General features: G+C 41.9%; 1 protein-coding gene, 3 long non-coding RNA genes and 1 other non-coding gene across 6 annotated transcripts; 3 read left to right on the top strand and 2 right to left on the bottom strand.

The window, feature by feature from the left end:
• The first annotated feature begins 13,387 nt into the window (after window positions 1-13,387).
• LOC118526989 (uncharacterized) lies at window positions 13,388-17,855 on the top strand. Its single transcript, XR_013442997.1, has 2 exons — window positions 13,388-13,577; window positions 17,564-17,855. It is a non-coding gene; the product is annotated as an uncharacterized LOC118526989 (long non-coding RNA).
• A 25,691-nt stretch (window positions 17,856-43,546) lies between these two features.
• On the top strand, window positions 43,547-53,183 carry LOC118548956 (uncharacterized). Its single transcript, XR_013442783.1, has 4 exons — window positions 43,547-43,791; window positions 45,866-46,573; window positions 46,685-46,823; window positions 50,264-53,183. It is a non-coding gene; the product is annotated as an uncharacterized LOC118548956 (long non-coding RNA).
• A 4,220-nt stretch (window positions 53,184-57,403) lies between these two features.
• On the bottom strand, window positions 57,404-61,128 carry LOC118548955 (uncharacterized). 2 transcript variants are annotated; one of them, XR_004923820.2, is made up of 5 exons: window positions 61,104-61,128; window positions 59,425-59,574; window positions 59,160-59,331; window positions 58,989-59,022; window positions 57,404-58,220 (listed from the first exon to the last, which is right to left on the bottom strand). It is a non-coding gene; the product is annotated as an uncharacterized LOC118548955 (long non-coding RNA). The 2 variants fall into 2 exon arrangements; XR_004923819.2 differs by lacking the exon at window positions 61,104-61,128 and having other exon boundaries at window positions 59,425-60,634.
• Window positions 58,862-58,932, bottom strand: LOC118549004 (small nucleolar RNA SNORD93). The gene has a single exon (XR_004923860.1). It is a non-coding gene; the product is annotated as a small nucleolar RNA SNORD93 (small nucleolar RNA).
• A 25,501-nt stretch (window positions 61,129-86,629) lies between the features above and the next one.
• Window positions 86,630-94,443, top strand: TOMM7 (translocase of outer mitochondrial membrane 7). Its single transcript, XM_036113130.2, has 3 exons — window positions 86,630-86,814; window positions 89,717-89,765; window positions 94,224-94,443. Exons 1-3 carry the CDS (start codon window positions 86,712-86,714, stop codon window positions 94,237-94,239), a joined length of 168 nt encoding a protein of 55 aa, XP_035969023.1. The 5' UTR covers window positions 86,630-86,711; the 3' UTR covers window positions 94,240-94,443.
• The last annotated feature ends 14,838 nt before the right edge of the window (window positions 94,444-109,281 follow it).

The following is a 109,281-nucleotide window of genomic DNA, read 5'->3' as shown; positions in this document are numbered from 1 at the left end:
TTTTTCTTATTTATTTATTTTAATTCAAGTGTAATTAACATACTGTTTTATATTAGTTTTGGGTGTATTCAATAGTTCACTTTCTTTTTTTTTTTTTAGATTTTATTTTTTATTTATTTGACACAGAGAGACACAGCCAGAGAGGGAACACAAGCAAGGGGTGTGGGAGAGGGAGAAGCAGACTTCCTGCAGAGGAGGGAGCCCGATGCCGGGCTCGTTCCCAGGACCCTGGGATCATGACCTGAGCCGAAGGCGCACGCTTAAGGACTGAGCCACCCAGGCACCCCTCAATAGTTCACTTTCAATAATGGATATAATGATGAGGCAGAAGATCAACAAGAATTTGCCCTAGTAATTCAATATTGGTGTATTAATTTCCTAGAGCTGCTATAACAAATTACCAAAAATTTTGTAGCTTAAAACAACAGAAATTTGACTTCCAGAGGACCCTAAGCTACCTTGTCTCACAGATACAACTAGATAACAACCACATCAGTGTAAATAACCCAGAAAATGCCCTGAAGATGGGCACAACAAATTCCACAACTGAATGTAGAGAAGAGGCCACATTGAGAAGGTAGGAGGTGAGAGGGGAGAGAAACAGACCAGGGAGCTTGCATGGGGAAGACGAATCCCCATAACATTTGGCTTTGAAAACCAGAGGGGCCAAATTTTTTTGAGTTTTTACAACCAGCAGGACTTAAAGCCTGGAACTTTAAAAATCAGTGAGCTCTATTCTAAGAGTGCCTGGAAGGTGATAGAATACAGTCCCTGCCCTTCAAGAGACAGCACAACAGCCTGTGGAGAAATAGCATAGAAGTAGCAGTTTGAAAAAATGCCTGGGGCATATGGGAAGGAGTTAGTTACTCATATCAGAGTGTGTCCCAGAGGGACAAATCTCTGGGAGACTCCTCCAGGAACAAAGGACATGGCAGGTGCCATTTCCCTCCCCAACCCCCAGCATAAACACATAGCCACCTGTGGGAACCAGTGCAGTCAGTACAGGCATTCAATACCTAACTTGCTTACCCTATCTCCTACCCCTTCCACAGGTCCCCTCCCCAAGAAGACTGGCACAAACCTTGCCAACACTGCACATCTTAACTGGGCGCTTTACAGAGCCTTGGTCCCAGTGGTGGCTTCTGGTCACATCCTGTGGAAGACTGGCTCCCACATCGTTAAAACTGATCACCCTCCTGCATGTGCCTGGCATAGCGGTCCCAGCTGGCCCCAGTTGAGGCGGAGGCTGCTTGTCAACTGTGGAAAAGAACCAAAATGCACCTTGTTAAAACTGTGCAGCCTGTCCACTACTTTTAAGAGCAGGAGTTACAGCTGTCTTTCCTAATACACAGAAATAGATACAGAGAGTTAGACAAAATGAGGAGACAGAGGGATCAGTCCCAAATGAAATATCAGGACAAAACCACAGCAAGAGACCTAAGAGAAATAGAGATCAGTAATATATCTGATAGAGAATTTAAAGTAATAATCTTAAAGATACTCACTGGGTTTGAGAAAAGAGTGGAGGACATCAGTGAGACCCTTAACAAAGAGAGAAGAACCAATCAGAGATGAAGAGCACAAAAATTGAAATTAAAAATACACGAGATGGAATGAATAGTAGACTTGAGGAAGCAGAAGAACGAACCTGTGATCTGGAGGACAGAGTAATGGAAAGTAATCAAGTTGAGTAGGGGAGAGAAAAAAAATTATGCAAAATGAGAATAGAGTTAGGGAACTCAGTGACCCCATCAAGTGTAATAACATCCACACTATAGAGATCTCAGAAGGAGAGAGAAAAGGGGGCACACAATTTCTTTGAAGAAATAATAGCTGAAAACTTCCCAAATCTGGGGAAGGAAACAGAAATTCAGATCCAGGAGGCACAGAGATCCCCCAACAAAATCAACCCAAGGAGCACCACACTAAGACATAGTAATTTAAATGGCCTAAAGTAGGGATGAAGAGAGTTTTAAAAGCAGCAAGAGGAAAGAAGGCAGTTACGTAAAAGGGAAACCCCATAAGGCTATCAGTGGATTTTTCAGCAGAAACTTTGCAGGCAAGAAGAGAGTGAAACGATATATTCAAAGTGCTGAAAGAAAAAAAGTCTGCAGCCAAGAATACTCTATCCAGCAAGGCTGTCATTCAGAATAGGAGAGATAAAGAGTTTCCCAGATAAACAAAATTTAAAGGAGTTCATGACCACTAAACCAGCCCTCCAGAAAAATGTTAAAGGGGACTCTTTAAGTGGAAAGGAAAGACCATAAGTAAAAGTAAGAAAAGTAGAAAGCACAAAATCAGTAAGAATAAGTATATCTGTAAAAATCAGTCAGGGGACTCACAAAATAAAAAGATGTAAAGCATGACACACTATACCTAAAACATGGGGAGGAAAGGAGTAAACAATGGGTTCCAACTTAAGCGGCCATCAACTTAATATAGACTGCTATGTGCAGAAGATGTTATATACAAACCTAATGGTAACCACAAATCAAAAACCAGTAATAGATATGCAAAAGATAAAGAGAAAGGAATCCAAGTATATCACTAACGAAAGTCAACTTACGGTGAGAGAACAGTGCAAGGGAAGAAAGGAACAGAAGACCCACAAAAACAAACACAAATAACAAAAATGTCAGTAATACACACCTATCAATAACTGCTTTGAATATAAATGGACTAAATGCTCCAATCAAAAGACAGAGGGTGATGGATTGGATTAAAAAACAAGACTCATCTATATGCTGCCTACAAGAGACTCATTTCAGACCTCAAGACACATGCAGATTGAAAGTAGAGGGACAGAGAAACATTTATCATGCCAATGGATGTGAAAAACACCAGGGGAGCAATACTTATATCAGACAAACTAGACTTTAAAACAAAGACTGTAATAAGAGACAAAAAGGACACTATATAATAACAAAGGGGACAAAGCAACAAGAAGATATAACAATTGTAAATATTTATGTACCTAACATGAAAGTACCCAAATACATAAAACAGTTTATAACAAACATAAAAGAAGTCATTGATAGTAATACAATAATAGTAGGGGCCTTTAACACCCCCACTTACACCAAATGGGCAGATCATCTAAACAGAAAACCAACAAGGAAACAGTGACTTTGAATGACACACTGGACCAGATGGATTCAACAAATATATTCAGAATATTCCATCCTAAAACAGAAGAATAAACATTATTTTCAAGTGCACATGAAACATTCTCCAGAATAGATCACATATTAGGCCACAAAACAAGTCTCAACAAATTCAACAAGATTTAAGTCATACCATTCATCTTTTCTGACCACAACACTATGAACTCAAAGTCTACCACAAGAAAAAACCTGGAAAGAGCATAAACACATGGAGGTTAAATAACATGCTACTAGACAATCAGTGGGTCAACCGAGAAATCAAAAAAGTTAAAAAATACGTGGAGACAAATGAAAATGAAAACACAAGCATCCAAAATCTTTGGGATGCAGCAAAAGCAGTTCTAACAGGGAAGTTTACAGCAATACAGGCCTACCTCAAGAAGCAAGAAAAATAGTGAACAACTTAACCTTACACCTAAAGGAGCTAGAGAAAGAACAACAAACAAAACCCAAAACCAGCAGAAGGAAGGAAATAAAGATTAGAGCAGAAATAAATGATATAGAACCTAAAAAAATAATAGAACAGATCAATGAAACCAGGAGCTAGTTCTTTGAAAAGATCAACAAAATTGTAAACTTCTAGCCAGACTCACAGAGAGAGAGAGAGAGAGGACTCCAATAAACAAAATCACAAATGAAAGAGGAGAAAGAACACCACCACAGAAATACAAAGGATTATAAGAGACTATTATGAAAAATTATATGCCAACAAATTGGGAAAAAACAGAGCTTTTCTCCTAAGGTCAGGAACAAGACAAGGAAGTCCACTCTCACCACTTTTGTTCAACATAATACTGGAAGGCCTGCCATAGGAATCAGACAACAAGAAGAAATAAAAGTCACCCAAAGTGGTAAGGAAGAAGGAAAACTTTCACTTTGCAGATGACATTCTATATACAGAAAACCCGGAAGACTCCACCAAAAAACTACTAGAACTGACAAATGAATTCGGTAAGGTTGCAGGATACAAAATCAATGTACAGAAATCTGTTGCATTTCTATACACTAATAATGAAATAGCAGAAAGAGAAATTAAGGAAACAATCCCATTTACAACTGCACCAAAAATAATAAAGTACCTAGGAATAAACTTAACCAAGGAGGTGAAAGACCTATACCCTGAAAACTAGAAACACTGATGAAAGAAATTGAACACAAAGAAATGGAAAAATATCCCATGCTCATAGATCAGAAGAACAAATATTGTTAAAATATCCATACTACCCCAAGCAATCAGCAGATTTAATGCAATCCCAACACCAACAGCATTTTTCACAGAACTAGGACAAATATTCCAAAAACTTGTAAGGAAAAACAAAAGACCCTGAATAGCCAAAGTGATCTTAAAAAAAGGAAAGCAAAGTTGGAGGTATCACAATTCCAGGCTTCAATTTATATTACAAAGCTGTAGTAATCAAAACAGTATGGTAGTGACACAAAAATAGACATATAGATCAATGGAACAGAATAGAAAGCCCAGAAATAAACCCATGTTTATATGGTCACTCAATCTCGGACAAAGGAGACAAGAATTGTATATGTCAGATTGTATCTCTGCATAGGATTATCCTACTTTGAGTTTATTGAGTTTGGATATGTAGGTTAATGTTTTTTCAACATATTTAGTACATTTTTAGCCATTATTTCTTTAATTTTTTTTTTTCTGCCTTCACTTTTTTTCTCTCTTTCTGGTACTCTCATTACTTGGAAGTGTACTTAAAGGTGTCTCATTTTTTGACACTCTTAATGTTTTTCATTTTATTTTTCTGTTCTTCTGATTGTACAATCTCTATCAATCTATCTTCAAGTGTACTGATTTTTTTTTTTTTTGCCAATTCAAATCTATCATTGAGTTTCTCTAATGACTCTTCATTTCAGTTATTCTATTTTTCAATTCCAGAATTTCCATTTGGTTCTTTTTTTTATAATTTCTCTTTATTGATATTCTGTATTTGATGGAACATTGTCATCATAAATTCCTTTACTTCTTTATGCATCATTACCTTGAATTCTCTGAATATATTTATAAGGGATACTTTGAAATCATTGTCTGTTAATCTGACATCTGGTCTCTCTCACAGGCAGTTTCTTTTGTTTCTGTGTGTGGCCCATAGTTTCCTGTTTCTTTCCATGTCTCAATATTTTTTTTGAAAACTGGACATTTTAGGTAATATTTTGTGGCTATGGATTCTGATTTCCCTCCCCTCCTCTGGGGCTTATTTTTGTTGTTATTTATTGGTGGTGGTGGTGTGTTGTGTATATGTGTGTATCAGACTTGGCTAGATTATTTTAGTAAGGTCTGTTTTTTCTGACTGTGTGGTATCAGTCTTTGGAGGGCACTGCCTTTGGCATGCACACAGTCCCTCTGGAAGTCAGGGGCCTGAAGCCTCCACTATTTTTTTTTTTTTAAGATTTTATTTATTTATTTGACAGAGAGAAACACAGCGAGAGAGGGAATGCAAGCAGGAGGAGCGGGAGAGGGAGAAGCAGGCTTCCTGCTGAGCAGGAGCCCGATGCGGGGCTGGATCCCAAGACCCTCGGATCATGACCTGAGCCGAAGGCAGATGCTTAACGACTGAGGCACCCAGGCGCCCCTGAAGCCTCCACTATTAACCACATTGTTAGACTATCCAGGGTGCTCTAAGGCCCAAGGGTAAACAAAGACACTCTTGTTAGGGCATTTCAAGGGCTTAGAGCTCACCGCCCAGGAGCTCAGGGCAAAGGCCAGACCTCTCTTTGGGTAAGGTCAATTCTTTACTACCCTAGGCATGAAGATTCCATGCTGGTGGGAGTGCAGGGTGTATTTGAGGGTGGAAAGGTGGCTAGTGACAGGTTAGAGAATTACTGATGCAGTGACAAATAGAGAGGGGGTAAATGCCATTAACACAAGACATAGATGAAAGACATGCATGGAATTAACCAGCATATTTAGGGAATGTGCTTTTTATCATTACTCCTCTCAACATAGTGCCAGGAAGACCACAATAGAGATATAATAAAACCAAAATCATAAGCAAAAGAAAAGCTAAGTTATGTCTGTGTGCTGGAGCATTGGGGTATATGTTTTACAACAGTGCCATACCAGAATATCTAACCAAGGAAAGCTACTTAAATTGAGCATAAAAGGAATTTACAGCAAAAAGTTACAGCAATGGGCATTAAAGCTTTTGTTATCTAAAATCTAACCAAATCCTCCAAAAGAAATTTGTCAAATGGACCTTTGTGCTACTCCACTATACCCCCATTTTTCATCTTAAGCTATTTCTGAGTTTTAAATTATTAAAAAACAAAATTTTAGACTCAAAATTGGGGGCAAGAAAGATCTTAAAGCTCATTTAAGTCCAATTTTTATTTTAAAGGTAGCACTCAAACTGCCTGCGTAAGAATCTTCTGGGCAGATTTCCCAGCCTCATCCACAAAGATTCTGGTTCAGCAGATGGGAGGGGTTGGGGGTGGAGCACGGGAATCTGCATTTTCATAAGCATGTCATTCTGGATCTACCTATGTGTCCTTCAAAATGTTTTGCACACACAATTACTTCCTCATGATGATTTGTTTAGATAAGCCCCAGGAAAGCATTTGTTTCAGTGAAGTATCTGACACCTAGAAAGCCCTCAATAAATGTTTTTCAAATAGTTAAGTCTCCTAACAGATCCCTAGATTCAAGGATTTAGATGGAAGGGCTAAGGGTTTCTGTACTGAGGCCACCTGGACAGACTCAGGTAATGAGCCAGCCTCAGCCAGTCTCTGCCTAGATGTCACCAGGTGGTAATACTTTTTTGGGTTATTTTTTACTTTTGTTTCATAATAAAAGTTTATTTTTACAAACCCAGGCATGTCTTACCTAAACTGAATAAGGAGATGAGGGAAGTTTCCTCACCTCTCCTAGACAACCTTGTTCTTTGTTGGGAGCTTAGACTAGACTTGGATAGGTGATTGACTTGCAAACTAAATGTGAGAACCATTGCTTTAGAGCAATGCATCACATACAGTTAAACAAAACCAAGTTAAATGACTTGTCCAGGGTTATATCAATACTTTGAACATACTGATTCAAATTATTACCTGTATAGTCCTCTAGGTGGAATTACCATCTTAAAGACATTAGTTCTTCTATGGCTTTTTGCTAGGTAGATTTTCTGAATGATAAAAAAAAAAATTGCTTTGCTCCAAATTATGCATTACATCTAGGTGTTAGCAACTATGCGTTCCTCCCCTGCAGTGCTTCCAATCTTAAGCTTTAATTCACTTTTAATTTTTTTAAAAAGATTTATTTATTTCAGTGTGTGAGAGAGAGAAGGGGGAGGGGCAGAGGAAGAGGGGGAGAGAAACTCAAGCAGACTCCGTCTAAGTGCAGAGCCCGACTTGGGGCTTGATCTTACCACCCTGAGATAGATTTGAGCCAAAACCAAGAGTCGGGCACTTAACCAACTGTGTCATCCAGGCACCTCTAATTTATTTTTAATTTTTAATAGATGTGTAATTGTGCCCTAGAACGTCCATTTCCTTATTAAAGAAATCCAGCAAGACTGTGCATTTTTCATTTTGGTAAGTTGACGTCTGCAAGTCTGCATGTGTAAATGGTTTATCCATGTTGACTGTAAATCAGGTAGAATAAGATACTAATATTATACATTTGAAATTGCTGCTCAATAATTTGGATAGTTGGGCGCCTGGGTGGCTCAGTTGATTAAGCAACTGCCTTCGGCTCAGGTCCTGATCCTGGAGTCCCAGGATCAGTCCCGCATCGGGCTCCCCGCTCAGCGGGGAATCTGCTTCTCCCTCTGACCCTCCCCCCTCTCATGTGCTCTCTCTCTCTCTCTCTCAAATAAATAAATAAAATCTTAAAAAATAATTTGGATAGTAAACTTTTATCAATAGTTTATTACACATTTCTCTCTTTGACTTTCCTTTAATATTGTATACTTTTGCAAAAATTTTGCATTTTATATATATATCTGAAAATGGCCTCCATTTTGTCATGTATTGGTCTTCCATTGCTGAGATAAATATACCAGTCAATTTTTTCCCCTAGATTTAAAAATAATAAGCACTGAGTTATATATAAGACTGATAAATCACTGACCTCTACCTCTGAAACTAATAACATATTTTATGTTAATTAATTGAATTTAAATTAAAAAAATTTTTAAAAATAAAATAATGTTCAATGTTTAATGCTAGCCTATTTGGAATTCTTTTCAAATTTTGATGTATTAAAAAAATCTTATTCCTCCTCTTGAATTATTTCTGCCCTACACTGCCTCTTTGTTTACAGTAGTATGTGAATTTTCTCTTCTTTACTAAGGAGTCAGTGGAGATGGAAACATTAATTGATCTGAGTCAATGAGTATCAATGTCATTCTGGAAAAAAAGGATGCCAGCATTAAGATTATGATGATGATATTGCTATTACTACTACTATGATTATTAATCATCATCATAATCATCATCAAATAATAATGGTGCCATATGATAGCCTTGTTCACTATTCTTTCCAGATAAATTTCACTATTAATTTGTCAAGAGAGTGGGCTGGAGAGTTTAACTGGTATTTAATCTAATTTAGTAAACATGTTAATATTTTGCTTAGCTTTCTTAGACAGGAACAAGTCATATGTCTTCATAAATTTATCTTTCCCCCCTCTATTAGAATTTTGTATTTTCCTATAAATAAATCCCTTCTATTAGATGGTGAGATTATTAATCAGATTAAAGAAGACCTCCATAACTAATATATTTCATTTTTATTAAATAATATGTAGAAATGAAACATATTTGATATCCTATGTGAAAAGCCAGAATACATACTGCCATGTAAAAAATATATCTGCATTTGGGAAAGATTAGAAAGAATTATATGAAATAAAGACTTAGGAGATTATGGTAATTTTTTCCTTTTGGGCAAATTCTCTTTAATGATATTATTAAATTCTTATGAGAAGAAATTAAATATGATGACTTTTATAAAATATTTTCTTTTAAAATATGACTTAAAGCCTTTTCCTCTTGAAAGCATGATGAAGCTGCTCTATTTCACTTTGCATTCCAGAAATAAGCACTATGAGGTCCCAAAGACAAATTCTTTTTCACTTTCAATTACTAAGTTTTCTTTAGGATTTGGAATTTTTACATCCTCTATGTTATTGATCTTACCATGTTATTTATTTTCTTGCTTTGGTTTTATCAGCTTTAATATTGTATTTATAGTGTTCTGGTAGCTGAATATTTCTAGGTAGTAATAAAAAACTTGTTAGAGTATAAGACAATTATATTCTCCTAATTTTTCTTCTAAGACTTTATAATAAAAATTTCATATTTTAGAAATGTTGATTCCTAGGATTGACGATCCTTAATATTTATGTTCACATTATATATATTGCACATATAAATTATATTTCTCCTGTTTTAACTCTCTTTTGTATTTGCTTCTTCTTTCATTAATTCGTTCTTCAACAAATATTAATGCAGGAGTTAATTTTACTGACTAGTATTTTCTTTTTCTCTTCTCATTATTTGAGTTAATGGGTTTTTTAATTTTTTTTTGGCAGAATCAACTATTGGTGTTATTAATTTTAGTTTTCCTTCTCCTCAGAATATGTTTATTCTGTATTACTATTTCCCTTTTCCTACTTTCTCTTGGCTTGTTATTTAGTTTGTTTTCTTTCTCAAACTAAAGTAAAAACTCAGTTGATGTTTCTCTTTTTATTTCTTAGTACTGGAAACCTCTAGAGCAATACAATTTTCCATAATGTTCTGCTTCTGCAATATCCCATAAATTTTGACATAATGCATTTGTGTATTGTGTTATTTTGTAATTTAGCTAAGCATTAGGAAAACATACAGAAATATACTTCTACTTGAACACTTTTTTAAAAAACAGATTTTATTTTTATGTAATTTCTATACCCAATGGGAGGCTCAAACTCATAACCCCAAGATTAAGAGTCACATGCTCTACTGACTGAGCACCTGGGTTTGACACTTTTAAATTCTACTGTTGCTGGATATCATTTTGTTGTGATCTGAGTATGTGGTTTGCAGAATTTCTGCCTTTGTGCATTTCCTAGTTATGTCATTGTTCCCCAAAGTATGGCTACTTTTTGTGAAAAACCCACAGTAACTTGAAAAGAATATGTTTTCTTGCCTTATCATTAAGTATTTTTTTTATGAACTGGGTTATTACTACCTAATGTATTATCTTATTCAACTTTTAATTTTTAAGAAAACATTTGTCTATGTGTGTGTTCTATCATATTCTTTTTTAATTGAAGTATAGTTGACACACAATGTTACATTAGTTGCAGGAATACAACACAGTGATTGAGGTTTTTAAGTATATTTTTATTTTCATTTATTTTTGCACTTCAGGCACTTTCTAGTTTATGTTTTTTGTTGCTATATTGTTTGGGATATATAATATCAATATGGTTAGGTTTTCTCTTTTTATTTTTTTTCAAGTTTTTATTTAAATTCCAGTAAGTTAACATACAGTGTAATATTGTTTCAGGTGTAGAATTTGGTGATTCTCACTTACATACAATACTTGGTGCTCATCACAAGTGCCCTCCTTAATGCCCATCACCCATTTAACCCATCCCCCCCCACCCACCTCCCCTCCAACAACCCTCAGTTTGTTCTCTATAGTTAAGACTCTGTTTCTTGGTTTGCCTCTCTTTTTTATCCCCTCTCTTTTTAATATACCTTATACAATCATATAGGGAGCTTGTTTACTTCACAATGCTTTTTGGTAAGAAATCTGCTCTATTCACTGTCATGATAGTAATCCCTACTTTTCTTGTATCAAAAAAATTCAATTTTCTTCATCTTCAATTTAGATCATCCTAATTTTTAGTTCCTCTTTGTATTTTTGTTTTTAAGATGTCCTTTAAAAGCATCAGATTTATTGGATTTCCTTTTTAATCCAGATATTTATCTTTTTTTAATTGAAGTATAGTTGACACACAATGTTACATTAGTTGCAGGAATACAACATAATGATTTGACAATTCTATACATTATGTTCTGCTCACCACAAGTGTAGTTACCATCTGTCACCATACAATGTTATTACAATACCACTGGCATATTGTACCTTCTATCCATGTGACTTACTCACTCTATTACTTGAAGCCTGTATCTCCCACTCTCCTTCACCCATTTTGCCCATCCCCCACCCCTCTTCCCTCTGGCAACCATCAGTTTGTTTTCTGTATTTCTAGGCCTGTGTCTGATGTTTGTTTTGGTTTTTTAGGTTCTACATATAAGTGAAATATGGTATTTATCTTTCTCTGACTTATTTCCCTTAGCATAATACTCTCTAGGTCCATCCACATTATTCCAAATGGCAAGATCTTAGTCTTTTTATAGCTAGTAATATTCCATTGTATATATACATGACATCTTTATCCATTCATCTTTTTTTTTTTTTTTTTTTTTGAGAGAGAGAGCAGAAGAGAGGGGCAGAAGGAGAGGGAGAGAGAATCATAAGAAGACTCCATGCTGAGTGCACAGCCTGATGGGGGGCCTGAGATTATGACCTGAGCTGAAACCAGGAGTAGGGTGATTAACCGACTATGCCACCCAGGTGCTCCAATCCATTCATCTGGGTGTGAAATATTTTTTTAAAAGGAAGCTTAGCCAAATCACATTTCTTATTTTAATCAATTCCTTTGCATTCACATTATTCCATTTCTACAGAAGCTTAAATATTGTTACTACACTTTTTTTTTTTTCCCTTAAAGGAAAACTAAACAAGTTTTCTTGTACCTCTTTAAAATGTGCCCCTTTAAAATATACCCCTCCTGGAATGCCTGGCTAGCTCAGTGGGTACAGCATGGGACTTGGATCTTGGGGTTGTGAGTTTGACTCCCATGTTGGTTATAGAAATTACTTAAAAATTAAAAAAAAATCTAAAAAAAAAATGTATCTCTCCCTCCAATTCCATTAGGAGTCAATCACTAATCTGCTTTCTGTCACTAAAGATTAGTTTCCATTTTCTAGAATTATATAAATGGAATCATAAAGTACATGCTTTTCTGGCATCTTTCATTCAGCATAATTGTTTTGGGATTCATCCATGTTATGATAGGGAGTAAATAGTTTATCCTTTTTGTAGTTAAGATAGCTAAATAGTAGTCCAGTGTATGGATATATCACAATTTGTTTATCCATTCACCTGTTGATGGACATTTGGGTTGTTTGCAGTTTTTGTATATTACAAATAAAGTTGATATGAATATTTGTATGCAAGTGTTTATGTGAATATGTTTTCGTTTCTCTTGGGTATATGCATAGAAGTGTGTCTTAGTCTGTTTGGGCTGCTATAATGAAATACCACAGACTGGGTAGTTGATAAAACAATAGAAAATTATTTCTCATAGACCTGGTGGCTGGAAGTCTGAGATCAGGATGCCCCATGGTTAGGTGAGGGACTTCTTCAGGGTTTCAGGCTTCTCATTGTGTCTTCACATGGTGGAAGGGTCTTGGGAGCTCTGTGGCATCTCTTTTATAAGAACACTACTATTATTCATGAGGGCTTCACCTTTATGACCTAATCACCTTTCATTGGCCCCACCTCCTAATACTATCACATCAGGCATTACGATTTCAACATATGAATGGGGGCGGCAGGGGAGATACACAAACATTTAGACCATAGCTGAATGGTATTTGCTGGGTTGTATGGTAACTCTATGATTAACCTTTTGAGAAATCACGGAACTGTTTTCTATAGTGGATGCACCATTTTACACACCTTCCAGTGGTTTATGAGAGTTGCAATTACTTCACCTTCTTACCAACACTTGTTATTGCCTGTTTTGTTTTGTTTTTTTTTTTAATTCTAGCCATCCTAGTTTATGTGAAACAATATCTTGCTATGGTTTTGATTTGCAGTTCCCTAATGACTAATGATATTGAGCAACTTTTTATGTGCTTAATGGCCTTAATCTTCTTTGGTTGTTGAAGTACAATTTATTTTTTCCCTTTATGATCCATGTTTTAGTATTTCTATCTAAGAAACATTGTTTGTCCTGAGGTAAAAAAAGATTTTCTCCTTTGTTTTCATCTAGGAGTTTTATAGACTTAGGTTTTACATTTATGTTTGGTGATACAGTTTGACTTAATTTTGTGTGTGATTTGAAGAAAGTTCATGTTTATTTTTCTCCATATAGATATACAATTGTTCCAGTACCATCTGTTGAAAAGATTTTCCTTATCCCATTGAATTACTTTGGCACTTAAAAAAATCAGCTAACCATATATGTATGGTTCTATTTCTAGACTGTATTCTGTTCCATTGGTCTATATACTATGTCTTGCCAATAGCAAACTGTCTTGATGACTGTTCCTCAGAGCTTCTCAACCTCAGCACTATTACAATTTTGGCTCCAATAATTCTTTGTGGAAGAGGTAAGAGTTATCCTGTGCATTGTAGGATATTTAACAGCATTTCTGGCCTTTATCCAGTGCTCTGCACCCACTGTAGACAGCATATAGATGGATCATGTTCTTTTATTCACTCTGCCAATCTTTGTCTTCTAATTGGCATGTTTACACCATTTACATTTAATGGAATTACTGATATATTGGGGCCTAAGTCTGCCATTCTATTTGTTTTCTATCAGTTTCCTCTGTTTTTGTTTGTTTCCTTTTTTTTTCTAACTTAGTCTGAGTTGCTTAAACATTGTTTTAGAATTCACCACATTTTAAAAAAAATTCTGTTTTCTTTCAAACCTATTTTTGTCTTTTTGCTTAAAGTATGCCTTTTGTAGGGAGCATACAGTTGAGTCTTGCTTTCTTATTCACTCTTACAATCTTTGCCTTTTACATGATGTGTTTAGATCATACACCCAATATAATTATTGATATGGTTAGATTTAATTCTACAATTTCAATATTTCATCTTTTGTAGCCTCTGTTTCTTGTTCTTCTGTTCCCACACTTTTGCTTTTTAAAAAGTTTTCTTAGTATTCCATTTTAATTTATCTGCTGGTATTTAGGTTGTACCCCTTTATGTTATTGCTATTTTTAGTGGTTGCCCTTGGCATTACAATATACATCCCTCATCAGAGTTTGTTTTTTTATTACAATGGATCAAAAGCTATCCTAGAAGCCCACATAACAGATGTTTATTTATATCTCATTGACTAAAACTGGTTCTCATCTCTGCCTCTATAGCAATCATTGTCCACAGATAGTGACTAGGTTAGACAAATTAAGATTCATATTCTGGAGATGGCACAGAAATCCATCTACATTGAAATAGAGGAGGTCTCTGCCTGCTACCTGAATGAATTGGTGTTTGTTAGCAGAACAAAGGCGAGTGAATATGGGATAAACAACAGTTAGTGCTGACACAGGGGTTAATCTTATATAATATACCTAGTTTGCCAAATTTTTAATCTCAGTACATTTTAACACAATTCTTTTTTTGTTATTTTTTGTTATTAATAATTTATTTTACTAAGGAAAGCTATCCCCTTCAAAGTATTATACAAACTCTAGCTGTTAGTATCTATTGCCACTATACCTCTCATTCCCATTTTGTTGTTTATTTTGGTTAGGAGTGCCCTTTAGGACAAAGTGTACAAAACTGGCCTATGGTAGATAATAATTATAATCTATTAATGAGTGGCTGAATAATGAATGAATGCATAGAAGTAGCTGTTTTCTGACTGTAAAAATAAATTTTGATAAAAGATCAGTTCAAATTTATCCTAGAGGATCAGAATTTCTTCCAATGAGATTATTTTACCATAAAGGAGACAATCGTAATTAAAACAAAACAGAAAAAAAACTTAATTTGTGCCATTGGGTTGTTTCCTTTCCCATTTTTAAAGGAAGGTAGATGTCATAAACAACGTTACTTGTGAGTTTGTTTTAAAAAGGACACATAGCCTTTTATTTATCTTTTATTTCATATGTTTTGGTACAATATGGATATACTTGAGAAAATAAGCTTAACGGGGGGAAAAGAATTAGCATTTGCAAAGTTTAATTAAATATAAAATGCTTGACTTGTGAAAACGAGGCCTCTGGTTTTGAAAACACATTTCCTACTTTCTTCTCTAGTGGGAGCTTGCAGCTCTTTATTAATGATGATTGAATTATAAATTCTCTAGGGCAGAGACTGTATTTTCTATCTCATTAACAGTTTATGTGTGCAGAGAGACAGGTTGTTCAGCCTTAGGATGGTTTACAATTTAATAAATGCATACACAGGCATTATCTTACTGAATTTCCTTAACCTTCCAAGGAAGTATTCGAGGAAAATTCTCCCACTTTAGGGATAGGGAAGCTGAGTCTCAACAATGAATGAAAAATTTAAATCCACATGACTTGTATTGATCTAGTTGAGACTGAGATTTGCTCCTCAGCCCAGTGCTCTTTCCTCTACACCAGCATCCTCAGGCCACCCCTCCCCCCTTTGCAAACTTCCCTGGAGTTGGGCTGCTACAATTTGCGTGGAGACCCTCCTGCCGCCTAAGTGTTTCCCAGAGCAACAGCATGGGCAGTTTGGGTAGGAGATCATTTACCATATAGGGCTTTCTTATTTAGCTTTGCTAGCCCTCACCCACTAAGTGCCAACACTGTCCCCCTGTCATTGTGACATGCAGAAATGCCCCCCCACATTACCAGATGCCCCCTGGGAAGCAATACTGTTCCAGAACTCTCCACCAGGCTGCTTCTCTGCTGTCATAAATGGCAGGACTGGCAACCACAATGAATAAAAATAGCCTTGACAAAGCATTTTGAACATCTTTGACCAAACACATATACCCTCCTGTATGCAAGGCTGCTCTAGGACACAGGAGGACACGTTTAGAGGGGATGAAGAGTATTTGAAATCCGTCAAGCAAAGGGAGTGCCAAAGATAGAAAAGGAGCTACCAGTTGGGGTCGAGGAATCACCCCAAAATAATCCTGATGATGACAACAATAATGCTGACATTGAGTTATTGCTGTGTACTGACTGGTGCTATGGTGAGCCACTTACATGTATTATCTGATTTCATTCTCCCAACAGTGCCACACAGTTGTTGCTACCATTATCCTCATCTTATAGATTAGTGGGCTACCATCATCTCTTGCCGTAGCCATTACTATAACCTCCTTTCTGTTCTTTCTGCTTCCATGGTTACTCCCATGTAGCCCATTCTCCGCAAAATCAATCTGAGCCATTTTTATAACATGAAATCAGATCATGTCACTCCTCCGTTAAAACTCTCCAGCTACTTCCTGACACAATAAAATCTGAAGTCCCACAGTGGCCCATGGGCACATATGCCCTGCCCCGCACCCCTCTCTGTCCTCACCTCCTGCTCTGCCTCACAGGGACCTCACTCCGGCCATACTAGCTCCTTCTCCAAAGCTTTGTTCCTGTCTGCAGTTGCTGTTCTATCCCCAAGATAAGCCCTCCCTTATTGCATTTAGACTCTGACCCAACCTCAGCCCCAACAGAGCCCTTTCCTGATGGCTTTCTCTAAAATTGCCTCCCTTCTTCACTCTCTTGCCATCGTCCTGCTTTACTCTTTCTTCTTCATGGCTCTTGGTGCCACTTGACATTATATTAACTGCTTCTTTATCCATCTGCTCATTGTTTTTCCTTTCATAAGAATGAGAGCTTAGTAAGTGGGGGCTTTGTCTTGCTCAACTTTTAGGAAATTATTTGGCATATGGTAACTCAATATTGGTTGACTATGTGTGGCTTAGAGAAGTCAAGTCGACTGCCAGATAGTCAGAGCTAATCAGGGGTAGATTTACACTGTGAACTCCCAGAATGTCAGAGAAGACTCTTCTTTGGGAAGGAAAAAAACTACAGATGGCAGAGAAATTTAGGATGGGAGATGGGAACAGAACAAGGTCTTTCTTCTCCTCTCTGCCAGGGAATGTTCAGAGGAAACTTTTTTTTTTTTTTTAAAGTCTGTGCAATAACCAAATAGAATTGTACAAAAGGCAAAACTAAGGCGCAGATACTTTCAGAGACTTCAAGTCAGGAGTCTGCAGGTAAACTGAAACTAAAGCCCGTTTCTCTTTCTGGGCTGTGCGTTTTGTTAGATAGCTGTGTGCTTTAGCCTTGCTGCTTAATTGTTATATGAAAGGAATGCATGCAACTGGGAGCTGTGTGCCCTTAAAACTGCTCTGTAGGGGTCATTTTGAACAAATTAATTCAGGCTTAGTTCAAAAATAACCAAACCAGAATTGCAGTCTGCCCATTAATTTTTGCTTTGTTCTATTGCTTTAGAGTTATATTCAATTTATGAATTTTTCTCTTCCAGTTCTTGGCATTGTATCTTTTTGTCCCTTTCTCCTTCTATACCATAATCCCTATGTTGAATACTTAAAAAAATTTTTTTTAATTTTACAAATTTTTAAATGGTTTATCTTTTTGGCTAGGGGGAAGCAAGGGAAATCGACAGAATAGATCCTCAAGTGATGTGGACTCAGTTTCTTGCTGGAATTTGCAAAGCCGATTTAAATATGATCTTAGTTGTCAGAAGATTGCTTTTAAAATGTAGAAATTCAAGAAGACAGCCTCTGAGAATGCAAATTTTGAAGAACTTGGAATCTTTTTCATTTCAAATATAATATTAACCACAGAGATCATCTGGCTGGATATCACAGAGTACAACATAAGGAAATCAAAATAATAAAAACAGCCTCTCTACCTTGCTGGTGTTCAGTGCTATCTTTGCCCCACACTGTCTCCTGCATATTACTGTTTAGAGAAATAGCAGTGTGCATGAGAGATCTAAAAGTTAGAATATTAAATCACAATGACTAGCTCATAAACAATGAATGGATTTCAGCAGACACAATATGAGGACTTGCAATATGGAAATGATGCTTTTTGGGGTTGTTTGCCTCACTGTTGGGGGCAAAACAAAGTTTATGTGAGGGGAAAAAATGTGATAAGAATGCCTGAAAGTCACATAGTGTTCAAGACAAAAATGCAGAGCAGTTCATAGGGAGGGTTAAAGGCCTAAGGAAAACCTTTGACCTGAGGTGACCCACACACCGGTGGGATTCAGGGGTCTGGGCTTCCAGAGGGATGACCTGGTGGGCTTCAGCACCTGTGGGACTGTTTGCAGAGCTTTTACATTTCTATCATTTCCCCAAGACCTCTGGAGATGTCTTGGCAAGATAGCATTTACACATAAATGCCTCAAATAGAACTAAATTTTAACAGAGACTGATACTGTGGAAAGGGTTGCAAATGAATAAAGATGAGGAAGAAGTAACATTAGACCTGTTATTTAATTTCACATATTCATCTTCCCATCATACCTAGAATGCTCTACTTAGTCACAATGGAAATGAATTGTAATTCTAAAGAAATTATTAAATACACACACACACACAATATAAACATGCATTTTTAACTATCTAAAATGAAATTTGTTTTCAGTAATTCAAATAGTTTCACTTAGAAGGGAAACATCAAGATTCAGTCAGTCAGGGGGGCGGAGCAAGATGGCAGAGGAGTAGGAGACCTGGATTTCCTCTGGTCTCAGGAATTCAGCTGCATAGGGATCAAACCATTCTGAACACCTACGAATTCAACAGATCGAAGAAAAGAAGAGCAACAACTCTCTGAACAGAAAAGCGACCACTTTCTGGAAGGTAGGACGTGCGGAGAAGTGAATCCGAGGCGATATTCGGGAGGATAGACGGCGGGGGAGGGGCCTCCGTCGGCCGCTTCTGGCAAGTGATAGAGCCGCGGAGCCCGAAATCGGAACTTTTAGAAGTCGGCTCCGCTGAGGGATGTCGCTCCAGTGGCTGAGCGGGGCGGTGGAACCCTTGCTGGGACAGTGTGGTCTCAGGACCCTCGGGGTCACAGAAAGACCGGGGGTGCCTGAGTGCGGCAGAGCTCCCAGGTATCGGAGCAGGGAAGCCGGCTGCAGAGACGGAGCCCAGGCGCGGGCTCTCAGCTCGGGGTTGCCATAAACCGTGATCCGCGGCACAGTCAGGCCACTGCTCCTCCAGCAGGGACCCAACAAGCGGCAGATCCGGGGAGACTCTCCTCCTCCCCCGGGAGGAGCGGCGCGGGAGCGCACCGCGGGGATCTGCTGGGTTTGGAGACTCCACCCGGGGTCGGGTGCCAGAGATAGAAACGTGGGGTCACAGGCCGGGTGAGCACGGAGTGCGGCCGGAGACCGGGGAGACGGGAGTGATTGACTGCTTTTCTCTGGGGGCTCACTGAGGAGCGGGGCCCCGAGTTCTCGGCTCCTCTGAGGCGGAGATTGGGAGGCCGCCATTTTCACTGTAGTCCTCCAAAGCTGTAGGGAAAGCTTGCAGGGAACAAAAGCTCCTGAGAGCAAACCCGAGCAGATCACTTAGCCCGGACCAGGCAAGGGTGGGGCAATTCTGCCTCCGGCAAAGACATTTGGAAACCACGGCAACAGGCCCCTCCCCCAGAAGATCAGCGAGAACAGCCAGCCAAGACCAAGTTTACCGATCAATGAGAACGGCAGAACTCCAGCGCTAGGGGAATAATGCACATAGAATTCATGGCTTTTTTTTACCGTGATTCTTTAGTCTTTCAAAGTTAATTTTTTTTAACTGTCTTGTCTTTTGTTTTGTTTTGTTTTTGAATTTTTCTTTTTCCCTTTTTCAACCAACATCTTATCAATCCCTTTTTAAAAAAATCTTTTTTATTTTTCATTTTTAGAGTCATATGCTATCCCTTCATAGTAGTTACCCTTATTTTTGGTATATATATATAAGTTGTTCTCTCTTTAAAATTTTGAGATACAGTTTCTTCTAACAGATCAAAATATACCCTAAATCTCTAGTGTGTGGCTTTGTTCTAGTCTCCTGTCTGATTACATTCTCTCCCTCCTTTTTTTTTAAAATCCTCTTCTTTCTTTTTAACCAACTTCTTATCAATTCCTTTTATAAAATCTTTTATAATTTTCATCTTTACAGTCATATTCCATCCCTTCATTGTATTAACCCTTATTTTTGTACATATATAAGTTTTTCTTTCTTTAAAATTTTGGGAGTCACTTTCTTCTAACAGACCAAAATACACCCAAAATCTACTGTGTGGCACTGATCTATGCACCAGCCTGATCATTTTTGATCATATTCTGTTTTGTTTTGTTTTGTTTTTGTTTGTTTTTATCTTTTTCTTCTTTTTTTTTCTTTTTCTTTTTTCTTTCTTTCCCTTTCTATTCCCCCGGTTTCAGGTCTTTTCTGATTTATTTAGTATATATTTTCTGGGGACGTTGTTACCCTGTTAGCATTTTGTTCTCTCATTCATCTATTCCCCTCTGGACAAAATGACAAGACGGAAAAAATCACCTCAACAAAAAGAACAAGAGGCAGTACCGACTGCCAGGGACCTAATCAATACGGACATTAGTATGATGTTGGAACTAGAGTTCAGAATGATGATTTTAAAGACCAGCTGGGCTTGAAAAAAGCATGGAAGTTATTAGAGAAACCTTTCCTGGAGAAATAAAAGAATTAAAATCTGGGCGCCTGGGTGGCTCAGTTGGTTAAGCGACTGCCTTCGGCTCAGGTCATGATCCCGGAGTCCTGGGATCGAGTCCCGCATCGGGCTCCCTGCTCGGCGGGGAGCCTGCTTCTCCCTCTGACCCTATCCCCTCTCATGCTGTTTCTCTCTCTCTCTCTGTCAAATAAATAAATAAATAAATAAAATCTTTAAAAAAAAAAAAAAGAATTAAAATCTAACCAAGTCGAAATCAAAAAGGCTATTAATGAGGTGCAATCCAAAGTGGAGGCTCTAACTGCTAGGATAAATGAGGCAGAAGACAGAATTAGTGATATAGAAGACCAAATGATGGAAAATAAAGGAGCTGAGGAAAAGAGAGATAAGCAACTACTGGATCACGAGGGCAGAATTCGAGAGAGAAGTGATACCATAAGACGAAACAACATTAGAATAATTGGGATCCCAGAAGAAGAAGAAAGAGAGAGAGGGGCAGAAGGTATATTGGAGCAAATTATAGCACAGAACTTCCCTAATTTGGGGAAGGAAACAGGCACCAAAACAGGCAGCACAGAGAACCCCTCTCAAAATCAATAAAAATAGGTCAACACCCCGACATCTAATAGTAAAACTTACGAGTCCCAGAGACAAAGAGAAAATCCTGAAAGCAGCTCGGGAGAAGAGATCTGTAACCTACAATGGTAGAAACATTAGATTGGCAACAGACCTATCCACAGAGACCTGGCAGGCCAGAAAGGACTGGCATGATATATTCAGAGCACTAAATGAGAAAAATATGCAGCCAAGAATACTATATCCAGCTAGGTTGTCACTGAAAGTAGAAGGAGAGATAAAAAGCTTCCAGGACAAACAAAAACTAAAGGAATATGCAAACACAAAACCAGCCCTACAAGAAATATTGAAAGGGGTCCTCTAAGCAAAGAGAGAGCCTAAAAGCAACATAGACCAGAAAGGAACAGAGACAATATACAGTAACAGTCACCTTACAGGCAATACAATGGCACTAAATTCCTATCTTTCAATAGTTACCCTGAATGTAAATGGGCTAAATGCCCCAATCAAAAGACACAGGCTATCAGATTGGATTAAAAAACAAGACCCATCAACATGCTGTCTGCAAGAGACTCATTTTAGACCCAAAGACACCCCCAGATTGAAAGTGAGGGGATGGAAAACCATTTATCATGCTAATGGACACCAAAAGAAAGCTGGGGTGGCAATCCTTATATCAGACAAATTAGATTTTAAACCAAAGACTGTAATAAGAGATGAGGAAGGACACTATATCCTACTTAAAGGGTCTGTCCAACAAGAAGATCTAACAATTGTAAATATCTATGCCCCTAACATGGGAGCAGCCAATTATATAAGGAAATTAATAACAAAAGCAAAGAAACACATTGACAAGAATACAATAATAGTGGGGGACTTTAACACCCCCCTCACTGAAATGGACAGATCATCTAAGCAAAAGATCAACAAGGAAATAAAGACTTTAAATGACACACTGGACCAAATGGAGTTCACAGATATATTCAGAACATTCCATCCCAAAGCAACGGAATACACATTCTTCTCTAGTGCCCATGGAACATTCTCCAGAATAGATCACATCCTAGGCCACAAATCAGGTCTCAACCAGTACCAAAAGATTGGGATCATTCCCTGCCTATTTTCAGACCACAATGCTTTGAAACTAGAACTCAATCACAAGAGGAAAGTCGGAAAGACCTCAAATACATGGAGGCTAAAGAGCATCCTACTAAAGAATGAATGGGTCAACCAGGAAATTAAAGAAGAATTAAAAAAATCATGGAAACCAATGAAAATGAAAACACAACTGTTCAAAATCTTTGGATGCAGCAAAGGCAGTCCTAAGAGGAAAATATATAGCAATACAAGCCTTTCTCAAGAAACAAGAAAGGTCTCAAATACACAACCTAACCCTACACCTAAAGGAGCTGGAGAAAAAACAGCAAATAAAGCCTAAACCCAGCAGGAGAAGAGAAATAATAAAGATCAGAGCAGAAATCAATGAAATAGAAACCAAAAGAACAGTGGAACAGATCAATGAAACTAGGAGCTGGTTCTTTGAAAGAATTAACAAGATTGATAAACTCCTGGCCAGACTTATCAAAAAGAAAAGAGAAATGACCCAAATCAACAAAATCATGAATGAAAGAGGAGAGATCACAACCAACACCAAAGAAATACAAACAATTATAAGAACATATTATGAGCAACTATATGCCAGCAAATTAGATAATCTGGAAGAAATGGATGCATTCCTAGAGATGTATCAACTACCAAAACTGAACCAGGAAGAAATAGAAAACCTGAACAGACCTATAACCACTAAGGAAATTGAAGCAGTCATCAAAAGTCTCCCAAAAAACAAAAGCCCAGGGCCAGATGGCTTCCCAGGGGAATTCTACCAAACATTTAAAGAAGAATTAATACCCATCCTTCTGAAACTGTTCCAAAAAATAGAAATGGAAGGAAAACTTCCAAACTCATTTTACGAGGCCACCATTACCTTGATCCCCAAACCAGACAAAGACCCCATCAAGAAGGAGAATTACAGACCAATATCCTTGATGAACATGGATGCAAAAATTCTCACCAAAATACTAGCCAAAAGGATCCAACAGTACATTAAAAGGATTATTCACCACAACCAAGTGGGATTTATTCCTGGGCTTCAAGGTTGGTTCAACATCTGCAAATCAATCAATGTGATACAATACATTAATCAAAGAAAGAACAAGAACCATGTGATCCTCTCAATAGATGCAGAAAAAACATTTGACAAAGTACAGCATCCTTTCTTGATCAAAACTCTTCAGAGATAGGGATAGACCTCAATATCATAAAAGCCATCTATGAAAAACCCACAGCAAATATCATTCTCAATTGGGAAAAACTGAGAGCTGTCCCCCTAAGGTCAGGAACACGGCAGGGATGTCCACTATCACCACTGCTATTCAACATAGTATTAGAAGTCCTAGCCACAGCAATCAGACAACAAACAGAAATCAAAGGCATCCAAATTGGCAAAGAAGTCAAACTCTCACTCTTTGCAGATGATATGATACTTTATGTGGAAAACCCAAAAGACTCCACCCCAAAACTGCTAGAACTCATACAGGAATTCAGTAAAGTGGCAGGATATAAAGTCAATGCACAGAAATCAGTGGCATTCCTATACACCAACAACAAGAGACATGTATCATATGACCTCAATTCCGGGGACCAGTTGAAATAGGGTCCCCTACTCCTCCACCATCTTTCCCCTCCTCATTTTCAACTTTTTGAGGAACCCGGATAAAGAAGATGTGGTATATATATACAATGGAATATTATGCAGCCATCAAAAGGAATGAAGTCTTGCCATTTGCAGCGACGTGGATGGAACTGGAGGGTGTTATGCTGAGCGAAATAAGTCAATCAGAGAAAGACATGTATCATATGACCTCACTGATATGAGGAGTTCTTAATCTCAGGAAACAAACTGAGGTTTGCTGGAGTGGTGGGGGGTGGGAGGGATGGAGCGGCTGGGTGATAGACATGGGGGAGGGTATGTGCTATGGTGAGCGCTGTGAATTGTGCAAGACTGTTGAATCACAGACCTGTACCTCTGAAACAAATAATACATTGTATGTTAAAAAAGAAAAGAAGAAGAAGAAGAAGATAGCAGGAGGGGAAGAATGAAGGGGGGAAATCGGAGGGGGAGATGAACCATGAGAGACAATGGACTCTGAAAAACAAACTGAGGGTTCTAGAGGGGAGGGCGGTGGGAAGATGGGTTGGCCTGGTGATGGGTATTAAAGAGGGCACATTCTGCATGGAGCACTGGGTGTTATGCACAAACAATGAATCATGGAACACTACATCAAAAACTAATGATGTAATGTATGGTGATGAACATAACACAATAATTTAAAAAAAGAAAAAAGATTAAGCCAGAGCTTTTTCTGACATGAAGTTGATATGAATGGAATGGTTTCTCAGAAAAGGAGTGCATGTTATACATATGGAATATTTTTGAGAGTTTCAGTCTAACACAGACATAGTAGTTTTAATGACTGCTTTTTAAAGTCCCAATTATTTTTGCCAAAGTGTCCATATAATCCGTTTTTTAAAAAAGATTTTATTGAGAGAGAGAGAGCGAGCAGGAGCACAAATGAGGGGAGGGGCAGCAGGAGAGGGAGAGAGAGAATCCCAAGCAGACTCCCTGCTGAGCTCGGAGCCTGACAGGGGGCTCGATTTCATGACCCCGAGATCATGACCTGAGCTGAAATCAAGAGTCTGATGCTTAACTGACTGAGCCGCCCAGGCGCCCCCGTATAATCCCGTTTTAATGTACTGATAATTAAACTTGTTTTCAGTTTACATAAAAGATTATTTACAGCTTGCAGTCCATTCTATCTTGCTGAAGTATAGGCAGATAGCAATTTCATTCTCTGATGTTAGCCCTCAAGTTTTGAGAATGAAAAGAGATGTCAGAGAAACTTAGAGAATAATGAATTTCCATTTATTGACAGAGCAACGTGGGGAGATTTGCGGTGCTTCACCACCTAAAAATCTTCAACTCCCTTTTACCTGATAGTGTTTGAAATATACGATTAAAGACAAAATTTTAAGAAACGTTGTTTCCTCCAGGGACCCTCTTCTACATCGGCACTCCTGTGGGAGGTGTAGGGTAAGCCTCCATTCCCAGGGCTGGGAGATGAGGGGGCATGTGTGTGTGTCATCCTTTTCTTGGTGGTCCAGACATGGCCAAGGACCCTGGGAAGGAGCACCGTGATGACTGGTCTTCTGGATCCAGGGGCAGTGGGAGAGAACAGAGGGAGGTCACTGCAAGGGACAAGGGGCTACAAAAAACTATCCAGATATGAGGCTACCTTACAGCTTTGTCTAAGACTGGCCTTGATCTCTGCAGGCTCTAAACTTGTGAATAGTGCGGGGAGGCTGGGGGATGGTGGGGGGAGTTGGGGGAAGGGAAGTTTTGCTTAGCTTTTCATGGATTCATGTTTATTTAGCTTTCTGTTAAAAAAAAAATGAGGGCTTATTCCAGTGCTCATTTAACTAAAACTCTATTTGACACAGGGAGTCTAAGGACTGGAGACTAAGAAATGAATTTTTTAGTCAACTAGAGAACCAGATGGGGTTGACAGGTTTTGTGCTTTGTCTCTCTAACTCCATTGACTGATCCTGGGAATAAATAATAAATAATAAATAAATAACTCCAAGGCTGATCCTGGGAATAAAATAAGAAATAAGTTCCAGAGACCCCAGTCTTGGAGTTCTGGGGCTACATGTAGGGAGTGGGGATGTGATTTTGGGGGATGTGAGCTGGTCCAAAAGAATATTGGAGCGGTGGGGAGCAAAGAAGTGGAACTTAGCTTCCCTGAGGGCTCAGCACCAGGGCGTGTGGGGCAGGTCATACTAAGGATACCCCAAGTCTTTACAACCTACTCTAGTTCAGAGGATAAAGGGAAAAAGATAGGTGATAGTTTGCTGAGTCTTTCTCTCCCACTCATCCAACACTGCAGCCCTCAGACTCAACCTCCTCACACACTCCAAATGTTATCACTGCTCATCCAGGCCATAATAGGTCCCAGTTTTCTGTTTTCTGGTGAAATATAATATCTTTTGGTTTTAATAATGATACTTGCTTTATACAGTCCAGAAACCCTGATAGTGATAAAATGGTTATTGTTAACCATCCCTCTCTTCTCTACTTGTTTAAAACATTGATGGTTGGGTTGAAGGGAACCTCATTAAAAAGACATGCTGACAAGCAGCTCTTAAGGTCTCATCTAAACTATCCGGCAGGAAAGTACCTTGGTGATGGATTGGAGAGCAAGAGAATTGCTCCGTAATGCAGACACCCTTCAGGTGAGGAACAGGCACAGGCTAAGATTTTGGAAGCACAGAGGCTAACGATCTTCGTTCTTTGTTTTAATCTCCACACCACCGCACATGGGATTCGTTACCTGTTGACTAAATGAAGAAACCTTTTTGGGGCACTCAAATCATCCCTTTTAGTACTCACTTCCCCAAACCTGCCTCTCACATCCTAATTCCATCCCCAATAAACAGCCCAGATGCAAATACTTTCAACAAAATTCTAGCAGACTAATTTGTGTATGCATGACTACTCAAAAATATCTTGACTCCTGTGATGTCAAACAAAGCCCACATACCATTGAATACCATGTGTTCATTAAAAGAATGAGGGAAACCAGACTTCAGTTTAGGAACGGACCTAACTTTGTGGAAAGCATATACCTGTTTGCAGGAAGAACATCTTCAGAAATCATCAGCTTTTGCCCACTCCCGCAACTTTCCTCATTCTGATACTGGAAGAAATAGTTTTTCTGTCCCAGTGCCCAAAACCCTGATGATTGTAGCTGTACTGGAAATTAGAACCCGTGTAATTCAATTCTCTCATTTGATAGATAAGGGGCCTGAAATTCAAGGTGCCTTAATGATTATGTTAAGGTCTCACTTCTAGTTAGAAGTACTCGAACCAAAGAACAAATCTCCAGACTCTCAAGCTACGGTCATATCTCCCACAAAGAACAGACAGAAGAGGGCAAGAGATGGGCTGTCATCAGACCTATTAAAGCAATCCATTCAGTTATTAGGAATAGACACACACTGAGAAGAGTGAAAAAGTTAGAGCTATTTATATGTGCTAACATGGAAACATCTCTAGACATTATTGGATGAAAAAAGCAGTTGCCAAATGGTACGTAGAGTATGAATCCATTTATGTGAACCAAAATGAATAGTGTATTTTCTATAGACAAAAATCTGAAGGATGTATTCCCCCCTGATAACAGTTACTTACCTCTGCGGACGGCCCTAGAAGCATGTCTGTATCTGTATTGTTTGAATTTTTCTGAGGAGAAACTAGGGAGTAATTACTTAAAAATTAATTCCAAAGAGTAAAACTACATTTTTTGTTGTACTCTATGTCACCCTGATGGCTTTGTTTCTACCACTGTGGATCATACTCAGAGGGACTCATTTTGTTACCTTAATCCCAGTGGAATGCCTAGGTTAATCCCAAAGTTTTGGGGGGGTGGTCTGACATGGGGGGACAGGAAGGAGAGAATGTTGGTTTAATTTTATTGTCTTCAAAACTACTCATTATCTTCTCCCTCCTGATGATTGCCGTTACACACCTTTACCTCAGGTCAGGCCAAACTCCTTAAATATAATGATGATGAGGAGGAGGAGGATTGAATAATGCAAATCCTGCTAATAATAAATGACAATAGCTATGCTCTTTTGAACACGAATGCTACCCCAGATACTCTTCTATGCACCTTCACGCATTATCATTCTTTTTTTAATCTTTATCACCACTCTGAGGTAAGTATTATTATTATCCCCATTTTAGAGGTGAGAAACTGAGGCTTGAAGAAATCAGTGAGCCGGACTGCCGCCACCTGGCTGGTGAGTGGAGGAGGCTGGACCGGAACCCGGATTGTTTGACTTGAGTCCGTGCTTGGGCACAGGTGTCAGCATTTCTTGTGCTTGGAAAAACGCCGACCGCCCGTGTCTGTGGGAGGAGTGCGTCCAGGTTGGAAAATTTAACTGGTCTGAACTAGAAAGTGCTTGCCTTTGGAGAGATCTTCTGTGCAGTCTGGTTCCCCGTTGCTTCCTCCTTGTGCTCCTTTGAGCCTTTCAATTTGAGGTTTCAGTCGCCGCTGGGTTACTACATCAAGTGCATGATTCTATCCGCCAGTGTGTGCTGAGGGGAAAAGTCTTCTCTGGAGAGTAAAATCTCATCTGCTATCATGTACAAGCCTCACAACGATTTCTCAGTTGCCAACTCCTCTTACTTAAAACATCAGCAATAAAAAACATCTTTGCAAAGAGCGAAGGGCTGGCTTCCTGGGGGTCAGTGAATAACCCTCTTGCCTCTTTTTTAAACTATTGAGTGTGTTTATGTCAGTTTTGTTCCTTAAAGGTATGAAAAGCCAGAAAGTGGTAAATTTTGAAATGATTTTTATAGTTTATGTGGAGAAAGGTACTTCTCAGGAAGCGGGTCGTCTTCTGCTAAATAAGGAACCATTTTTCTCTCCCCTCCCCCCACTTCTGTCCAAACTTTGGGAATTATTTCCTTCTTTCTCTACTGGTGACCAAGGCATTTCTAATTCATCATGGACAATTTGCGGTGAGTCACAGGCGTCTTTATTTAAATATATACGGATACACTGATGCATGTACTATGTGTGTGTATTGCTACCGTATTACATTTGCAAATACAGCGAATGGGCTCGTGTCTCCAGTGGCCACTCTGTGCCTGGCTCTGAGCCGGGACCTGGGATGGGGCGGCGAATAGAGTGGGCTCGAGCCCTGCCCTCATGGGGTCTAGGTCCCACCCTGCCAGCCTGCAGGACTCTGGCTCTGCTGAGCTTTCCAGTTACCAGGACGATAGCACTTTCAGAGGGCTGGAGAGTTTTGACAAATGTGTGGTACCATATACGTTTCTACAAGCAAAGCCATTTATTTTAGGCTGAAGCATTTGCAGCAAAATTCAAATAGTTTTTCTGGAATGTGTCAGATTGAATTTTTTTTTATTTTTTTAAAGATTTTATTTATTTATTTGATAGAATGAGAGAGAGAGAGAGAGAACATGAGAGGGGGGAGGGTCAGAGGGAGAAGCAGACTCTCCGCTGAGCGGGGAGCCTGATGCGGGACTCGATCCTGGGACTCCAGGATCATGACCTGAGCCGAAGGCAGTTGCCCAACCAACTGAGCCACCCAGGCGCCCCGGATTGAATGCTTTATGATATGTTTTTGGCTTTCTTTGGTAGAACATTTATAAAGTAAAAGCTTTGTTATCTTAGATTTCTCAACTGACTGTTCACCATTAACTGTAACAAGATGTATGGACTAAGCATGGAGGCAGGCTCCAGAATCAGAGCCTATCTGAGAGAAATATTTTAGATCATCACTGAAGTGAAACAGAGCCTCAAGGCTACCCGATGCTCTGAGGTCTTGGAACTGAAAAAGCACAAGAAAAGTTTTTGTTGGGCCACAGCGGCTACTAAATGTTACCCTAAGAACCAGAAACCTGCCCAATCCTACCCTTCTCTACCCAAAAGGGAGGACTGATTCCTGAAATTCTCATTAAAAAATGGAATCCTTTTGGTTAGGTTGGCATTGCTGTTGGAAGGAGGGTCAATCAACCTAGGAGGACTAGCTCCAAACTTGGGCTTGGCTTTAACCATCAGTAGGATTCATCTGTGTGAGGCCTGGCCAGCAGTTTGCTGAGGGAATGAGGCACCACAGACGGGCATCAATGCCTCAAAGCCTGGGGGGAGAAAGGTCTGGAGAACCACAGCCCTGAGGGGCGCTCTCTAGCAAGGAGGTGATCTGCAGAACTTTTACCACTTAACTCTGCAGGGGCCCAGCTCTTGTTTGCTTCTAAGTGATTTATGACATATTTCAAAGTGAAACTAAAACTTCCTTCTTGAAGAATGTTAACGAATGTTAATGCATCTTGTCCCAGGTTCCTGCATGTGTCCACAGGGATGTTTTGAACATCTCTTGTCCTTGTCCAAGCTGAGGTAGGAGAGGTGGTGGTGTCTGCTTCTCCCAGTGCGGTGGGCCCCCACCGGAGCACGTTGTGCTGGGAGATCACGGGTGGCAGAAACTGCTGGCCTCTCTTTCGACAGCCCGAAGGGAACATTTGCACCTCTAGCACTTTCTGCACAAAGCGGTCCATGGTAGCAATGCCCGTGTGGGCTTCAGAAGCTCTTCCCGGCCCTGCTTTGTAATTCACCTTTCTACAAGGCCTCTGCGAGTCTAGGGAAAGATCCAAACCTTCCTGCTGTCTCTGTTCAGTAAGCAAAATGTTTTAAGTTTTAGAAATTCCTTTTTTTTTTTTAAACTCTATTTAGAAGTAAAATAGTCATTAGCAGAAGCAAACATTGACTCTTGCGGATATGTGTTCGTGAAAAAGTATCAAAGCATTTCTTTATGATTTGCATCAGTTATACCAAGCTTCGTAGATTTGCCCTTTTGAAAAATTAAAGTTGGAAAAATCATGTGTTAGAGGACAAATTATTTACACCATAGTTCCTGAGTTGAACGGCAGCACAATGTAGTCAAACATAGCTTTAGCCATTTTTTGTGTGTGACAAATTCGTGAATCTCTGATTACAGCTGGCTGAATGTTTCCCCCCAAATAACTGGTTTTGAGCATTACTAATAAGCCTCTGCCAACAGCAATTGCTATGACTTTATTCATATGCAATAAAGCCCTGATAATAGATGATGCAATTAACTTTCTGCCATTGAAATAAATGAAATATTAATGGTTTAAAAGAATCCAGTTGGAATTAAGTTAAAGCACATTAACTTCTTCCAGTTTATGACCATACTGTACTAGTTTAAATGTATTTTTCATTATTTGAAATTTTTTTCTTGCAGCACGTAGTAATGGTGGGAGAATTAAATGACACTGAAAATTCTAGAGAGGAGGGGAAACAGATTAAAACTGCAAGCACCAGACAAATGAAGAAAGAGAAGAGTCGTTTAGGTAAGTCTCTGGTTAGATGTTCCCTTAGTAAGCTCTGGGGCAGAAAGGGGGCGCGTTGCCTCGGGGGGGGGGGGAATGGGGATATTGCAACGGTCACATCATTATTCTGAAATTGCATAGTTCCTCTGAGCCATAGTGATTTCAGTCAAAATGGGAGGTTAAGAAAATAAGCAAAGATAATCAAGGAACATTTGTCCTTTTACATAAGTGTTCTACAAAAATCTCAATTGATTTCACTAATTTAAATGTCACAAAACAATTAGCTTTGCTTTCCCATCTCTCTCTTCCAGAGTGTGGGTGCATCTTAATTTTTCCTAATCATGTTATAAAGAGTGTTGATATTTCAAATACACAATTAGTGTTATAATTACCATCATTGTGGGTAAAAAAAAAAAAAAAAAAAAAACTCATCTCCTGTCCATTTTTTACAGTTACATGTAAACTGTAGAGTGGATGTGTAGGGTCATTTGGGGAGGAGGGGGCTAAAGTTAGGTCCCTAAACTGGAGAAGCTTGCCTTGCAGAGAGGACACTTTACTCCACACTAAATGTTCTAGTCCTTTGCCTTGCTAATTCAGAAGAGCATTAGTTCACCAGGAGCTCAATCCCAAATAAGTTTCCAAATGGGAATTCTTAGAACACTTTTGGCTAAGGTTTTTAGGTGATTGGTTATAGTCTCCAGAGCTTTATTCACATCTTCTTAGGCTTTTTTCACATCTCCTGGGCTCGGAAGCCATAATGGGCTGGACAGTGAAACTTTGTTTTTACAAGAGGAGGAAGTGGTAAATCTTTTTTATTTGAAGACGAAAAAGTAAGACAAAATCCCAATTTCCACTTGTACCATTTATTTTTTTTAAAGATTTATTTATTTATTTGAAAGAGAGAGAGCATGTGAGCGAGTGGGGGGAGAGGCAGAGGGAGAGGGAGAGAATCTCAAGCAGACTCTGTGCTGAGCGTGGATCCTGACGCGGGGCTCTGTCTCAAGACTCTGAGATCATGACCTGAGCTGAAACCAGAGTCTGATGCTTAACCGCTTAACTGACTGAGCCACTCAGATGCCCCCACTTGTACCATCTAAATGGAAGTTTTCTCCAACTACAAGAAGAAAATAGCGGAAACTAAATATGGATTAGCTCTCAGATGATATCACAGAATTGGTAATATTTTTAGGAGGGATAATGGTATTGTCCTCATGTAGGAAAATGTGCTTATTTTTAGGAGATATATGCTGAAGGGGTAACGTGTTATGATGTTATAAAAAACTTATTTTCAATATATATTGAAGATACACAAGCGATAAAGCAAATGTGGTAAATATTAGCAGTAGTTAAATTTAGATACCTGTAACGGGCAGTCACTGAACCTGTAATTAAAGGTCTGTGTATCAGTTGGAAATGTTTCCGGCTGCTCATAAAAGAAAACTCAACTGACAAAGGCTTAAACTTTAAGAACATTTATTCCTTACTGAATCAGAACTCCAGAAGTCATCCCTTCGGGGTTGCTCCAGCAACTCAGGGATGGCAGCAAGATCCCACCTGCCTGTCTGCCTTGTGACCCTCCACCAGCTGGTTTCTGACACGGTCACTTCATGATGGTGAGGAAGCTGCCGAGGCTCTAGGCATCACAACCACATTCAAAGGCAAGGGGGTGGGTAGGAAACAGCAAATGCAAGCTCTCTTCTTGCACTTGCCTCTTTGATCAGAATACAGAATCTTTCCCAGAAGCCTCCCCCAGAAACTTCAGCGTAGAGCTCAGTGGCTGGAACAGTCAGAGAGCACCCTAGCTACAGGGAGTCTGGGAAGCGGCATCGCAGTGAGTGACTTCATCCGTTGTGATTCACCCCCTTGGCTATGGATGCACTGTCTCCCTGAACAAAACTGATGTACTGTAAACAGGAAAAAAGGGAAAATGGCAGCAACTTTCTATTTGTTAAACCAATGCCCTTTTTCTCTAGAGGGAAAAGTGCTCTGTTTGAGTAGGTAACAGAAAAGATTTTAGATGAAAGTAAAACTACAACTCCCTCTTCACTCTAGCTTGTTGCTGTTTAAGAGACTTCAGGTTTCTTATCTTTCTGCCCGTGGTCTCTTCAGCCCACTGCGAGAGAAACATTTTAACCACACATGAAAACTATCTTTCGTTTCACTTTCAGGTTTGATAATAAATTTCAATGCACAGTTTACTTTTAAAGGTTGTTCTCATTGGACAGACACTCTGCAGCAGAATAGAATATCTACTGCTCATTGTATTATTAGCCAGAGTTGACCCAGTGTCCCCTCTACAGGGCAGGCCCTATAATAGGTGGGCCCCATGTTTTCTCGTTCATGAGGGAAGGATGTGTCTGGCTGTTATGAGAAGTCCCAATTGAGTCTGAGTTATCAGACTTAAGAAAGAAAGAGAAAACTGAAATCTTTCAGCAGCTGTTCTAATTTCTACTTTCTCCCCAGTCTGTGTGAGGCCAATATAATAGGATATTCTTGACATCTGGGTTCTTCAAATGGAAGCCCATTTATTGATCATAGCAAATAATAGTCATAAGTAGAGTTCCCTCCTGTCCCCTTCCCTATCCCTTCGTGCAAGAGTTAGCTTTCTTTTTAGGAAGGATGGGCACACTCATGTAAATGCATTGGAATGAATTCCCAGACCAGTGATAGCCATCTAACCATCACTGGGATCAATCGTAATGCGTCCTTGGAAGGTGCAGAATTGCAGGGCCTGGGTTCAGAAGGCCTTTTAGTGTCTAGAAGTCTCTCACCACTATAATGGCCCATTTGTCTGATGACTTAGCATTTGATATTGATGGCTGGCACTGTGCTTAAGTATACCATGGCGGGCTGTCCCCTGTTTCTGGGTATTCTCTGCCACGTGACTGTCACATTGCTGTTACACAAGGGTTCTGCTGCAGGGCTGGCTTAGAGCAAGCCCAAGAGCACTCGTCTCAACTATGTCAGCCAGGCCTACCAGGCGCCCTGCCTCAGGGATCTTATTGGGGCTGCCCCTGTAGCCTGTGGCTTGCCCGTCCCCCTGCAGTGACCCCTTGGAGCTGTCCTGTCTCTGATAGAAGCCATGAGACTGTTATACCTCCAAAGTTAGATTTAACCCATGGAATGGATATTTTAAGTGATTTGCCCCAATCTTTTATATGTAATATTTCCTTTTAATTTAATCTTAATATAATATGAATATATAACTTTTTAAAAAAATATTTATTTATTTATTTATTCATGAGAGTCAGAGGCAGAGGCAGAGGGAGAAGCAGTCTCCCCGCCTAGCAGGAAGCCTGAGCGGGACTCGATCCCAGGACCCTGGGATCATGACCTGAGCCGAAGGCAGACGCTTAACCATCTGAGCCACCCAGGTGCCCCAATATATCACTTTTTAAATAAGGGTTGATATCCCAGAGAGGAGAGTAGAGAGGTATGGTGAGGAGTTGACTTTGCTGGGAGCAGACAGGCACTCATAGGAACAGGAAGGAAGGCAGAGCACAGGTGTGAACAGGTGTGGTGATGGGAACTGGAGGAAGTCCTCTTCCACCCCCTTTGTATCTTTAGTAACATAGGAAGCAAGATCACCAGCTCACAGTGAGGGTGGGAAGGAGTTCAGGAAAAAGAAGTCAGGAGAGTGGGAAAGGACCCACTTATGGTTAGTGATTTGAATTTGAAGTGAGATCAACCAGGCACGGGTAATATACCACTGCACAGATTCTGTCTCCTGGCTGGGCCAGATGGAAGATCAGCAAACATTCCAGAGAATTCCTGATGTGAGGTCAGCTCCTATGAAGTTCTTGCTACCAGCTGGGGGCCGTGGGGCCGGCCTAGAAAAGGCTGTAGGACCAGCCAGAGACCTTGCTCTTCAAATGCAGTTCCTGTCACTGGAAGATTTGTCCAGTGCTGGGGTGGGATATGGACAGCAAAATCCTGGTGCCTCAGGCATTGCTGAGGGGCTGAAGGACTGGGATGACCCTGGGGAGAGGCCCCAGGGCTAGTGGTCTCTAAGGTGTGAAGGACCAAGGTACTAGTCTTCCTGCTGTGGGTGGGTGGCCGGGTAGTCCTCCTGTGTCAGGGGATGGTGTGTTCAGCTTTGATGCCCTTCCTCAGCGCCTTATGCTGCCTTTGGGTTCCAGAGGGCCTCTGAGGTGACCTATCACAGTTCCTCCATGACTGGCTTGTGGGGTGACTCTATGGCACCCAGCCCCATCTAACATGAAACTCCTCATAGTGGGTTATAATTCATTGTCTATTGTCTCTTATCCCTAAATAACAGAAGAGTAAGAACTCTTTTTTACCACTTTGTCCCCAGTGCAAAATACCTGACAGATAGTAGATGCTCATTAAGTTTTGAATGCATGAAGACATAAAAGAGGGCAGGTATGCAGGTGGGCGGGAATAGAGGTGGAATCCCTGCCGCTGGACCAGGGATATTCTGGGTGACGGTTGCAAAGAGAGATCTGAGTTGGTGGTAGCGTCTATAGAAAATACAGCAATGCAGGCAGGTAGGGGTTGGTGGGAGTTCAACAGAGCTCTCTAAAACAAAGAAGACACACTGGAGGTTGCAGGAGGAGACCACGGAGACTGCGCTGTCCGTGGCTGGCCTCAGATGGGGATCAGGCGCCATTTTGATGAGAGTGTCAGAAAGGCCAGATTGAGGAGTGATGGTCAAGATGGGCAGAAGGGAAGCGGAGAGGGTTCCTGGATGAACAGCTGAAACAGGCTCCAGCCCCCAGCTCTGTGGGTATAGTGGGTGTGTTTAAAAGGCCAGAGATGAAGCCCCCTGCAGCTGAGAATCCACAGAGGGGCACAGGTGACGATTCACCCCTCCTCCCTGTTCTTTCTGGGAAGGAGGGAGCCTCCCTTTGGACTGCTCCATCCTCCCTACTTCCTACTCTTTCATGCTTTGTACCCCAACCTCTGCATTTTCTTGTTTGCAGTTATGCTTTCTCTTTTCTCCAGACTCTCGTGCCCATGTTTCCGCCAACTTAGAAAGCTATCTCCACCCTCAAACCTCCTCATGAGCTCAACTCCCACTTGGCACTCAGATTTTGCTCAGAAGTGACATCCACTCAAAGCCACTGTGCTGCCTTCCCAGCTGGAGTGGCTGCCATTCCCATACTCCTCCATTACACCCGGGGCTACTGGCTTTAAAGCCGGGATTGCAGTGTAAAGGCTCGTTTCCTTCTCTGCCTCCATCTCTAGACCTGAGAAAAAGGATGTGGCCGAATATTCCCCTAGTGGTCACTCAGGGGAATGAAGGCTGCTCTGAAAAACAAAACAGAAGCCCTGAGAATCCCCTAACCTGTTTAGTAAAACCATGTGCTTTTCCATTGCCTGTATTTTCAGTTAGCCCTGGGCTATGCTCTCAAAGCAAGTTCACACCAAACAGGATTTTACTTTCTCTGAGTTAACGGCCAGATGTTATTTAAAGAAATATATATATACATATTACTACTTAGTAACGTTTATCATTTGGATATATGTGTTTGAAGAGCAACTTTGATCTACCTCATGAGTCCAAGATTTTTGATTTATGTAAGCTGTGCCTTGTCAATATGGGTAAGATCATTCAAATTGAAAATTAATGTATTTTGAATGGTTAAGAGAACTGGAATAGGCCATTAGAATGTCTCAAAATATCTGATACAAGATGCCTGTATATTTTTGTTAAAAAGTGTTTTGAATTACCAACTAGAGCACATAGAGAGGAAAGTGCATAAAACATACATGTATAAGGAATGCTTATAATAAATAATTATAAAGTGAATACATGAAACCACCACCCAAGTCAAAAACTAGGGTGGAGCCTAAGATTAGTCCCTCAGGGAGTCCTTCCTCACCAACGAGAAATAGGTCTGAGCCTCACTTTTCCTTGCTCTTCGGTGTGGTTTTACCATGGCTGTAGGCATCCCTAAACGAGATAGTTGGGTTTAGTTCAAATTTGGTTTGAGCGTTCTGTAAATGCAATCCTACCATATATACTCTATTGTGTCTTCTTTTGTTCAACATTATTTTTGTAATATCCATATTGTTACAATTAGCCCTGCGTTGGTGCCTTTCATTGCCATATAGTATTTCACTGTATAATAAACCACAAGTTATTTTATTAATTTTTTCCAAGGAGCCAAATTTTGGCTTTATTAAGCCTTTTTATTGTACCTGCATTTTTCTAGTTCATTAATTTCTGCTCTTACATTTATTATTACTTTTCTTCTATTTTCTTTGGGCTTAATTTGCTGTTCCTTTTCTAACATCTAAATATAAATACTTAGGTCATCAAATTCAGCCTTTCTTTTCTAATATCTGTATTTAAGACTACATTTCTCTTTAAGCAGCATTTCAGCTGCATCTGACAAATTTTGATGTGCTTTGTTAAAAATATAATGTCCTTTGTGATTGCTGGCTTGACCAATGGATTATTTTTAAATATATTTTAAAATTTATAAACATGAGGAATTTCTGATTTTTTTCTTATTGACTTTTAGCTTAATTGCCTTGAGGTCAGAGAATGTCTTCTGTGTGGTTCAATACCTTGAATTTAAGATTTGTTATACGATCCATTAGGTGGCCAATTCCTACAAATGTTTCATGTGCTTTAAAAGTATGTGTATTCTGATATTGCTGGGTACGGTGTTTTTTCTATAACCTTTAAGTAGAACACACACACACACACACACACACACTATATTTTTCTTGTTCAATCAGTTACCAAGAGGCAGGTTGTGAGTTAAAATTTCCCACAATGGTTGTCTTTTTCTTCTTTTAATTCTACACATTTTTGAGTCCTATATTTTGAGTCCTTGTTATTAAGTACCTACAAAACTGGAATTTTTATATCTTCCTAATGGATTGAGCCTTTGTCATTATGAAGTGATCCTTTTTATTTTAAGCAATGCCCTTTTTTCCCCCTTTAAACTCTACTTTGTCTGATACTAATTTAGTGACAAGAATTTTTTTTTTTGGTTAGTATTGGCATAGTATGTCATTAATCATCTTTTCAATCTGATTTTTTTTGTTTTAATGTGTTTCTTGTAAATAGCATCTAGTTGTATTTTGTTTTATTTTATTTTTAAAGGTTTATTTTTTATTTATTTTAGAGAGGGGCAGGGAGGGATAGAAGGAGAGGGAGAGAGAATCCTAAGCAGACTCCGCACTGAGCTCAGAGACCTATGCAGGGCTCATCCCACGACCCTGAGATCACGACCTGAGCTGAAACCAAGAGTCAGACGCTCAACTGACTGAGCCACACAGGTGCCCCTCTAGTTGTATTTTAAAATCCAGTTTGTTAGTCTTTATCCTTTAACTGAAACATTTAAATTCATTTATATTTAATGATAACTAGCTATATATTTAGGCTAAACATACCATGTTGTTTTGTGTTTTCTATTTGTCTGGCTCATTATGGCTTTTTCTTCTTTTTCATCTCCTGTTCTTACCATTCCCCCCCCCCCCAATTTGTCTTTCTGTGTCCTATTGTGGATTTCTCTTTCCACATATCTACAGTTAACTGATTTTTCTTTAGTTATATATCTTTATATATAGTTTCTTTAGTTCTATATAGTTTTTTAGTTTAGTTTTTTAGTTTCTTTAGTTCTATATCTGCTATAGAACCTATCAATTGCATTTTTAATTTTAATTTCTATTGTTATATTTTTCTGCCCTAGAATTTCTCTGTAGTTCTTTTTCAGACTGGCTCTGCCACTTTTTATGGTTTCCAATCCCCTGCTCAGATTATCAGACCTGGCATTAATTTCTTTAAATATAATAATCATTATTATTTTATAGCCTATGTCTGATAATTTAAATGTCTGAAGTCTCTCTAGGTCTGTTTCTACTGTCTGTTATTTATGTAGATCTTGCTCGTGGTGTTTCGTTTCCTTTTAAGACTGGTTATATTTGATCATGCACTGGGCATTGTATTTAAAAATTATTGTAGGAATATTTTGAAGCCTAAGATGATAGGGTTTTTCTTTAGAGATGATTTTAACTGGCTTTTTATCAGATACATGATGGGCACTAGGCATTTGGGACCAGTTTAATCCAAGTTCAAGGCTTGTGATTTCTTGGGCCATCCAGATGAGGTAAGGCTGGACTACAGGTCCAGGCAAGGGTTGGCTTACTTGTGGTTTACCCTGTCTTACCCGTAGGGTAGTGTTATATAGGATCTCAGCTTAAAGCGGGAACTATTTTGTCTATGTCTCATCTTTGGTGGGCATGGACTTCTTTCATCTGACTTTCTGATATGACCCAAACTGCAAATCTTACAGATTTTACAGCTAATTCTTCTGAGTCAGCAGATGTCTCAGGGTGACCTGGGCTTACTTCTTGGGGCTTTCATGTTCTCAAAAGGATTTAGCTGGTATTTTCTCATGGGATTCTTGGCTCTTTGAAGCTTTTAAGATTTTAAAATATATTCTGTCCAGCTTTTTAAAATATAACTACATTGCATTTTAAAAATGTTACAGCTGTACTGCATAAAAGTATAACTTTGACATTCTGATTCTACATCCTGCATGCTACATGTCCTTTGGGAGAAAAGCGTCTTTCTGGATTTTATGTTTGTTCCATCTTTTAGGTCAATAATTAAAGCATGTTTTGCTTCATCGCCTTGCAGGGAGCTGGAATGTGGCACTTTGCCATTTCTGTGTTCCTGATAGAATTATATGGACACAATCTTCTTCTAACAGCAATGTTTGGCTTAGTGGTGGCTGGCTCTGTGTTAATATTTGGGGTCTTAATTGGTGATTGGATCGACAGGAAACCAAGAAACAAAGGTAATACTCTTAACTATGATGTGTAATTACAAGGTAAGTTATGATCTCACTAGCTTTTTTTGGTTTATTTAGTGAAATAAAATACAGATATGAGCTTAATAGAAAGAGAGCATAACTTCTAAAAACTAGAAAAAACGCATACAGCTTTGTACTATTCTTCGGTATTAGGTTTAAAACATTTTCTTGTAGTTTTTAGATTCTTGCCCATCACAGATTTTTAATATTAAACTTCTAAAAACAGGCTTTCTTTTTAATACTCTGCTATTACCTATGTATAACATACTTGTGTTGTTTTTTTTTATTAAAGACAGTTTCTATGTATAAAAGATATCTTTGGTACCAAGTAATATGTCTAAATTAGGAACTAGTATCTGGAGACTTAGTCATTCAAATGTAGACCTATTTTTAGCTTTTGGCTCTAATATCTTGTTAACCCTTTTATACCAAGTAAGAATGTAGGATTTTTTTTTTTTAAGAATGTAGGATTTTTCAAGTTTTTCCTATTTTGATTGCTCATCAACATTTCATTCTTACTAGGAGGCTAGGAAAGACATTGTCTGAAGCCTTGCCTTTGGAAAAGCTAACTTATGTAAAGTTAGTCCTTTGACCATATTGATCGCTTTAGTCACAGATTACATCTAGAAGAGTGTGATGTATGGGTAGAAAAACTTTAAGTTCTCTGATTTATCTAGTATCCTGCTTTCCATATAATTCTTCTCTCAAAGTATGTTTTCATTTGCTTATAAAGCTCAGGTTTTTTGTTTTTTGTTTTTTTTTTTTCCTTTGGGTGCAAAGGCTTTGCCTTTAGTGAGCACAGGAGCCTACTCTTTGTCTCCTCCTCAAGCCGTTGATTGCTGATGAAAATGATAACCCTGGTTGGCCCGGGGATTTGGTCAAATGTAATTACTCTGCATTAAATGATACTGTAGTCATGACCTGGGTCTTAAAACCAAGAGTAAACATTGTTTCCATTCACAGTGGCTCATGCCTTGCTCTTCACTCAGAATGCCTCTGTCGCGGCCCCTGCATTGTCCTGATGCTCCTGTTCTCCTACAGAAGGGAGATGGCACAAGTCCGGCGCGGCTGGATCTCCAGGAATGTATCTCAGCTCCCTCCTGCATCCTAAGAGTGAGTGTCGGAGACCAGCCTTGAATGCCTCTCAGTGAGTCATCTCCACACGGCCCTGCTCACTGGTTTGGGATCTGGTGAATCTTTAGTCCGTGTTCTCCGCACCCCTAATTTGTGAATCAGAGCCCAAATCCCACTGACACAAAGGCAGTAGAACAGCAGAGTCTGTGTCTGCAAGGTACAAATTGGCCTCAGAGTGGGTGCTGAGGGGGCGGCAAGAAGAAAATGGGTACAATCAGCACGGTCACATTTCGCTTCAAACCTACACTGAACCTCTCGTGCTCAAAGGTCTTTGTGTTCATTGTAGATGTTCCTTGAGCTGTCAGATAAATAACTGTGGTAGGTACCACAATAGGCCGAGAAAGCCCATTTTCGGATTCCACACTCCCTCCGTGCCCCCCTACTGTAGGTGGCCCCCTAAGCGGCTGGGATACCCCTGCCGGCCTTGGCAAACCTGGCCAGCACCGCACTGACCATCACCATTCAGAAAGACTGGATTGGGAACCTCACAAGTGACAACAGAGGCCAGCCGGCTGGTGAGCTGGGTCACGCTGGGCATCACAGTCCTCTGGTCAGTTGAAAAGTAGCTCAAGTGGACACAATTGATGAGTCCGTCAGGCCTCTGAGAGGGGCAGTAAAGTCACCTTTAAGAGAAAGGCATCTGGAGTCAAACAGACCTGAATTTGAATCCAGTTAAAATGAACTATGGCTCTTACTAGCTGCAATTCACTTAACTTCTCCAGACTCTACTTTCCTCATCTGTAGAATGGGAGAAACAGACCTCACACCCACACCCCACGCCTGCTCAGTTTAGAGAAGAATTCTGTGAGATACAAGATTTGTAAAGCACGTAGCCCTACATCTGCACACAGGAAGACATGGATGACGTTGTTGTTATCAAAAAGATATATAAACTGTACTTTCAGGAGAGAAGCCCCTCAAAATATGGTACAGGAGTTCCATGGCAATTTTAGACCTGCAACATAAGTGAATTAAAAGATTTCTTTTTTTTTTTTTAAGATTTTATTTATTTATGTGAGAGAGAGAGAATGAGAGAGAGAGCATGAGAGAGGGAGAAGCAGACTCTCTGCTGAGCAGGGAGCCTGATGTGGGACTCGATCCTGGGACTCCAGGATCATGACCTGAGCTGAAGGCAGTCGCTTAACCAACTGAGCCACCCAGGTGCCCGAATTAAAAGATTTCTTAATTCTGGCCAGTGATAAGCTTCCACTTCCCTTGCAAAAAATGCATCCATGAATGTGACTGTTGATTATCACTTATCACTGATAGTGAGAGGTAGAATTTTTTTCAACAATGGAGCTACATGGAAGAATCTGGCATCTTCTTTATTTTTTCTTCCATTTATAAAACTTGGATCATTCACGTTGTGATATATTCAAATTGCCAACTTAAAAGCTGGAGATCTTGTCCAACCCTATATTTGTGGAATTGGTACTCTCTGCTAGAAAATGTTCGTGAGTTGGTAGCCAAGATAAAGGAATCTATCATGGAGAAGTCTATTAAAATATACTCCTTACAAAGAGTAGAAGCTCCTTATAATCATGTCTTCTCTTAAACTACACTTATTTGGATGTACTCTGGCTTAAATAACACCACCCAAAATAAAACAGCTATGTGGGTAAAAGCCGGGTGACATAGTGTTGAAAGTGTCCTCTGTCTCTGGGTAAAAGAAAATCCTCCTAGCCTCTGTTAATTGCTTTTAAAGAAATCTAAAATAAAACACAGATACTGTTTCGAGGCTCACTGTGATTTTTTAAGTGATCCTGCAAATATGTTCTTCACCGATGGTGGAATAGTTAAGAGAGTAAGCTTTGGAGTCAGCCTGCCTGGATTTGAATCTCAGCTCACTTACGTTCTCTGTGACCCTGAGCAAATAAATTCACCTCTTTGTGCCTCTATTTCTTAATTTGTAAAAGAGAGCCACCGTCAGTCTCTTAAGAGTTGTTGTGAGAGGTCAGTGAGCTGGATGTATGGAGAAGGCTTAGAACGAGGTGCCTTGCACTAGGAAGTTTTCAACTAGTTCTGTCCTTCATCTTCCTCTCCCTCATCGACATGTTAGTTATCATAACATTATGACTAGTTAATATCATTGTTGTTATTGTTGTTAAGATAGCGGGATGTGATAGAAAAGAGAAGACAGGAGACAGGAGTTAGAATAATTAGCTCCAAGTAAACTTGTCCTCAGTTTACTCATCTGTTAATTGTTCAAGTTCAACAGAACTGATCTTGAAGGCTTCTTTCAGGTTGAAAATCCTATGATGAATCCATGATTAGCCTGAAAGGGATCTTTTCTGTTTCCACCGCAGTTCACCCTATGCAAGGCTAGCCAATCTAGCAAATGCACCCTGTTAAATTCACCAGGAGGAAGGAAGGACTCAGCCACTGAGTTGCAGTGTTCCCTTCCCCTCACTTACAGGGATGAACGCAGCGGTCCAGTGGCTGGACCAGATCATCAATATATTTGTTCCCCTGTCCGTGGGCCAGGTGATGACATGGGCATCTCATATGATTGGTTGTGGTTTCATTCTTGGATGGAACTTGGTTTCACTTCTTGTGGAGTTTCTATTTCTGCCCAGGGTTTATCAGCTAGTTCCCCAATTGGCTGTAAAACCCCAGCAACAAAGAGGAGGGCACTTCCAAGAAAGGCAACATGAGGCTGTGAACATTCAAGGTAAGATGAACTCAGAGACAGCTATTGTCATTTTTTTCTCCTTTATGTCAGTATTTCATTTCTTCTTTCCAGAGCTTGTGTCTGATTATAATCTCCACATTTTGTCTGCAAATGTGCCTAGAAACAGTGAAAAAATGAGAAGATTCCAACTGTGCCATTGGTCATATAGTTCATATGGCTGATCTCATTGGTGGGGGCAGGTGGGGCCATCATGTACAGTTACACAGGTTGTATACTGCCCCATTCCAGGGACTTTACTTAGACAGACACCGATGTGAGTAGTACTCCCATGAGACTGTGCAGTATTTGACCTATACAACCTATTTCATGGTCCTGGGGGCAAATTTCTTCTTCCTCTCTCATTCATAATCTTCCTCCTTAAAGATGCTAAGTTAGAAAGATAACTATCTCAGAGAGTATGGGCTGCTCTTTGGCTAAGACGGTGTAATGAATTGACCATCTCTGATATCAGCAGTGGGTTTTTTTTGTTTTGTTTTTTGTTTCTTTGTTTGTTTAAGTAGGCTCCACACCCAGCATGGAGCCCAACATGGGGCTTGAACTCATGACCCTGAGATCAAGACCTGAGCTGAGATCAAGAGTTGGACGCTCAACAGATTAAGCCACCAGGCACCCCTCAGTAGTGTTTTTTAAAACAGAGATTCCCTAATGTTAGGGTGAGGATGTGAGGAAGGGGGACCTGCCAATAAATATGACCTCAAGATTAAGAGCTCTCCCTGCCTGCTGACAATGTTGCCCATGTGCCTGGCATAACAGAGCTCAGGCCTGGCTTCTGAGATCAGTTTCTTTTTCTGGACTTCTTATAATTAATTATCCTTTCTCTCAAGCTGTTCTGCAATTCAAGCCTACCAGATCTCATTGTATGAATAAAATATGTGTATTTATAGAGATAGATGCACGCATTTAGATGATGGATGGGTAGGTAAGTAGTTAGATAGATGAATAGATAAATTGTGCTGTAGCTTTCCATCTGTCCCTTTTAGCTGTGTAACCAGGCAGAGTCATTTGGCTCAGACTGCGTGTCTCACTGTCTGTTCGGTAGGGGTAACAATGGCAGGACTGATGGCAGGAATGCTGTGGCAGAAAGATCGCCTCTGCAAAGCCCCCTTCTGCTCCGTGGCATATAGTGAAACTAGTCAGTGTTAGCTGGGTTTTCGTCGGTGTGGTTATGGTTATTAGCTTTTTTTTTTTTTTTAAAGCTGCTCTGGCAACAAATTCTTTTCTACAACCAAGAGTTTCCTTCTCCCCTTAGTTCTTGGGCCACAATGGATTTGGCCTGACCCCCTCTCCTTCCTTCACAGCCCTCTGTGATTCCTGTCATTTCCCCCACCCCGCCCCAGAGCTTGTCTTCATCTGTGCTAGACGCCTCTCACAAAGGGTTCTTTCTTTTTAAATCTGCTTACAATCATTGCCTATTCCATGCTGGAAGACTGAACGCTATTATCATTTTCTTTTCACGAGTATCTGTTTCTTCAGAAACATAACCAAAGATTTTTTAAGAGTTCATTACCATGTTTCAAGCCTGTGAAAATTTGTCTTTCATGCTCTGCTGTATTTTCTCTCCTGTCAGTGGCCACCTTCCCGACCTCATTGTGTGTCTTAGTTTGGGTTCTCTCAAAAGCAATTCTGGAGATGAGGATTTGGGGTGAAAAGTAATCTGTTTGGCAGGTGATCCCAGGAAGCATGGGGGGGGCAGTGATGGGAAATGAGACAGGGAAGGGAGAAGAGCCAATGAAGAGTGTATTCCATACAGGTTACTGTATTGGGACTCAGTCTTGCTGGGGCCCTGTGGGACACTGTGTAGGATTTACCTCAGAATTGTCCCAACAATGGCCAGAGAAGCTGGGGCATTTCTCCAGAGGTGCTGTTCCCAGAGGTGTGATGCCTGGGCACGTGCTCCTGGGGCTGGAGAGAGACTCTCAGAAAGCCATGCTGCTTGGAATAGGAAGCCACCGTCACCCACAGGAATTGCCCAGCTAAGAAGCAGATGAGGGCAGGGTTGGGCTGAAAGCACTGGGGCAGGGCACTGATGTCAGGCTTATTGTATTTATTTTAGGTAAAATGGACTCTCAGGAAACCACTGACAGATTCATCAACAAGCCCGAAACTTTGGGAAGGTTCAAGGACCGCAAGTCTAACCTTGAAGGACAACAGGCCAGAACCACAGGGCTTTCCGTCGGCCTCCCAAACCCCCGAAGGTGGCTGTGCGTGTGGCGCAAGGGGTGGGAGGCATACCACGGGCGCTGTCTTCCTGGCAGGCTTGGGCTTGGCCTTCCTCTACATGATGGTGCTGGGCTTCCACTGCATCACCGCCAGCTACGCCTACACCCAAGGGGTCGGAGGCTCCCTGCTGAGCATCCTCGTGGCCCTGTCAGTTTGATCTGGCCTGATGGGCACCATGCTCTTCACCAGGCTCGGAGAGCACCACGGCTTGGTCGCCGCAGGATCCCATCCAGCTGGCTCCATGGAGGCTGTCTCACCCTCTGCGTCTTTTCTGTCTTTGCTCCTGGAAGCCTGTTTGATCTGGCTGCTTTCTCACTTTCATGAAGCAAAAACTCTTCTTCAAACCGTGAGTTGCTAAAAGAGGACCAGGTACATGTCTATGTCTTCGAAAGAAACATGAACCAGCCTATCCTCCCAGACCACTCTTCCATCCACTGGACCAATAGCACAGTTTTATGTGAAGGTGAGCTGGACCCCAAGCCTCCTGAGTCTTACATCTCCATCATCTTGCTATTCTCGGGTGTGACCCTGGCAAGAATCGGTGAGTAGTGGGTCCAGTGTGACATGGCATTCTGCAGACTGTGATGGTGCTAAGTAATCTTGATGGTCTCTCCATGGTGTCATTGTAAGTCTTTATTGTTCATTTACCTAGAACATGCTATGTGGAAAGAACTGTCCTAGACACTGGGGATATGAGAGTGGCTTCATCACACAAAAGCTTAGCCCTGTGGAACATAGAGTCTGGATGGGAGGCTGTTGAGTAAACAGTCAACAGGACAAAGTGAAAGGAGGTATGTGTGTTGTGGGGGGGGAGGTGGGTAGGCAGAGGATTGAGAATATATAGGAGGGACACCAAACCTGGTCTTGGGAGTTAGAGAAGCTATCCTAGAGGGAGGCACAATTAAGAGATCCTTGAAGAACAAACTGAGCAGGTGCCACGAAGAAAGAATGCTCTAGGCTAGACAGACAGTTGTACAAAGGCTAAAATGTGAAGACATGGAAATTTGGGGAAGTGAGAATAGTTATTTCCTAGGTGTCAAGCAAATAGTTATTTCCTAGGTGTCCTTTCTCTATGAAACTGGGTTGGAGAGACAGGAGAGAGGACAGCTTGGTGGGGCCCAAACCTTCCTCAGCTGCTTAGGGGAGGGGAGGGAAATCCTTTCCCAGGACAAGGTATGTAACTTTGAAGGTCTACATGCTTGTCTGCCCTAAGAGCTTGGTCTTGGAACTTTGCCACTAACCACATGTCATTCATCTGTGGGAATGAAAACTTATCTGATTTAGTAAGGGTGTTTAATTATTGCTGTTTTTTTTTTTTTTAAGTTTGGTCAGTTGATGCATGGTGAATCCAACAGTGACATGTTGGGATCAACAGTGATGGCAATAGAAATCACTTAACAGCTTATTGGCCCCAATGATTAGACCTGCAGATTCCCAACCTGGGCAGAATCTTGGCCTCGCTCTTAGACATTGAATCCCTGAGATCAGGTTTCCACCCAAGCCTTGTTTCCTCCCCCAAATCCAAAGTCACCACCTTCAAAGCCCCTCCCTGAGGCCACAGCTCAGAACCAGTGGATTCCCCAAGCCCAGGTCAGAAATGGAGGAAGTGGAAAGTGTGGTGGTGGTGTGGATCAACAACCAAATCTATCTTCTTCGTTCATTCAACAAGCCTTCCTGTATACCTGCTCTGTGCTCTAGGTCCTGGGCTTCAGCAAGGTCCCTGACCTCTAGGGGCTCAGAGATTTACCTTCTCACTGCTGGAGCCACAGTGGGGTGGGAGCATGGGGGTAGGGGGATATTTTCCTTATTTCTGCCATGGAGACCCAGAACCTCTTGGTCCACAGAAGCTTTGGAACATTGGGAAAGGGGAAATGAGAGTTTTGTAGATCAGGTTCAAGAGGTTATAGAACCATGGGCTGGCCGGGGAACCTCATTCCTCTGATGAAGTGTGGGTGTAGGAGAGAGAAACTGTGCTCTGAATTCTAAATGACTGATTTAGAAACCCGTTCTTTCATCTGGAGTTTACCTAACTTCTAAAATATTTTAAGCGAAGTACCTGACAGGTAGATTATTTTTTATTAGGGTATTTGGCTTGTACTTCCAGCCTTTAATTGCATGAACAACTGAGAGCAGATTGGCCATTTAAGATTTGTGTAATTCACAATGTGATCATAAACTATTTAGTTCAAAAGGTGGGGGAGTCCACCTCGACACTTCCTGACACAAAGGAAATGATCGCATTTGGAGAACATGGACTGTCATTGGCAATGCATGTAATCCAGAGCCGCGCTCAGCATGACGAGCTTCTGGCTTTTCTCTACTGTAATAGCAGTTCTTTTCGCTGATCCTTGACGAGGATTCCAGAGACACAGAACGCTCTCGACACTCATGAAGGAGATAGCTCCGGACCTCATCTCTAGCAGTCGTCATTATTCTGTTTTGGCTGTACTTCCGGTGCTTTGACAAGCCTCGTTGTGTGAGGGGGGGTGTGGGCTGGGCAGTGATACAGAACCACGGTGCCGAGCGGCATGGATGCTGCATTTCTCCTACACACCCACTGCCAGCAGGTGCCCTTTATCTTTATCTGCGGCAGAATTACACATGACCTTGGGGAGTGAGCTGTTGAGACTGCACATGTTCAAAGCACCAGTGCCCATAAGGATATCTTGCATGTTGGTTGGCATGGTCAGCATGCCAGGTCTGGTGGCGGTGGTGACCGGTTCTCTCACCAGGACGGGTGGCCTGTGGCCCACCTTGGCATTCTACCAGGCGTCCCCGGGCCAGGCTCATCCTAGGCCTTGGCTCAGTAAAGAATTTGTTTCCATTCTGATGGAAACTAAGTGATAGAACTCTGGCAACAACAAGATTTGGCACATTGCCCCAGAGTCACTTTGCCTTTTAAAATCTAAGAGCTGTAGGGGCGCCTGGGCGGTGCAGTCAGCTGAGCATCCGACTCTTAGTTTCGGGTCGGGTCATGATCTCAGCGTCCTGGGATCGAGCCCCACGCTGGGCTCTGAGCTCAGTGCAGCATCTGCTTGAGATTCTCTCTCCCTGTCCTCTGCCCCTCCTGCTCATGCTCTCTCTCTCTCTAAGATAAATAAATCTTTAAAAAAGAATCTAAGAACTGTAACTCTTTATGCCCTCAATGTGGAAATAATTCTATCAGTGCCTAATTAGCCCTCACTTCTGGGCACTTCCCATCATACCACTGGGGCACTTTACAAATGCTTCCCAGGCACTGTGTGTTAAGGGCCAGGTAGAGGGGTTGGACAGGTGAGTTCCATGTCAGAGTCTGGTGCAGGGCAAGGTCTTTGGCAGGCCAAGCCCCTAGAGACTGAGAGACCATGCTGGGCGGTCAGCGCAGCCCAGAAGATGGGAGGGCTGGTCAGGGCCCCCAGGGGGTGGCCACGGCAGGATGGCAGGGGGCAGCGCAGGAAGATGGAAGGCCTGGCCAGTGCTTTGCAAAGGCAGATACAGGAGGACGCAAGCATATTCAGTCCAAATAATTCTTGAGTTCAGAGCTAAGTCTGGGGATCAGGACAGAGACAACCAGGAGGCCTCTGTAGGGCCCACGCTGGATCTCAGGGAGAATCCAGCCAGCCAGGCAGATAGAAGCTGGGCTGGGAGCAGTGTCCGTGGAGGCAGGCATGAGAGCCCCCCTTGCTGCCACTCGTCACCATGGCTGGCTTCTGCCCTATTTGATGCCTCGATAGCAGGTCCTGAGGCTGCTTCCAAAGTAATCAAACAGAGCCTCTTTATGTGGTTGAAAGTGGGGCGTTTGAGAGAGAGGAGGCTAATTCCTGCTGTGCTAAACCAGGAGCAAACAGGGAGAGTCCGGAATTGGAACCAGATTGGAAGCTCAAGACGTGGCTCTCTGTCCTACACATTTTTGGAGTGGAGGCATAAATACACCCCGAATGAAGTTATATTGCTAGGTAGTAATGGTGTGGTGATGAGGGCTCAAAAAAATACTTATAATACCACAAATTATGAGAGTAACTACCATGCAGAGATGACCAGGCATGATGCTACACACTTCACAACACTGTCTCATCTAATCCTCCAGAGAGGTAGTGCTCTAAATGTTCCCATTTCACAGATGAGGAAACTGAGCCCCAGAAAGCTTCGTTAACCCAACGTGACAATGCCATTTGGTGCCGGAGCTGAAATTCTCACCAAGGTCTCTGATACCTGTTTATACTTATTCTCCCCCAACACTGCTGTCCCGTAGGTCTCTGGTCCTTTGACCTCACCGGGACCCAGCTTCTTCAGGAGAACATTCCAGAAGCAGAGCCTCAGGAGTTCGGCATGCTGGTCTTCATCTCCCTACTGTCTGTGACCATGGGGCATGTGCCATATTTTTTTTATGCGAGAAAGTATAAGATTACAAATGGCTATGCTCAGAAGACCGCGAAGGAGGGCACTCTAATCTGAGAGGTGGGCAGCACCTCTGACTGCTCGGAGCTCCAGTAACCCTGGCCCCATCTCACACTGAGTGTTTGCGGCCGTGGCCCGGCATTGCTACTGGGCGCCTGATTCTGCTGCTCCATCTCATAGCTACTGCATCGAAAGTGTCTTTGCTGTGATGGGTGGTTTGAAAGGGCTCTGGCTCATGGCAGGCCCATCAACTGAACCAAATTCCACTCCAGACAACTTAAAGGGGCTTCTTTTACTTCTGCCAATGGAGTAATTCAACGGTCTCAGGTTTTTATTGTTCTCTCGGTTCTAAAGTTTGTCAGAATCTTTTGGTCAAGGTTAAAATTAGAGGGTGGAGCATGGTCAGTCATATTTGGTCTCAATTCCTTGGATATGGGTTTTTGTTTTACAGGGGGATCCAGAATGTTCTTTTGATGTGTTAAGGGCTCCTCAAGAAACCTGAAGTTATTTATCACAGAAGTAGATCATTGTGACCATTTTGGGGTGGTTTATGGACTCTAAGTCCCGGTTAGGGATCTGACAGTCCCCTCAGCAGGTTTGGGCAAGTTCTGCCTCAGTGATCAAGCTAAGACTTCCAGTTCCACCAACTCTGGTTAAGAAAACTACAAGTTTGGGGCACCTGGGTAGCGAAGTTGGTTGGACATCTGACTCTTGGTTTCGGCTCAGGCCATGATCTCATGAGTTGTATGATCAAGCCCCATGTCAGGCTCTGCGCTGAGCACAGTCTGCTTAAGCCTCTCTCCCTCTGCCCCTCCCCCACCTTGCACACACACACGCGCGCACACACACACACACACACACACACACTCTCTCTCTAAAGTAAATGAATCTTAAAAAAAAAAAAAAGAAAACCACAAGTTTGTGATGAGCAAATTTTGAGTTTCTGGCCACTTACAGTCAACATTAAAACTAGATTTTTGAGAGGGTTAGAAGAAAATCCATATACATATAGCTCCTTCTTAAAATAATAGTGAATTACTATTTTGTAAGTGCTGTGATGAATACGTTCACAAAAAAGTGAAAACAATGAAGCTTGTGAATAAGTCCCTGCAGGCCTCAAAGTCCAGAGAACCTTTCTGTGCATGAGGAAGTCACAGTGTGGGACTGGCCTGAGCGTACTCGGTAGCGCCTTAGCAGGTTGGCATTGTTGGGAATGACATTTTCTAAGAAAGGGTTTCTCAACTGCTGCACTATTGGCATTTTGGGTCAGGCAATCCTTTGGTGTGGGGGCTGTCTTGTGCATGAGAGGATATTTTGCAGCATCTCTGGCCTCTGCTCACAAGATGCCAATAACAGCCCTCACCCACCCAGTTATGAGAATCAAAGTGTGTTCAGACAATACAATGGTCCCCAAGGAGGGCAAAATTGTCTCCCCCACCCCATCCCCTCTAAAGAATCACTGCTTAAGAGAAATGTGAAAACTAAGGGAAGAATCCACCACTTACTGTTAAAAGACAAAATGATAAACCTCAACTCTACGGTCAACTAATCTTCAACAAAGCAGGAAAGAATATCCAATAGAAAAGAGACAGTCTCTTCAACAAATGGTGTTGGGAAAATTGGACAGCCAAATGCAAAAGAATGAAACTGAACCATTTCCTTACACCATACACAAAAATAGACACAAAATGGATGAAAGACCTAAATATGAGACAGGAATCCATCAAAATCTTAGAGGAGAACACAGGCAGCAATCTCTGACTTTGGCCACAGCAGTTTCTTGTGAGACACGTCTCCAAAGGCAAGAGAAACAAAAGCAAAAATGAACTATTGAGACTTCACCAAGATAAAAAGCTTTTGCACAGCAAAGGAAAGAGTCGACAAAACTAAAGGGCAACCAACAGAATGGGAGAAGATATTTGCAAATGACATATCCGATAAGGGGCTGGTATCCAAAATCTATAAAGAACTTACCAAACTCAACACCCGAGAAACAAATAATTCAGTCAAGAAATGGGCAGAAGACATGAACAGACATTTCTGCAAAGAAGACATCCAAATGGCCAACAGACACATGAAAAAATGCTCCACATCACTCAGCATCAGGGAAACACAAATGAAAACCACAATGAGATACCACTTCACACTAGTCAAGATGACTAAAACTAACCAGTCAGGAAACAACAGATGTTGGTGAGGATGTGGAGAAAGAGGAACCCTCTTACTCTGTTGGTGGGAATGCAAGCTGGTGCACCCACTCTGGAAAACAGTATGGAGGCTCCTCAAAATTTAAAAATAGAACTACCCTATGGCCCAGCAATTGCACTACTAGGTATTTATCCAAAGGATACAAAAGTGCTGACTTGAGTGGGCACCTGCACCCCAATGTTTATAGCAGCAATGTCCACAATAGCCAAACTATGGAAGGAGCCCAGATGTCAACTGACAGATGAATGGATAAAGAAGATGCAAATATCATATATATATATGATATTTATATATCATATATATATACATATATATATATGTATGTATTACTCAGCCATCAAAAAGAATGAAATCTTGCCATTTGCAACCACATGGGTGGAACTAGAGGGTATTATGCTAAGCAAAATAAGTCAGTTAGAGAAAGACATATACCATATGATTTCATTCATATGTGGAATTTAAGAAACAAAACAGATGAACATAGGGGAAGGGAAAGAAAAATAAAGTAAGATAAAAACAAGGAAGGAGGCAAATCATAAAACTCTTAACTATAGGGAACAAACTGAGGGTTGCTGGAGGGGAGGGGGGTAGAGGGATGGGGTAACTGGGTGATGGGCATTAAAGAGGGCACTTGATGGAATGAGCAACTGATGAATCACTAAATTCTACCCCTGAAACTAATAATACACTATATGTTAACCAAATTGAATTTAAATAAAGAATTTTTAAAAAGACAAAATGACAAAGTCATTATTAGTAGTAAGGAAACTACAAAATGGGATTTTACACAGAGCTGCTTTTTAGACCTAAGTGAGATAAGGGAAAGGGAGAATGTTGTGGAACATTTTGCTTAACATAAGGTTTCATGTAAGTTCTGGTAATACTTATGGTGCCACCTCCCCCAGTCTTTACTTTCCATTAAACATGAAAGACAGATTACTAGGGACACCCCCCGCCCAAACTAACGAGGTCAGGAAACCAGAACTGTTCTTCATACTCCTTCACTAAGGAGGCTGTATTTTGACAAGATGTAGCATACCAAGTCCTTTGGCCCCTGATAACACACAAATACTTGTACATAGTCTTAGAGCAAAAGAGTGTTTAATAAATACATCCTGAAGCCTTTTATTTACAATCCCCAGAAGTGCTAGCAGCTTGAGGGTGGAATTTATATCCAGCCTTCTAAGTGGCACTGGCTTGGTGCCCCTGTGCCCTGGGAAGAAGAGCTGCTTACCTGGAAATGCTGTAATGTGAGTGCTAACCTAATTTTACTCTTGCTTCTCCTCCAGGTCCTATAGTAGGATGATGACACCTTTCTCTCTATGGACCATGGAACCATGATCTGCCTGTTCCCATGAATATTTTTTTTTTAAAGATTTTATTTATTTATTTGACAGAGAGAGACACAGCGAGAGCGGGAACACAAGCAGGGGGAGTGGGAGAGGGAGAAGCAGGCTGCCCGCTGAGCAGGGAGCCCGATGCGGGACTCGATCCCAGGACCCCGGGATCATGACCTGAGCCGAAGGCAGATGCTTAACAACTGAGCCACCCAGGTGCCTCTCCCATGAATATTTTGATTCTTGTTTTAGATTAGTACTGCCCAACAGAAATATGATGCAAATAGCATTTATATAATTTTCATAATATATTTCATTTAACCCAGTATCCAGAATATTATCATCTAACATATAGTCAATATACAATTGAGATACTTCACATTCTTTGTTTATATTAATTCTTCCAAAGCTGATATTTTTTATACCTCTGTGCAGATTAGTTTGGAGTAACCATGGTTCAAGAGCTCAAGTGACTTGTGGGCAGTGCCTACTGTGTTTAAGCGTGCAGTTTGGACCCTATGATGATTCCCAAAGTTGCACATATTTCCCTACCACAGAAGGTCTATAAATGATAGAGTGTGCTCTATTCTGCATGGGGGTAACATGCCAGGGCATTCGTCCAGCTGGAAAATCAGTAGTATTAGGCTCTGATCCATCAACAGCGCAGTTCTGCTCTGCTCCTAGAAACAAATCATTGTGACATCGATCAAACTGATTTGACTGGATTTTATCTCTCTCTCTGAAACAGATTGACGTGGAGCTGTCCTTCTGGAAATGCAGATGGCAGTGGTGGAGAGTACAAGAAATGGGCCCCTTGCAGTGCAGATAAGCTCCACGAGGGGGCCCTCTAGTCATGGTTGCATAGTCCCAGATTGTGATAAATCACAATTTTATAACATAATATTGGAATCAGGACTCTTCGGTTCATGAATATGTGGTAAATTTTGGAAAGGCAAACTTTGAGTACAAAATGAAAATAAGCCTTTCAAACATGTATCTGGCTGTTTACACAATCTCAATATGGCTTTTTTTCCTCAAATCTCAATATGGCTTTTTTCTCAAGAGGTGTTATCCCTTTGTCTTGACAATGAGCTGGGGTCACTGGCCGGCCGACCTCACTGTTCTGCATCAAATCCATCAGTCTCCATGATCTCTAGATCTTTGTTTAGTTATATGGACACCTTTTCTGTTCTACTTCTTCCTTCAAGGTACTTGAGATCACGAAGGGGGAAAAAAAAAACATCTTTTCACTTAGGTTCCAGGGAACCGAGAATGAAAATGACCCCACCTCCTCCTCCTTTTCCATTTTAAATTCATATTCAAGTGCCTAATGACAAATTGCCAACAGGCTCTTTTCGCCAGCTCCTAGGAGGCTCAGAGCCAAATTGGCGGGAGCCTAATGCATGAGGTCCAATGGCTTGGTTTTATAATCCTGCTCTCTTCTTCCTGAGTCTTTATTCTCTCTTCTAATTATTGTATTGTTTACTGTTTGTTTAGAAGCCCTAAATCTTTCAGGGAATGTGGTAGTGATGGGGGGTGTGTGTATGTGTAAAAATAGATAGTCTCTTCAGAGTTTGTCCTAACAATTGGATTTCAGATACAGACTCAGATACTAAGTGAAGTTACTCCTTCTAACAGAAGTTGACTGGGGCAATTCTAACCTACACAGTGATATGCTTAAGTCACACCACGCAAACACTATTAAGGCTGGAATCGTCTATCACAGGACTTAACACACAAGAGAAACACAGTGAATATTTGCCAAATTATGAAAATATTTTTATTTGAGGTTTTAGAAACCTCAAAAATACTTATTTAGTTTGGAATAGTCACTTGAACTACAAAGATTTGCTTGCTAAGAACCAGAAACCGCTTGTAGTCAGGGCTTAAGAATACTGTGGAGTGCCTATGTCAAAAATGGGATATGCCCATTCTTGAAATCTAATTATGTGACTCAATCTACCTGAACCAACATGAGCAATAGCATAACCGTGATACTGGGCAAGTCACATCCGGGGAAGAGAGTGACCGGAGTTCCTCGGATTTTACATTTTCAATGAAACCATAACCATTAGCATAAAGTTATATTCCTATCACATTTTCATTTATAGTCAGAAAGGTTCTCTTCAAGCCCAACCTCCTCCCTTGGAATTAATAAGCCCTCTCTGGGAACATTTCATTCAGCTCCAGGTTTGCTTCACTTCTCAGGGCACTTGAGCACAAAATGGCTGGTAGTTGAATAGTCCTACTGGCATCTTCCACTGTCGCCTTAGCTCTGCTCGGCATGCGGGCACGGGCCGTGCCAAGGAGGGCAGGCTCCGACTCCTAATCCCGTTTCCTCTGGTGTTTGCTAGACTTGTTTAACCAACGTATTGGACTGGGCAACTGTGCTTCATCGTGGCGGGAAGGGGGTTGGGAGAGGCGGAGCAGGGAATGTGTCCGACCCCGAAGCACACGAGCACCCGATGGGGGTTGCTTGCGGCTGCCAGATGGCATCACACAGGCGTCAGCTCTCCATATGGTCACGGGGCGGGGCTCAACAGGCTCTGGGGTTCGACCTACTTATTACCTACAGTCAGAGCAATGACTCGCAACCAATACTTGGCCCATCTTTCCTTGCAAAAGCATCCTTGATGGGCGCCTGGGTGGCTCAGTTGGTTAAGTGACTGCCTTCGGCTCAGGTCATGATCCTGGAGTCCCGGGATCGAGTCCCACATCAGGCTCCCTGCTCAGCAGGGAGTCTGCTTCTCCCTCTGACCCTCCTCCCTCTCATGTTCTCTGTCTCTCATTCTCTCTCTCACAAATAAATAAAATCTTAAAAAAAAAAAAAAAGCATCCTTGAAAATCCCAAGAGTAAAAGGGAGAGTTCAGACTGATCTTTTTCATTAAACCATGTGGCTGATGCATCAAGCTTTGAGATCAACCCAAGCCCAGTTACTCAGCAGCTAAAACCTCACTTCATTTCCCAAATTCCCTGGCTGGTGTCGGTCAAAGCCATTCTAAATTTTCTTGAAAGGGGAAGCTGCCAGTGTGGAAAGCAAAGCTACAAAGGAACCCAAAGCAGTGCCAACCAAGTTACAGGGCATATAAGGGTGACAGAAATGTCACACTCTGTATTCTGCCACCATGTGGCCACTAGAATGGACTGTCAAGGGCAAAGTGCCTGGCATCTGACTTAAAATGCAGCTGTCAAGAAGACAAGGAGTATGTGTTGTTGCTCAAAATATCCGTAAAGAGAAATTTTATATCCCCAATGGGTAAGCCAACAGATACCCTCTGATCCCGTTGTTCTCAGGTATTTATTGTGTGCACAAGGCACTTACGTGACTATACCCCCAAAATGATTTTTGATGTTTTTGCCATTTTTAACCCCTCAGGAAATCATTCAAGCACTGACCCAAAATTGCCTTGCCACAGATTGCCGTGGAAAGGTCATTAAGAAGCCAGAAAAGTTTTTAAAGTCACATTTATTGAAGTGCAATTTACATTTAGCAAAACTCACCCGAAATTTGACAAATGCAGTCACCACCATAAACAAGATATAAGGGCGCCTGGGTGGCTCAGTTGGTTAAGCAACTGCCTTCGGCTCAGGTCATGATCCTGGAGTCCCGGGATCGAGTCCCGCATCGGGCTCCCTGCTCGGCAGGGAGTCTGCTTCTCCCTCTCCCGCTTCCCCCCTCTTGTGCTCTCTCTCTCTCAATAAAATAAATAAAATCTTTAAAAAAAAAAATAAATAAACAAGATATAAAACATTTCCTCAAAACTCCCTCATGCTCCTTTGCAACCAGCCCCTCACTGATCCTTAAGAATCCATTGATCTGTCTCCTGTCTAAAGGATCAAATGTAATCATTAAAATGATCTATTATGGAAAAATTTGTAAGCATATAATAAAACCAAATTTTTAAGAGAATACTTTGAAACATATATTTAGGATAGTCAAAAGAATGAGATTTAAAAATAACCTTTGCAAATTATAAAGCACAATTGACAGAGTTGTCAAGATAGCAGTATCAAGCTTCAGGCTGGGGCTGGGTGGTTGGTAAAGACTAAATGGAACTATGTTCTATAAAATTCTCTATGGGGCAAGTAGATCTATATTCTTATAGCTATTTGGCATCTTCTCAAAATTCACCCCTGATACTACCATGAAAGGGACAAAGAAAGCAAGAGCTTCTATTCTATATGTATGAATTACCACATGTTCAAATATATTTTATCTTCTTGAAAAGCTTCTTTCAAGCACAATTGTCTTTCAAGCACCAGGCCTGTAAAAGAAGTATCACAGCAGGTAGTTAGAGCAGCAAGTACTAAATAAGATGTGCTATTAAGAAAATAAACAGTGGTGGGGCGCCTGGGCGGCTCAGGTGGTTAAGCGTCTGCCTTCGGCTCAGGTCATGATCCTCGGGTCCTGGGATCGAGCCCCGCATCGGGCTCCTGGCTCAGCAGGGAGCCTGCTTCTCCCTCTCCCTCTCCCCCTGATCATGCTCTCTCTGTACCTCAAATGAATAAATAAAAAAATAAAAGAAAAAGAAAATAAACAGTGGTTTCTAGACCACGTTTACAAAAACGGTTTAAATAAAATTCCCCAACATACTATACATTGTCAACTCAGGGCTCACAACTCAGACAGTAATGTTCTGATATAAAAGTGAATGTTTAACTCAAACCCTATTTTACTAAAGCTTCTCAACCTCAACCTTCTGGAAGACTCAAATGCAAAATGGCCACCATTGGAAAAGATACTTTGAAAGACTAAATGTCAATTACTTAAAAGTCCACTTAAAAAATAACCTTTTCTTGGTATAATAAAGTATTACTTATATACTAGAGGTTTTCCCCCTTTCTAATTAAAACGTACTTTCTAAAGGGAGGAGGGATGTGATCATGTAACCAATTCCTATTTCGTTGGCCTCAGGTAAATCCTTTAACCCATCAGAGAAGCATAGCTAATCAGACTAGGGTTCTCATCCTTGGCCAAGAATTCATTCAGCTATTTAGTAACTCAAGCCAAATTCTCTCCATTTGGTCCATACCTGAAGTTCGTCAGCATCTTGAACTGGACTGAGCCTGAGAGAAAAGTGAGAAGAACAACGTTAGGAATATCATGTCACTTTTTATGGTTTGGGGCTTTGTTTTTTGTTTTGTAGAGTGTCTTTTATTGTAGTTGTCTACTAGCTACCTTTGATGAAAAAAAAAAAAGCTACCTTTGAATAGAATTCCTGTAAAAAGGCTACATTCTTCAAGATTTCCTCACACTTGGGAACCAACTTGGTCACTTTCAGCCAGGAGTAAAACGAACAGTGAATTAAGTTCCTATCCTCTGGGATTGCATAGAATATAATGTCAGCGGCAGCTTGATCTCTTTGTTACATTAGCCTGGAATAGTAGCAATTTCAGAAAAAAAGTAAACCTTACTGGCAAGAGTTTGTACCTGGGAAACATTGAAACAAACTGAACGGATTTACAAACCAAAGGAAGCCTGGAACTTGTTTACCCAGAGGCAGAGGTAGCAAGTTGGGAACGGTCTCCAGCTCTGTTGAGTTTCCACAATCCTTAAATAGACACTGGCGCAAGCTGCCGCTTCCTCGTGGCGCCGCCTGGCTCTCTCAGCCCATGTTTCTGTCTCAGATGGAAACGTTGCAACAGTTTGGCTCGAGAGGAATCCCCAACACGTAAAGAATTGTAAAACAAAGCCTGACCGCTGCATTTCCAGGTGTGGGAGTATTAGTCACCGGATTGAGGGACGCAGGGCAGGGAAAACTGGCCATGTGCTCTGGGTTCGTATATGTGGCCGCAAAAGGCGTCCCTACAGCACAGCTCGCAACACTACTTCTCCCCCCTCTTTATTTTTTTTCTTTTTAAAGATTTTATTTATTTGACAGAGAGAGACACAGCGAGAGAGGGAACACAAGCAGGGGGAGCGGGAGAGGGAGAAGCAGGCTTCCCGCGGAGCAGGGGGCCCGATGCGGGGGCTCGACCCCAGGACCCTGGGATCATGACCTGAGCCACCCAGGCGCCCCTCCCCCCTCTTTAAAAGCATGACAAAATGGTGTCCCACTGGGTTTCCTAATCCGTAAAACTAGATACTTTCTAATAAGTGAAAAAGTCTTTCATAACTCTAGTGCAAACATGTGAACCCCGCAAGCCTCACATTTCAAGGGGGAGAGTACTCCGTGATACCTAGGGTCTCTACCATGATTCCTTCATTCATTCAACTCTAAATTTGTATCTTTACAAAATTCGGAGAATAACTCTTTCTCCAGCAAGGTGTGCCAGCGTCTTAGTGGACACAGATCGGAACCCCAATGGTTAAAGATTTTCTTCCCCGGAGAGAAAACCATGACGGGCCTCACACCCCGAAAATGCTGGAAGAGGGTCCCGTGCTGCAGAAGGCTCTGGTCACTCCTGAAACGGCGAATGTGGGGGAGAACACTGCAGGCTCCCTCATGAGGGCTCACAGCAGTTACCAGTTCAGGCAAGACTCACCCCAGACCCTTTAAAAAGCCCAACTCCCCTGCGAAGTGGCCACGGAAAGGCGCCCGTGTGAGCGGCGGGAGAGGCTGTGAGCGCGGAACGCCCTCGGTTTGTGGGGAGCACCCGCATCCCGCTGCTGCGCACCGAAGCTGCCCGCGCCCGGATCCGCCGTCCCGCTCACTCTCCAAACGGGCCATGTCGGGGTCGCTGCCAGGCGCGGGCAGGCGGGAGCCCCGAGTGCGCCGGCAACACGGACGCCCAGCCGGCTCGGCGCCCCCCGCCCCCCAGCCGCGTTCTCGAAAAGTTCTCCTTTCGTTGAAATAGGAGTTTGAAGCTCCCTGTGGCCTGGAGCCCTTGAGCGTCGGGGCCACAGGCACGAGAGGTGCGGGGAGCAGGGGGGTGTTTAGGCGCCACGAGGGTGCTTCCCAGGGACTCAGGGTCCCCGGCTCCACGAGGACGTGCCCACCTAAGAGGGGCCCTCATGGGTGCCCCCAGGGAGCTCCTTCCCCGGCATCGGGGGCCTTTCCCGAGGGGGCGCCGAGCTGAGGCCGAACCGGGGTCACGGACGCCCGGACGGGGCGGGTACGGGGGGCAAGGAGGGGCGCGTCTAGTAAGTGCCACCAGAGACCCCCACGTGGCCTGTTCCGGCGTCGAGCGGGTCGGAAGACACTTACCGAGTCGCGCGCCGCGGCGGAAAAGGGGGGATGCTGGAAAGTCCAAGTTTAAAAGGGGCCTGGGCGGTCGGGCACCCTGCGGCAACCAACCAAAAAGTTACCCCGGCGCCCCTCCTGGCCCTGTATCCGCCCCTCCCGGGGCGCCCGGAGGCTCTCGCACGCCCCCTGCCGGCGCCCGGGCCTCGGAGCCTGCGGACTCGGGGGCACACCTGCCCGGACACCTCTCTGGGTGTGGTGGGCATTTACCTCGCTGCAGGTTAGATGAAGCTCCAGGCATCAGATAATGTTAGGTATGTACACCCCCGCCCCCCAAAGTATTCCATGCCTTCCCTCAGGGTGGTCTGCAAGCCGCGGAAGCACGGCTGCACAGGACCCGCTCTCCCAGCCTTGTCCTTAATCTGCTTTTGGAATTTTGAGATTTGGGGCTTCCTAGAAACTGGGACACTTGAGATTATTTTGTTTGGAGGGACTGTTTAGCGTGACAAGTATTTTCTGAGTGCTGACCGTGTCAGGCAATGTGATTGGTGCTGGGGGTATAAAGTGGAATGAGAAACTGCACCTGCCCTCAAGGAACGTAAAGTGACATTCGCCCGCCGATAGAAGCCCACACAGTGCGCCAAGGGCATAGCGCGAACCACTGAGCCCAGGCTGCTAAGGGGTCAGGGAGGGCTCCTTGGAGAAGGGGTACCTACGTGAGTCTCGCATTAGCAGCAGGAAGCTGACTGCACATCAAATATCCAAGAGGTAAAAATCAGAGGCCAAGGGAATTAAAGAGGAATTCTAGAGTAGAAGGGACTTTATAGATCAGCTAGAATTTTCTCTGGTGGAGTAGAGCCAGCCTTAGGGTGTTCTCCAAAAGCAGAGTTGTCATGATGGTGGAATATACAGCTCCACAAGGACTCTGTTTTCTTCTCTGCTGGGTCCCCAGAACTCAGCATAGTAGTGCCTGGAATATGTTTGGGTAAGGGCGAAATGACTCCAGGAAAAGATACTCTCCATTTATCCCCCAACGTAGTTGAGTACTCATGCTATCAACCCCTCGAAGGCTCATAACGGTGGCAGTGATGGGGACTTATCCCAGGTTGTATCTTTCCTGGGTCACCTTGAGTGTGAATTTATCCCTGCCTTCCCAGTACCTGGCCGAGAGCTTGGTGTGCTGTAAGGACTTGATAAAACCTCCTGGATTTCTTTTCTTGGCATGTATTTGGCCTGCCTTTCACACACTTGTAGAGAAGGCATCCTGGGGCCCCGGGAGGTGTTGGGCATTTCTCTGGCTAGTTTTGCTGCTGCTAGAAGGGAACCTTATCCTCCCCCCAACTCCCCCCCTACCACCACCATGTTTCTCTGTGGAGGAACTTCTGCTGGATAATGCCTCTGCCCACCATTTCCTCATTCCCTTCCAGAAGAGGAAGGAATTTCCATAAAATCCAATGCTAACATGAATTTTGAGAGCATGCAAACCAGGGTAGGCTTGCTGGCTTTCATTCTCCACCTGTCCCCTTTTCTCAATAGGCTAAGATTCTTACAGTCTCTGATGGGAGGGGGATGGGGGGAAGAGGGGACCACTTGGAAGCCATTGAGGGTTTTCTTGGTTCAGTACACAGTTGGGTACATTGTAAGTGTCATTACCTTTACCTCTGTGCTTTTCTGATAGTCCTAACTAAATGAAATATAACATTTCTCATTAACTGTGTAATAACATGATCCTGCATTTTACTCATTTAAAATTTTTGGCCCCCAAGTACATCATGGTGGGTAACATCCAGGGGCTCATCTTCCTCAAAGAAGAGAATCCACTAGAAGGCTATAAACTGAGGATTCGTGTTCTTTTTCTTCTCCCACTGACCAAGATCAGTGTAAGGCAATGATGACTCAAGGTCTAGACTGGGATGGGAGTAGAACAGACTGAACTCTGAGGATACCATCTTATCAGTAGTAAAGTGAACACTTCAATTTCCATTCTGTGATGTCTGTGTTGGTTCTGGTTGTGGAAGGGGAAGAAAGCACATTATTTATCCCCTTCCTCAAACCCTGCCGTTGCCCGATCCCTATACCCAGGAGATCCTAAGACTCACTTGTTCTCAATGAACTGACATCAGACACAGATCTAGGGCATTTGCTTTCACAAATTAATTGGCCCATTCATTTACTTTTGTCTCTGTGTTGAGTGCATATTTTATTGTGTTGTTGCAGTGGAGCATCAGAAGATAAAGCTGCAGACATTATTCATGATTTAAATGATCACTCCAGTCCGGTAACAATTTAATCAGTCATTGGGCCATTTGCCACATGCAGGTCTCTGCCCAGTAGCCTCCCTTTTCCAGGCAGCTGTAGGCTTGTTTTCAAGCCAAGACAGAATGTCTGCCCACACTGAAGTCTATTGGTTTCATCTGCCTGAATAAACTTGTGTGGCTGATTTTGGCAATTAGAAGGTGTACTTGTAAGTGTCCTGGGAGCACTGGGATATGGATGTACTTCTTTCTGATCCCCACGTGGGTACAAAACAGACAATTAAAAAAGTCCTCTTGGGGCGCCTGGGTGGCTCAGTTGTTAAGCACCTGCCTTTGGCTCAGGTCATGATCCCAGCGTCCTGGGATCCAGCCCTGAATCGGGCTCCCTGCTCAGCGGGAAGCCTGCTTCTCCCTCTCCCACTCCCCCTGCTTGTGTTCCCTCTCTCACTCTCTCTCTCTGTGTCAAAGAAATAAATAAAATCTTTAAAAAAAATAAAAATAAAAAAATTTAAAAATCCTCTTTTGGGGCACCTGCCTGACTCAGTCGGTTAAGGGTCTGCCTCCGGCTCAGGTCATGATCGCAGGGTCCTGGGATGGAGTCCCGAGTCGGGCTCTCTGCTCATTGGGGAGCCTGCTTCTCCCTCTCCCTCTGCTGCTCCCCCTGCTTGTGCTTGTGCTTGCGCACGTGCTCTCCCCCGACCACCCCGCACACACATGCTCTGTCAAAGAGGGGGAGCGGCAGGCAGCGGGAGAGGGAGAAGCGGCCTCCCCGCTGAGCAAGGAGCCTGATATGGGACTCGATCCCAGGACCCTGAGATCATGACCTGAACTGAAGGCAGATGCTTAACCGACTGAGCCACCCAGGCGTCCCATAAATAAAATCTTAAAAAAAAAAAAATCCCTTTCAGGTTTCTTATTCACAAACTTTAGCATTGTTCACCATACTTCTAGGAAATATATGAATAAAGGTATAAAATAGAATTTTATTTGGTTACATATCAATATATCCAATGTATCACCTTTATTGGTAAGAATGATCTGGTTTGTTGCAAAACAAAGAAAACAAAAACATTCTTTAACTCCACATACTTCTACAACTAACCTCTCAGTTCTTTGCTTCTCTTTATAGCAAAACTCCTCAAAAGTGTTGTCTATATTTGTCTTTAATTCCTCTCCTCCATTCATTTCTCAGTCTAATTATGCTCGTCAGCCCCTGAGATGGTCTCCAATGGCCCCATCTCCGGCTATCTGTGCCCTTGTGTAGTCCCCTCCCCTTCAGTGTGGGCTGGACCTAGTGAATTTCTTCCAATGACTAGAATATAGCATAAGTTAGGGGTTGGCATGTGGAAAGATGCTCCACATCATATGTCATTAGGGAATTGCAAATTAAAACGAGATGCCATTATGTTTCTACTGGAATGGCTAAATTCCAGATAGTGACAATACCAAATGTTGGTGAGGATGTGAACATCAGGAATTCTCATTCACTTCTGGTGGGAATGCAAAACGGCATGGCCATTTTGGAAGACAGTTTGGCAGTTCCTTACAAAACTAAACATACTCTTACCACATGATACAATCATGATCCTTGGTATTTACCCAAAGGAGTTGAAAACTTATGTCCACAAAAACCCTGTACACTGATGTTTATCATAACTTTATTCTAATTGTCAAAGCCTGAAAGCAACTGAGATGTCTTTCAACAGATGAATGGATAAATAAATTGTGGTGCATCCAGACAATGGAATATTATTCTGCACTAAAAATAAATTGGCTATCAAGCCATGAGAAGACATGGAAGAAACTTAAATGCATATTATTAAGTGAAAGAAGCCAATCTGAAAAGTTTACTTACTGTATGATCCCAACTCTATGACATTTGGGAAAAGGCAAAACTATGGAAGCAGTGAGAAGACCAATGGTTGCCAGAGGTTTGGGGGAAGGAGGATGAACAGGTGGAGCAGAGGGGATTCTTAGGGCAATGAAACTATTCTATATGATATTATAAGGCTGGATGCATGTTATTGCATATTTGTCAGAGCCCATAAAATCTACAACACAGAGTGAACCCCAATGTAAGCTATGGACTGAGATGGATAATGATGCATCAGAGTTGGTTCATCATTGTAACAAATGTTCCATACTGCTGGGGAATATTGGTAGTGTAGTGAGGATATGGGAAGTCTCTCTACTTTCTGCTTAATTTTTCTGTGAACATAAAATTGCTCTGAAAAATAAAGTCTTAAAAAAGTGATAGGATGTCACTTCAGGGTTTATGTTATAAGAAACTGGAGCTACCATCTTGGGCTGCTGTTTCTTGCCTTTTCTCTCTTAGATTCCTTGATCTAGGGGAAGAAGGCTGCCATGTTGTGAGTTGCTTTATGGAGAGACCCACTTGGCAAGGAATAGATGTCTTAGCCTAATAGCCAACAAGGATCGGCGTCCTGCCAGCAGCCATATGAGCAAGCTTGGAAGTGAATCCTCCCATATCAAACCTTGAGAAGACTCTAGCCCTGGCCAACATCTTCATGGCAGTGCTGTGGGAGACCAGGAACCAGAGGCACCCAGTATGCTACACCCAGATTCCTGACCCACTCATGCTGTAAGGTAATACATGCCTGCTGCTTTAAACTGCTATAGTTTGTGGTAATTTGTTATGCAGCACTAGATAACTAATACACCAATTCATCACTGCACGGAAACAGCTCTTTTCAAGCACCACAGTGCTTTCACTCTTGACCTTAGTTGTCTTGTCAGTTGCAAGTGTGAGCACCCTCTTCTTGAAATACTTCTCATTTGGCTTCTAGGTCACCACACTTTGTTTTTGTTTGTTTGTTTTTCCCAACCTCATGGCTGCTTCTTCTCAGGCTCTGTTACTGGATCCTTTTCATTTGTCCACCTCCTCATATCTCAACTCTCCAGATCTACTTCCTATCTGGGGTGATGACTTCATCTAGATGTATAGTTTTATGTATGTATGTATGTATGTATGTATGTATTTAAAAGAGAGACTGAGGGACGCCTGGGTGGCTCAGTTGGCTAAATGTCTGCCTTCGGCTCAGGTCATGATCCCAGGGTCCTGGGATCGAGTCTCATGTAGGGATCCTTGCTCAGCGGGGAGCCTGCTTCTCCCTCTGCCTGCCGCTCCCCCTGCTTGTGCTCTCTCTCTCTAACAAATAAATAAAATCTTTAAAAAAAAATAAAAGAGAGACTGAGCTGGGGGGGGGAGGGGCAGATGGAGAAGGAGAGAGAGAATCTTAAGCAGGCTCCTCGCTGAACAGGGAGCCTGATGTGGGGCTTGATCCCAGGACCCTGCAATCATGACCTGAGCCGAAATAGTCAGATGCTTCACTGACTGAGCCACTCAGGCACCAGTACTTCGTGACTCTTAAATTTCTGTCTCAGGTCTAGACCATTCCCTGACTTACAGTCCCCTGTGTTCAGTTGCACACTCAATGTTTGCACTTGGGTTTCTTTTTTTCTTTTTAAGATTTATTTATTTATTTTTAGAGCGAGAGAGAGCATGGGGAGGGGGAGAGGCAGAGGAAGAGGGAGAGAGAGAATCCCAAGCAGACTCCCCACTGAGCGGGCTTAATCTCACAATCCTGAGACCACAACCTGAGCCAAAATCAAGAGTCGGACGCTCAACCAACTGAGCCATCCAGGTGCCCCGCACTTGGGTTTCTAAAAGGCATCTTGAAAACAACTTATCCGAAACTCAACTCTTGATATTTCACCCCTCAAAACTGAGTTTCCCACCATTAATCCTCTTGAGAAAATAGCAATTTTATTCTTCCAGTGCCTATGGCAAAAATCTTGGAGGTGTTGCAAACTCCTCTCTTTTCTTACACCTTACACCTGTTGATCGACAGCTAATCCCATCATCTGTCCCTGTACACCCCAGATCTGTCCAGTTCTCAACCACCCTAGTCCAAGCTCTATCACCTCTCTCCTGATTATTTTAACAGCCTTCTAACTGATGTTTTGCTTCCATCTCTGCACATAGAGTCCATTCTCCACACAATGACCAGAGAGAACTCTTTAAAACATTAGTAAGATCATGTTGCTCCTCTGCTCAGACCTCCTGAGTGCCTCCTCCTTTATCTCAGTGTGAAGGCAAAGTTTTTTCAATGGTCGACAAGACTATCCAGGATTTCTCTGTCCTTCCCCCGGCAATGTCCCCCTTGCTTGCTTGCAGCTGTGCTGGTGTCCCCACCACCCCTGGGACATGCCCAGCACACTCTGCGACACAGCCTGCTGTCCCTCTGCCTGAAACGCTCTTCGTCCAGGCTGCAGTTTGTCTTTCACTGTCTCTTCCTTCAGGTTCTGTTCATAAGCCACTTGGTAGAGCTGAATTGTGTTCCCCTAAAATTCATGTTGGAGCTCAAATCCCCAGTGTGACTATATTTGCAGATAGGGCCTTTAGGGAGATAATTAAGTTAAATGAAGTAATGAGGATGAAGCCCTAATCCAACAGGATTAGTGTCCTTATAAGAAGAGAAAAAGCCATCAGATCTCTCTCTCTCACTCTCTCTCTCTGCCCACATGAACAGAGGCATGGCCATGTGAGGACACAGCAAGAAGATGCTGTCTATAGCCTTACTGAAAATTAACCCTGATGGCACTTTGATCTTGGACTTGGACCCTCCAGAACCATGAGAAAATACATTTCTGTTGTTGAAGTTCCCCAGTCTGTGGTAGGTGGTTATGGCGGTCCTCGCCAATGACTACACCCCTCCCCAGAGGGGAGGCCTTTTCCAACCACCCTGTATGAAGTGCCAGTGTCCCTCCTCCCACCCAGCGCACCTTTCCTCCTTACTCTGTTTATTCTTTATTTTTTTTATTTTTTAAAAAAGATTTTATTTATTTATTTGAGAGAGAGGGAGGAGGGTCAGAGGGAGAAGCAGACTCCCCACTGAGCAGGGAGGCCGATGTGGGACTTGATCCCGGGACTCCAGGATCATGACCTGAGCCGGAGGCAGCCGCTTAACCAACTGAGCCACCCAGGCGGCCCTGTTTGTTCTTTACTTTAGCCTCCTTTTCTTGTTTGTCTTGTTTTATTGTTCCTCTCCCCTGGATGGAGTCTCGGTGCCGTAAATGCAGAGACTTGTGCCCACCAGCATCCAGCACTGTGTGGGGCACATCTTAGACCCTCACAAAATGGTTGTTCAATGCTCAAGACTGAACTGGGGCAAAACTCCACCGATGCTAACATTGCTCCAAATTCCCCAGACAACTGCCAGTGCTCAAAAAAGGAAGAAAATACTATCAAAAAGTAGCTCCAGTCACAATGGCCCCCTAACTTATGCAGCCTCCCCTGCCTAAGTCTTAGTATCAATCAGGGGTTGTACGTGGCCACATATACTAAATGAATATACTAGGGCTCAACTTAATGGCAATCTTATTTTCCTCACATAACAATTCAGAACTGGTGCAAAGGGACCCAGTTTCTTTCTATTTTTCTGTTTAGCCATCCTTAGGCTGTGGCTTTAGCCCTTCTGAATGACTCCTCGTGGTCACAAGATGGCTCCTGCATGTCCAGCATTTCATCCACATTCCGGGCAAGATGACTGGAAGGGCAGAGGACAAAGGCAAATGCCAACAAAGTAGCTCTTTTAAAAAGCACTTTCCCAGAAGCCTTATTTGGTGATTTCCACTTATATCTCATTGGCCAGAAATGTGTTACATGTCCTCCTCTAGCTGCAAATGATAGTAGGAAATGCATTAAAAAAAAAAAAAAAAAAGCTGGGTATATTACCACCCTGAAAAAAAGTGGGGTGCTTTTGTAGAAAAGAAGTGGCAGAGTAATGGAAATTGTGTAGGTATTTAACAGTGTGAGCCTCTTCCTTTTGTACAAGAAAAGCAATTTCCCCAGTTTTGGGTCCTTAAAGAATAGAGCCCCAACCCCATGTTCCATGTTCCTACTTTAATCTGGAGGGAGTTTTAGGTTGCAAGAACAGCAGGTACAGAATCCTTGAGTAGACAGTGAGAAAGAGCCATAGAACATGAGCATGTGGGACAGAGAATAATTGCAGGTGAGTCTCGTTTAGTTGTATTTTTATGTGATTGTTCAAATCAGCATTGCCAAGCTTAAATTTCGAGAGGGTAGGGACTGTGACTGCTTAATTTCTGTATATAGAACCCAGGCTGCCTGAACCTCATGCAGACACCTGCTAATAAATGCCTTTCATAGAAACAATGATAAATATGTGAAGCTGCTTGATTGCATTGTCCTTTTTGATGAACATGTATTTATGACCCACATTTGGAAGCCTAGAAATAGCTGCCGGGCTCATCCAAATTTGTGCTGGATAATTGAATGCGGCAATACTGCACATGGCTTCTCCTAAATCATGCTTAACGCTTTTTTAAAAAAATAATAATGAAACAATGAATAATCCTTTCCTTCTCTCCAGAGATGCGCCTAATACGTGTGTTTCATTCCTAACCCTCGATGTGACTAACCATCTGTGCGACCATGACTGTTCCACCTTGAAGGGAAGCGACAGGATCTGTTTAGCTTCTCTTGCCATCACCCTGTGTCCTTTCTTCTCTCCTCACCGGAGGTAGCTTTCACCACGGGCAGTGACATCACGAATGTTGTATCTGCGTTCTGCTAGACAGGGCCTGACGTGCCCAGAGGGCTTTATGTTCAGTGAGTCAGGTACATTTATTCAGGTGCAGTCATGTAAACAGGTCTTAGAGGTAAACGTTGAGTCTGTCTTTGTAAAGGGCCCAGTCTTTCGGGTTCCTGCTCCCCTTCCCTTCCCTCCTCCATGGGCATCTGGTGAGGGTACGTAGAAGGTGCTTAGAGCACCGGAGGGGAGACAGGCTGACCCTGATCATCCGCATTCCAGCTGGTCTTCGCCGCAGAGGGGCTGTCCTCGGACAGTGACCACAGCGACGTGACTGTTCCAGTCCCGGCTCTTCCCTGCGCTTTGCGGCTGAAACCTGGGGCCCGGGCACTCGCAGCACACTCTTGCTCTTGGTTTGGGCCGGCCTTGGGAACCTGCCCTGGATGACGCCAACGTCCCCTGCGCTGGCCAGCCAGTCTACCCCCACGCTCGCCCTGTTGCTTTCTTCATAGCACGTTCCTGTGTATGCATCTACCTGTCTCTTGCTGGCTTTCCCTACTGAAACGTTAAGTCCCTTTCAAGAGTATTTACTTGGGGGTCTCCCATCCCCTGGGACTGTGGACAGTTACAGTCTTCTCTAGTTCTGTGTCTCTATCCCCACCTCCAGGCCCAGACCTGTATGTGTACCAGTCTCTATCGATTAAGAACATGGAACCCTAAAATTTACCTTCCTGTGTTCAAATCCTTGTTCTGTTACTATTAGCCGTGCACATCTGGCAAGTTACTCAGCCCGCCGATGCCTCGCTCTCTGGATTTGTAAAATGTAGCTACCATATAGGTTGTGAGAAACACATGAGCTCCTAACCGGAGGGCCCGACACACGGAAGGCACCGCGGAAGAATTCGCTGCTTGTTTTACCGACTGCCTTTCCTACAGGACGTAATGTCCAGGAAGGCAGAAGCTTTGGCCATCTTTTTTATTGTTCTATCTCCAGATCCCTATGCAACAGAGAGGCACTTAATTACCGTTTGTTGGATGAATGAATAAACGAACGTATCAAGAAACAAAAAAGAGAAAAACATAATACATTCCAAAAAATATTACCACCCTTTCACACTCCCTGTGGTAAGATTTATGTCACCCTCAAGATTATTTACTCTTGTTTAGGGCTCTCCTAGGAAGGTGAGAACTAGGTTTTAGTGGTTAATGAATTTTTCTCCCTCCAAACTACCCTTTCCTGGGGCTTCCTAGCTGGCTGGGCAGCCTGGGGTCGGGGGAAGTCCCACCCTGAGACTCAGGAGTCCTACTCCTTCTGCTGCAGGATCTCTCAGCCTTCAGTGCCCAAGGTTCTTGCTCACACCGCTTGGAAGAATGAAGAGGTAGACCAGACGAAGAGTGGTGGGCAGCAAAGTTAAGTTTATTGAGCAGTAGTACAAAGCTCCCAGAGAGGGAGGGGACCCGAGAGGGCTGCCATCGGGGTTTCTAAGTTTCGGGGCTTTTCTGGGCTCCTTTGCGGAACTATCTTAAGCAGTCAGGTTGTGCTGAGTCGGGCCAAGCAGGGCTTTGGTCACCTATCTGTCTACCTATTGGGCTATTGTCTATGTGCTGATGGTCTTTTTTGGCTGCTATCGGGGGGGGCTTATGTCTTAACTGCCCCTTGCCCGTGATAATGACAGATGTTTTGTGGTTGTCTTATTTTTGGACGTTTTGCAGAAGTCATTTCTGCAAACGCTGCAAAACAGAATGCTAGTGCGGTCCTGTCTACGCTGCAAAACAGGATGTCGGTGCTGTTTTATCTTAGCTGTCCCGACTCCTTGTTTTCTTGTTGGGGACCCTGGCCCTGACTACTTAACTGTCCACCTCACTCCTAACATCTCCTCACATAGTGTAAGCACTGTTCTATCCTACTGCGAGGGGGTGGGGGCGGGGTGCTTAGAGTGCTGTTTCGCTCGTGTGCACCTGTGTCTGTGTTAGTGAGGGAGGGCAGATGACAATGAGCCGCTCTCGCTGCTCATAAGCAGCCATCTTCCCAACCATGCCTTCTTTCCTCCTGCGATGGTCTCTTGCCGCTTTCTGGTCTTCCCGGTCTGGCTGGAGAGAGAGTTGGTCCTGGCAGAGCTAGCTCTCCCCGGGGTTCAATGGCACCAGCCACCGTGTCCTCGGAACATCCTAGTTGCTGCATTACTAGCCGGAGGCTCTCGTTCCAAATATGCCCCAGGTCACCCCATTAGTGGCAAGAGGTGCTGCTTATGGAAATGAGCTTCCTTTTTGATAAGACGCTCAGAATCCAAAACAATCACTTTGAATTTGAACCAAATTTGAACTGTGATGAATCCTTTAATCACTCCTCAGTCTTCTTTCTGCTGGCTTTCCTCTGGCTGCTTCCTCCGGGCACGGCACACCCCTCGGCAGGACTTTGTTCAAGATGACTTGGATGTAATTTTTAAAGTAGGAGTCTGTAGGGGCGCCTGGGTGGCGCAGGTATTTGGGCATCAGACTCTTGGTTTTGGCTCAGGTCATGATTTTGAAGCAGGAGAGCTAGGTTCTTTTCTCACGGAGTCGAAGAATGAATCTCGTGGACAAAGGAGAGTGAGTAAAGCCACCGAGTTTTGATTAAGCAAGAGTACAGGAGTGAGGGGGTCCCGACAGGGTTGCCGCTGAGGGCTTTTAGGGTTGGTCTTTTATTGAAAGCTAACCAAGGAACTTAAATCTTTTTAATTTGTCGACTGACAGCACCTTTGTGTAAGCAGGACTAGTGATAACATCTTTAGTGGCTTACTTCTTTTTAGGGTCTGTTTATTTTCTGTTGACCACAGGAGACTGTCATAAATAAGACCCTCTCCCACCCACCCCACCCAGACACTTAGGGGCAGGGTGGTCTGGTGTGTTCCCTTATCTCTGGTTTCCTTACACCTCCGCATTTTTGGGATTTCTGTGAGCCTGATCACATAGCCCCCTATCTATCTCTCCCTACATAGCCCCACCTGTCCCTTACTCAGTTTCAGGGTCGTGAGATCGAGCCCCACCTGGGGCTTCGCGGGCAGACACTGCGGCATCTGCTTACGACTCTTTTTCCTCTGCATTCCTCCCCCCATAAATAAATAAATAAATATAAAAAAAATAAAGTAGGAGTTTGTAATCAGCCCACAGGGCATAGAACTCAGCCTCACATGTAGCAGGGGAGGGTTTGACCACTGTCTGATCCCACCGGAGTGAAGTGTTAGGGCTCCATCCCTTTGAGTATTATGGGTCCTGATTCTGTTCAGGGGTGTCCTGGGGCACCAAGGATGCCCATGTGAAAGTTTGGAATGGTTCAGCAAAGTATTGAGGTGTAAGTGGATTTTCTTCTGCTGGGAAAACCACAGGCATCCTGCAAGCTCCTGTTGACAGAAGGCTCTCACCCCACAGCAAAGAAAAGAATGATTACATTGATTTTTCCATCCATGTGCTCCCAAGGGCATAGGCTGATCTTTGGATGTTGGCTTGGTGTTTAGGTTCATGTGGCCAGATATAGAGAGAGCCCCTCTTCTCCTTGCCGGAGTTTTATATTATTCATTAACTGGTTCTTTTTTAAAAGACAGTAAGAGGGGCACCTGGGTGGCTCAGATGGTTAAGCGTCTGCCTTTGGCTCAAGTCATGATCCCAGGGTCCTGGGATCGAGCCCTGCATTGGGCTCCCTGCTCTGCGGGAAGCCTGCTTCTCCCTCTCCCCCTACTGTTCCCCCTGCTTGTGCTCTCTCGCTCTGTCAAATAAATAAATAAAATCTTTAAAAAAAAATAAAAGGCAGTAAGAGAGGGATTCTCTCTGGGAGAGAATGAATTTCGTCTTTTAAAAAAATTTCCACAAGTGGCCTCATGAATTAAAATTTTCTGCAATTAAAAAAAATGGTTATTTTTTTCCCTGAGGGATTATGCATACTTGCTATGTTTATATTTCCATTAGAAATTAGAGTAATGGTTATTTAATAAGATGTTAACCATGCTGATTCTTTGCCCTCTGCAGAGGTCACTTTTGTTTCAAAAGTCTGGATGGTGGAGGATCACTGCTCTCCATCAGACCCCTTTCTTAGGAGAGGCAAACAGAGGGTCTTCCGTGGGGAAGCTCTGTGGATGTGACTTGGCCACTGTTTCCAAAAGGACGAGGTGACCCAACCTTCTCTTTTAAAACCCAAGTTACTGTCTGCAATGACATCCAATTTCAACTTTTCTTTCTTCATCTGGGGTCCTGAAAGGGGGACTTCTACCTTCCAGTAGAAACATATCCCTGTAGCAAGCTTACAGAATTCCTTAGAAGAGAGCAAAAGATGTAAGTGATATGGCAGAAATTTTAACATTTTTGCTTCTTTCTCTTACCATTTTTGCTAGGAAAAGAAAATCGTAGGAGCTCTGGTGGTCATGTATCCCCTGATGTGTACTATATGCTTTAGGAAAGTAAGTACAATCAGGGAAGTGGAACAGAGAGAGACGGGGGAAAGGAGTTCCTATTTTAGATAGCATGGTCGGCTATGAGAGCCTGATATGCCTGAGGAGATCTGAAGGTAGTGAGGGGCTGAGCCATGGGAAACCAGGCAGAGGAAATTTAAGTACAAAGGCCCTGAGGTGAGAAGGTGGGAGCATGGTGATCTCCTGATATGATTCCCCAACCTGGAGACTTGGAGCAGGCCCTCTTCTCTCCAGATCAGGGTTCTGGGCCCCCATCTCTGACCTCCTTTCCTACTCCCATGCGCCCCGCCCCCCCCAAATGTCTGGGAAGCAGAGCCCTCTTCCTCTTCTTCTCTCTCCCAGAAGCCATTGCTTTGGTGTTAGCTCTGTACCTTGCTTCCCCCTCCCCCCCATCCCTGAAATTTCAATTCATAAGGTCACTTGTGGCAATTTTTTTAACAGATGAAATTGTTTCCATGTCCTTTCATTTCAGCTGTAACAATCGTGCTTTTCTTTGAGGCAGCGTGAATGCCTCTACCTCCTGTCTGTAGTCACAAAGGGTGGGAGAGGGGGGCATAGAGAATAACAGTGCATTGCCTTGGCTTTTCCTGCCCCCCAGCCAGTCACTGGAGATGTGCTTGGTGTACCTTTAATTTGACAAATCTGCCTTCCGGAATCATGACCCGTGACTTGCCAATTTTCAAAAGCAGTGGCTTTGTTCTTAGTCCTCATCTTCCACCCATTTATCTGCAGAATCTGACACAATGGGCCACATGATGCTGCCGGAAACGGACTGCCTCCCAACGAACTAGCTCATTATTTCCAAGCGCATACACTGAGTGCCCAGCGCGGAGAGGTGCCGTGCGGATGCTGGGAATGGAGAATCACACACACAGCCTGTGCCAGGACTTACAGTCCGGGGGAGGGGGTGGGTGGCAGCTGAGGGGCAGAGGGTGCCACGGGAGTGTGCAGGAGGGGCTCCTTGCCAGACCTGGGGCTGAGCCGAAAGCTTTCCCTGGACGTCTGAGTGTAAGCGTGCGGACTCTAGTTTCACACAGCGCTGGTTCTAGTCCTGCCTGACCTTTTGGGGCCACCTGCCTGCCTCTGCCATCTTGTCCTACTCTCTCGATTGGGCACTTTACCCGAGTGCTTTTCTGGGCACATTATCTCTCCATATTGTCTCCCTCACAGATTTTCTCTTTTCTTATACTTCTACCGTAGATAAATCCCAAATCCCTGTCTTCAGTCTCTCTTCAGCCCTTGACTAACCTGCTCTTGCCAGCTCCTTACTTGTGGACTTCTCGGAATCTCCTTCCTTCTGACGTGGTTCAGCCTCATTTGTGAATCAACCTTGTCTAAAGTTTCCCTCCTACTTTCAAAGTGCTGTTGGGAGAGACAGTCTACCATAGGCATTGAGCATCCTTGCGTGTTCTGAGTAAGCCAAGAATGCAAGGCCCTGATGGTTCTTCACCATGTTTACAGCAAGCAGCCTTGAGCGAGGAGGTAATGCCTCCTCCCGAAGGCCAGGCTTGCTTCTGCTCATATGAAAACAGTGAATTCCCCAGCTCAGCATTCTTCTCCCGTAACACAATGCTCTGCATGTTCAGGCATCCTGGATGGGTCTGTTGTGTCATCAGTATGGAGTCTGGGGGGCACAGGGGGGACCCCTGCAAACCAACACAAAGCTCTGGCTACTTCTTTTGCCATATATAATGAATAAAACTTTGGTCTCTGACCCAAGGGTCTCCTGACTTTTGCCAGCATCCGTGGAAGACTAACTTGCAAGCTTGTAAGTAGGGTGAAATTTCAGAGCCTGCACAGTTCTTAGCAAGTGTTCCCTCTAAGACACTAACTCCACTGGACCATTTGGTATTGCTAGGCAACCAGGTTGCTTCTTAGGCCCTGAATGGCTATTGAGCACTGGTTTTTCTCCATGATGCCCTTTCCCACCATTGTTGACCTGCTGCAGTTCTCCTCTGGGCTTAAGACGAGTGTTCCCCACTTGGTTTCTGTCCTGGCATTCGGTCCCTTCTCGTTATTCCTGTGTGGCACACCTTCTGCTGGTCATTAATAACCGGATCAGAAAACAGAAGGGCCCAGAAGGTCATTCTGTCCTAAATGAAAAATAATGTGGGTTAGGATGCAGCTCTCTTTGACACTCAAACTGAGATTGACTCTGCCATGGGAGGACTCCTTCCTCTGACTGTAGACAGAGGATTATGATATAGGATGTAAGGTAACAGTCATGCTTGCCAAACCTTTTATTTGCACAGTGGATTGGGCTTAATAAGTAAGTAGGGTTTCATCTATTATCTCATCTCACCCTCAAGATAATTGGGAGGGAACTAGGGCAGACAATCCCAATGTTGCAGATAAGAGAGCCAGGATGGGAGGATTAAGTGACCTGCTCAAGGTCAAACAGCTAGGACTAGGATGAGAGCTGGGTGCTCCTCATTGCCTGGCTGGGCCTTTCCCGCTGAATCTTTATTGTGGTTACATAGTTCGGTGCATACATCACTCTTAACCATGGAGTCAAAGACTGTGCACACTCAGATGGACACTATTAATTTTTAGTAATTTTAAGGAAATCTGAAATATTTTGCCTTCTTAGGGGCAAGTAAAATAAATTATTAAAGTGCTACTATGCCTCTATAAAAAGGGAAGGTATTTATGTACTGATATGGAATGATCACGATGAAATATTCTTTTTTTTTTTTAAAGACACGTTTATTCAGCATCATGATCAGACTGTTATATTTAGCATTCAACAGCATGGGTGCAAAAAAAAAAAATCTACCTTAAAACCCTTTGTTGGAATGCTTTACACTTTCCACAGAACAGAAACTAAAATAACCTGTTACACAATTAGTCACAAATCCAGTCCTCGAGGTTTTTGCCCATACACATGAGGATTGTCTGAAACGTGTCTTCTTTGTAGCAGCTCGGCCCTGCCCCCACTGTGCTTGACTGAGGTCACACATCTGTTGTAGCCTGTAGCTTCCCTGTCACTTCTCTGGCTCTCCTCTCCTGCCCAGCTTTGCTTCCTGGCAGTCATGAAAACCTCCTGCCACCACCATCGCTACTGCTCCTATTGGAACCTCCATAGCTGTCCTGGTTCCGTGGTTTGACAAGGTATTGACCTCCACCACCACAGGGCCCCGAGCCTGGGCCTCCAAACTTCCCTCCTTTCAGGGATCCAAAATTTGAAGTTTGTTTGTTGTAGTTGCCGAAGTCATGATAGCTTCAGCCACCTCCAGAGTTGCTTCCATCATTACCAAATCTATGATAGCCATCCCCACGGCCACCATATCCACCACCACCTTGACTGCCACCAAAGCCACCTCGCTCACTGAAGTGTCCTCCATGAACAAAGTTGTCATTCCCACCAAAACCATCTCCACAGCCACCACCAAAATTTCCACAACCACTTCAACCTCTTTCGCTCGACGAAGCACTAGCCATCTCTCGCTTAAATATGGCTTTTCTTCACAGTTGTGACCATTCATAGTATGGGATTTTTTTTTTTTTTTTTTTGAGAGAGAGAGAGCATGCATGAGTGGGGAGGGGGAAGGGCAGAGGGAAACACAGAGAGAATCTTAGGCAGGCTCTACGCTCAGGGTGGAGGCTCATGAGATCCTGAGATCATGACCTGAGCCAAAACCAAGAGTTGGTTGCTCCACTGACTGAGGCACCCAGGTATTTTTGAATGACAATCTTGTCTACAGAGTCTTGGTCATCAAGTGTGTCAAAAGCAAAGCCTCTCTTCTTGCCACTGCCTCGGTCAGTCATGATTTCAATCACTTCAATTTTCCATACTGTTCAAAATCATCTCTTAGATGGTGTTCTTCAGTGTCTTCTCTCATGCCACCAACAAAAATCTTCTTCACAGTTAAGTGGGTACCAGGTCTTCGAGAATCTTCTCTTGGGATAGCACACTTTGGTTCCACAACTCTTCCATCCACCCTGTGTGACACTGCATTCATGGCTGCCTCCACCTCCTTCACAGGGGCATACGTGACAAACCCAAAGCCTCTGGATCTCTCATGACCACATGGTCCATAAGCGCTCCCCAGTGCTCAAAATGGCTCCTCAGACTCTCATCGGTTCTTTCAGAGCTCAAAGCTCCGATGTAGAGGAGGTTCAAGCTCTTTGGGAGACTCTGACTTAGACATGATGGCAGTGGGAGGGAGACTTTAATGATGCTTACGTGGCGGCGTCCATAGACAGGAGTCATCCAACGAATATATCTCAAGAGTATTCTTAATACTTATTATTTTGACATATTTTAAGACTACATAAAGTTTCAAAAATTGTACAGAAGGTTCCTGTGTGCCAGGAACTCTCTCTTCACCCAGTTTCCCCCATGATAGCATTATATGTAACTGTAAATGATAGCTTTATACATAACTGCAAATTGACATTGGGACAATACTATTAATTCATATAAATACTTCATTTGGGTCTCTAAGAAATAATTTTAAATATCTGAGATAGTGAGTGTATAGTATGCATCCTGTTTATTTTAAAATTAAAAAAAATTTTTTTTTTAAAGATTTTATTTATTTTTTGACAGAGAGAGAGACAGCGAGAAAGGGAACACAAGCAGGGGGAGTGGGAGAGGGAGAAGCAGGCTTCCCGCGGAGCAGGGAGCCCGATGCGGGGCTCGATCCCAGGACCCCGGGATCATGACCTGAGCCGAAGGCAGACGCTTAACGACTGACCACCCAGGCGCCCCCATCCTGTTTATTTTAAAAGAAAGGGGAAGGATGTGTATGTATTTATTTGCTTCCAAATACCTAGAATATCTCTTAAAGGATATTTGTGAAATCAGACACGTTGCACTGCGTCCAGGAAGAACTGGGTGGGTAGCAAGGTGGCAAAGAAGTAGGGAGTATTTGAACTGTGTGTTCTTTGGTACCAATCCATCTATTTTTTAAAAGGAAATGAGAAATCTTTTTGTTACTCATACAAAATAATCTTTAAGTTAAATTTTTAAATGAAAAACACAAGGTGAATAAGTGTGAATGCATCCCTTCTGCAAAAAAGGGAAGGGGAGGAGCTGTGTGTCCTTGCCTCCAAGTGCACAGATTTCTCTGGAAGGATATATACAAAACTGGTAACATTGGTTTGCCTCCAGGGATTAAAATGGGCAGACAGAAGTGGGAGGGAGACCTTTTGTACCTTAAGTTTGTACCTTTTAAATTTAGACTGTGTGAATTTATTTCCTTTGCAGCAAAATAAAGGAAATTGAAAAAAATAAACCCTAAAAATGAATTGGTTTTACCTTGTAATTTTTTTTTCCCCTCTAAAATACTTAGAGGCTTTTCAGCAACTCTCTGGCTAAAATCCAAATTTCTTAACTTGACAGTTAGGTTCTTTTTATAACTTGGTCTCATTATTTCCTGCCTAGAGCTTTCTGTTTCACCTACTGTGTTTCATTTTCTCTCCTCATAATCATGCACTTTCTGACATTTCTTTATTCTTCTCTTCTTGCTCCCCAGCCATCAGAAATCAGCTCAGGCTCACTTCTGGGACATTGTCCCCCAACAGTCCAGCCCTCTGAGATTTCTTTCTTTTTTTTTTTAAGATTTTATTTATTTGACAGAGAGAGACACAGCGAGAGAGGGAACACAAGCAGAGGGAGTAGGAGAGGGAGAAGCAGGTTCCCCACTGAGCAGGGAGCCCAATGCGGGGCTTGATCTCAGGACCCTGGGATCATGACCTGAGCCGAAGGCAGATGCTTAACGACTGAGTCACCCAGGTGCCCCTGGGATTTCTCTTTCTTCCAAATTCCTATATCAATGTTTTGTCTGCCCTACACATTTTGCTCTTTTTTTTTTTTTTTAAAGATTTTATTTATTTGTCAGAGAGAGAGAGAAAGAGCACAAGCAGGGGGAGCAGCCAGCAGAGGGAGAAGCACGGTCCCCGCTGAGCAGGGAGCCCGATGTAGGACTCGATCCCAGGACCCTGGGATCATGACCTGAGCCGAAGGCAGATGCTTAACCGACTGAGCCACCTAGGCACCCCCACATTTTGCTCTTAACCCATACTCGCTTGTCTTATCAAGGGTGTGCATACTCCATCCCCAAATAAGATTACCAACTCCTTGTGGAGAGTGGCTAAGTATGTACGTTTTCTGAAATTCCCTTTTCTTTTTTTTTTTTTTTAAGATTTTATTTATTTATTTGACAGAGAGACACAGCGAGAGAGGGAACACAAGCAGGGGGAGTGGGAGTGGGAGAGGCAGGCTTTCTGTGGAGCAGAGAGCCCGATGCAGGGCTCGATCCCAGGACCCTGGGATCATGACCTGAGCCGAAGGCAGACACTTAACGACTGAGCCACCCAGGCGCCCCTGAAATTCCCTTTTCGTGGTAGAGTCTTATACTAGAGTGATGGCCCAGTGAAGCTTTTTTTTTTAATTCTGGTTTTTAAAAAAGATTTATTTATTTTAGGGAGAGAGAAACAGAGAGAGAGCATGCATGGAGTGGGGGGCAGAAGGAGAGGGAGAGAGGGAATCTCAAGCAGACTCCGTGCTGAGCATGGAGCCCATTGCAGGGGCTCGATCTCACGATCCTGAGATTATGACCTGAGCTGAAATCAAGAGTCGGTTGCTTAACCAACTGAGCCACCTAGGTGCCCCAAATATTGATATATTTTAAGATATAACATTTCTGGAAAACAAGATACATGATAAAAAATTGTTTTTCTTTTTTCTTTTGGCTCATACATTTGACTATGTTTTGGAAAACAGGCCCTATTTTCCTGGTAACCATGGTCAATTAATTAGCTTTTCTGATATGTTATCAACTGGTTCTTGAGGTTCTCATTTTGAGTAAGTGACAGAGTTGGATTCAAATCCTGGCAGGTCACATCTCAGAGCTGCATGACTTCTATCCTACATTCTTTTCTTCATCGCAAGAGATGTTCGTTAGCTTCCCTCCAGTATAAAGCACTGTATTTAGACCTAATGGAGACAAAGTGTAAAACATATTCCTCCAGGAGTTTACACTCTATTGCATGTTGCATCAGTGTGTCCCTTGCCCATTTTATGGCTGCCTATGTAGTAGGTGCAGCCAGTTCTCAGGAGGCTCCTCATAGGTAGCCTTAGAATTAGAGAAAAAACTTCTGGAAAAATCGATCTTTGAATCTGAAGCCAGTAAAAATGAGGAAGCAAACAACAAACAAACAGTAATAGCTTATTTTTTTTATTAAATCTTCACTAGACACTATATTTGAGCCATCTTGTCTCTCATATTATCTTTGCAATAACTGATTAAGGTGGGCACTCTCCTGACCCTCTTTTGCAGATGAGATAAGAGATGTGACAGTGATCGCACAGTGAGTGACAGAGCCAGGATTCAAGTGCCAAGCTTGTGGCCCCTGGGTCCTTATGTTTAATCTTGACTCGATGTTATTGTTTTCCCAAAAATTAGTCACATGGACAAGTCACTTATTAATATTCTTGTCTTACTCTAACTAGACCATAAAATCTTTAAGTGGAAGGCTGTGCCTTATTTTCTTTTCTCCGCACATAATTATCCACAGCAGGGGTGACTGCACACTGTCTGTCCTCAGTATGCCAGAAAAATACATGGAAAAATGCATAAAAAATAATCATGGCTTGTAAATGTGATGTAAGACTTTGATATTCAGATTTGAAATTCAACAAACCAACTATGTACCAGGCAGTGTGAGGGAGTACAAGAGCATGAGTTTTGGAAGACTTAGAAATGAGGTCTGTGAAATGCCTTGCCCAGGGAGGTACCCCATACATGGTACTTAGTTAATACATTTATACTCTCGGATTTAATTTTTCTCACACACAACCCAATTAGGTGGTGTATTAATCCGCTCAGGCTGCCATAACAGAACACTACAGACTGGGCAGCTTAAACAACAGAAATTTATTTTCTCACAGTTCTGGAGGCTCCACATCCCAGATCAAGGTGCAGACAGGCGAGGCTTCTCTTCCTGGCTTACCGATAGCCCCCTTCTCTCTGTGTTCTCACGTGGCCTTTCCTTATGCTTGCACGTGGAGAGAGAGCTCTGGCATCTTTTTCTCTTAGAAGGACACCAGCCCTATCAGATGAGGACCCTACACTTGACCTCCTTAAAGGCCTTACCTCCAAACCCCTTCACTAGGGTTGAGGCTTCAACATAGGAATTTTGGGGGGATACAGTTCAGTCCAGAATGATAGTTACTCTTCCCATTTTACTACTGTGGAGATAGATATTCAAAGGAATGACCCTGGTGTTCCAGGAAGCCTGGCTGTGCTGTCAGATATTTTTTGACGACCCATATTTCCATAGGTTTCTCCTTCCTTGCAACCAAAAAAAGCTCAACCATCTAATCCTTTCTAGAGGTTTTTTTGTTTGTTTGTTTCCCCCTAAGAAAAGTCAGTAGAATCTTTTCTTTGGATGGTGCTGGTGAAACCCTGACAGTTTTTCCCCCTTATTTTCTTACCTTTATGTCTTCACCTCTCTTCTGTTATTTTATAATTAGCTGAGGCCACAGGGGATACAATGTAATTGATTAGTTCCACTTTCCTCTACATCACAGAACAGGAACCATGACATAGTCAGGCTTACCAACTTTGAAACAAAGCTGGGAATGGAAGGTTGTTCAGCATACAACAAACTCTGGGTGGTAATATCTTGTTTCCCTCTCACCAGAAAACATGTTATTCTTAATCTGAGGGCTGTGATATCGTTATAATTCAATATTCTCTACTTCATGTCTTCTGCCTACTCATGCCTTCTACTGCTTCATGTCATCCATTCTGTCTGTCTTTCCAGCTTCAGTCAAATTATTTCTTTCCATCTTGAGTTCAAATCTCACTTAGAGAGGATCTGATCTGGTTCAGCCAGTCAGCATTCCTTTAGGTTACTGGTCATCCCTTTAGGTTTTGGTCTAATCATATGTGTTGCTCCAGTACAATGGAAAGAGTTCTTTCATTTATCACAGCTTGAGGAAAATATTCTTTGTGAATATACAATGGCTTTTTCTTCTAGTATCGTGTTTATGTCTCTTCTATAAGGCAGTCTAGTGTTATGGTTGACATTCAAGTTCTGGATTAAGAGTGTCTGGGTTTAGACCCTACTTCTACCACTTACCAGCTATCTGAACTTGGGGAAATTTACTTCACTTCCCTCTGCCTCAACTTCCTTATCTATAAAATGAAAATGAAAGTACAGCCTCATAGAGCTGTGAGGATTCAATGAGTTAAGGCATGTGAGCACTTAGCCCAGTGCATGCATAAAGTAAGTGCCTGGTAAGTATTAGCTATCATCCACGTGGAGCCCAACATGGGACTCGAACTCATGACCCTGAGATTGAAACCTGAGCTGAGATCAAGAGTCAGACGCTTAACCAACTGAGCTACCCAGGTTCCCAAGTTATCATTTCTAATTGATTGTCTGAGTATTCTTGCTCACTAGCAAGGAGGAAGTGAGTTCTTTTGCTAAGGATATCTCTAATTGTAAATTTACAAATAAGCATTTTATTTATTTATTTAAAGATTTTATTTATTTATTTGACAGAGAGAGATAGCGAGAGCAGGATCACAAGCAGGGGGAGTGGGAGAGGGAGAAGCAGGCTTCCTGCTGAGCAAGGAGCCCGATGCCAGGGCTTGATCCCAGGACCCTGGGATCATGACCTGAGCCGAAGGCAGCCGCTTAACCGACTGAGCCACCCAGGCACCCCTACAAATAAGCATTTTAGATATGCACTCTGTGGCTGATTAAGCAGCATGATTAACTAAGGCTATTAGTTCCTGATGAAATTCATTCACCAATTCTACAAATGTTTATAAATACAGTCATTGGGGATATAAGATTAATGAGACAGAGTTTCTGCCTATAATCTACTTGGGGAGACAGGCATTTAAATAATAATAAATCAACTCAAAAGTGGCAGTACAGAAAAACAGAGTGTTCAACTTGCCCTAGACAGGAGCAGGAGCAAGTCAAAGGAGATTACATTTTGGAGGAGATACTTGACTGGCTCTTAAAAAAGAAAAGGGTGGGGTGGCTCAGTTGTTAAGCGTCTGCCTTTGGCTCAGGTCATGGTCCCAGGGTCCTGGGATTGAGCCCCGCATCGGGCTCCCTGCTCAGCAGGAAGCCTGCTTCTCCCTCTCCCACTCCCCCTGCTTGTGTTCCCTCTCTCACTGTGTCTCTCTCTGCCAAATAAATAAATAAAATCTTAAAAAAAAAAAAGAAAAGGGCGTGGGAAAGCATGTCTGGCAGAGGTAACAGCAGAGATGAGAGATAATATGATACTTTCAAGGACCATGTAGGTTGTGCAACGGATCGTTAATCTTTTATCTTAAAGGCAATGGGGAGTCCTTGGAGGGTTTTATTTTGTTTTAAAATCTACCTTTATTGTTTTTTCTTTTGATAAGTCATATGTGCACATTATGAAGAGCAATTGACACACTACAGAGATATATGCATGGAAACTGAAGATTTCCAGTAATTCCTTTCCTGTCTCCTGAAATGATTATTACTACAAAGAGTTTGGAGTATATTTCTCTATTTTTCTTTCTCTCTATGCACATAGTAACAAATAGATGGTGATTATTATTATAATAGGAGAGGAATCTCTTATGTGTGCTTTTTATATATCTTTTAATGATTTAGTACTGAAGTTTTGCAGCAGGATATTAAGTTTGGAGGGTAAACTGGAGGGGCCAAGGCTGAAGAAAAGGAGTCAATCTCTACCTCAATAGATAAAGCTGAGTTTCTGTACCTGTAAACACTCGTCAAGGCCTCCTAAGTTCCATGCTCTCTATGAAATTTTTTCTGATCATCTCAGCTCACAGTGTTAGTTCTCCCCTCCTAAAATTCATCTGCCTTCCCATCATATGTTGTGTATAACTTTATTATGGAGCTTAGCACATTCACATTGCATTGGAATCATCTATTTACTCTTGTCTTTTCCACTCAAACATGAAATTCTTAAGGGCAATCTTCTATCTCTAGTTCCTAGCATACAGTAACACTCAATGTATGTTTGATGAAGGCAAATGACTTTGGTTTTATTCAGCTCAACTGACAGAAATGTATCCTTACTATGTATCAGGCATTTGGATAAAAAGATTAGAAAGTTTCCTTATCTGTAATACGTATATGTAGATGTGTATATATATATATATATATATATATATATATATATATATATATATATAGTAGTTCTCATTTTACAGATATAGCAGTCACAGGTTATTATCATGAAGATGAGCCAAGTACAGGAATAGCCATAAAGCCAGGGGAAATTTTCAGGTGCCACTGGGCACCTTCCGAGTTTGACAGAAAATGTTATAATGTATCTTGGGGATAATCCAGGAAAACCTTCAGGGACAAGGCCTCAGAAATCTCTCACAGCCTTAGAAATCAAGAAGTCCTAGCTAGGATCAAAAGCTCAAATAACAACAGTGGTCAGGCAGTTAGTGAATCAAAAGTTGGGAATGCTGGTTACACATTAGAATCACCTGGGAAACTTCAATGGCAAACCAATGGCCAGGTCCTACCCGTAAGTAATCAGAATTTCTAGGAGTATGTCCCCAGCCCTCGTATGTCTTTAAATCTCCTCAGGTGAGTGTAATGTGAAGCCAGGGGTGAGAACTACTGCAATTCTAAACCAATGAGGACAAATCGGTGAACAGGTGTGTCATTTCCCACTTACTCCTGTTGATTGTTGCAATGGGATCCACCAGCTTCTTTGTAAAAGTACAGATTTCGAAGTGTAATTTTCCAAACTTTAAAATGTTGGCAAGTAATTTATAATGTTAAAACAAAACAAATAAGAAAAACAACCAAACGCCACGGGAGTCAAAGAAAATATGGATAGGAGCCCTACTGGGCACTACTTCGTCATCTCCCTTGTAGTTCAGCCTTCGCTTGAAGAAACCAACTGGTACTGAGAGAGGTTAAGTAACTTGTCCAAGATTACAGAGCAAGTCAGTTTAAGAGTCAGGATTAGAACACGGAATTTAATGTTCCTCCTGTGTCAGGCGAGGAACACTTGGAGGTGCACTTTAAAAAACGGGTAAGACTGTGGGAGGAGAAAGGGCGTTTCAGGCTGAAGAAAGCTCAAGCGCGCTGCCTTCAGTATCCCACAGTGATCAACAACGGGATTCCTAAAACCTAAGGAAAGACGAGACTCTGACCAGGGGGAACCAGACACGCACGCGCCGTCCGCAGGTGGCGCCGTAGAGGGGAGAGGCAGGTCAGGACGGGCGGTGAATTACGACCTCTGCTGGCGACGCTCACGACTCCTGCCGTAAATGCCGTGTTCGGCGCGTGCGCACCTCCTTTCTTGTTCGGATTCCCTACGCTGCAGCTGGTATTGAGAGTCCTCACTAAGCCGCCGGGGCCGTCGCCATGGTGAAGCTGAGCAAAGAGGCCAAGCAGAGGTTGCAGCAGCTTTTTAAGGGCGGCCAGTTTGCTATCCGCTGGGGCTTTATTCCACTCGTGATTTACCTGGGTCAGTAGGAGAAGAACTTGGGAGGAGCCGGGAGGGAAGGGTGTGCGGAGGCCTTGTCTCCATTTTTGGCTTTCTAGGCGGGAGAGCGAGACCCGACCACGCGGTGCACGTCCTTTCGTGTAGTCTAGTCAGTGGGGTCGGTCTAACCTGAGTTCGAGTGCTTGGTCTCTACTGTTTTTTGTGGTCTTTAACAAGTCACGTAATCCCTCCCATTCTGTTTTTCCATCTGTAAAATGGAGGTGACCTACCTTTGAGAATTGTTGGGAGAGTTAGACGACCTGATGTATTTGAAAGCGACTCATTCACTCTGTCACTAGGTGGGTTTTCGGGGATATTTGTCCTCACCTCTTCAGGTGGTCCTAAGTGGAGAGAGGCCTGTAGGCCTCGTGAGGACGCCACTGCCTTGAAGTATGATTATGACATTAGTTGTTGGATTTCTCTGCTTCTCAGCTGCACAATGAAGGGTTTGGATGATTTTTGTTATAGATCCCATTTTATAGGTGAGGACATCGAGTCACAGAGAAATTTCGTTCCTTGCTGGAGGCTACACAGCTGTTAAGTGGGGAGCTTTGAATTCAAGTAATGGGACATCAAGACCCATACTCTTAAGCGCTATGCCATGCCCTACCGCAGAGATTTATAAGTGCTCAGGCAAATATTTTCACCTAAGGCTGCACATTGGGACTTTATCCTATTTCTTGCTTTGAGTAGTTTTTTTCTTTTAAATTGAAGCATAGTTGACACACAATGTTTCAGGTGTACAGAGGAAAGGAAAAAGCCCCAGCTCTGTCAGTTGGGCATAAAGCTTGAAATTTTCTAAAACTCAATTTCACACTTTTAAAACCCTTTGGTTTTAACAAGGTGGTGCTTCCTATTTATTTTAGGTGTCATGCATCGTTCAAGATAAAGTACAGTCACTCTTCGTCTTGACAGAGCCTTTGATTTGGCTGTATGTGTTCCAGGTCGCTGTGGCTCCGATTTCCCCACGAAATGCAAGCCAGTTGATAATCTGGGGATACTTCAGTATAAGGACTTAGAAAGATCTTTTTCCTATCTATTTCAAATGCTTTTTTAAAAAAGCATTATTCTCCTAGATCTTAGCAACTTTGTGTAGGTGTCCAGGATTAGAACACGTAATTATGATAGCCTGCTCTTACAGGCTATGTTGCCCCTTCTCCCTCTCCCCTCCTCAAGCTTTCACATCATGGTAGAAGGGCCCAGTTCAGCTAGTCAAACACTAGATCTAGCTCTCCTTTTAGCCAAGAAAGATATGGGGACTTTGATCCTTCCCCTTCTTTATGCCTCCTTTTTCCGTTGTGTGTGGGGGAAGGGGGGGAGGTCCTTTTTTTAGCCTACTCTTGCCTTCTTGGTCCCTCTGGTTTCTTTGCTGCTCTGTAATTCTTTATATCTACCTTTCCCTCCTCTCCCTTTTTGTGATTCCTTTTCTACAGCCAGAAAGCAGAAAGGTGTAGCTGGTTGCTACATTCTGTGTATCAAGGGCTTTGGTTTGAAGGGAATGTTCCCCCCAGCCCCTTAGAGTTTATTTTTCTTTTTGTGCACACCGCTGTATTCTCTTTCTTAGAAATACCATTATGGTGATTCTCCACCCTAGCTTCCAACTCAGGTTGAGAGTAATGTTAGAGCTATCTTTTTAGTACTTCTTCCTTGTTAATAATTGTCTATTTCTTTTCACGTCCTAGAAATTTAATTTTGTGTCTAACCTACTTCCCAGGTAGTTTCTTTTTCTTCTCCACCTCAGCTCTCACAAAAACCTACAACTGGATTGAATTTCTTGTATAATTTAGGTTCATACATAACTTTTAGGGCTTCAGGGAGTATGTGGGAATATAGTGGTATAAAGTAGAACAGATGGTGACATGATAAAAATTCTGTTTGGACATTGATTAACACAAGATTTTAATGAATCACCTCTTGGAAGACCATTCTCCATGGTGTCTTGAATTTCTGCGAATCTTGTGAGCAGATTCTGACCACTCTTTGTTCCATATTATCTTTTTAAGGATGTTTGTGGAGTGAACAGCCTTGGAAAATAGTATTTCCTTTTAGAGCAAAGGGGAGACTGCTCACTGCCCATTAAAAAAGACTGGTTCTCTAAACTCAGGGTTCATCTAAAAATGATGACATTCTGACTGTAGTTAACTGCTGGGAGTAATAAACTCTCCTTTGTTTCTGACTCAGGATCTTGTGTCTTCTACCAGCATCTGTGAAACTGGCAGCCTACCTTGTTGTCTTGAAAATGGAGTAAAATTTCCTACCCCCACAGTTCTTGATGCTAACTAATTTTAATCAATCAGCAAATTAGCATATATGTTATCCAGTTAGTTAATAAATATATTTTAAATGGTAAAAGACTTATTTAATCATACTTGTAATAAAAGTGTTGACTTAATTAGGTTGTTAAACAATAACTTGTTTTTTTTCCACTCTTTTTTTCTTCCAATCTTTGATTGCTTTATACAAAGAGGTTTGTAGGGGATAAAATAAGATATCCTTAATTGTTTTTTAAAAATGTAGTTTTTAAAAAAATCTTTTTGCTCTTTGTAGTCTTTTATCCAGTATGATTTAGTAGTTGTGTCATCTTTTTTTCTGGTAATAACTAAGAGTGAAAGTACATGCTAAGGGCTATAGTTCTAATTGTGTGTATAATAAGAATAAGGTTATTTGTCCTCCCTACTGATGAATCCTGGACATAATCTCATACTCTAGTTAAAATTCAAGACTGATCTTAGCACACAGGTAAATATAGATGGTGCTAGTAGATGATTCTAGCTACCCTAGGTTGATTTGAAAAGAAAAGAAATGAAAGTCTTGATAAATGTTTTGTCTGCTAGGGTTTTAATTACTGTTTATTCTCTTTCTCCTCCTTCCCCTTCTCCCCCAGGGTTCAAGAGGGGTGCAGATCCTGGAATGCCTGAACCAACTGTTTTGAGGTATTGCTCTTACAAATAAATATTTCAGGGCAAATGTTCATCTATTAGTGCTGAATCCCTGGGAAGCAGAAGAGTCCTAGTGGTAGGCATTGTAATGGAACTGTACTAGTCAGTATGGTTTTGGGCTGTTGGAAACTGCAGCAGTTTGCAGACCAGTCTAGCTTGTGTTATCAGGTAATTGCTTTCTCTCCCCTTCCTAATTTGCATTTACTGTACCATATTATAACCATAATGAAACATATTTACAAGAAAAACAACAAATTTATCATCCTACCACTTTGAAAGGTGAATGAACTCTTTTTAATTACCCATATTTGTGTTATCTTCATTCAGATAAATATAGCCTTTTAGATCATTTTAACAAGAACATGTAGGATTTTGTTTTCTTCACTAAAATTACAGTTGATATCCCATATATTTTTAACTTGTTGATTACTTAGGTTTTTCAGTAGTTTACATAACAGTATAGTGAACATTTTTAGATGGATTTTGTAGGTTTTGATTTATTTCCTTACGATAAATTCTCATGGGAGTAATAAGTCAAAGTGTATGAACATTTATGACCCTCAAAATGCATTGTCAAATTTCTTTCTCAGAAGCAGTCTTGCCAGTGTTAGATAAGCACTTCTGAAAACTTCACACACACACACACACACACACACACACACACACTCACACTCATACACACACTATACATATTCATATACTTGCAAGTGTATGTATATATGTATACTTGTGAAAGCTGTATGTGTACGTGTGTGCATATACATATATATAAAGGCAGAATCTGAACAGGTAAGTTTGCTCTTTAGGAAGTGCTGATACTTGTGGCACGATGATGACCAGGACTTGCACAGGTTCTGTGTGATTTCATCTTGATCCTCTGTCTTACAGACCTTTCTTGTGGATTGCCCTAATAGACTTTGCACTGGCTATTCTAGGTTTTCTGTTTCTTCAAATCCTAACTCTGAGCCACTTTTTTCCTAGAATGGGCAGAAAGTAATAGTAGTATCTATAACAGTTATCTGCGATGGGTTAGCCACTGTTTTAGGTGCTTTATATACAGTATCTCTAATTGTTACTTCAGTATTTCCGAGCAGGTCACGAAGTCGGCAGAATGGTGGAATACATCTGTCTCCAAAGCCTACACTCTTTCCAGTGGTCATGTGGGCTCCCCCAGATAATCTTACCTCTTTTCTTAGCACAGTGCCATCTAATAGGAATTTCCTTCACCCCCTCTGCCTTACTGGCCTCTCCTTTCTGAGAGGAAGGGGTTTTTCTTCTCATAAGTTTCCACTGTATGTGCCCTCGATTTGTCCATTTCTAAACTTTATTTTTAAGTAGTATCTGCACCCAATCTGGGCTTGAGCTTACAACCCCAAGATCAAGAGTCGCACACTACTGACTGAGCCAGCCACGTTGTCCCCCAATTTGTCCATTTCTGAAGTTACCTTTTTTTCCCTGATAAAGTTCTTCAGTAAGTGGTCTTCACTCACTGCTTCTTTCTTCACTTTCCTCTCCCTTTAACCATTTATGATGCGGCTTCTTAAAACTGCTTTCAGAGATCTCTAGTAAGTTCCTTTTTTCTTAGCCTCTGCCTTTTGAATTGTAAAATGGGGACTTGAGGTAATGTATCTGCTATTTACTAGCTGATTGACCTCAGAGCAGTTATTTTCATAGGGAAATCTTTAGAAAACATCAGAGAAGGGACTACCTGGTCAAGCAATGTGAACATTTTCCAAGTACTGGAAATTATCATCAAATACCTTTTCCCAAAAGGCCATTAGCCTTTCTAGAGTGAAGTGTTTCCTCTTTTATAAGTTGGGTATAATATCTACTTCATAAAGTTTTTATGAGGATTGGGTAAGAGTATTGTATATTAAGTATAATGAGTACTTGGCAAGTAATATGTGAGCAGTAAACTGTTAATAGTAATTTTTAATCTTCTCTGTGTCATCTTCACCTCACTTTTTTTTTTTTTTAAGATTTTATTTATTTATTTGACAGAGAGAGACACAGCAAGAGAGGGAACACAAGCAGGGGGAGTGGGAGAGGGAGAAGCAGGCTTCCAGCCTAGCAGGGAGCCCGATGTGGGGCTTGATCCCAGTACCCTGAGATCATGACCTGAGCCGAAGGCAGACGCTTAACGACTGAGCCACCCAGGCGCCCTTCACCTCACTTCTTTCTCCTGTGAGAACTTGCTCCAGCTACAAGCTACTGCATGCTAATCCCAGAACAAACTGTATATTTTCGTGCCTTTGTCCCAGTGCTTGTGCTCCCTTAGCCTGGAATGCTCTTTCCCTTGTTCCCACTTGATGAAAACCTATGTCTAGAAAAGCCCAATCTCAAATGTCATCCCTTCCTTAAATCTTTTCCCCCTTCTCCTAGCTGAAACCTCTCTAGTTTTTGTGTTCCCATAATACTCATTTGTGTGCATCGTTCTCTGCCTTATATTGTGCTTGTTGCTTATTTACATTACGTTATATCCTGTAAGCACCTAAAGTAGCTGCCAACAAGAGTTGAATTAACTTAATTAAATGACTCTGACCTTTTTGGACAGGAATTAATACAGCACTGCATCTTGTGGTAGGACTTTTAGACTGGATCTGCAAGGTGGGAAATAGCATTTTTTGTGCCCCAGGTGATCCAGGATCCAGAGGTGGGAATAGAATGTGCCCTTCTATTGTACTTCTTTTTGGCTTCAGTTATCCCACCAAGAGTTGACCCTTCAACGTTGCAGTCTGGATGGAGCAGGCACCCCCTGCTTTTTCATTTCTTCACAATATGTCTTCTTAGTGCTGCTCTCCTCTCTGGTGCTCGTTCATTCTTTTCTGTCATTAGGGGCATCTTCTGGTTTCCTTCCAGGGGTATTTGCAATTTAGGGAAGAATAATACTTATCTAAATATAGTTCATGATTTACTGGTCTGCTTCCCTTGCTAAGTTGTTGGGTTCCTGGGGATTAGGACCATATTGGTCTTAGTGTCCTCTTTCACCCAGATAGTGCATTATCCGTGGTCAGCAAATGTTGGTTGATATCAGTCCATATACAAAATGCAGTATTTGAATGAACACGGAGCAGTAATTAGTAAAACATTATTTAGGCAAAATATATGAACACTGATGGGGCGCCTGGGTGGCTCAGTCGTTAAGTGTCTGCCTTCGGCTCAGGTCATGATCCCAGAGTCCTGGGATCGAGCCCCGCATCGGGCTCCCTGCTCCATGGGAAGCCTGCTTCTCCCTCTCCCACTCCCCCTGCTTGTGTTCCCTCTCTCGCTGTGTCTCTCTCAGTCAAATAAATAAAATCTTAAAAATATATATATATATATGAACCCTGAGGTTAACTAAGAGAATACTTGTTCACATTGTCTGTGTAAAGCCAAGGAAGATCTTCTTTTCTCTTTATTTTGGATGCTCATTACCACTGAGGAGACCTTAATAGATGAATAGTTCATTTTTATATCTTAACTCTATGCAAAAATACTTGGCATTTAATGGGAAATTTTAAAACACTTTTGAAAATTGGAAATGGATGCTGGGCTTTTTCCCAGGCAAAGACAAATACTTAAAAAAAAAATTCAGAGAATGTTCAAGTTATCATTTGGTAATGCAGTTTTATTTTATGTGACATATTACTGGAAACCACATTTTTAATCAGCAAGACTTAGAAATAAAATACCTCTTGTCTTCCTCCAGAATCCTGTTGCTTAGTCAGGAAATGGTTTAGGAATTTGGGCTAGTTAGTGGCTGGGAATGTTTGAGGTAAGGGTTGAGGCTGAAATGAAGACTAATAATTGTTCCTGGGATGTGTGTGTTGTAATGGTTAAGAGCACCTGGGTCAGGGGCCGCCTGGGTGTCTCAGTCAGTTCAGCATCCGACTCCTGATCTCATCTCAGGGTCATGAGTTCAAGCCCCACACTGGGCTCCACACTGGGCATGGACCCTACTTAAAAAAAAGAGGGGGGGCACCTGGGTCATATCACTCTGCCACTTAAGATGGGTAACCATCTCAAAGCCTTGGTTTCTTCCATGTATTTAAAATAAAAGTCATAATTGGGAGTTGGGAAGTTTCTACACGGTACTGACCCATAGAAAGCATTCAGTAAACATTATTTTCAGCTTTACTATGTGGTATCTAATAATGATATGGTTTTATATTGTGGGTTCATCAGTCCTTCATGTTAATGAAAATCATTAATCATTTATCTTTTGACAGACCTCAACTTATATTTCCCTTTTTATTTACAGTAGGTAACCACACTCAAAAGTAACAAACCTGTATTTCTTTAAATATATATATCTTAAATTTTTTGCTCAATGAGATTGATCCTTGTCTTATAGTATCTCTGAATTTGATGAGTAAACACAAACGTAAATGTATAAAATCTTCTAGTTCTTAAACTATGTTTAAGTTTTTACTTTGGGGTTTAATTTATTTCTCCTCTTCACAAACATTTTAGCTTACTTTGGGGATAAAGGTCATCTGGATTTGGAAGCAATCAATGGACAGGAACAACATGGAAGGTGTGCGCTCTGGCTGGGATAAGAGATGGGACGTCGTTCAGACATTCACCAGTTGAATGGCACAGGGCTCTTCTCAGATGAATCTGTGGCAGAGTGGAACCTCTCCTGACTTATTTATCATAGACTGTACCAAAATAAATGTTTTTAACAGTGTTATGTCTTGAGTCCTTTTTGAATCAAACATAATGGGCTATTAGGTAAAAATTTAGCCTTTTGTACTTTTTCAAAGCAGTGAATCTATATATATGCCTAGATGCTACCTTAGAAAATAGAACTTTCAAGTTAATTCTTGGCCATTCACTTAACAAGTGGATTCCACTTCCTTTTGCATTGAATTAATAACTCCCTCTGGGATTTTCTAAGGTAGTAAAAGTAGAGAGTTCTCAGTTTGTGGTGAACTAGTCCTTTTTGCATGTCATTGGAGTAAAGTTGTCACTGAAAGAAATGGGTTCTGTGACTCTGTTGGTAGGGGATGGGGATGGCTTTGGGGAGTTGTGTGCCTGATTTGTCAGTTAAATTAGTCTAAGATTTCCCTCATTGGTGTTTGGAATTTAGAGCTGTCTGGGCAAGAGCCTATGGATAGTTACATAGAATAGTAGCACTTTCTACTAAAACAATTAATGGGAATTAGTTTTCAGTATCAGATCCTGGTTTCCTGGGACCTCTGCATGTATTTGCATGCTCCATGGAGCAAGCCAGCCAGGTGCCCCTCTCTACCTGTATTTGAATCCTATTTTAATTTAGCTTTTTCTGTAACTCTAACAAAATAGCTCTATTTACTTAGAGAATTGTAATTAATGGAGGAAAGTTAAAGGAGGCCTGAAACAAGATATGATTTGGGAGGAGCCCATTGGCTTGAATGTTTTAAACATACAGTGTTTAAGTAGAGAATAATCATGAATGTAATCTCAGGTGACTAGAGCTGTCATTCCCAGAAAATTCTTCCTTATTTCTGATGTAAACCCTCTTAACTAAGCCTATTTCCTCAAGTTTTGTTAACTACCATGGAGACGTAGGAGACTATTATGGAGCCTTATTGCATAATGGGATTTTAAAGTGAAATTCCTGAGAGCTAACTGCAGGAAAGTCATTTTTGGCAAGCACTTAATGTAATTGCTTCAACATCTCTATGAATCTAGGCACTTAATAATTTTGCTAAAAACTCTTAGCAGTTTTTAAATCCCGTAGAATTGCTTAAGAATGTGCCCCCCCTCCCAGTCCTGGTTAAATTTTAGTGTTTGTGAACTTATGTTTAGTTAGAATTGTTGTGCACATTAACATCTCTTTCTTGCACAGGATTTTCAGAAATTGAGATTGAGAAAGTAAAACTATGTCAGGTGTCCATTTTGATAAAATACTAACATGGATTGCAAACTGGTTTTGGGTTCATTGAGGGTTAGCTTGTAGCTGTCTTTAAAAACCCAGTAGATTTAAAATCTTTTTTTTTTTTTTTTTTAGATTTTATTTATTTGAGAGAGAGAGACAGCACAAGTGGGGAGGAGAGGGAGAAGCAGGCTCCCCCCAGAGCAAGGAGCCTAATGCGGAACTCAATCCCAGGACCCCGGGATCATGACCCGAGCCGAAGGCAGACACTTAACCGACTGAGCCACCCAGGTGCCCAAAACCCAGTAGATTTTAAAGTGAGAAATCCATAGTTAAGTAGGAAGGGACTAGTTCTTTGATCTTCTGTCTGGGGAAGCTAAGGAACAGAGTTGAAGCACTTGTTCAAGGCACAGGTAAGAGCTGAGACTAGTACACCCTTGAATGTGTGTGTATATCTTAAAGTGAGATCTTAAAGTATGAGATGTTTACAACTAAGCTACATTTTATAGAATTTTTGTTTTTAGGGCAGTGCAATCCAACAAGCATTGGTCTCTTCTGTGCTAGACACTGCAGAGCCCATATAATTAAGATTATTTCTGACCTTGATTTGCTTAGGCAAAAACACTGAGCTGATAGGATCTGGTTTGAGTCCTGGTCCTGCCACTTGGTTCCTAGCCCTTGGTGAAGTCACTTAATCTTGAGGCTTCGGTTTCTTCCAAAAAATAGGAATAACAATACTTGCCCCAAGGTGTTATTTTCTAAATTGATGGTTCTCATAGCTGTTCCCAGACTGGCATCACCTAGAAACTTTTGTTATAAGTGTACATTTTCAGGTCTGGAAACAGGGTGAGGCCTAGCAATCTCTGTGATTTAAGTACTTCAGCCATTATTTTGAATTATTCACTTATTTCCAGATAGTTGTGAAGTTGCATGCAGTGTTATAAATGTTACAGAAAGATCCCTGTGTCCTTTACCTAGTTTCCCTCAATGGTGACATGTAAAACCACAGTGCAGTATCAGGGTATTGATTATTGGTGAGTCAATTTTTCTGTTACCCCAAGGATGCCTCATATTGCCCTTTTATAGCCACCCTCACCCACAACCCACCCCCATGCCTAGCCCCTGGCAACTAGTAATCTGTTGTCCATATCTACAACTGTCATTTCAAGAAAGTTATATGAATGAAATTAATACAGTAAATAACCTTTTGGGATTGGCTTTTTTTCACTCAGCATATTTGTTGAGTCATTTAGGTTGTGTGTATCAGATTATTCCTTTTTATTGCTGAGTAGTATTCCATGGTATGGATGTACATGGAGGACATCTGGGTTCTCAGTTTTTAGCTGTTAGGAGTAAAGTGGCTACAAACATTTGTGTACAGCTTTTTGTGTGATCCGTATGTGTTTTAGCAAGTCCTCCAGAAGACTGACACAACTCAGGTTTGAGAGTTGCTGCCTTAGACTCGCAGAAATCTTCCTCCTTCCCCTACGTGTTCAAAGTCTGTTTTCTACTTCATATCCAGAGTGCCCTTTTATTTTTTTAATTTTTTACTTTATTTTATGTAGGTTCCATACCCAGCATGGAGCCCAACACAGGGCTTGAACTCACAACCCTGAGATCAAGACCCAAGCTGATATCAAGAGTTGGACGCTTAACCAACTGAACCCCCCCAGGAGTGATCCTTTTAAGATTATATCACACCCTCAGAACTTTCCAGTGGCTTCCTATCACTGGGAATAAAATTCTGAATTTTTACTTCTCGTGACCTATGAGACTGTAATCTGGTCTTAAGTGCCCTTGATCTCTTCCTTGCCTGGATTCTTCCCTCCATGTTCACTTGCACTCTTGCTGTTTTGATCTCTTGTTCCTCAGTAAGGCCAGACACGTACTTACCTTAGTGTCTGAGTTGCTCTTCTCTCTGCTGGAACTCTTCTCCCAGACGTCCACATGCTTGGCTTCCTCTCTTTAATCTCTGCTCAAATGTCACCTTGATGGAGAGGGCTTCTTTCACCCTTATGTAAAATAGCAAACTACACCTGTCTCGTTTCCCCATCATTTTCTTCCTTATCTTCATCTTATTTTTTCAGAGAATTTTCAACCTACCTGATTTTGTATGTGTGTGCATGTAAATAATCTTGACTCCTAGAATGTAAACTTCATAAATGCAGGACTGCATTTGTATCTTTAGAGGCTGGCACAGGTCCTAGCAATAGTAGGTATTCAGTAAGAATGATGAATGAATTGTAGGATTGTATGTGTGAAATTTAAAATGCTTTGGGCACTGGACACTTGCATAACGTGGATCATTGTGAAGGAGCAGTATGTCTCTCTGTGTTAGCCATAGTTGGTCCGATCCTGGCCAAGGACTTGACAACAAAAGATGTTGAGAGGAGGTAACTCGGGAAGGGGAATGTTTGCTATGCCTTGGCACTTACTCAGCTGCCACAACTGTCCCGTGAAGTAGGGCATTCTCTCCACTTTACAGATGAAACAGTCGTGCGTCATTTCCCCTAAATCACAGAGAAAGCTTGGATTTGAACCCAGATTTGCTACCGAAAATCTTAAGTGATTTTAGTACTGCTACATGCCACATTTAAAAATAATTTTTGCAACTGATGAAATGATAAAATAGGCAATTACAACAACTATAAAATGTTAACATTTCAAGTTCCCTAGAGGGTCCATGTACTTGACCCAATATCTGGGGCCCTGTACATACAGGACATGGAGTAGTCATATTCATATCCTAAATTTAACTTACTCGAAATTAGTATGGCAGCTACAACAAACCTTAAACATTTCCTTGTATTATCTTTCCTTGAACGACCCCATTTCTATTGAGGTATATTTTACATATAATAAAATGAACAGATCTTAAATGCATATTTTGATAAGTGTTGTCAATTATATATACCCTGTAACTACCCCACCAAGATGGGGACCAGGATCTCCTTGAACCTGGGATCCTTAGTGTATCACACGTGGTAGGTGCTCAACAAATGTTTTTGAATAAAATGTATAAAAGTATTTTTGAGACTGACAGATGAATTACAATAGGAAAGTTTGAATTGATGTTCCCTTTCTTTCCTGTAAGAAGCAAAGATATTAAAAGGTAAATAATAGGGGCGCCTTGGTGGCTCAGTTGTTAAGCATCTGCCTTCGGCTCAGGTCGTGATCCCGGGGTCCTGGGATCGAGCCCCGCATCGGGCTCCCTGCTCTGCAGGAAGCCTGCTTCTCTCTCTCCCACTCCCCCTGCTTATGTTCCCTCTCTCGCTGTGTCTCTTTCTGTCAAATAAATAAATAAAATCTTTTTATTTTTTTATTTTATTTTTTTATTTTTTAAAGATTTTATTTATTTATTTGACAGAGAGATAGAACAAGTATGCAGAGAGGCAGGCAGAGGGAGAGGGAGAAGCAGGCTCCCCGCTGAGCAGGGAGCCCGATGCGGGGCTCGATCCCAGGACCCTGGGATCATGACCCGAGCCGAAGGCAGCCGCTCAACCGACTGAGCCACCCAGGCGCCCATAAATAAATAAAATCTTTTTTAAAAAAAAGGTAAATAATAATCAGAGCTTTACTCAAAACTGAAATGATGGAAAAGAAAGGTACTGCAGCATTTTCTTTCCTGTTGTGTAAAGGACAGTCCAAAAGAAGAAGTAAGGAAGAGGGTATGGAAACAGGGAAAAAAGACAGTTTTTCCCTGAGGAAAACAGACTTGAACTGCTAACAGAAAATAAGCATTGAAATGTCAGCAGCTCCCTGGTGTTCCCTAATGCATTTTGAAGGTGAGACCAGAGACTAGAAAGAAGCTCCCAGGGAGCAAAACTAGAGGCCCCAGAAGGAGTTTCCTAGAAAGCAGAACTGAAGGCCCCCAGAAACTGCCAGGAAGGGAAGTTTCTATTTCTGCCTCATGGAATTTCATATTGCTCCAGACTAGTAACCACAGCAGATTTTCCGTTCTCCCTTTTTCTGAATCACAATTTTAATGTGGCTATCTTGCTCCTATACCACCTTTTTGTATATTGGATAAGTTGAGGCAAGTTAACTTGCCTTTAAGTTCTTAGATTGCTGGACCATGGAGAGCCATCTGGAGCAGATGGGAGGTGCATATTTCCCACACTTTCTGAACTTTGACCTGGACGCAACGTCTAGATGAGACTTGAGAGTTGGCTCCTTGGGAGAGGATTCACTGTGTTTTATATATGAGAATTCGTATGTTTAAGTATTTGATCAGCAAAGAAATAGACATATCAGAGAATGTTAGTTGTCTATCAAAGATCCACTTTATGTTTCAAATTGTCACATGTAGCTGCTCATTGCAATCAAGCTATAAGGGTCTCAGACTCCTTTGCAGTTAGTTGTGACTCCATAACTAATACTTGATCATTGAGATGTAAGCAGGAGTGTTGTGTGGTACTTCTGAGAAGTCTCCCATTAGGGAAGTATGTTTCTTGGAATGGATGTGAAATGATAGGCTTACGGCTACTCTGGGCCATGAAGATAAAGGCCAGGCCCTAGAAATGGCAGAGTGTGTGCTATTAGGAGTCTAGGTCTCTGAAGACTTTAATGAGAAACCCCTGTTTTTTCACACTTTCACTGACTCCTGTGTCATCAGATTTCCTGTCTTTCCAAACAAATGAAATACGGTGTTATGTAGTTTTAATTAGCATTTTTCTTATGAGTGGGGTAGAACATATTTTCATATATTTAAGGACCATTTGCATTTCCTTTAGCCCATTTTCCTGTTGGAGTATTGATCTTTTACATATTGATTTATAGGCATTTTATATTTTAGGGAATATATATCTGTGATATGAGTTGTAGATATTTTCCCCAGTTTGTCATTTGAATTTGCTTATAACCATTCTCATCAAACATAGTTTTTGAATTTTGTTAATCAGATTATTGACTTTTTTAAATGCCTCAAGAATTTTATATCATACTTATAAAGTCTTTTTCTATCTTGAGGTTAGAAGAAGTATTTTCCCAAACTTTGCTATATTTTGGTTTACATTTCTATATTTCTTTTTGCATTTTTAAAAAAAGATTTTATTATTTATTTGTCAGAGAGAGAGAGAGCACAATCAGGGGGAGTGGCAGGCAGAGGGAGAAGCAGGCTCCCCACTGAGTAAGGAGCCCGATGTGGATCGTGACCTGAGCCAAAGACAGATGCATAACTGACTGAGCCACCCAGGCATCTCATTTTTTGCATTTTTAATTTATAACTAAGACAGTTTCTCTTTTTACTTCACTATAACTCCTCTTAATGATCTTTATCTACTACCTTGACTTCTGGTTCCAGGGAGGAGATAAGATCAAATAGATCATCTAGCAGAGATAGGATCAATTAGAGAAGGTGTGGGCGCAGTGAAGTGAGAAGAGGTTTTAGTAATAAATTTCAAAAGAACCAGATTAGTTTCTTGTGGGCGTCATACTGTCTCTTGCCTTTGGGCTTCAGCAAATGCCCATTAATTCTTTCTCACTATTCTTTATCCCTCTCAAAACCCTACCCATTTACTTAGATTTCTTACCATAAGGGCCAGGACCTAGTCAATTTGTTTACTGCTATATCCCTAACACCTAAAATAGTGCATGGCACACAGTGGGGTCTTAATATTTGGTAGGCAAAGAAGTAGACGTGGCATGGAATATAGTTGCCTACTGAAAATCCATTTTTGTGTAGTCTCTGAAATCTTTGCTCAGCTCAGTTCTCTGGTGTCCCAGCAACTGTTCTGTGTTGGGCATCTGGGAGTCTCACCCTGTGCTCATACAGCTCGAGACCAGGGATTGGAGAAGAGTCTCTATAAAGATTAATCATTGAATACATTTTTTAAATGAGTAATATATGCAAGAAACAGGTGCAGTGCTAATGTGAGGAGAACTGTATATGGGGGTCTGTAGTTAGAGACTCATGGGTGAGTTAGATGGAAGCGGAAAATAGGGAATCTAGGATGGCAGAAGAGTCTGGATGGCTTCTGAAAGGCGATGGAGAGCTATTATCTGTTACAAATCAAAAAAAGAGCTGCAAGTGTGTTTTGTTAGAACTAGAGTAAAACTGTCCATGAAATGCTTTGTTCAATAGATTAAAAGTACTTACTGTCTTTGTAGAACTCTCTACATTTTATTTTAAAGATTTTATTTATTTATTTGACAGAGAGAGAGACAACAAGAGAGGGAACACAAGCAGGGGGAGTGGGAGAGGGAGAAGCAGGCTCTCCGCCGATCAGGGAGCCCGATGCGGGGCTCAATCCCAGGACCCTGGCATCATGACCTGAGCCGAAGGCAGACGCTTAACGACTGAGCCACCCAGGCGCCCCAGAACTCTCTACATTTTAATATTATTTAAAATTAAGTTTCTGTATTAAAGTTTTGCCATCCTGGCACGTCTTAGAGTATCAAATTCCAACCTCAGTAATTTACTGCTCTAGGTTATGTATTGTATTTCCAGGTTTGTCATGTTAAATGATAATCTATAGGGGCTAACAGGCTAATTGTGTTAGGTTAATTAGAAGAGCCATTTGCTAAATATCCAAAACTTGAGGGAATGTGACACTGGATGGGCACCTTTTAATGGAAGTGTCTGAGACCCAATTTTGGGAGAGCAGGCAGCCCAGTAGAGGATCTGAGCCTGTTGAAGAGGAGGGAATGGCTTGGCTTTTGGATGTGGAAAGGGTGGAAAGAGGGAGATTTGAATTGTCCACACAGTCTTTCTGTTTAATTCTGTGCCCAAGGCTAATGCTTTTTTTTTTTTTTTTCCATCATGATTAGTGTATTCTTTAATCCCCATTACCTTTTTCACCCATCCTCCCACCCACCTCTCCTCTGGTAACTATTGGTTTGTTCTCAACAGTTAAGAGTCTGTTTCTTGGTTTGTTTTGTTTCTTAAATTCCACATATGAGTGAGATCACATGGTATTTGTCTTTCTCTGATTGACTTATTTCGCTTAGCATAGTACTCTCTAGCTCTATCCATGTTGTTGCAAATGGCGAGATTTCATTCTTTTTTATGGCTGAATAATATTCCATTTATATATACCACATCTTCTTTATCCATTCACCTATCCATGGGCACTTGTGCTGCTTCCATAGTTTGGCTATTGTAAATAATGCTGTAATAAACGTAGGGGTGCAAATATCCCTTTGAATTAGTGTTTTGTATTTTTTGAATAAATACACAGTAGTGCAATTACTGGATTGTAGGGTAATTCTGTTTTTAACTTTTTGAGGAAACTCCATCCTGTTTTCCACAGTGGCTGCACCAGTTTGCATTCCCACCAACAGTGCAAGAGGGTTCCTTTGTCTCCACATCCTCACTAACGCTTGTTTTTTGTATTTTTTATTTTAGCCATTCTGACTGGTGTGAGATGTTATCTCATTGTAGTTTTCATTCGCATTTCCCTAATGATGGGTGATGGTGAGCATCTTTTCATGTATCGATTTGCCCTGTATGTCTTCTTTGGAGAAATGTCTGTTCATATCTTTGCCCATTTTTAATTGGATTATTTGTCTTTTGGGTGTTGAATTGTATCAGTTCTTTATATATTTTGGCTACTAACCCAGATATGTCATTTGCAAATGTCTTCTCCCATTCGGCAGGCTACCTTTTAGTTTTGTTGTTTCTTTCACTGTGCAGAACTAAGGCTAATTCTTAATTATTATGTTAGGTATTTCTTACTAGGTAAGTATTTTAAATCCCACTCCTAACCCTACTTTTTCTTTTATTAGAAGAGTAGCTGGTTTGGGAGCAAGGATAAGAAAAAGAAAGGCGAATAAGAGAGTATTTCCCCAATAATGGATTTAAGATGACTTGTTTTTTTCTATTACCTTTTTTCTCTCTCTCCTTCAGTGTGGATATATTTTATTGCCTGTCTTCAAATCTGTTAGTTGTGTTTCCTGTTGTGCTGCTAACCCATCTGATAAATTCTTAACTTCTGATATTTTATTTTGCAATTCTTGGATGTCTACTTGGTTTCTTTAAAAAATATTCTAGGGATGCCTGGGTGGCTCAGTTGGTTCAGCGTGTGACTCTTGGTTTTGGCTCAGGTCATGATCTCAGGGTTGTGAGACTGAGCTCTGGGTCAGGCTCCATGCTGGTGTGGAGCCTGCTTAAGATTCTCTCTCTCTCCCTCTTTCTCTGTCCCTCATCCCCCTCCCCGCACTCATATGCACACGTGCTCTCTCTCTCAAAAGAAAATTCTAATTCTCTGTTGATGTACTCCACTTGTCATCCTCATTGTCAATCTTTACTTCAATTTTCTTTAACATATTCATTATAGTTATTTTGAAATCTTTTTTGCTAACAACAATGTCTGGATCATCTCTGTACCTTTTTCTAGCTCTTGGCTATTAGTAACTTTACCCTGACAATTCTCACCTGGTAAATTTTTATTTTATGGTAGATATTGTGGGTGATATTTTGTAGAAGTTCTGGTTTATGTTCTCTTCCTCTAAAAAATGTTGAATTTTCTTCTAGTGGCCAGTTCAATTACTGGCAGTTCACTTAAATTCTGATGAAGATTGGATTTAGACTGTTATGGGGGGTTTATTTAAGTTTTGACCTATTCCTAGGTTATAGCCCTTCTTCCTGGAGCATGATCTATATTTCTGGGGCATGACATTTTTTGTGACTCATCTGAAAGGCTAGGAACCAATATCCCTCTACTCTGACTGGATTTGATCTCCATCATCTTCCCAGCACTGTGCAGCCTCTGAACTTTCTGCTCAGCTCTCCAGGCTCTCAGCAGCTGTTCTCTGCTAGGCGTCCGGAGTCTCACCCTGTGGTCACACAGCTTGGAACCAAGGACATGAGATTTCTGTAAAATTTCAGGAGTTCCTCCTCTGAAGTTTTCTCCTGTGTACTTCAGTCTTCTCCATCACCTGACTCCAAATCCCAGCCACTGTGGCAATCTCAAACTCCAGTCTCTGTTTCCTCTGCCTGAGGAGGGTGTAACTTTATTCTTGGACTCCACTTCCAAAGCAGGGTGAATGTAAAGCTCACTTTGTTTCTTTCTTTCAAGTCTCATGGCTCTATTTTGGTTGTTGTCCAATCCTGAAGATAGTTATTATAATTATATATTTTGTCTATTTTATGTCAGGAAGACTAAGTCTAATATCAGCCATTCTGTCATGGCTGGAACCAAAAGTCCAAGACAACTTAAATTTTCAGTTGAAACAGTTGTCAATGAGAGGTGGAGTTGGTACATATGCTTGGCTTCATCTTATTTTTCTTTTCTTTCTTTCTTTTTTTTTTTTTTTGATTATACTTCCTTTCAAGTAAAAAGAGGCTCTAATTAACAGTGTTGATGTGGGTGGGTAGCTGAATTATTAGAATTTTCAAATGCTTTGAAGAGAACTCCCACAAGTTATTTTACATTGAAAAGGTTTCCACAGAATTGTTAATTTCTTTTTCTTACAGAGCAAGACTCCTCTCTGAAAGACTGTAGCTGTAGGAAATTCAGCATGTCAGTCCTTTTTAAAAAACTCAGCTGGAAGCAAGCTTATTACTGTAGTTTTGCTTTCTGATTATATCAGAGAATGCCTAGAGTATGCATATCTAAGAATGATGGCAAATGAAATAGGTCTAATCTCAAAACGACTTTTTGAAATATAGCAAATCAGGACACATGGGGTGAAGCTAAAAGTCTTTTTAATGTTCTGTTCTCTGAGACTACTTAAGTTCTGAATGTTTAAGAATGTTAATTCTAGCAACTGACATCTTTGCAAATGACTCTATAAATCACGGAGCTTGCAATTTCCTGAGTACAGGTTAAGATTGCTTTAATGGCTGTCAGGCTACTATTGCATATTGGAGAATGTCAAATGTGTCCTTTTCTGCAAAAGCAGAGGATCCTTCTAAAAGATTATTGCATAAAAGGGCCTTGACTATAAACTAGTTCAATATCCTCTGCAGCAGCTTCTGAAATGGCTTCCAATGATCCGGGCCTCAGGGTATTCATGCCTATATTAGTTTGCTTAGGGCTGCCATAACAAAATACCACTGACTGGGTGACTTAAACACAAAAATATATTTTCTCACAGTTCTGAAGGCTAGAAGTCCAAGATCAAGGTCTTGACAGGTTTTCTTTCTCTTATGGCCTTTCTCCTTGCCTTGTATGGTTGTCTTCTCAGTGTTTTCATAGGATCTGTCCTTGGCCCACTTGTCCTTGGTGTCTTTTCCTCTTTTTATGAGGATACCAGTCATATTGGATTAGGGCCCCACGCATAACACTTAACCTTATTACCTCTCTAAAGGCTCTATCTCCTAATACAGTCACATTCTTTTTTTTTTTTTTTTTTTAAGAATAACTAATCAACTAGTTACTAGGTATGCTACTATTTCTTTTTTTCTTTTTTTTTTTAAAGGTTTTATTTATTTATTTGACAGAGAGAGACACAGCCAGAGAGGGAACACAAGCAGGGGGAGTGGGAGGGGGAGAAGCAGGCTTCCTGTGGAGCAAGGAGCCCAATGCAGGGCTTGATCCCAGAATCCTGGGATCATGACCTGAGCGGAAGGCAGACGCTCAACGACTGAGCCACCCAGGCGCCCCTAATACAGTCACATTCTAATGTGGGTTAAGACCCAATTTGAGGCTAACTCAGTTCAGTCCATAACAATGCCCTTGTATAATTCCTTCCCCTTGAGTGTTAGATAGACCTAGTGACTTGGTTCTAATAAATCAAATATGGCAAAAGTGGTATGTCGTTTTTGCTATTAGGCTACAAAAGACTTTTGCTTGTCTTGCTCAGTCTCTCTCTCTGGCTGTTTTCTTGCTTGTTCTGATAGAAGCAACCTGCCAAGTTGAGAGCTGCCCTGTGGAGAGGCCCACTTGGCAAGGAACAGAGGATATCTTATGGCTAGCAGCCAGCAAGGAATTGAGGCCCTCTGTCCAATAACTCAGTAGGAACTGTATCCTGCCAATAGCCACATGAGTGAGCTTGGAAAGAGATTCTTTCCCAGTTGAGCCTTGAGATGACTGTAGCCTCAGGTAACGCCTTGACTACAATTTGGTGAGAGACTGAGCCAGAGGACCCAGCTAAACTGCACTGGATTTCTGACTCATAGAAACTGTGAGATGATAAATATTATTTTAAACCACTGAATTTTGTTATACTCATAATATAAAATTATATATATGTAATTATACTCTATAAACTCTATACAATGAGAGAAGCTAATACACTCTCATCGTTGAGAATAAATTACCACTTACAGACTAGCCATGTGTAGTACAATGCTGTTTCTTTCCATGTATTATCTTCTTTAATTCTCACAGTAACCTGTTTTTATCCTCAGTTTACAGAAAAGAAACAAGGTTTAAAATGGGATAGTTAAATGCCTTGGGTCACACTCCTAAAAGGTGATAAATGGGGATCTGAACCCATAGGCCCACTCCAGACCTGGTACCAACACAGGCTCCAGAATTTGTGTGGCTCTGTGAAAAACAAAAACGTGGGGTTCCTATTTAAAAATTGTTAGGAATTTTAAGATGGTAACTGCAGAGCATGAAACAAAGTTCGGGGCTTTTTTGAGTGTAGGGTTCTGTGTGACTACACAGGTTGCTTGCCCATTAAGCCTGCCCTGGCTCACACTCTTACCTAGTATGCAATAATGCTTTCTACCTCTAAGTAGGAAAATATTCTAGATAAGCATGCTGAAGCCAGTTAGACAAAATGACATAGAATCAGGAGTCCACATTCTGAGCCCACAGTTCCCTTCTCTATATCACATTGCCTTCCTAGGGCTGTAATCTCATGTTCTACCCAACACCTTACCTGGGCTTTGAAGCTTCTGTGAAGTTCTCTTCCCACCAATGGACTTTTCAGCAAGGATGATAGGAACACTGATGCTATTCCTGCTTGACTGGCCATATTCTAGTATATGTTCTACTGGGGGCATATTGCCTGAATGGGAAGGGGGCACACAGAACCAAGGAGTTCTGTGCCCAATTCCAATAGTATCTGGTGAGCTTCTTCCTATCTAGGCAACTGTTTCCTTGATGGCTTCGTGTGTGGTAAAGTGTTAACTCATCAGGCCTGGGTTGTCCAAACCCCATATATGCCAAAGGTCTTTAGGACTGACCCTTGACTATCACCTGAGAGATAATCTCTAAGCCCTTGGAATATCCTACCTGATAAGAGTGTATTTGTATACTTGGGGTCTTGGGCCAGGCCAGATAATTTATACTAACAATGTGATTTAGTATCTGTTTTTTTCACCTGGGACCCTGGGCCTCACTGTGTCAGCTTGACCTTGGGAGGGAACTGGAAACTGAGTAGCTAAGGTCAGTCATGTGGGTGCTCCATAAAAATTCTGGATATCAACCCTTGGGTGAGCTTCCTTGGTAGGCAATACTTCACACATGTCACACATCATTTCTGAGAGAATCAAACAATGTCCCACTCCACTGGGAGAGAACATTTGGAAGTTTGTATTGGTTTCTCTGGGTTCTATGAGTCCTTCTGTTGAGTTCGGGGGTCCCCAACACTCCCCCATTATATTACTTGCTTGTGTGGTGTTCTTTTCCTCTGACTTCTTTCAAGATTTTCTCTTTGTCTTTGATTTTCTGCAGTCTGAATATGATATGTCTACGTGTAGGGTTTTTGTATTTACCCTGTGGTTCTCTGAGCTTCCTAGATCTGGGGCTTGGTGTTTGTAATTCAGTTTGAAAAATATCTCAGCCATTATTAATTCAGATATTTCTTCCACACTCTTTTCTTTTCCTGGTATTCTCATTACATGTATGTTATAACTTTTTTTATAGTCCCACAGTCCTTAGGTAATCTGTTCCCTTTGTTTCATTTCTTTTTTCTCATTGATTTTCAGTATGAGGGTTTCTATTGACACATCTTCAAGCTCAGTGATTCTTTCTTCATCCATGTCCAGTTCATTAATGAGCCCATCAAAGGCATTCTTCATTTCTGTTATAGTGTTTTTGATTTATAACTTCTGTCCTAGAGTCTCCATCTCTCTGCTTACATTACCCATTTGTTCTTGCATGTTGTCTACTTTTTCCATTAGTGCCTTTAGCACATTAATCCTAGTTATTTAAAATTTCCTATCTGATAATTCTAAAATTATCCATAGAATCTGTCATATCTGAGTCTGATCCTGATGTTTGCTTTGTCTCTTGACTGTGTGTTTTGCCTTTTAGTATGTTTTATAATTAGTTGATAGTTGAACATGATATATCGGATAAAAGGAACTGAGGTTAATAGGATTTTAGTGTTAGGTTTGTTTATCTGGCTAGGAGTTAGGCTGTGTTTGTCATTTTTTTTTTTTTTTTTGAGAGTGGGAGAGTGGGAGTGGCGGAGAGGCAGAGGGAGAAGGAGACAGAGAGAATCTTAAGCAGGCTCCAAGCCCAGTGGGGCTCCATCTCATGACCCTGAGATCATGACCTGAGCCAAAATCAAGTTGGACACTTAACCGCCTGAGCCATGCAGGCGCCCCTGTGTTTACTATTTTTTTTTTTTTAATTTTATTTTTATTTTATTTGAGAGAGAGAGAGAGTGAAAGAGAGAGCACAAGAGGGGGTAGAGTCAGAGGGAGAAGCAGACTCCCCACCGAGCAGGGAGCCTGATGCGGGACTCGATCCCAGGAGTCCAGGATCATGACCCGAGCCGAAGGCAGCCGCCCAACAAACTGAGCCACCCAGGCGCCCCTATGTGTTTACT

The sequence above is a fragment of the Halichoerus grypus genome, chromosome 12 (genome assembly GCF_964656455.1).
Source record: "Halichoerus grypus chromosome 12, mHalGry1.hap1.1, whole genome shotgun sequence".
Classification (NCBI taxonomy): Eukaryota; Metazoa; Chordata; class Mammalia; order Carnivora; family Phocidae; genus Halichoerus; species Halichoerus grypus.
This window is presented reverse-complemented; position numbering and strand designations above follow the sequence as displayed.

Coding starts and splice junctions, on each gene's coding strand:
- TOMM7 (XM_036113130.2), top strand. CDS start 86,712: ATGGTGAAGCTGAGCAAAGAGGCCAAGCAGAGGTTGCAGCAGCTTTTT. Junction 86,815..89,716: donor TCCACTCGTGATTTACCTGG/GTCAGTAGGAGA, acceptor CTTCTCCCCCAG/GGTTCAAGAGGGGTGCAGAT.